The sequence below is a fragment of the Diospyros lotus genome, chromosome 8 (genome assembly GCF_014633365.1).
Source record: "Diospyros lotus cultivar Yz01 chromosome 8, ASM1463336v1, whole genome shotgun sequence".
Classification (NCBI taxonomy): Eukaryota; Viridiplantae; Streptophyta; class Magnoliopsida; order Ericales; family Ebenaceae; genus Diospyros; species Diospyros lotus.
The window spans coordinates 20,711,217-20,855,395 of NC_068345.1; the positions used below are offsets into that span (position 1 = coordinate 20,711,217).

Consider the following 144,179-nt stretch of genomic DNA (forward strand, 5'->3'; position numbering starts at 1 on the left):
TCAAAAGTAAAGGAGAAATGAAAGGCTAGGATCAAGTCTTGCAATTGGGAATATCAAGGCTAGGAAAATAAATCAAAAAGAAAAGAGAAAAGAAAGTGTATAAAAAGGGAAGTGGACCTTCAAGCTCAAGTTTTTCCATTTGAAGAGTCTTGTGAAAGAAAAGAAAGGAAGATGGAGGAAGTCTTCCCTTTAGCCATTTGAAGGAAATAAAGAGGAAGGAAGAAGAGAGAAAGAAGAAGAAAAAGGAGAAGAAGAAATCCAAGAAGCCTAGAGGTAAAGGTTACATAATTTTCTTGTATTTCTCATTTTAAAGGATCTCTTTATAATCCTAGGCTTGTTTTTCATGTAAGGAGTTTGAGGAAATTAAAGAAAGTGATTTTGGAGGCTTGAAGTTGTTGGAAACTTGAAGATCCATGGAGTATTGAGGTAAGGGGAAAGCCCCAAGTGGATGGTGGCTAGCATGACTTTTGTATGCATTTTAACATTTTGTGCTTGCTTTGCATATGCTTGTGTGTATGAGACTCATGGCCATGAAATTGTGTGTTGGGATGGGAATGTTGAAGCCTTTAACCTTGAGGGTTGAGGCATTGAAACCCTAGGCACTTGCATATGGCATTGGCATCTATATTGTTAATTTCCATACTTTATGTCATTGCACCCTTATTGAGCTCTTGGAGCTCATGAGGTTTATTTGACCTCTTGTAGGTATTGAAGCATGCTATGGAAATGTTTGGCAAGAGAAGGAGGCTTGAGCATGAAGACATTTGAATATTTTTTTTCTAAATGTTGAAATTTTTGCTTAATTTGTATATGCCTTGTGTAAGGATTTCTTTAAGCCCAAAGAGTACATTTTGATGTGTATATATGGAAAGGAAATTCTGGAGAATTTGGGCATTTTTGGGGTGTTGGAAAGTTGGAACTTCAAAATAAGGGAGTTGCTGGAAAAAATTGGGGGGCAGCAGGTCAGCAGGCAGCAGGGGGCGCGAGCGCGCGCGGGGGCGCGCGTGGGGCCCCGCGCGGCCGCGCACGCGGCAGGCGCACGGCCGCCCGGCCGGCCCGTGCGGCCGCTGCTGGGCCAGCCCGCGTGGCCGTGGGCCGCGGCCGCCCCAGGCGCGCGCGGTCGGGCCCAGGGAGGGCCCAGCCGGCCTTGGGGCCCGTGCGCGAAAAAAAAAAAAAGGGAAAAAATTTCAAAAATTAGGGGAATAAAAGGGGAAATAATAGGGCCCAATTTTGGGAGATTTTGGGCTATAGAAGAAATTATAAAATCCCCGAAGGAGTCCCCGAGCGATGAAGTGTTGGAAAAATTGGAGGATTTTTCTGAGTATGAGTTTTTCCCTTAGTCTAGCCTGGTGTTAAGAAGCATCTTGAAGCCCTTGGGCGGTGTAGCGGGTTATTTCTTCATTCATAAGAAACTCGCGAGGCCCTAGGGTGTTTTATGGATCCTGGGTAAGCGAAGGGCCAGACGAAGCCTAGTTCCCACCTAGGGCGTTTCTTCTTGAAACATAGTCTGCCCTTCATCTCAGACCGGGCAGGTGAACAGTTCGGGTAATTGTTCACGAGTAACTCCCGTAAGTGGGAGCGGGGCGTTACACCTGCCTCATCCTCATCCCCGCCCTTGTCCTCATCCCTGTCATTCTCTTCCTCATTTTCACCCCCTCCACCCCCAAATTTATAGACGTCGACCCCAACCGAGTGTTGAGGGTTAAAAGATCTCCAAAAATTCATTTCCCTCTCATCATTAGTGGGTTCAAGAGTCGGACTCGATCCTCGTGCCTTCAAAATTGTATTATTTAGATAGATATGATTTAAAAATAAACTAAATTTAGAGGAAAGTTGCACACTTACTTCTTTCCTAAAACAGTCATCGTAATTTTTTATCTGTGGCCTTTTTTTGGATAGTCATTTTCTGCATCTTGGAATGTCTGCGTCGGACAGTCTGACGGCCCATTTATTCTGAATCCATGGGAATGTTTCGATCAACCACCACTGTAGAGAGCAAAAAAAAAAACAAATGAAAATAAAAATTAAAAAACAAAACAAACATTTAGTTACTATAGACAAATCATATACAATAAGGAGTGAGTACAACAAATCATCTATAATAAGGAGAGAGTACCTGAAACGCCCATACAAAACCATAAAGGTTGATTTTCTTCCCACCTTCACCAGTCAATTTTCTTTCTTTCGTGGCCAACCGGATGTAATGTTGACTCTTACTGTAGACATATGTACCCCAAGGGAACATCTCAAATGCTTGTAAATCATCGGCCATAGTCCACAAGAAATCATCCACATGCCCACGCTCATCCTGGCCCAACAAAAACATGTCGACCACAGCAATGTAAATCAGTTTCAGGGCATCCTTTGAAACCATGTCCTCTTTGGTACTAATAAGTAATTCAAGGTCGTCTCCAGTCACCCCCTTCTTATGTTGTGGAAATAGTCGAGCACGTAAACTCTCCGACTCAATAGGTTTCGGTTCAAGGCTTTCCCTATCAATAGCCCCAAATCGGAGTCCATTAATAAGTATGAACTCCTGCCTCCCGTACCTGTATGGTGTGCAGCCAATCTCGAACCACATCTCATCGTGGCGGGCACTCGAAAATGTCACATTCCTAAGTAGAACATGATATATCAACTGTGGTGCAGTCAAATGGAGGGACAAAGGCATCTTCAAGAAATGTCCTAATGGGCCCTGTAGGAATCTATCCAATAACTTGTATCGGTCTAGAGTACGACGCATCGCCTCAAGGTGTTTGATCCCACAATGAGTAGTAACTCGTATTCCGGGGGGTAATATTCGGTGAGCATGAACATAAGTAAATTTTGTAGTTTGTTGTTCAGCCATCTGTAAGAAAAAAAATGCAAAAACAACAATTGTCTTAGCACATGTAAAAGCACAAGTAAAAGAAGAAGAAGCCCAATTGTCCCAACCCTATCATCGCAACCCAAACTTGATTGGGCTTTGTTGGGCAGCGATAATCGGGCTGTGTCATAGCCCAACAGTCGGGGGAGCCCAATTGGGTGTGGGGCTTAGTCGCGCCTGATCGAGCTTCGTCTGCAATCGAAGCCCGATCAGGCGCTTCCTCTCCCTGCAAACGAAGCCCTATCGGGCTTCGTTTGCCGTTTGCAATCGAAGCCTGATCGGGCTTCCTGTAACAAAGCCGTATCGGGCTTCGATTACAGACGAAGCCCGATCGGGCTTCGATTGCAAACGGCAAATGAAGCCCTATCGGGCTTCGTTTGCAAGGAGAGGAAGCGCCCGATCGGGCTTCGATTGAAGACCCAAGGAAGCTCGATCGAGCTTTGTCTGGAAGCGAAGCTCGATCGAGCTTCGTTTCCAGACGAAGCTCGATCAGAAGGGAGGGGGCTTCGTTGCAGACGAAGCCCGTCGGGCTTCTACCTAGTGGGCTTCGTCGCGAACGAAGCCCGACCGTGGGGCTTCGTTCGCGATGAAGCCCGGTCGATCTCCATGGTTGCAGGCGACGAAGCTTCGTCGGCGACCATTTCCAGCATCTAACTATTAAAATGAACATTTTCTTACCTTTTTAGCCAAAATGAGATCGATGTTGGCGGGTCAAGTGGCTGTTACAGCGGCGGCGGCAGGCGGTTGCTTTGTGAGGGAGATGAAGTGGGTGGGTGAAATGGGTAATGGGGGGGGGGGGGGTTGAGGGGTATTTTAGTATTTTACTTTTATTGTGTTTATTTTTTATTTTTTTTAATTTTTTAAATAAATAATGGTCAAATCTGACAAAGTGGCTATTTCATGTAATTAGTTTGTTTGAAAGTACATAAATGTTTTTTTTTTTATAAAGGGGGTAAAAACGAATTTTACATTTAAATAGTGGTTATTTTTTGCCATTTCCACTTAAATTTATATGATTTGAGCAAGACTTTAACCATGTGCATTGTTGAGACGGACTAAAATTGCTTATGAAGATAAAAAAAGAAAAAAAAAATACGCCCTAGAATAACCGTAATCAATTTCATATATTTGGCTCACCCATTCGACGTCCTTTTATACCTTAGGGATAAGGAAAGTGACAAGGATAGTCAACCTCACTCATGTTGTAGAGGATTAGTTGATTTCCACAAGTCTATAATTGAGTTGATTTCTAATTGCTGGATAGCTTTTGGTTATCTTGACTTGGATTGTAGAGATTTAAATACTTGGCATTAAGGAGGTTTAGAGTATCAATCTTTTAATTCTTTATAGTACGTTTGGATTTATATATCATCTAGATTTTAATAATTCCAAGTTGAAGGGTAATTTGACAAGTCTTCAAGATCTTATCCCATTTGGATTGTACTTGTAATGGCAAGCACATAGTACGTATCTTTATCCTGATAGAGTGTACTACTACAATAATGTTTGCCTTCTACCTTGATTGGGTTTCTTTGTCCTTTTATATTTTGATTTTTTTTATAATAGGGTCTTAATCCTTCTTGGTACAGTTAGTCATTAGAATTTTTGTGACAAAATCAGTTGAATAATTTGAATAATTGATTGACTGTTTTTCAAACAACTAAATTGTTAGTATTAGTGATCTAATGCTAGATTTAATGAAAAATATGATAAATTTTAAATGAAAAGCGATATAATTATTATTATAAATATAATAACACTACAATTGACTTTTTGAGTCAAATGAAAGATTATACTGTGTCATTGGTCATCTGAGTTTAATTTTTTACTCAAAAGGATTTATTATAGTAATTCATAAATAAAAATAACTCATAATAAAGAAAAAATATATAAAAAAAATTAAATTTTGGTTGAGAAAACCAGATAAGTAGACCATTGCTACTACCTTGACTTTTATGGTCCACTCAACACATATGAGGTGTCACGACCCACAAATGCAGCTTCATTCCTTCGAATTTTCCAAGGAAACAAACACCAGATCTCTATTTCTTTCTTTCTACCCCCAGCCAGTTTTCCATTCTCTCTCTCTCTCTCTCTCTCTGGCCCGAGAGAACTGTTGGCCGTTACTCTCTCTCTGCAGGTCAGTTCCCTTGAGTCTTGAATCAAACCATTTTTACATTACATTTGGCGATTCTTTAATCCATACTGGACAATTTGTTTTCTGTATCTATAATACGGACGACCACGGAGTCTTTTTCCTTGAAACGTCCCATGTAATTGCATGTTTGGCACATTCGAATCATCTAAAAGGGAATATGCTTTTCAAACCGAACCATTATTCGGCCCTTTCCTCTGGCGCTTCGTCGCATTTCAGTTTTCCTATTGTGGGTTGCCTCTAGATTTTTACTTCTTCTATTGTGCTGGGATTGGTTGTCCTGATAAGGGCTACGTCTTTTCTATCTTTTCTTTGAATTACTTGTCCGTGGCTTCTTCAGTTGGATTATGATTTGTCAATAATAGGGACTCTCTCTCTCTCTCTCTCTCTCTCTCTAACACACGCCTGTCAATTCTTGGTTGTACGGCGGGCAATAAAATTGGCTTCTTGAATTATGATCTTTCCAATTGAGTTGCGTGATCTTCTTGTTCTTGGAATTCGGATTTGATCTATCTGGGTGTTGGCCGCAGATAATTTATGAAGTGATTAGCAGGTTTGCAATTCTGATGGGCGATCGATAGGGATGTTGATTTGTGATTTTGTGGCCTGGGTAGCTGGGGAAATTTGATATCTTGGGAGGATGTACGCTGTGGGGAGGCTTGGCAGCTACATCACCCGAGGGGTTTACACCGTCTCTGGGCCCTTTCATCCGTTTGGCGGTGCTGTCGATATCATCGTGGTGGAACAGCAAGATGGGAGCTTCAAATCATCACCTTGGTATGTCCGATTTGGGAAATTTCAAGGGGTTTTGAAGGCGAAAGAGAAGGTGGTCACCATAAATGTTAATGGAATCCAAGCAGATTTCCACATGTATTTGGATCATAAGGGTGAAGCTTACTTTCTCAGAGAGGTAGATGGTGAAGAAGCGGATTCTGTATTTTATCCTTCATCTTCTGGTGAGGACACAGATGGGCAGTCCTCTGATAGAGCGACAATGAAGTCCAAAAGTTGTAACTTTGATGCTGGTCGGTCTAATTTAGTTACTCAGCTTGATGTTGGCAATGGGAAGATTCTGACAAGGACAAATTCCCGCAGGTCCCGTATACTGGGTTTTGTCTTTGGAAAGAAGTCAATGAAAAGTAATACCACAGGGGAGGAAGATGATGGTACTGGTGTTGTTCGAGCAGATTCATTGGAGCGTGCCCAGATTGCAGCTGACCTTTTAGAGGTGAAGTGGTCTACCAATCTTGAATGGAAGAAACACCAAAAAGATAATGTGTTCCAGTCGTCTCCTACAAATACCTCAGGGGGTGAAGCAGATAAAGCTTTGCCGATTGATGATCCGTGGAGTGAGAGGGACTTTCCTTTGCACAGTAAGTCAGTGAATAGATTTAGCCGGTCTGTGTTGCATGAAGAAATTAGTCTTCATGACGATGACATTGGCACTAGTTCTAGGCTCGGTTTTCGGAAACTGGGGAGTTTTAATAAGGATTTTGGTGTAGAAATGTCATATTTAAACACTAACCATACTAATGGAACATCCACTTCAGGTGAAAGTGGTCTGCATTTCAATTCTGAAACAGTCAGTGAGACTGATGGGTTAGGTTTGGCGAATGCAAATTATGATGAGAATGATACTGTTTCCATCTCTGAGATCACCGGTCCAGATTCTGTGGAGCTCAATCCAGGTCTCAGCAAGAAGCCTGACGAAGAACAGGATTTTAAAGATAAGAGCACCATTTTACCAGAGAGTTGTGTCTCTGTGGATGAAAGTGGTGAAGATGGAGTGATTGCTTTTGTTCGTAATGAAACTTTGGAGAGCTCAGGTGCGCAATTGGATGATTCGGCTGGAAAAGCAGATGAAACTTTATATGTTTCTTATGAGGGGGTTGCAGAAGTGTGTGTACATTCAGAAACAGCTCAAGAGGCAGCTGAGCAAATATATAAGGTCAACTCTGTACAAGAAACTAGTTTATTAGTAGCAAAAGAACATTTGGATTTTCCAGACCATTTAGCAGACAATAACAGTGACAGCTTCTTTACTGAGGCACATATTCTTGGTGGTGAAGAATCTTCTTCAAAGCCTTATCCAAATGGTATTGTGACTGAAACATATGCTGAAATGGTGACTTTTGACTCAAGAAATGGTTCCATAAAGGAGGTCGAGTCTTGCAGCATCCGTACAATTTCTGGTTTGAACAATTCCATAAATGAAGTTGAAGATGGAGAAAATACAAAGGATATATACCTAATGAACAAGCATGAACTTTCTTCAGAGCCAGTTTACCATTCACTGGAATTTGAGGGTAATATTGTCCCAAGAGAGACAGTTACTGTTTCTCCTTCAGAAGGTCCAGACGAAGAACAACTTCTTTTTGGTGATCTTGATGATTTAGAGCACGGGGGGGTTAAGCTCACAGAGTCAGTTTCTCTAATTCACACAGAGAAAGAGAACCACCCCTGCATTACTCCCGAAAGCAGTGAAGCATTGCTCAAGTCAGTTGACCCAAGCGATGAGTCATATTCATCTCCATACAAGTTTGTACAAGAGAATGTACCTAGTGATGTTGAATTTTCTGGACAAGGATCAAAGATGGTTTCAAGCTGTATTGATGTTCCCAAAAGGAATAAAGAGGACAGAGGGCGGATGGCTGAATCGTTACCTATTATACAATCTGACATCAATCATTTGGTTGTAGATGACCATTCTTTAGGCCTTTCTCTAGATTCAAATCCCAAATCACCAAACTGGTTTCCCCTCGATGAAGACATTTCAAGCTGTGTAGATTCAGAGGCTGACAAAAAAGAGCATGCATTCCTGGCACAATCAACAGTTGAGGATCCTCAAAATCTGGAGGAGCTAAAAAATGCATCTGCTAATCTTGCAGTTGGTGAGCAACATAATTTCTTTTATTCCATTTATGGATCGAATTTTATATAATGAAAACTAAATTGAGATGGAATTATTGTAGTCTGTCTTATATGTATCAGGAAAGAGTCCTCATGTCTTTTAGCTTTTAAGTATAAGTTGGTTTCTGGATTTGGAGAAAGAATTTGCTTCCAAGTCATAAAATTTATGGAAATGTCTCCATTACTGGAACATCTCCATTTCCTTGCTTAAGTCTGATGTACGCATGAATGCCTGGAAGTGAAGAAAAATTTTCATTTCTTTATGTGTCCAAACTTTTGTATACGCAGTTAAATTTATTACAGCAAAGATGCCCTACCCTTTCTGCATATATTCCATGCTGAATATTTTCTTTTGGATCAATTTGCTCTCTTGATCCTGCTATAACAAAGAAGCTTAGTCTGGTAGTCAGAATTGGTGTCTGTTACATCACATGTAATGAGGATAGAACTATTGTTTAGGGATGAAATTATTTCAAAGGGAATGTATATTTAAACCAGTTGGCATGATGCCTGTTGACTGGGATGAGAAAACTTTTGTAGGTGATCCATCCAAAGCTATTGACGCTACTAATGGAAGCTGGAGACATTGGCCTTTTTCTTTCAAAAGATCAAGAAGCATGAAAACCACTCAGCTAGCTAGAAATTCTTCCAGAAGTTCTGATCCTGAAGATAAGTTGGAGAACTCTACTCGCATGGATGGGGAAAAGGATGTTCTTACATCCACAGTGAAGAAAAAGAAGAAACTGAGGGAAATTACCCCAACTCCAGAACAACTGGCATCTTTGAATCTGAAGGAAGGGATGAATACAGTAACCTTCACATTCTCAACTTCGATGTTGGGGGAACAGCAGGTTACTGGTCAATAGATTATAAAAAATTGTAAATTTCTCTTTCTAGACTGATTTCTATTTCCTCACTTGAATTATATGGTTGATAGGTTGATGCTAGAATCTTTTTGTGGAGATGGGATACTCGTGTAGTCATCTCAGATGTTGATGGGACCATTACCAAGTAAGTTTATTCTTTCTTTTTTCATCACAACAGCTTATCACTATTATCAGTTGACTGTATATAGGTTATTCTTTCTTTTTTCATCACAACACCTTATCACTATTATCAGTTGATTGTATAATCACTATTAGGTTCTAACATCTAAAAACTAAGCACGTGAGAGGATAATATCACTGTTGGCCACTCTCCCTAATAGTTCAAGATATAGTTAATTGGTATCCAAATAACTAACCTTTTTTTATTTTTATAAATACAATTGGTCCCCTATTATTGTGTCTTTGTTTCAGACTTCAGGTAATCTCAACTTCAGATCTTGAGGGGCTGTTTAGTTGTGGAAGATGGTTTTTAGTTTTCTATCTCCAATTTTCTATAAAATCTTTAGTTCTCATATTCTGTAGAAAACTTGGAGAACATGTTCAAGTGTTAGAAACACAGAAAGTAATTTCCAATTTAGAAAAGTAGAGTGCTAGAGAATAAAATGAAGATGATTTATGGAAAATTTTTGGAAAATTGCTTTTTCCAAATCTCCAAATTAGTAAGGGAAACTTAGAAAACTCATTTTAGTAAATTTGCAAGTCTCCATTTTCCATTTGAGAAATTTTTGTATTTGAACAAGTTTTCCAATTTTTTGTTTTCTGTGGAGTAATTTTCTAAAAACTGGGGCAGTTTTCCACAACTAAACAGCCCCTGATGTTTCCAATTGCTTTTCATTATGCTTGTATCCAATTTGTTTTGTATAGCCTCTTACGTTTTTAGATACATGCAGCTTTTCTACTTAAAAAGCCACATTATTGCCATGTGATCAATATCTGCATTGCCTTAATCCCACATGTCAGGTTTCTGAAGTAGCACCAGAGCAATGTCATATCCACACGTGACCTCTGGTGCTATGCTTCTTCAACTAAGGTTATATCCTGACCAATTTCCTTGGACATAATTACTCCCTTGGAGCAACACTCTAGTCCATCACCTTCTGACTTGCAGTGACATGCTTGATACTTGTGCGATGAAATAGAGATCTTATACCTTCTTGTTCTATCCTGTGCCTGAAATCCGTCGTCTCCAACACTATATCCAATTATCTCAACAAAGTTCCCAATATTAGAGTCATGCCCAAAACAGATTAAGATGTTTTGGATCAATCATCCAAAAAGATAAAGAGATTAATGAGGGCGTTTCCTATAGAATTAAGGGAGGATGGTTAAAATGGAAAAGTGCATCTGGAAATTTGTGTGATAGTCAGATTTTGTTAAAGTTCCAAGAATTTTTTTATAAAAAAACTATAAGACCAACTTTGTTGTATAGCACATAATGTTAAGCAAGTAAAACACCACGTGCAAAATATGTACCTAACAAGGGTGAGGATGTTAAGATGGACTCATGGCCATACAAGGAAAGACAACATTAAAAATGAGGTTATTTATAATAAAATTGTAGTAGTTCATATTAATAATAATATGCATAAGACTTGATTCAAATGGTTTAGTCATGTGAGAAGAACACCAATAAAGGCTCTTGTGAAGAGAATGAGTAATGGAGCAAGTATTTAGCAAAAAGATGTTGAGAAAGATCAAGAAAAACTTGGTGGGATACTCTGATGTATGATGAGTTATAAAGGCTTTACAGAAGAGAATGCCATAGAAAGAAATGATAGGTGTGTTAGAATTCATGTAGATGATCTCACATAATGGGATTATAACATAATATGACGTTGTAAGTTAATAAGTTATTTTTCATTTTATATTATTTTATACACTAAGGCTATAAGACCATCTTTATATTATGGCTCAGAATGTTGGACAATTAAGTGTCAATTGTGTAGAATATGAGTGTATTTGAGATAAGAATGTTAATTTTGATGTGTGCCCATATAAGAAAAAAAAAATAGAAGAAAAAAGAAACGAGATTATACATAATGAGGTTGGAGGGGTGCTTATTGAAGATAAGATGTGGGAATAACAGTTAAGATAGTTTGCACACGTGAAAAGAAGACTGATAGAAGCTCTTGTGAGGTGAGTGGAAGAAATAAAGGAAATTTGTAGCAAAAGAGGGAGAAGAAGACTAAAGAAAGCTTGGTAGGAAGCTCTTACACATCACATAGGATATAATGGCTTAACAAGGGAAATGGACACTGATAGAGATGCATGGAGGTCTAAAATTCATGTGATTGGCCTAGTGGGATTAAGGCCTGGGATTATTGTTGTTGTTTTTGTTTTAAATGTTCAAAAAATATGGATGGTAGCTTTCAAAATTTAGTATTGCCCTCCTACATTTTTGTTGTAGTTCCTTCTTTATTTTCCTCACATCTTGATGCTAGCTTGGTGCTCTGGATGCATTGGTGTGCAAGTATGATTAATAGATGTTATTCATGTGTTTATAGTGTGTTTATTGTTAGATCAAGGGATATGACCGGGAAATTCTTCCAGAATTGAGGAAGAATAGAATAGGCGGGAAGAAGAGAGATAAGAATCAGAGAGAGAGAGAGATAGAGAGATAATAGAGATTGAAAATTGGAGGGAAAGGACTTGTGGAATAATCTTCACATATCCCCATCCTCGTTAGAAGTTTCTTATTTATAGGAGCTGGTTACAATTAGAGACTTACTCTAACTACTTTTGGAGAGCTTCCAAGTGGCCATGTGCTAAATGGAGCTAATTATAGTTACACCACTCTCCCCATTTACCTTGCTATACTTCTCTAATTACAGATTGGCCCTTGGGGCTATGATATTTATGTGTTATGAAGACAACTGTTTCCGAACAAGAATAACTGTTGTTATACATTTTCCATGTTCAAAGATATGGATGGTAAATTTTCAGGAATTTTGCATTAGCTTTGTGTGTTTAATTCATTTATTTATTTTTTTCCTTGGCATGCTAAGACTATCCTAATCTTAGACATAGTGATCCGTAACTACATTAATATGTATGTCTGCATGTGTTTTAGAACAATTGATCAATTTAGATATCTTATATCAAATTTTCCAAATATTGGAGACATTATAGACAATGTTAATTAGATTGGATTGTTAAGTGGAGATGCGAAGACATAGGATGACTCTATCGAAGATAAGATGCTGAAAATTGATTACAATTATTTGTGCATAGCAAAAGATTGATATGTGCACCTGTTAGACAAGTGGATGAACTGGAAGAAGTTTGTAATAAAAGGAGAGAGAGCAAAGAAAAATATTATGGGAAACTCTTAAGCATGACATGAAATATGTTATGAATGGGCAAGAAAAGCTTACATTTATTTCCAACCTATAACTCATTATATATACAGTTTAGGAGAAGCACTCCCCACTTCCTTAAATTAAGGATCCACTGCCCAACTACCAATGCGAACACAAAACACAACTTGAGGGCCATAACTTCAGCCCACTAATAGATAATGCAACAGAAAAAAAACACCAAATAACTGTACGAAAAAACAGCAAATCATAAATCTAATAAAGCTGTAAACATGCTCCTTATTTCTCGACACTCCCCCTCAAGCTGGAGAATGGATGTCATTCATTCCCAGCTTGCTTGTTAGCCTTTGAAAGCTTGTTCTAGAAAGGCCTCTGGTAAGTAGATTTGCCAGCTGACTTCTTGTAGGCATAAATGGAGTACAAATTATACCACTTTCCAGCTTTTCTTTTGTAAAGTATCTGTCAACTTCCACATGTTTAGTACGATAATGTTGCACAGGATTATGTGCGATATTAATAGTTGATTTTTTAGGTGAATTTCCTTTGGATAATGCAGAATTCTGTGTACATCTTTTAGGTGAATTTCCTTTGAATTGTGCATAAATTAGCTAACCACTCCTACAGCATAAGCTATGTCCGGCCGTGTATGTGCTAGATGAATGAGTCTCCCAACTAATTTTTAGTAGAGACCTTTATATGTTGCTGCATCTTCTGGACTGTTACCTAGCTTATGGTTAGGCTTAATAGGAGTCTCAGCTGGCCTATATCCTAGCATACCAGTCTCTGTTTATAGATCTAGGATATATTTCTATTGTGATATAAAAATACCCTGCTGAGAGTGAGCTACTTCAATACCCAAGAAGTACTTCAGCCTACCCAACTCCTTAATTTCGAATTCCTTTACTAAACACTGCTTAAGGCTTTCCATTCCCTTCAAATCATCTCCTGTCATTATGATATCATCTACATAAACCCACAAAACAGTGATTTTTCCAGCAGCTGAATTCTTTATAAATAATGTACGATCTCCTTGGCTTTGTTTGTATCCCAATTTGAGCATGGCTTTGGTAAATTTTCTAGACCAAGCTCTTGGAGATTGCTTCAACCCATATAGGGATTTGTTTAACTTACACACCACATCTTTTTCCTTTGTCTGACTCACTCCTAGTGGAACCTCCATATAAATTTCTTCATCTAGATCTTCATGTAGAAAGGCATTTTTGACATCAAATTGTTGTAATTTCCAACTAAGATTGGCAGCTAGGGATAGTAATATCCTTATGGTATTCGTTTTTGCAATAGGAGCAAAAGTTTTAAGGTAATCCACACCATATGTTTGAATATAACTCTTAGCAACCAACCATGCCTTGTACCTTTCTAATGATCCATCTGAGTTGTACTTAACAGTGAACATCCATGTACACCTCATTGGTTTCTTTCCTTTAGGAAATGCCACTAGATCCCATGTCTTGTTCTTTTCAAGTGCCTGCATCTCTACTCTCATGGTTTCTCTCCAATTCTCATTGCTTAATGCCTTAGATACTGTTTTTGGAATGGGAATTGAGCTAAGGTTGGTGAAAAAGGTTTTGTGACTGGGAGACAAGTGTTTATAGGACATGAATAAGTGCATGGGGTGTTGTGTACACGTTTTGGTTCCTTTGCAAGTGGCAATAGGTAGGTCAATATCAGCTGAATTAGGCAAATAAGAAGAAACATGTTCAACTTCATTAGGGTAGATGGTAGTAGAAGTAGTTACCTCAGCTTGCTCAACGCCAGGTTTAGGAGCTGATTTAGATACTTGAATAGGTGCTAAATGAGTAGTAGGTTTCTTCCTTCTTGAGTAAACTTGAAGTGGATGAGGTTCAACCTCTTGAATTAACATTTTTGTTTGTTCTTGAGGCTTGGATTGAGAATAAGATGTTGATTGTAGGGATGAAACAATAGGTTGTATACAAGTAGGCAATAAAGAAGGGAACCCAGGGAAAAAAAAATTTCTATCCACTCCCTCACTTACTAAGATCTCCCTCTGAACAAAATACTTAGTTTGTTTAGCAAATGTGACATCCAATAATACAAAAAATTTCTTGGTTGGAGGATAAAAACACTTATACCCTTTTTGAGTAGATGAATACCCCACAAAAATACATCTAAGAGCCCTAGGATCCAGTTTTCCTCTTTGTTGAGAGTGTTGATGAACAAATGCAACACATTTAAATACTCTAGGTATGAGACCACTAGAGATTGAAGCTTGTGGAAAGAATTGAGACAGCAGTTGAATAGGACTTTTAGAACTTAGGTTTCTTGATGGCAGTCAATTTATAAGATGAGTAGCAATCAAGACAACCTCCCCCGATATTGTTTTGGAACATTCCCTTGGAATAAGAGGGTTCTAGTGATGTTTAGAAGATGCCCATTCTTTCTCTCGGCCACCCCATTTTGTTGTGGGGTGTTAACATGAGGACTCGTGAACTATGCCTTTTTCTTGGAAGTAGGAAGTAAGAAATTGATTAAAGTAGTCCTTAGCATTGTTTGATCTAACTCTTTTGATAGCAACATTGAACTGAGTTTTGATCAGATTATAGAAAATAAGGACTATCGAACTGACATCTGATTTGTTCTTTAAAAGATAGATCAAAGTGGTTTTAGTATAATCATCAATAAATGACACAAACCATTGAGCCCCAGTGATACTAGGAATAGGAGATGGACCCCAGATGTCACTGTGAATAAGTGTAAATGGAGAAGGACTTCTCTTAACATTCATTGGAAATGAGGTCCTATGTTTTGCAAATTCACATGTGTCACATTGGAAGTCTAATTCACTTAATCCTTTGAACAATAAAGGATATATAATTTTCAGAACATTAAAAGATGGATGACCAAAATGAAAATGCTGTAACCAAATCTTCTCTTTGCTAGATTGAGAGGATTTTGTCAGACATGTCATAGGAGATATTTTGGCTAGCCTAGGTTCCTGTCCACTACTTTGTTCCTTAAGAAAATAGAGACCTTTCTTCTCTTTAGCATGCCTAATCATCTTTCTCGTGTCCTGTTCCTAAATTTCACAATATGAGGGATGAAAAACCACTCTACAATTAGAATCTAAAATAAGTTTTTGGATTGAAACAAGGTTAGTGAAAAGTTTAGGTACATGATTTTTTAAGGTAAGATGTTCATTGATCCAAACATCTCCTTGACCTGCTACTGTGGTAGTTGTACCATTAGCAATGGTAATTTTTCGGTTGCCAGGACAGAGACTATAGGACACAAATTTATGAAAAGAACAAGTCATATGATTAGTGGCACTTGAGTTAATAATCCAGGCATTTGAGAGAGTAGTATTTGTGGCATTTAGTGCATAAGAAAAGGAGGAAATACTTGTAGAGATTAGGGTACAGGTACATGAACTAGTAGATTTCTCTAGGGATCCAATTAGTTGCTTCAATTTAGAGATTTGTTCCTTGTTGAACTCAGCAATCACTAGTTCTAAATGCTTCATTTCACGCACCTATTGTGTGTTAGCCACATAGGCATGCTCTTGCCTCTTCTGCTTGCCTGGTGCTTTACCTTCAGCTTGTGGTTTCCCATATAACTTCCAGCACTTATCTATAGTGTGTCTAAGCTTCTTACAATAGGTGCACCATAGGAGATCTTTGTTTAACTGTGACACATCTATAGGTTTGTTAGTCTCACCTCCTTGTTGTTCTACACTGAAATGCTGGATCTTTCTTGTAATTAGTGTTGAGTTTTCCACTGTATGAGTCTCAAGCATGACACCTCTCCTTCCTTCCTCAGCTTAGACAATGGCTATAGTCTCATTTAGAGATGGTAAATCCTCTTTTCCTAGTATCTGGACTCTTACTGCATCAAAATCAATATTTAGGCCAACAAGGAATTCATAAATCCTTTCTTTTTCAACGAACCTTTTAAGTAGGGCAACGTCCTCACTACATTTCATTTTGATACACTGGTAGTGATCCATTTCCTGCCATAGAGTTTGCAGGAGATTGGAATACTTAGTGATCGCTCGGTTTCCTTGCTTGGTTGCTGAGATCTTTGTCTTGATCTCATAAATTTGGGTTGCATCTCGAACTTTGGAATAAGTTTGCTTGATTGCATCCCAAATTTCTTTAGTTATACCTAGAAACATAGCAATATCACTTATCTCAGGAAGCATAGAATTCCATAGTCAAGACATTACCATAAAATCCTCTTCATCCCAAGCTTCGAAAGTAGGCTCTCCTTGCTTAGGCCCAGTATTGCGTGGATGGCTCAATTTGCCTCTCCCTTTCAAAAAAGTCCTAACCAATTGAGACCACTTCAAATAGTTCTTCCCATTCAACCTAGAGGCTGCCTGGATATTCTGTAATTCTCCATTTAACGGATTGCTTTTATTCTCCCCACAAACAGTTGTTGTAACTGGTGATTTAGAGGCACCACTTGTTTTGGTTGAGGTAGACCTAGCTCCCAGATGAACTGCACTTGAACTTCTCGAGTCACAAGATAGCTAGGCTTAAGGTCTCGGATTGAGATGTTGGTTTCTTCTGAAATCGGACTCCTTTATGGCTCTGATACCATGTTATGAATTGAGAAGAAAAGCTTACATTTATTGCCAACCTATAACTCAATATTGCCAGCTTCTCAAATGCTGACAATGGTTCTCAATCAAACAGCAAGATCGAGATGATGAAAGAAATCGAGAGGGAGAGAGAGAATGCAGAAATAAGGGAGATAAATGAGAAAGAGAGAGAGGAAGAGAATTCAGCATTATATATAGCTGGATTCTTAACCTCCCATGTGCTGTAGTCGCCTACATGTGCATGGGAATGTACTAGCTGCCAATGCAAAAACTAAGTACAAGTCTTATAGCTAGCTTTCAATTTATACTATTTTCACCCCTTTACTATCTCTAGACTCCCCTTACAAGTTAATACATGACAAATAACCCCCCCCCCCCCCCCCCACACACACACACACATCAAAATTTCCTTGTCCTCAAGAAATGCTGAGAAGGCTTGGCACTCGCAGAAACTGATTAAGTAAATCTAGAAGATATTCCTAAGTATTATTGTCTGAATGTAGGTCTGACCATTGTACTAGCACTTGAGTAATGGGAGCTCCATGCTTGTATATCACTCTTTTATCCAAAATAGCCATGGGTTCTTTAGGCTGGTCTCCATCCTGTAGAGAATTAGGTAGCATGGAACTTACTTGCTGTTGAGCTACCGACTTCTTAAGAAGAGAAACATGAAACACCGGGTGAATATTGGAATTCTCCGGGAGTAGTTGTTTGTAAGCTGCCCTTCCCACCCTTGCAGTTATGAGAAATGGACCATAGTATTTTGGCTACAACTTCGAAACAGGGCCTTTAAATAGGGATCTTAAATGCCTCGGATGTAGCTTTAAATATACCCTCTCCCCCTCTTGAAACTCCCTATAACTCCTCTTTTTATCCTCAAATTGCTTCATTTTGTTCTTTGAATTTGCCAACTCAGTTTTGATCACTTGTAGAGCTTGCTGCCTTTGCTGCTACCGATGATGACTCTCCTACTGCTGGGAGTAGGGGTGGTTTGTAACCGTAAAGGGCTTCAAAAGGAGACCTTTTGATGGCACTATGGTGGCTGGAATTGTACCACCATTGTGTTGTAGCCAACCACTTGTGCCAAGATTTTGGTTGCAAGAAACATAAACATCTCAAGTACATCTCTAGACCTTGATTAACCCTTTCCGTTTTCCCATCCGATTCAGGATGATAGGCTGTTGACATATTGAGCTTGACCCCCAATAACCTCATTAACTCCTTCCAAAGTAGGCTAGTAAAGATCTTATCTCTATCTGATATTATAGCCTTGGGTACCCCATGCAATGTTACTATATGATCCATGAAGACCCTAACAATTTCTTGAGCAGTATGAGGATGAGAAAGCCCAATAAAGTGGTTGTATTTGATGAATTGGTCCACAATCACCATAATACAATCCTTCCCTTCTGACCTTGGAAGTCCTTCAATAAAGTCCATGGAAATGCTCTCCCAAGGTCCCCCTGGAATGTCTAATGGTTGTAATAATCCAGGATAGGCCACATTTTTTGTTTTGCACCTCTTGCAAATGTCACACCCCATCACAAACTCCATCACATCCTTCTTTAATCCCGACCATTGGAAAAGTTGTCTTACCTTATGATAGGTATTGACAATACCAGAATGTCCTCCCATAGGAGAATTATGCAAAGCCTCAATCACCTTACGTTTGAGCCTTTCATCATTTCCCAAAACTAACCTTCCTTGGTACCTGATGATGCCATTGGCCAAAGTATATCTCGGTTTAGCAGTCAGACTGACCACTAATTGTTGCAATAGCTCCTTAGCTGCCCCGTCTGATTCATAACTTGAACTAATTTCTTGGCACTAATCTGGAATAACCATAGTTAATGCAGCTGAATGGCCCCCTTTGAAACATTGCGACAAGGCATCAGCTGCCTTATTCTCTTTCCCTTTCCTATACTGTATAGAATAATCCAGCCCCATTAATTTTGTCATACCCTTTTGCTTCAAGTGAGTGTGTAACCGTTGTTGCAACAAAAATTTCAGACTCTCATAGTCTGTTTTAATCACAAATGTACCTCTTTCCAAATAATGACGCCACTTATCCACAACCATCAATACAACTAGCATTTCTTTCTCGTATATACTTAATCCTAGGTGCTTAGGTGCCAATGCTTGGCTTAGAAAGGCTAGGGGCCTACCCTCTTGAACCAAAACAACCCCAATTCCACTAGCACTTGCATCCGTTTCTAGTATGAAGGGCTTGTTGAAATCCAACAGACCTATCGTTGGAACATTGCTGACAGCTTTCTTAAGTTCAACAAAAGCTTGTTCTGCCTGTTGACCCCAATGGAACCCATCATTCTTCAGCAACTCGGTTAAGGGCTAGCTAATAATACCATAGTTTTTGACAAACCGATGGTAGTAGCCCGTTAACCCTAGAAAGCCCCTAAGTCCCTTCACACTCGTGGGCCGTGGCCATTCCAACATCGCTGCCACTTTGCTAGGATCCGTGCTTTCCCCTATTTTAGATATAATGTGGCCCAAGTACTCCACTTGCTCTTGAGCAAAAGCACACTTTGACTCTTTAATATACAATTGATTGAACCTAAGGACCTCAAAAGTGGTTTTTAGGTGGTCAATGTGTTGAGCAAAGGAAGGGCTGTAGATTAAAATATCATCAAAGAATACCAAAATGAATTGCCGAAGCTATGGTTCAAAAATTCAGTTCATCAAGTATTGAAAAGTGGTTGGGGCATTGGTCAGGCCGAAGGGCATTACAAGAAACTCATAATGTCCTTGATGGGTCTTGAAGGTTGTTTTATGGATATCTTCAGGTTTCATCCAAATTTGATGATAACCCGACCTAAGATCTAACTTGGTAAGAACAGTGGCATACTTAAGCTCAATAAGTAGATCTTCTACTATAGGTATTGGAAACTTGTCTTTGATGGTTATGGAGTTTAGTTGACGGTAGTCAACACAAAATCTCCATGAGCCATCTTTCTTTTTAATAAGCAAAACGGGTGAAGCAAAGGGACTGTTGCTGGGTTGAATGAGTGATTTGCTTAACATATCTTGGATAAGGCATTCAATCTCAGTTTTCTGTTTGGGGGAATATCGATAGCATCTTAGGTTCATAGGCTCGGCTTGGGGTTTTAGGTTAATCAAGTGATCAAAGTATTTTTTTGGGCGGAAGGGAATGGGGTTCTGCAAATAGGTCCTTATACTCAATCAAAAGTAGATTACGAGAGTCAATTTCTTGTACCTTTCTTTTGATGAAGGGTTGGTTGTTGACCACTACATGTAACTCTCCTTCTTGTCTAGTTGTTTCGCTAGTATATTCCACTGCATGAAGGGAGAAGAGTTGAGCCACCTTTGGAAACTAGCTCCTAAACATTCTTTGTAGCCTTTTACCCGAGATGATCTTGCATACTCCCACCTCCAGATTGCCCGATAAGATCTTCTTACTGCCATTCTTTTCAAAAGTCACCTCCATTTTGTTGAAATCGAAACTGATTGGGCTAACTCCCTTCATCCAGTCCACTCCCAACTACATCACAACCCCCCAACTTGAGCAACCTCAGATCAGTTGAAAATTTTTCTCCATTCATCTCCCAATAGAAGTCCTTATAGGATGATTGGCTCATCACCTTGCTGCCATTAGCAACAGTTACTGATAAGGGATGGGGAGGAGTGACCTCACACTGTAATCTTCTTGCCATAGCTTCATCTAAGAAGCTGTGGGTACTCCCATTATCTATGAGTACTGTGATTGGGTGATTGTTTGCTCTTCCTTCCACCTTGATAACCTTACTATTGTTCACCCCCTTCCAGGTATGTAATGAAATCTCCCCTTGGTCTTCTCTCTCAATCTTTGATAACTCCTCTCCTTCCTCAATGTCATCATCTTCTCCTTCCAGCAGCAGTAGCTATCTTTTACACTTGTGGCCCACGAAGTACCTATCCCCACATTTGTAGCATACACCCGCTAATCATCTTTGCTCCATCAGTTTACTTCCAGTGGCGGGGGCAGGGTTGGTGGAAGGCAAGGCCAGGACGCCTTTACCTTGGGACCCCACTTCTCTTGATGCCATTCTATTCCCAGCCTGCCACCCTCTTGTGATCACTCATCTCACCTGATTCCTTTGTTTTTTAATCATTGCCTCAATGATCATCTCCTACAACCTTGCGCTCTCCACAGCTTGCTTCACCATGTGGGGCTGCATCATCTTCACCATAGGTCTCACTTCATCCCCTAGGCCACTAATAAAGCTCAAAACATAGTACTCCTCGGATAAATGAGGATTGTGCACCACCATCAATGATCTCAACTCCTCGAATTTAAGCTGGTAAGCTTGGACTATCCCCTTTTGTTTGAGTTTATTAAACTCTTCGATTATGTCCCTCATACTTTTATCTCCGAACCTCACACACAGGTCATCTACAAACACACTCCAGGGACTTCCCTCCTTAACCGTGAGCCACCCTTGATACCAAGCATCTCCCATGTCATTCAAGTAAGCAGAAGCCATGGTGATCTTCTGTTGTTCTGGAATTTGATATAGGGAAAATACTCTTTCACATCTCCTTGTCCTCCACCTTGGATTCTCTCCCTCAAACAATGGAATCTTGAGCTTTGGCATAGGGTAGTTTGGGTGGTGTCGTTTAACTGGAGCTCCTGGCCTCCTTTCTCTTACATTCTCGCCCACCGTTTCTGCATCGAACTCAAACTCCGACGTCCCCACCGATCGAGGTTCGACTCCCACTCAAGGGAAAATGGGTTCCATTCTTTCTCTCGACTTTGGAGAGAGTCTTATCAATTGTTGATTGGTGAACATTCGCGCGACCAATTGCATTTGCTCCATCATTTGTTCCCAAAGCAGAATGCTCTACTCGCGACTCTATTCTCCAATGTTCCATTGCTTGGTTAGTCTGGGAATCGACCCCAGCTCCAATAGAGAGTTCGAGCGTTCCCACCCAATTCTGTGCCTCTGCCATTGCTGTTGTCACCGGTTGTAGCTAAGATTCCATTTGTTTCATCTTTGTTCCGTTGGCCATGGTTAGAATTCTTTTGAGTATCGATCAATGCCCAAGAGTGTTGCTCTGATACCAGAATTGTCAGCTTCTCAAATGGTGACAATGGTTCTCAATCCAACAGTAGGATCGAGATGATGAAAGAAATCAAGAGGGAGAGAGAGAATGCAGAAATAAGGGAGAGAAATGAGGAAGAGAGAGAGAGAGAGAGAGAAAGAGATAAAATATTATCTAAAATTTCATATCCGTGGAAGAGAATTCAGCACTATATATAGCTGGATCCTTAACTTCCCATGTGTTGTAATCGCCTACATGTGCATGGGAATGTACCAACTGCCAATGCAGAAACTAAGTAAGTACAACCCTTATAACTAGCTTTCAATTTATACTGTTTTCACCCCTTTACTATCTCTAATTACAATAGACTCCCCTTACAAGTTAATACATGACAAATATATATACAGTTTAGGAGAAACACTCCCCACTTCCTTAAATTAAGGATCCACTACCCAACTAGCAATCTGAACACAAAACACAACTTGAGGGCCATAACTCCATCCCACTAATAGATAATGCAGCAGAAAAAAACAAACCAAATAACTGTACAAAAAACAACAAATCATAAATCTAATAAAACTATGAACATGCTCCTTATTTCTCGAAAAAAATAACTTCTAAAATTGAAGGCATGCATCCAACATTTTATGTGGTCTGTCAAGCCCTCTAATTGAGGGTTGGGTACTCGTGGGAATTTGAGTTGAATTCTATACCACTTGTCAAGCCTTTAGATTGAGGACTGGGCAATTGTTGGAATTCGAGTTGAATTTTATCCCACTTATCAAGCCCTTGGATTGCGGGTTGGTCAATTGAGGGAATTCAAATTGAATTCTAAGAAGGAATGAATTTAGGAGGAAACAGATAGAATGAGGAAAAAAGAACAACGAGATAGAATGAGAGAAAGTCAACAGAGAGTATTGAAGGTAAAGAATGTTTTATTATTCTTGATGATCCTTCCTTTTACTGCCTAGGTCTCTTATAGAGCCTCTAGCAACAACCATAAGAGCAACTCTAACAATACCTAACTAACATAACAACAAAACTATACCATTGCTAATCGCCTAACCACTTAGGCCCCACCTAGTTAGCAACTATCGGCTCATACAAGTGGTTATTGTCGGACCATTTACTGACTTACCCCTAAGGTCGTGACAATCCCCTCCCCCTTCAAACAATTCTTATCCTCAAGAATTTAGAACAACTGTGCCTTTTTCGTCACCCAATTCCTTTCGGTTCTTCTTCTTCATTTCCATCCTCTATTTGTCACAACCCTAGGGTTTGAATAAGAAATTTGGAAGAAATTGAAGAAGAAGAACATATTGGAGGGAGAAAACAGAACATAAAGAAGGAAAACTTGAGAAGGAGAGGGAAGGATTCAGACAAACATAAGGAGGGATAAGCATGAGAGGGAAAATAGAATGATTTCATTCAATTAATCCATAGCTTAGTCCATCTTTTATTTCAGCACTGCCAATCATCATCCCTGATGCTTGGTCCTGAAACACATAACACGAGGGAAGAAATATCACTCTACAATTCATATCTTTAGTAATCCTACTCATTGATAAGAGATTGTAACTCAACCCAGGCACATATAAAACTGATTCTAACTTCAGATTTGAAAGACAAATAGTCCCATGACCCACTGCAGGAGATATAGTACCATCAGCTATTGAAATGTCAATTGATTCTTTATAGGGAATGTATTCGGTCATATGCTTAGTAGAACTAGACGTGTGGTCGGATGCCCCTGTGTCTATTATCCAAGCATCCTTAGGCAGTCTGTGCATTGTCAAAGAGAGATAGGGATTACCTTGTAGAGCAATGGATGCAGTAGGCTAATGTGTAGAGGGGTTGGTAGGGCTAGTACCTTGATTTAGCAATCGATAGAGGGCCTAAATTTATTCTTCTGACAGATTTAAATTTGTCCTACTTTTGTCCTCATTGGATGCCTTAGCAACATAGACTAATCGGGTGTTGTCTCTCTTGCTTTTAGGCTTCCAGTTTGCAGGTTTACCATGGATCTTCCAACAAGTATCCTTGGTATGATAAGGCCTTTTATAGTGGTCACACCATTGTTTTTCCCTTCCTTTTCCTTTCGAGAAATTTTCCCTGGGTTTAAAAGTTGCGAGAGCATAATTTTGTTGATTTGTATTTGGATCACTGAGTTGATGAAGCATTACCTTTCGTCGACTTTCTTCTCTTCTCATCTCGGTCTAACCTCCCTGAAAGATGGCAGGGGTTTTGTTCCTAAAATCTTGCCTCTTACTTCATCTAAATCAGTATTAAGTCCATGAAGAAAATCAAATATCCTATCTTTTTCAATCATCTTGTAATACCTCTTGTTGTCAGCAGTACACTCCCAATTTATAGTATGAAATAAATCAATTTCATGCCATAACTCAACCAATATATTAAAGTAATCTATAACACTCATGTTACCTTCCCTTGTTGTCCTAATAGCTGACCTTATTTCAAAGCTTTGAGAGGAGTTCTCCAGGTTGGAATACATCTCCTGGACCGAATCCCAAATCTCCTCGGTGGTTTTGTGAAATAGGTAAGTCCTCCCTAGTCTTGGCTCCATCGAGTTGATCAACCATGCCAATATGGTTGAATTTTTTGCTTCCCAAGTTCCATAGGTAGCAGAATCGGTAGAAGGAGCAAGAATATCCCTCGTGAGATAGCTGGTTTTTCCTTTCCCTTTGTTTACCAATAAAACAGACTAAAATCATTCTCTAAAATTACTACATTTAATTTATGGTGAGTAATTTGTATGGGATGGTTATTGATTGAGGCAATTGGTAGATTTTGAGAAGAAGAGGCTAGAACAGATTGAGGAAAAGGGTTTGGAGAGCTTGTAGTGGAGGCTTCGGTTAGGGTAGGATTCTGATGAAGAAGAACAACGAAGCTTTAATGTTGTTTGTCGAGCCTTGGCTCTGATACCATGAAACAAGTCAAAATAGAATGCTTGATTAATTAATTCTAGAAGAATAGGGAATAATATATACACAAGAGACCCTTATCTTATCTCCTATAATTTAGGAGAAGATTTAGGATCCTTTGTCTCCTAAAAACTAGGAATTAACCAAACTCAAAATACAAATTTTAAATATAAATTTACAACAACTACTCGACAAGAATAATGACTTATCCTTAGCTTATTACTCTCCTATTTTGAATCTCAAATCTTTTTGATCTCGTCCAACATGAAGTAATTTTGTAGGAAAGATGGGCAGGAGGACCAAAGAGAACTTGATGCAAAACTCTTAAACATGACATAGGATGACCATGGATAGAGATGGTATGAGGTCTATAATTCATGTAGTCCATCCCACCTAGTGGGATTAAGGATTGTGATTGTGATTGTGATTGTTGCTGTTGTGTTTTGTGTGTTTTAGAAGACGTTTGTGCTCTCTGCATTTGAACTTCAAAATATCGTAATTGCCTTTCTACATTCAATTTCATATTTAGCGTATGGAACATTTTTCTTTCAGTTACTTTCATCATCTTTGTACGGATAACCTAGCTTGTCTCTTGAGTTTGTTTTGGCTTGCTTCTTTGGTTGCATATTCTGTTTGAAGTATTTCATTGCTATTGTCATCCTTTAGGGCTTCTGAGGTCTCCTCTTGGCTTATCTGATTCTTTTTCCCTTTGCTTCTTATTACAGATCTGATGTTCTAGGACAGTTCATGCCTTTGGTTGGAATGGACTGGTCACAAACTGGTGTTGCACATCTATTTTCTGCTATTAAGGTTTCTTGCATATCCTTTTCTGTTTGTTATCATCATCATCGTTATCATCTATGTTCTCAGTTTAGCAGAATGATTCAAATTGCTGTTCACATGACTCCATCATTGTGAATAAACACTTACATTTGCAGCCATGTTTCTTAGCCAGAAATTTATGCAACCATATATTTCCTCAATTTTACCATATGCTTTCATGTTCAAGTTATGGTCTTTGCAAAGGTTTATTTCTTGGTTACTACTATTGTCCCTGGAGTTTGAGATTGAAAAGTTTCCTGTACAGTTTTATCTATATCATTGCCTCACACTATTGGCGAGATTGATGATGACAACCTTTAATGCATTCTCATTGCAGGAGAACGGTTATCAGTTGCTTTTTCTAAGTGCACGTTCTATCTCCCAATCCTATCACACTAGGCAATTCCTATTTAACCTTAAGCAGGTGATTAAGTTAATTTCTCTCTCAATTAAGTTATGAAATTGAAGTCAAGAAGGTTTTTCACTTGGTGTTGTTACTTTCTGTTTCTTCTAAGTGGATTTTTATTTTTCACCTTTGCAGGATGGAAAGGCTTTGCCAGAAGGGCCTGTTCTCATTTCCCCTGATGGACTGTTTCCCTCTTTATTTCGAGAAGGTATATTGTGTGATGTTCTGTCTCTTGAAAATCATCTATAAATTGCCTAATAATTGCACATAGTGCAAATTTATTTGCTTTCAATTGGATCATGCCCTTTCTGGAATCCTGTAGTGTTCTTCTGATTAAGACCTCTCATTAAGTCCTGTCTTTAGCAGTAACACAGACGAAGGTTTTTTTCTTGTTGATGGCAGTGGGTATGTTAGATTTCTAAAGCAAAGAACAATCTCCTGACACAGTGCAAATGTCCAGTTTATTGTGCAAACTTAATTGCTTGAATTTATTAAATAAAACTGCTCATATAACTGTCTCTGCGTTGCGAACGCAATAATCTTCTTTGGACAGTCTGGACAATTTGAACCTCGGTCATCTCAACCTACTATGTGGAATTGATGCTTTTACAGTGAACAGGATGGGGACTGGAACTTTGTATTTTGAGTTTTTTCCTCTTTGACTTGGCATTTATTGGCCATTTTAGAGAATGTGCCCCTTTAATGTTATTTTTTTTCTAGAAATTCTTTTATAATTCTTGAAGCAATCTTGTGGTGCCATATTAATGAGCATGGTTCACCTAATATTGTTCACTAATTATGTGAAACTCATGCAAGTGAGTAACTTAGGCATATCTGTATTATTCATCAGAGTGGCCACAATTATTAATGCTTGCCTTGAGTTCTATGTTTGTTCTTGGAGGTGGGAAGTGGGGCCCCTTGCTTTTGCCTATGCCTATTGGCAAAGAAGCATGGATATGAACACGGGACTTGGGACAACATGTGTAATACCTGGGATTTTTAAGAACAAAAGATGGTAAAGTTTCTAAAAGAAAATGGCCTGCGGGTAATTTAGTAAATTCAATTACCATCTCAAGAGTATTTTTGTAAATTGGGGTGTTAATGTAATTCATCAAAAGTTTTTGAGGTGTATGTGCACTTTTCCAAAGTCCACTAGGGTGCTAGTGTGATTTTTGAAACTTGAAAATGGAAACCAAGAGACAAATTTTGAAGGGGGCCAAGAAATTTCTAAAAACTTTCCTTCCTACAAGGGGGGTTAAGTGAAAGAAAAAATAAAGATGGAGAGGCAAAGTGTAATTTTTGGAAAAGCAATGTGAACACTGCTGAATTACCCTGGCTACTCTCCCATCGTCAGCTTTCTTCTCTGGCGATGGGATGGGCCTAAACAGCTGCGAGCCTAGGCCAATCATGGCCAAGGCATCCTTGCTGGCACAGGAACAAGCTGAGATTGGCCAGTTTGGACGGAAAATTGCCACATTGGAGAGAAGGAAGATTGCTGGAAATTTGGAAGAGATTTTTTCTTGATTAAATCTCGGATTTGATAGGATTTTGGCTTGGCCTAATCTTGAGCCTTGGAGGCCAAGAAAACCCATGATTGGTGGATTTAGGTGGTGATTTCTGTCAAATTGGCTATAAATAGGGGTTGGGGCAGAAAACAAGGGTTGAAGGAGAAGCTTTTGAGAGAAATTAATAAAGGGGTTTGAAAGAGGAGGGCAAGAGGTTTCTCAGGGTGGTTTTGGGGACATTTTGGTATTTTGATCTCATTAGGACTTTTAATAGATTATGTAAAAGAATGTAAATGGCATTAGATCACTGTATTAGGTAGGATTAATTTCTGATTCTAGAAGTCTGATCAACTCTCTAAATATGGTCTATTTATAGATATTGGCACAGTTTTTAAGATGAATAGAGGTGAAATATTTTCTTGTTATCTTTTATTATTCTTCTCTGTTTTTGCATGCTCACAGCTGCTGCAAATGTATCTCCTTCCCTTTGTGCTGCTTGCTATCTTTTTTCTACTCTCTATACTCTATAGGTTCTCTGTTCTCTGGTTCTTCTTTATATCCTTGCTGGCTGCTTCTTTGCAGTTACGTTCTTCTCCTTCTCCTTCTCCTTTCTGTTATCCTGCTGCTTTTATTTCTTTGTACAGGTCTTTCAACTGTCCCTTTGTGCTGTCCATTACTCTGTCACAACCACTCTGTTTATGTGCCACTGTCATTTCTTTGACCGTGATGAGCTTCATATATTCTAGAAGTGTTCTTTTCAAGCTATGACATGGTAATTTTCAGAAAAACTAAGACCCAAGAAGGTAGGGACACTCAGATAATAAACTATATATTTGGTGTATGGTTATTAATAATTCAAGTTTTACATGATAGAAATAGAAAAATAAATATGATTAAAAAATCTCAATATATATATATATTCTAGAAACTGTTATTATAAAACTTTTGGAATTTAAAATTCATAAAATTTAGAATTTTGAGGTAGGGCTAATAAATACAAACCTATTTTGATTTTATTTTGTAGTAAGCCTAGATTTTTAAACTTATAATGTGTGTAAGATCCTGCTCTCCCAGAGCATTATTAAAAACTGGGGAATTTTTTTATTTAATTTCCCTCTTACCTGACTAGAGGTACCTTAACCCACCCAAGTCATGTTCCAAATCATTAAGGGTTAACTTGGCTAAGTTCGGAATTTATTTCTAACATTTAGTGAGTGGCGCCCTTAATTTCATCCTTCGTTTCACTACTAAAGGGTGATTAATCAAATTAGTTCGAAATATAAGGATTGAACCTAGTTAGTCATTTGATATTATAAAAACATTCTTTACTGATGTTTAAGAATCTACCTTGCTTTGCTGTCTCCTATTCTCAAGAAACAAATCCTTATTTTTTGTTTTCCGATACTGCAGTCCCTGAACCAAATTGACACTTTTGCATAATTCCATTTTTTGAAAGATCAAAACAGTAACCAAAAATTACAGATTTATAACCCCCCCCCTGCGCGGAAGTTCTTTTTAAGATCTACTACATAGAAAAATTTAAGGTTCATTAGACTTCATTTGACCCTTCAAATAATTGCTCAAAGATGGTTGTTCATCAACACCTAGTAATCTAATAACTATTTGACTGACCAGTTATCCAAATTTACCAAATCATATATCATTGAAAGCTGTTTCATAGAACTACAACAAACTAAAATTTGATACCAATCCGACACCATTTGACTAGTTAAATCATAGCCCAAAGTTGGCTGAGCTACACTGTCCAGATGAAGTTGACTAGTGGTCTACTCTAATGTCACAAAATGAAAAGAAGGCCGAAGTTTGGGCCAATTTTGCTGCGGATTTGGGTTGCTTTTAGCTGTTTCCTTTACTGCTATTAATTGTAACTTTTATATTTTCCAGCTGGTAGTTAGCTAGACAATTTTACCAGGTGTAAAGGTGGCTAGAATAGGACAAAATAGTTTGTTATACGAGAGGTGATCTGTTGTGACAGCACCTTGGAGCAGACTATATAAGCTCTGGGCTTCTCCAGTAAACGGTTATCAAAAGTTCTATAAAAAATCTGATTTCCTACTTTCTCTCTTACTCTCTTTTCCAATCTCCTTCTTTCTTTCTACAGTTCTTTAGCAATTCCTTCTAATTCATATTGAATTAGGAGAGTTGCAATTGTCACGGTATAACTGTGACATTTGATTTTAGAGCATCGATTCTGGCAGGAAGCTTAACAACGTTGAGAGAGAGATGGCCAAAGGGACTCGCATGAAGAATATGAAGTCACAACTCCAGCAAGTTAATTCAACCATGGGGGAGTTCCAGAATCGAGTGGACCGATTGGAACGGGGATCCGAAAAGAATTATGAAGCGATAGCGGGTATAGAGCGGAGGCTAGAAGATGGTTTAAATCAAATGAGGGAAGCCATCAACCAGGTGAGGGAGGAGATGGGAAATCAACTTTAACAGTTCATGTTGATGTTTACCTAGCAAAACCAGGTAAGAATGGCCCCTAACTTTCCCCCTAGAATTAGAACAGAACCGATTTTACATAACGAGAGGATGAACCAAGGGAATGGGACATTAGAAATTAAAGTAGAGCAGGAGGATGAGGTTCAAACGACGACAAGGGTAGCTTTAGCTGTTGCCTACTTTGATGACATGGTGGATGCATGGTTCCAAGGGTGGACCCGAGCAAGGGAGAACTATAAATGGGGAGAATTCACTGAAAAGCTATGTGAAAGATTTGGAGAAAGGAGCATGTCAAACACCATAGAAGAATTCATCAAGTTAAGGCAAGTTGGGGACGTTGAGTCATACTTGAGCAGGTTCGAAGAGCTGAGGTCATTGATGAGTAACCATGACCCCCACCTGTCAGAAGCTTACTTTGTTTCTAGCTTCCTTAGTGGCCTCAATGAGGATTTGTGGCCTATGGTGAAGATGATAAGACCACGGATAGTGGAACAAGCGGCTGAGAGTGCCAAATTGCAGGAGTTGGTAGTTGAGGCCCTAATGAAAAAATAGAGGCAGCAACAAAAGGCTACATCCATGGGGAACTGGTAGCACGGGGGTAGCAACAAGGGGTTCAATAGAGACTCGATCAAGGGAAATGCAGTGGGAAGAAATTTTGGTGGTCCATATCAGGATGGAAGACTTAATGAACCTAAGAGGCAACTTGGTGCGTTTTACAAGTGCGGGGATAGATACTATCCCGGGCACCAATGCAAATACCAGTTGTTGCTGTTAAAAGGAGATAAAGAAGATGGACTAGGGGTGGAAGAAGGAGAAGAGGTAAAAGACCTTAGGGAAACTGGAGGGGAGGATGATGGAGAGATATCCCTCCATGCACTCAAAGGAATCACCAATAAGAAGATAATTAAGGTTGAGGGTAAGGTGAAAGAGGGCAGTTTGTCAATCCTTATTGACAGTGGAAGCACACAACTTCCTCGATGATAGCACTGCCAAGAAACTCAAGTGTTAACTCACAAGTACACCGCCTTTGAGTGTGACTGTTGCTAATGGGAATCGAGTATTGAGTAACTCGGCTTGCCTTGGATTCGTGTGGGAAATGCAAGAAGAGAAATTTGAGGCAGACCTCAGGCTATTACAACTAGGAGGGTGTGATGCCATTCTAGGGGTGGATTGGATGAAGGGGGTGAACCTCATAAGCTTTGATTTCAATCGGATGGAAGTGTCATTTGAAAAAGAAGGGAGAAGACTGACTCTTACAAGTGGAAGGAAGACTGCTACTTGCAAGATGATTATAGGTAAGAGGTTGCAAAGGGTCCTTAAGAGCAAGTGGAGTCAACTCACACAACTATTTTCCATTGTGGAAGTGGAAGAGAGTCCTAATGAAGAAGAGCATGGGGAGCTACAACTAACTGTCAGCCACCGGCAAAAGGGTACTGACCAGGTATGCACACTGCCCCGTTTTCATGAATTATTAGTAGAATTTAAGGACCTCTTTGTGGAACCAAATACCCTTCCTCCTAGTCGGGCTTTGGACCATGCCATTAACCTAAAACCAAATGTTGAGCCAGTCAATATCAAATCCTACTGCTATGCTCCTATTTAAAAAATTGAAATTGAAAGAATAGTGAAATAAATGTTGAACCAATTATTCATTAGACCAAGCTAAAGCCCATTTACTTTCCCAGTCCTTTTGGTAAAGAAAAAGGATGGTTCTTGGCCTTTTTGTGTAGATTATTGCCAACTTAACACCTTACCCATTAAGGATAAATTCCCCATACCCCTTGTTAAAGACCTAATGGATGAGCTACACCAAGCCAAATTCTTTTCCAAACTTGATTTGCGCTCGGGCTACCACCAAATCAAGATGAAGCCTGAGGATATCCACAAAACTGCCTTCTGAACTCACCATGGCCATTTTGAGTTCTTGATGATGCCCTTTGGGCTCACCAATGCCCCGACTACCTTTCAATCCCTAATGAACCGGATATTTGAACCCTACCTAAGAAAATTCATACTTGTGTTCCTTGATGACATTTTTGTCTATAGCCCAACTTTGAACCAACACCTTAACCACCTTTGAGGTCCTTAGAAGCAACCAATTATTCATCAAAAGTCTAAGTGTGCATTCGGCTAGAACCAGGTAGAATACTTGGGGCACTTAATCTCGGGGAAAGGGTTTAGTACCGACCCAAGGAAGGTGGAGGCTATGCTGAATTGGCCAAAGTCCACTACAATAAGGGCTCTTAGGGGTTTCCTGGGACTCACTGGGTACTACTGTAGGTTTGTTAAGGGATATGGAGTTATTAGCAAACCCCTTACAAACTTATTGAAGAAGGGGAGCTTCCAATGGGGGTCGAAAGCGGAAGATGCTTTAAAAAAATTGAAGGTGGCGATGAGCAGGGTACCCACATTAGGGCTGTTGGACTTCAACAAGCCTTTTGTGCTTGAGACAGATGCATGTGGAGTGGGTATTGGGGCTGTTTTGATGCAGGATGGCAGACCGCTAGCTTTTTTAAGCCAAACCCTCAATCCAAGACACTTAGGCCTAAGTATATATGAGAAGGAATTCTTGGTTGTTCTTATGGCTATGGAAAAATGGCGACATTACTTGGAGGCGGGGAGATTTGTAATCAAAATTGATCGTGAGTCTTTGAAGTTTTTACTCCATACAATATAAGAAAAGTAAGGGAAACTTGGCAGCAGATGCCCTATCGAGATGTCAAGAGGAAGGGAGTGCAACCACATTGATTGTTGTAATCCCCGAGTGGTGCAAGGAAGTGTTGGACAGCTATGAGGGAGATGAACACATAAAAGGCATGGTGGAGAAATTGGCTCTGGGAAGTAAGGAGGTAGAAGGGTACACTATGGTGGATGGGTTGTTGAGATACAAAGGAAGAATAGTAGCGGGCCACAATGAGGAACTCAAGAGAAAAATTTTGCAATCCTTGCACGAGTCCCCTTTAGGGGGGCATTCGGGCATCCAAAACACTTATTTGAGGGTGAGACAACTATTTCATTGGCCTCTGCTCAAAGTGACAGTGAAGGATTTTGTGCTGGGGTGTGATATATGTAAGAGGTGCAAGCAAGAAAACGTGGCATATCCAGGGCTGCTACAACCCCTACCAATACCAGAACAGTCATGGATAAGCATGTCCATGGACTTCATCAAAGGACTGCCAAAATCTGAAGGGAAGGATTGTGTAATGGTGGTGGTCGACAGGCTTACTAAGTATGCACATTTTGTAGGATTGACTCACCCCTACACAGCCCAAGAAGTGGCAAGGGCATTCATTGATTGAGTGGTAGCTATGCATGGGGCTCCTAAGTCCATTATATCTAACCGAGATAAGGTGTTTACAAGCCATTTTTGGAGGGAGTTGATGAAGAACATGGGCACGGGGCTCAACCTTTCAACAACCTATCGTCCCCAATCTGATGGACAAATAGAAAGGGTAAACCAAAGCCTAGAAACCTACCTCTGATGCATGTGTTTGTTGCAACCCAAGGGTTGGCATAGGTGGTTGGCTTTAGCACAGTGGTGGTACAATTTCAGCCACCATGCTTCCATAAAAATGACACCATTTGAGGCGGTATTTGGGTATAAACCCCCTCTCCTACCAACCACTGAAGGGCATACCTCGACCCCAGCTGTGGAGGAGTACTTGCAGTAGTGGATGGGGGTATTACGACAACTCAAGCAGGAGTTGTCATCAGCTCAAAACCGGATGAAACAATATGCCGATAGGAGGATGAGTGACCGTGAGTTTGAAGTTGGGGAAAATGTTTACCTAAGACTTAAGCATCCTCATCTGAAGTCCATCTCCCAAGGGACATTATCCAAGCTCAGCCCTAAGTACTTCGGCCTATTTCCCATAACCGCCAAAATCAGTAAAGTGGCTTATCGATTGTAGCTATCAGAAGGATCCAAAATCCATCTAGTCTTCCATGTTTCCTTATTAAAGCGGGCCACGAGCAAGGAGCGGGTTAAGTCGGAGCTACCAGTACTGCCTAAGGAGAAAGAAGTTGCAAGGGAGCCAAAGGTTATAATGGAAAGACGAGTGGTCTATCACCAAGAAGCCCCTCTCATCCAAGTGCTGGTCAGGTGGCAATGAGAGTCTTCGGGAAAGGATACCTAGGAATACCTTCCTCAATTACTATAACAGTTTCCAAGGGTAGCCGGCCTCTTGAACATTTCTTGAGGACAAGAAATTGTTGAAGGGAGGGGTATTGTCACAAAATGAAAAGAAGGCCAAAGTTTGGGCCAATTTTGCTGTGGATTTGGGTTGCTTTTAGTTGTTTCCTTTACTGCTATTAATTGTAACTTTTATATTTTCCAGCTGGTAGTTAGTTAGACAGTTTTGCCAGGTGTAAAGGTGTCTAAAATAGGACAAAATAGTTTGTTATAGGAGAGGTGATCTGCTGTGGCAGCACTCAGGAGCAAACTATATAAGCTCTGGGCTTCTCCTGTAAACGGTTACAAAAGTTCTATCAAAAATCTGATTTCCTACTTTCTCTCCTTCTCTCTTTTCCAATCTCCTTCTTTCTTTCTACGGTTCTTCAGCAATCCCTTCTATTTCACACCGAATTAGGAGAGTTGCAATTGTCATAGTATAACTATGACATCTAATAAATGACAAGTGTGCAATTGAGAGGGGTACAATGACCATTGACTATCATGGTTCACTGTTGATGAAGCTGAGAGCTTCACTATTTTTCCATTATGCACTCAATTTGGAAGTCAACTGCTGTTCAGTAGTCAACAAACCAAGACTCTTCTTGAATCTTGTTTCAACCTTGTTTTTGATATCATCTTGTTTTTAACTCCCAAAACTTATTCCAAAATATATTTTCAAGACACTTAAACATAAATAACATCTACACACATCAAGATTAAACTTTTTAAATCCACAATTTAGAAGAACATATTCATGGTCCAAGAACAACCTTTACATACAAGCTATATCTTAAAATCAGTGATTAAGTAGGATATACAGCCCTTCATTTTGTGTTCTCCACACAAAAAATGAAGTTTATATTCAGTAGATACAATATATTTGCTCATACATCATAAAATAACCAACTTATAAAATATTTTTCTCCCGAGAACCCAATATGGACAGTTTGTAACTGCATCATATCACAATCTAAGGGGTAGGAAGGGAATATTAATAAATTACAATTGTAACAATTATATTTGTAATAGTTAGTTATATTTGTTACAGTTAGTTAGATGTATGTTGTTGTAATAGTCAGTTATATTTATAACAGTTAGAAACGGTTAAGGAGAGGCTATATATGTAACCGAAGGTGACAGGAGAAGGGATTGAATAACAAAAGTATTCTTTTGCCCCTCTCTCTCTTATTCTCTATCTTTCTCGTCTCTCTCTCTCTCTCTCTCTCTCTCTCTTTCCTATTATGTTCTATGTCCAGAATTCCATAATTGTCCAAGCCAAACTCTTGGGACTTGACATTGTGGTATCAGAGCCAGGCGAACTGGCTGTGGGGTGATTAGCGGGTAGTTTCTCAGCGAAGGGTAGGTGCAAAGGCTGTGAGGGTGATCAGAGAAGCACGGTGATGGTAGTGGTGAATTGCGATAAGGAAGGATGGCAAAGGGTAGCAGAATGAAGCAACTAGAAGTAAGAATGGAAGCCATGGAGTTTGGGATGTCATATACCCAAGAGACGATAGTACAAACTTGGGAAGATGTGGCGATTATGAAGGAAACAATGCGGGGGGATTCAGAGAAGAACCGAGAGATCTTGGAGCAATATAAGGAATCCATGGAGTGGTACAGGAAAAGATTGAATAGCATGCTTAACATGCTGCCCTCATTACCCCATTTCCGACTATCGTCGGATTTCCCTCCAAGGCAGAATCCTGATCCAATTTTGCCACCACAAGGCAGTATACCAAGAACTCGGGGAGATCCTGAGGCGGAGGAGTTTCCAAGGAAGAATTTCAATCTAATTCTTCCACCACAAGGTAGTATATCAAGAACTCGAGGAGATCTTGAGGCAAAGGAGTTTTCGACGGGATAAGAAGTGCCAGTTAGAAATTCCCATTGCTTCCCTAATAACCACCCTCCAATGCCAAGATTAGAAATTTCCATGTTTGATGGGATGAAGCCAAGGTGGTGGATTAGGAGGTGTGAACGATTTTTCCAATTCTATAGGGTGCCGGAGGAACAAAAAGTTAACTTGGCTGTGACCTACTTAATCAATACGGTCGATTCTTGGTTTCAAGTGTGGATCCAAGATAAAGGAAATGGTGGGAATTGGGTAGAGTTTGCAGAAGGGCCGTGTAAACAATTTGGAGAAAGGAGCACGAAACATGTGATTGAGGAGTTCTGTAGTAAAACTGAATAATAATATTCCACTCTATCCATAATGTACACGATGAGGTCCTCTTATAGAGGAGAAAAGGAACCACATATAGAAACCTACCTTCTACAAGAAATACAGCATAAGAAAGAAATACATAGAGGATACATATTCACACTATTAGGAAAGTTTCCTAAGTTTGACTTAGGAAACTTCTTATTCTAGTTTAGCAAGGAATCAATCTAATGATCTAATGATATCTGTTGCATTATACATATTACCATTAGTAAGAACATCTACCACTTGATGGTCGGATGGCATATAGGAAAGCTGAAGGAGGCTTGAATCCAACTTTTCCTTAATGAAATGGCAGTCAATTTCTATATGCTCTTTCCTATCATATTGAACAGGATTTGAGGTTATACTAAGGGCTAATTGATTATCACACAACAGTTCAATAGGTCTTTGCACCTTTACCTTCAGATCTTCTAGGATGATTTGTAGCCATAACAACTCACACAAACCAAGGGCTATAGCTCTGAATTCTACCTCAACACTTGATCGTGCCACAACTCCTTGCTTTTTGTTTCTCCAAGACACCAAGTTGCCTCCTAAGAACACACAATAGACTATTGTGGGTCTCTTATCAGCTAGGGATCCTCCATAATCTGCATCTGTGCATCCGTGTACCGTTAAATCAGTCCCTAAAGCAAATAGAATGCCTTTTCCTGGTGTAGCCTTTAGGTAGTTCAATATCCTCCTCATGGCATCCATGTGTTCCTTGGTGGGACTGAACATGAATTGACTCACTAGGCTGACATCAAAGGCTATGTCAGGTCTAGTGTGAGAGAGATAAATTAATCTCCCCACTAACCGTTGGAATCTTCCCTTATCCACTACCTCTCCGGTAGGATTCTCCTGCAACTTAGTGTTAGGATCCACTGGTGTGCCAGTACCTTTTCCCCCTATTAGACCTATTTCAGCTAGCAAATTAAGTACATAATTACATAGAGACAAGAAAATCCCTGCCTTAGAGTAGGTCACTTCAATTCCCAAAAAATATTTCAGCACACCAAGGTCCTTAATTTCAACTTCCTTGGCTAAATTCTGCTTGAGCAGTTGCTATTCTTCTTTATTATTTCCTGTCACCACAATATCATCACCATAAACTAGTAAGGCTGCTACCTTCTCTCCCAAGTGCTTGATGAAAAGAGTATGATCCCCTTTACTTTGATGTACCCCATATATTTCATAACCTTTGAGAACCGGCCAAACCAGGCTCATGGGGATTGCTTGAGCCCATACAAAGCCTTCTTAAGCCAGCAGATTTTCCCCGCTCCTTGCTGAAATCCTGGAGGTAACTCCATGAATACCTCCTCCTCCAAATCTCTATATAAGAAGGCGTTTTTGACATCTAGTTGTTACAACTTCCACCCAAAAGTAGCTGCTAGAGATATAAGGATGCAGACTGTGGTCATCTTTGCCACGGGGGCAAAGGTCTCAAGGTAGTCAATGCCATAGGACTGAGTATAGCCCTTGACCACCAGTTGTGCCTTGTACCTTTCTGGGATGCCATTAGCCTTGTATTTTAGATTGAAGATCCACTTGCAACCCACTGGTTTGACTCCCTTGGGTTTAAATCAGTAGGTTCAAGGTGAGACAAGGTTGGAATGGAATCTGCTTGAGGTGTTAATTCTAGACCAGGGTTAGAAGCTGATGTTGATGATGCTGAGGAGCATCAATGGGTTGTCTTCTTTTGAATACATAAGGAGAGCCCTTAAATCTCATCGGGGATGACAATCGTTGGTCTGCTTGTTCATTGCAGTTTGCATTTTGAGGAGAGGAATTAGGTAAAGAGGTATGTTGAGGAGAAGGAAAAGAAATGAGGTGAGGGATTGGATCAGTGCCATCAAGCGTATTGGAGCTTGATGTTGCTGCTTCTAGGTCAGGAAAGAAATGCCTAGGGTCTTGATCCTCATCCCCTACAGTCTCCCCCTGAGGTTTAACTTGAGAAGAACCGAAAAATGGCTGAGACTCAACAAAGGTGACATCTTTGGAGACATAGAACTTTTGCGTGGTAGTGTTCTAACATTTATAGCCTTTTTGGGTAGGAGAGTACCCAAGGAAGACACATCTATGAGCTCTAGGATCAAGTTTGTCCGATTGGCTTTAAGGATGTGAACAAAACACACACACCCAAACACTTTAAGAGGCAAAGGAGAATGCAAACTCAAATCTGGGGAAAAAGAAGCTAGACATTGGAAAGGCCTTTGGTTGTTGAGGACCCTAGATGGAACCTTATTAATCACATAAGCTGCTGTTAAAATAGCTTCCCCCCAAAAATGTTTAGGGACATGGTGATGGTGAAGAAGAGTTCGTGCCACATTGAGGAGATGTCTCATCTTTCGTTTAGCTACTCCATTTTGTTATGGAGTATCTAGGCAGGAAGATTCATGGACTATCCCCTCTTGTTGGAAAAACTAATGCAAGTGATTGTTGAAATAATCCCTTGCATTATCGGTCCTAAATTTTTGGATGGGTGTGCCAAATTGAGTGGATATCATTTTGCAAAAATAGGGTAAGACAATCCCGATGGCAGCCTTATCTTTTAGCAAAAAATTCAACACATGCGAGTACAATCATCTATAAAAATAATAAACCATTTTGCCCCAGAACCGTTTGGTATCTTGGATGGTCCCCAAACATCATAATGGATTAAATAAAATGGTTTAGATGAAAGTTTATTGCTAATTGGATAGGATACTCTATGGTGTTTAGTAATTACACACACATCACATTAAAAACTAGTAGGGTCTAGAGTCTTAAACAAGGTAGGAAACATGCCTTTAACAAAACAAAGGGAGGATGACCTAGTCTAAAATGATGGAGCCAAATGGTGGAAACATCCGAAGCTGATTGGGATGAACAAGCAATCCTCAGCTATCTCTTTTTAGGACAATCACTCTCCCCTTGCAGGATATACAGTCCATTTTATTCCTCAGCCACACCAATCATCTTCCTCGTGCCCATGGCTTGAAATTTTTACATGTGGAGAGAAGATAACATGGCAATGTAGGTCTTTAGTAAGTTGATGAATGGAAATAAGATTGGTAGCCAAATTAGGTACATGAAGTACCCGGTTAATAGATAAACAAGGGCTAAAATTGACCTTGCCCTATCTTGTGATGGGAACAGAAGTTCCATTGGCAATAGTAATCTATTTGGTGGTTTCAAGAGGCTCATATGTCTCAAAAACATGAAGGTTAGGGGTCATGTGATTAGTGGCTCCCGAATCAATGGTCCACATGTTATTCTTAATAGTTTTGGAGGCTGAAAAAGAACTAGAGTTTAGGGATTTATCTTGTTGTGCAAGAGAGCAGGATGCTACTCCATTCTAGATTGTCCTTAGAAAGGATTTCAACTTGTTAATCTCCTCTGCATTTAATTGATCAAGATCAGTTCCAGATGCTTCTCCCTTATCAGTTACTTCTTTCTGCTCCTTGTTTGAGAGATAAGCATGTTCCTGAACCCTCCTATTGTATTCAAAATAGCCTCCTTCCCACGCAATTTAAAGCACGTATCCCTAGTGTGCCACGATTTCTTGCAGTAGGAACACCACTGCCCTTCACAACGAGTTCTTGGTTTGAGCTTCTGACTTTCCCACTCTGATTCTTACTCCCTCTTTGTTGCTAGTCATCAAGGCTAAACTCTTAGGGCTTTGCTCATTGAGCATGGCACCTCTTCTGTTTTTCTCACTCCTAACAATAGCAAATACTTCATTGAGAGTATGGAGTTTATCCTTACCAAGAACCTGAATTCTTACTTGATCGAATTCTGGATTTAAGCTAGTTAGAAACTCAACAATCCTATTACTTTCGAAGATTTGATTGAGGGTGGTAGCATCAACACTGCAAATCATTTTTATATCTTGATAATGATCATGGTCCAACCATAATCTCTTCATCCTATTATAATACTCCATAATAGTTAACTGACCTTGCCTAGTAGAGCCAATCTTGGTCTTGATTTCAAAGATCACCAAGGCATCTTGAACCTATGAATGGGTTTGCCTCACTATTTCCTAGATCTCATTTGTTGTACTTAAGAACATAAAGTTCTTGCTAATCTCAAGCTGCATCACACTCCACAGTCAAGACATGATGAAAGAGTCCTCAACATCCCATGCTGTAAAAGTAGAATCCGAGTCTTTTGGTGGAGATCTAGTTAAGCGATTGATCTTCCCCCGGCCTTTGAGGAAGGTCCTAATGAGTTGAGCCCATTGTAAGTAGTTCCTACCATCTAGATTGTAGGATTGATATACACTAGGCAAGTCTCCAGTTCCATTGGGTTGTTCAATTGGAGTTGATTCTCCAGTTGTCAAGGTGGGAGTAATAGCCTCTAAGAGTTCTGACATGTTCACTGGATAGATCGATTGAACGAGAGAGAAGCAATGAACACTTTAAAGGAATTAGAGGGAAAATTTGTGCAATGAAGGCACTAGGGTTTTAGGTGGATCAAGCTGTAATCATTCTAGGCGGATCAGGCTGAAATCGAAGGCTCTGATATCGTGTAGTAAAACTGAATAATAATATTCCACTCTATCCATAATGTACACGATGAGGTCCTTTTATAGAGGAGAAAAGGAACCACATATAGAAACCTACCTTAAATAAGAAATACGACATAAGAAAGAAATACATGGATACATATTCACACTATTAGGAAAGTTTCCTAAGTCTAACTTAGGAAACTTCTTATTCTAGTTAGGAAGGAATCAATCTAACCATCTAATGATATCTGTTGCATTATACATATTACCATACATACATATTTCTTCGTGCTTCAATAAGTTCAACAAACTTAAACAAGAAGGGACAGTGGTGGAATACCAGGCAAAATTTGAGAAATTGAGGTCAATTGTTTGTACTGTGCAGTCAAGTTTAACGGAGCAGTACTTGGTGTCTACTTTTATAAGTGGTTTGAGGGAGGAGTTGCATTCAATGGTGAAGATGATGATGCCCACATCTATGAGGCAGGCAGCTAAAAAAGCATGGTTACAAGAATTGACGTTGGAGGCCATTTTCAAGAGACATAAGGTCCCATGTAGGTCGAGTGTGATGGCTGGACAGTTAGCAGGAGGGAACTGTCAGCTCATGTTTACAGGGTCTAATCATGTAGCAGCCAAGGTACCATACAATAACAATGTTACTAAGAACCCTCTTATGGAACAAAGAAGACAATTAGGGCTTTGCTACAAGTGTGGGGATAAGTATAACCCCGGACACCAATGTAAGAGACAATTGATGAATATGGAAGGGTCAGATGTGGAGAAGGAAGAAGTGGTGGTAGAAGATGTCATCCAAGAGGAATTGCAGGGGCAGGAAAGAGGGGAAATATCCTTCCACGCCTTAAAAGGGAGTCCTATGGGGTAGATCATTAAGGTGAAGGGTCATGTGGGAAAAAAGAGGTTGATGGTGCTGATTGATAGTGAGAACACCCACTTCCTCAGCGAAGCTATTGCTACCAGCCTTAAGTGTCCATTAATAGCAATCACTCCTCTATCAGTGACGGTAGCAAATGGGAGTAGAATGTTTAGTCATTACAAATGTATGGGATTCAAGTGGGTGATGCAGGAGCAGGAGTTCATGGTAGATCTCAGAGTACTTGAATTGGGGGGATGTGGCATTGTCCTCGAGGTAGATTGGATAAGGACTGTTAGCCCTTTTAACTTTTGATTTTAACAAGCTAGAGGTCACGGTGGAAATTGAGGGTAGAAGGCTGTCACAAGCCGAGAAGGTAATCTTGTAATTGGGTACACATGGTTAGTTGGGTAGTTACACGATTGTATAGAGGATGTATGCAAGGGATTAGAACCAAGTGCACATGGTTACCACTGATCTTTTCCCTCCTAATTCTCTCAATTCTCTCTTCTTTCCCTCTGTTTCTCTTATTTGACTTTCTCGACTGCTTTCGGTTCTTCCTCAATTACAGAAGAGCCTACCGATCAGATTGGGGATCTGATAATTGGTATCAGAGCCAATGACCTAAGGGCTATGGAAATGGCAGAAGGAACATGGGCGAACAAACGGAATCTAGGTTGGATGCCATGGAAGGTGGGATGCGACAATACCAAGAGCAGGTAGAGGATCATTTGGATATCTTGGAATTGGGCATCAAAAACACACAAGAGGAGATTAATTGGAGCCGGTCAGAGTATGGGGCCAATTTAGACTGGACGGTGGATCGAGCAATAAGTGGGCTCTGAGAGGAGATTGCTGGACTAAGCTAGCAATTCAACCAGCAATTGAGTGCTGCCTTGAGCGTCTTTGCTCGACAACCTCAAGCTAGCCTCCCTACTGATGTTCCCTCTAGATCTTCATCGGCACCAATTCTAATGATGCCAAGAGGCAGAGACCCATTGATCAAGGGGAGATAGGGGAAAGAATGGAGACATAGCAAGACAATTCAAATCGAGGAATTGGAGGCAATCACTTCACCGTATTGAGGCCACAGATGGACATTCCTCCGTTTGAGAGGGATAGACCTCGGTGGTGGATCTGGTAGTGTGAAGGAGTATTTTACTAGTACCGGGTGGCTGAGAGGGAGAAGTTGAACACCGTGACCGCTTACTTGGATGATGTAGCGGATGCCTGGTTCCAAAATTGGAGCCGAGGAAAGACGGAATGGAGTTGGCCTAAGTTCGTTAATGTCCTCTGCAATAGGTTTGGAGAGAAGATAATGACTGATGTCATTGAGGAATTCAATAAGTTAAAACAGAGGGGAACGGTGGAGTATCAGGTGAGATTCGAAGAGCTAAGGTCCTTCTTATCCCTTGCACACCCCTCATTGGATGAAGGCTATTTTGTGTCCAACTTCATCAATGGGTTGGATGACCTGATTTGACTTACCGTGAAGATGCTTTATCCAATGTCAATCGAACAAGCAGCAAAGCAAGCCCACCTTCACGAACTATCATTGGAGACCTTTGTTAAGAGGCACCGGTTATCATCCAAAGGCAGTAGAGAGGAGACTTCCTACAGTAGGATGAATAGAAGAAGTAGCCAACCCTAGCTAAGGAGCAAATTAATCGGAAGGAATCCACCGCGCCCAACCCCAGCCAAGGCTTTGCTTATAGAACAAAAGAGGTAATTGGGGCTTTGCTTCAAGTGTAGGGAGAAGTATGGCCAAGGGCATCAATGCAAGAGGTTGTTGACAATGGAAGGCCAGAGAGAAGGAGAAGAAGAGGAAGGAGTAGATGAGAAAGAACAAGGGGAACCTATGGAAGGCAAAGAGGGTGGAGAAATATCCATGCATGCATTGCAAGGCCAAGCCAGGCCTCAGGCAAGGTGCTCAAGGTGAAAGGGATAGTGGAAAAGAGGACATTAGTAGTCCTCATTGACAGTGGTAGCACCCATAGTTTCATTGATGAGGAAACAACCACTGTTCTACAATGCAACTTACATGAGACGCCCCCACTATTGGTCTTGATAGCTAATGGGAGCCAGATGGTGAGTCAATTTAAGTGTGTTGGGTTCAAATGGATGATGAATGGGCACGAGTTTTCTATTGATCTACGAATCTTAAGGTTGGGGGGATGCCACATTGTGCTAGGGGTCTATTGGATGCGGATTGTAAGCCCCCTCGTATTTGACTTCAATACCTTAGAAGTCACCTTTGATAGAGAAGGCTAGAAGGTGACCCTGGTGGGGTGCCAAGGAGCAAGGGAATGCATGGCGGTAACAGGAAAAAGGTTGTAAAGATTATTGGAGTAGGGGGGCACATCAATAGGGCAGTTACACTCCCTATATGCCCGGGATATGGAGGTGGAGGAAGAGGAAGAGGAGGAATATGCAACAGGAAGGCAGAGAAGTGGCGGGTAGAACATGGCCAAGTGTTTATCATCAACAACCACTTAGGTACACCCTAATGGCTCGATTCACACATTGTTAATGGAGTTTGAGGATTTATTTGCCACACCTTCCACACTTCCCCCTCCTAGATTCCTTGACCATTCCATCCATCTCAAACCAAACAGTGAACCTATCAACCTCAGGGCCTATCGATATTCCCCTATCTAAAAGGCCGAAATAGAGAAACTAATTAAGGATATGTCCAAATCCTTGATCCAACCAAGCCAGAGCCCATTTGCATCCCCGGTTCTCTTAGTAAAGAAAAAGGATGGGTCATGGAGGTTCTGTGTGGATTACCGACAACTCAACTCCATAACCATAAAAAATAAGTTTCCCATTCCCATTATTGAGGATCTCCTAGACGAGTTATCCGGGGCCTCTGTCTTTTCCAAGCTGGACCTCACTTCAAGGTACCACCAAATTAGAATGAACTCTGTGGATTATCCTAAAACAACTTTCTGCACCCACCAAGGACACTATGAGTTCTTAGTCATGCCCTTTGGCCTCACAAACGCACCTACAACCTACCAAGCACTTACGAACCATATCTTTGCTCCCCACCTCCAAAAATTTGTGTTGGCATTCTCCGATGACATTCTAGTCTACAGTCCTAACCTAGACCAACACCTAATCCATCCAAGGAAGGCCTTTGAAATCCTCAAACACCATCAACTCTATGTGAAGAGGTCCAAATGTACTTTCACAGAGGCTAGAGTGGAATATTTTAGCTATATCATATCTGCCTAGGGGGTAAGTGTTGACCCCCTAAAGATTGCAGCTATGACGTAATGGCCAAAACCTAAGACCCTGAAGGAGTTGAGGGGGCTCCTAGGACTCACGGGCTACTATCGGAGGTTTATAAAAGGGTATGGGGTGATTAGTAAGCCCTTCACCAGCCTTCTCAAAAAGAATAGCTTCCAATGAGGAGTAGAGGCTGAGGATGCTTTTGCATCCCTTGAGGAGGCCATGACCCAAGCTCCCATCCTAGCATTGTCGGACTTCTCTAAAGAGTTCATATTGGAGACAGATGCCTATGACATAGGGTAGGGGCAATCTTAATTCAAGAGGGTAGGCCAATAGCTTATCTAAGTCAAGCTCTTACCTCGAGGCATATTGGCCTAAGTATTTATGACAAAGAGCTTTTGGGCGTCCTAATGGCGGTGGAGAAGTGGAGGTATTACCTAGAGGGCCGACCATTCACCATCAAGACAAACCATGAGAGCCTAAAATTTCCGTCACAACAAAGGGTTCACAATCAACTACAAAGGAAGGGGATCTCTAAGCTCATGGGGTTTGATTATGTGATCCATTATAGAAAATAGAGAGAGAATTTAGTGGCAGATGCCTTGTTTAGAAGGGAGATGGAGGGAAGTTGCCATGCAATTTCAGCCCTGGTACTTGATTGGGTGTAGGGCATAGCCAGTAGCTATAGACTAATTGGATCAAGGAGGTGCTGGCCCGCTTATTTGTGCAACCCCAAGATGACTCAAGATATACTCTAAAGGGAGGACTACTCAGATACAATGGTAGAGTGGTGATTGGGGAGGATGAGTAACTGAAGAAGCAAATTTTACAATCTCTACATGATTCCCCTATTGGAGGGTATTCAGGGTTGGATGTAACCTACCACCGAGTTAGGCAATTATTCTACTGGCCAGGGCTCAAGAAGGACGTGACAAGGTATATTCTAAGGTGCAGCACTTGCCAAAGATGTAAGCATGAGCAGGTGCCTTACCCGGGACTTCTCCAACCCTTGGAGATACCATCCCAGGCGTGGGAACAAGTTAGTATAGACTTTATTGAGGGGCTTCCCAAGTCGAAAGGTTTTGACACTATTCTGGTGGTGGTAGATCGGGTAACCAAGTTCAGCCATTTCATTGCATTGACACACCCTTTTACTGCTACAGAGGTGGCCAGGAGACTGATGGACAATGTATTCAAGCTACATGGGTTGCCATGAGCCATGGTTTCAAATAGTGACAAGGTATTTACCAGCCAATTCTAGAAAACCTTATTCCAAGGGCTAGGAATAGGACTGCGTTTGTCATCTTCTTACCACTTGGAAACTGATGGGCAAACTAAACGAGTGAACTAGTGCTTAGAGACATATCTAAGGTGCCTGTGCTTTACCAGACCAAGGAATTGGAACCAATGGATGGCCTTGGCACAGCGGGGTACAACACCAACTATCACAGGAGGACTCCCTTTGAAGCCTTGTTCAAATACCCACCCCCTATCATCCCTGCTACTATGCACTACAGTCCATCTGAGACCTCGGCAAATCAATATTTGCAAGCCAGACAAGAGGCCCTGCAGGTGATCAAGAGAGAACTTACCCTAGCTTAGCAAAGGATGAAACAAATGGCAGATAGGCACTGCACAGATGTGAATTTTGAGGTGGGTGAGGAGGTTTTTCTGAAGGCGAAGAGGTTTCTACAACACCTTTTCACCATAGGTCCTATATCTAAAATTAGTCCCAAGTACTATGGGCCTTTACTGAAAAGGTGGGTCCTGTGGCTTATAGGTTGCTACTTCCTGATGGAGTAGGGCTACACCCGGTGTTCCATGTCTCCCTTTTAAAAAAGGCCGTGGGCACAATAGAAGAGGTAAGTCAGGAGGTACTGGAACTAATTGAAGATCCCATAGTAGAAGTGGAGCCCAAAGCAGTCCTAGAAAGGAGAGTGATCTACCAGGACTCACTGCCTCTCACACAAGTCTTGATGCAGTGGACACATCTGCACCTCGACAACACCACTTGGGAGTACCTTCCAGACCTTCTCCAGAGGTATACAAAATGGCTAGCCTTCTCTGGTTTCTTGAGGACAAGAAATACTTCAAGGGAGGAAGGGTTATCACAGCCCGAGAGGGTAATCTTGTAATTGGGTACACATGGCTAGTTGGGTAGTTACATGATTGTATAGAGATTGTATGCAGGGGATTAGAACCAAGTGCACATGGCCACTTGGCTATTCTAGAAGATGTAAATAACTACCTCTCCTATAAATAAGAAAATACCACCGAGGATGGGGATCATGTGAGAAAATTACCACTGATTTTTCCTCTCCTAATTCTCTCAGTTCTCTCTCTCTATCTCTCTCTCTCTCTTCTTTCCCTCTATTTCTCTTATTCGACTTTCCCACCTACTTTCGGTTCTTCCTCAATTACGGAAGAGCCTACCGGTCAAATCGGGGATTTGACAAAGGCTAACCTTGCTAGGTAGCTTGGAACAAAGGGAGTGCAAGATGTTTGGGGGAAAGAAACTACAAAAAATGATGCTGAAAAAGGGTGGCCAAATAGCACAATTGTATTCCATACAAGTTGTGGGAATAGAAGAAAATGATAGTTTGAAGGAGAAGCAGCAGCCTACAGCTACATCTATTGAGCTCCAGCTCTCAAATAAGGTACAATTTTTAGAAAACTTGTGCTTACTTTTGATAGAGTTTAAAGACTTGTTTGATGAGCCAAACTCTTTGCCTCTCCAATGACCCCTAGACCATTCCATTCATCTTAAACCAAATTCAGCCCCTGTTAACATTAGAGCCTGTAGATATTCTCCTATTCAAAAATTAGAGATTGAAAAGCAAGTTAAATCCATGCTTAGCACCTCCATAATTCAACCTAGCCAAAGCTCGTATGCATCTCTAGTCCTTCTTCTCAAAAAGAAAGATGGAATATGGAGATTTTGCATAGATTACTGGCAACTCAACTCTAACACTATCAAAAACAAATTTCCCATACCCTTAATAGAAGACCTACTTGATGAACTGTTTGGTGCCAAAATTTTCTCTAAGTTGGATCTTAGGTCTGGTTATCACCACATTTGTATGAAGCCATCTGATATCCCTAAAATGGCCTTTAGAACCCACCAAGGGCTATATGAGTTGATTGTCATGCCTTTCGGATTAACTAATGCTCTGGCTACTTTCCAAACATTGATGAAGCGAATTTTCCAGCCCTACTTGAGGAAGTTCATCCTCGTTTTTTTTTTTACATCCTCATTTATAGCCCTAATTTTGAACAATGCCTATCTCACCTTTGTACCACTTTTGAGGTCTTTAAATCTCATCAAATGTATGTTAAGTTTTCTAAATGTACTTTTGCTAAGAAAGAAGTTGAGTATTTGGGACACATAATTTTGGGAGATGAGGTGAGGATTAACCCGAAGAAGGTGGAAGCAATGGTAGAGTGGCCTAGACCCATGACAGTAAAAGAGCTAAGAGGATTTTTGGGGTTGATTGGGTATTACTAGAAATTCATTTAGCATTATGGACTTATTAGTAGGCCCCTAACTGAATTGCTTAAGAAGGATGCCTTTCAGTGGAACCCTAGAGCTGAGGCAGCCTTCTTGGCATTGAAGAAATCTATGACTCAAGCTCCGGTGTTAGCTCTACCAGACTTCACTAAGCCTTTTATCATAGAGACTAATGCATGTGAAGTGGGATAGGGGTTGTCCTTGTGCAAGAGGGAAAGCCATTAGCATTTATTAGCCAAGACACTTGGGATTAAGCGTGTATGACAAAAAATTATTGGTTGTTTTGGGAGCAGTGGATAGGTGGTGCCATTACTTGGAGGGAGGACTGTCTGTAATCAAAACGGATCACGGAAGTCTCCAATTTTTGTCACAGCAGAGACTACACATGTAGTTGCAAAGGAAGGGCATATCTAAACTAATGGGGTTAGATTACACAATCCATTATCGAAGGGGAAAGGAAAATGTGGTTGTTGATGCCTTGTTAAAAAGCAAAGAAAGGGGAAATTTTGAAGCCATTTCAACTGCAGTTCCAAAATGGATCAAGGAGTTAGTGGCAAGTTATGAGCACACAGATTGGATAAAGGAGAAGGTGACACAATTGTCGGTGCAACCTGGGAATCCTTTGGGTTATACACTTGCCAATGGTTTGGTTCGATATAAAGGAAGATTGGTGATAGGGGATGACTAGTCCTTGAAAGAAAGGATCTTGAAAGCACTCCACTGCTCACTTTTAGGAGGTCATTATGGAGTGCTGGTGACTTATTAGAAGGTGAAACAACTGTTTTTTTAGCCTGGGCAAGAGAAGGATGTGGTGCAATTTGTGCTGTCATGTGCCATATGTTAGCAATGCAAACAGGAGCAGATGTCTTACCTTAGGTTGCTACAGCCCTTGGCCATTCTTGAGCAGGCATGGGATGGAATTTCTATGGATTTCATGGACGGATTATCAAAATTAGAAGGTAAGGATGTTATCTTGGTGATAGTGGACCATTTGACCAAATTTGACCATTTTATCTACTTGACACACCCATTTACAACTCAGGAGGTGGCACGAGTATTCTTAGATTTTGTGGCTAAAATTCATCGAATACCTAAGTCTATTGTGTCTGACCGAGATAAAATTTTTACAACTTTTTTTTTTGGCAAGAATTATTCAAGAAGTTGGGGGTGGGGTTGCATATGTGTACTGCATATCACCCACAGACAGACGGCCAAACGGAGAGGGTTAATCAGTCCATGGAGGCATACTTGCATTGCAAGTGTTTCACTAAACCTAGAAGTTGGAACAAGTTGTTGGCCCTAGCACAATGGTGGTATAATTCCAGTTACCACAGTGCTATTAAGAGGAGTCTGTTCGAGGCTATGGTTGGTTACAAACCCTCCCTTTTACCTGCTATTTCGAGTCCAAATCCTACTATGGCTGCAGTAGGACAGTACTTGCTGTAGAGGTAGCAATGTTGACCATTCTCAAGAAGAATTGGCCACTGCCCAAAATCGTATGAAGCAAATAGCTGATAGAAAAAGAAGCGATAAGTAGTTCAATGTAGGGGACAAAGTTTATTTTAAGGTTAGACGATTTTTACAGCAACCTTATACATCTATTCCAGCTTCTAAGCTGAGTCCTAAGTATTTTGGGCCTTACTCTATGGTGGCCAAGGTGGGCAAAGTTGCTTACAGGTTGCAACTTCCAGAGGGAGTGGATTCTCACCTTGTGTTTCATGTTTCCTTGCTCAAGCAAGCTAAGGAACCCCAGGTTAATGCAAGCCATAATTTTCCACCTATAGCAGAAGAAATGGAAGAAGTGATCAAACCTCAAGCTATTGTGGAGAAGAGGGTCATCTATCAAGGTTCGTTGCCCTTAACTCAGGTCTTGGTACAGTGGTCCTACCTCCATTCAGAGCACACCACATGGGAAAATCTGCCTGCCCCAGGGTTGTGGGTCTCCTCTAAATTCTTGGGTACAAGAATTGTTTGAAGAGGGGGGGGGGGGATTGTCACAATCTTAGGGGTAGGAAGGGAATATTAATAAATTACAGTTGTAACAATTATATTTGTAATAGTTAGTTATATTTGTAACAATTAGTTAAATGGTAGTTGTTGTAATAGTCAGTTATATTTGCAACAGTTTGAAACTGTTAAGGAGAGGCTATATATGTAATCGAAGGTGATAGGAGAAGGGATTGAATAACAGATGTATTCTTTTGCCTACTCTCTCTCTCTTTCATATTATGTTCTATGTCCAGAATTCCATAATTGTCCAAGCCTGACTCTAGGGACTTGACACATCGTTTCTCTTCATTCTTCCACTGTCCTTCCGTTTAAATAAACCTGCTTCATCTAGAACACATTTGAATGTGCTACTCGAGTTGAGTGTCACCACTCAATAAGGGTTAAGAAAACATTTTATATGCATGGATGGCATGAACTTGATGTTTGGGCATGACAAATTCTTTACTAGTCAAAGGGCTAAACATCTTGATCTCCACACACATCCACCAAGCTAAATGGACCTAAAACCCATTATAGATCCTCCTTCACTGACTGCCGACTTGCTCGACCATGGTGAATGTTTTTCCCAAGACAAAACAACACTCTATGGCCATAACTTTCATGAAAATGCAAACAAAACTCCCTTTGAAACAACGTAGTTAAGCCACGTGCTTTTGTGATATTTCATACTTGAAGAGACATAACATTGTATTTTCATGCAGTTTTGAGTTCAAATGAGCCCTTACCTTTGCTAAATGAAGCTTTTGGTGAAGAAGATTAAAGGTGGAATAGCTCAGTCTCTTTTTTTCTCCTTCCTTTTTCCTTTCTTCTTATCTTCTTCCTGCTCTCTTTCTTCTCTTTTTCTTTCCTTTCATGTCGGTTCTTTGTCCAGCTGTGAACTCTCCATCTCTTTTCTCTCTTTCTCTTGCTCTCTAGTTGCTAAAAATGGCTAGGTGTGAGCTAAGTCCCCTTATATAGTCCTTGATGACATTAGAGACATTTTAGTCTTTTGATCTCTCTTTTCCATTTCTATAATTTCTAGCTTATACAATAATATACATATACACATATATATTATGTTTGAGAGGACAAGAATTTCTCACCTCTCCTCCCCCTTATTGCTGACCATGCTTGAGTTTTGGGGCAGGGATTTTGTCCCCCTTAGTCCATCTCCACATTCAACTCTTCCTTTTTCTCCATTCTTCATCTTTGTTTAAATTCTTGCTTATTATTAATACTCATCAATGAAGAGAACTAATTCTCTCGTACGTTCCCTTCAGATTCCGATTGGCCTCACCTTCCCAATTGATTCCATCCTTCCATTTCACTTCCTATTTTACTTTACTTATCCTTGTCTCCATGCATGCACAAGTATTTATATCATACCTTTATTTTGGCTCAAGTGTATCACAAACTAAGATTATGTGTGTGTTAGAAGCTTGAATTTAAAACTGACTAAGATTACCAGTCATAAGAAATCCAAAGTAATACCGTTAGAAGAAATTTTGTTGGATTATGTGTGTTTTGAGTTTTCTAGTAGATTAGTTTTTTCAATTTACTGCACTGACAAATTTTCTGATCCATATTTTTGCAGTTATTAGAAGAGCTCCTCATGAATTCAAAATTGCTTGCTTAGAGGTTGGCCTCCTAGTCATAACTAATATAAATGTAGTGTAACATGTCTCATGAGAGGAGAAACATGAATTTTTAGTTATAAATTTTCCAGGATATCAGGGCATTATTTCCTCCCGATCACAACCCATTCTATGCTGGCTTTGGAAATAGAGACACTGATGAGATTAGCTACCTTAAAGTTGGAATTCCAAAAGGGAAAATCTTCATCATTAATCCTAAGGTAACTGTGGATAGCCTCCCACTAGGATTGATTAAGTTCTTACTGTACCTGACATAACTTGAGAAACTTTTATTGTGACTTTGGGTTTGCAGGGGCAAGTTGCTGTTCATCGCCAGCTTGACACGAAATCATATACTTCACTCCATACTCTCGTGCATGATATGTTTCCGCCCATGCCCTCATCTGAGCAGGTTTTTTCCTTTTTCTTTTTTCTTTTAGTTGATACATCTCCCCCCTCCCCCCCCCACCCCTAATTTTGAATAATTTCTTTTTCTCTTTTTGATAAGTATTAAAATCATGATATATGAGTCCTGGTCTCAAGACCATATAAGGCTGGAGTCAAGGTTAAATTCTCCGCCTTTACACCCTCCACATGATGTGCCTTGCAGATTTTGAGAGTTTGAACTTGAGAAATAGAGGGTTGTGTCAATTAATTTGCACGAGGTTAAACTCCTGGAATTATTATTTCTTCAGCCATTTAAGGAATATTGAGAAACAAATATTACATTTGGACATAAATTTCAGAAAAGATACAAATATAGTGCTCTTTTGCAATATTTGCTCAAAAGAAGTCGATCAAGCCATAGAAAAAAATGAAGTGCTGTAAACAGTTGGATTGGATAATATCCCAATAGAAGCATGAAAATACACAAGGAGAGGAAACATTTTATGGCTAAGGCTAACAGGATGCTTGATGAGTGGAGAAGGAGCTCTCTATTGCCCATTTACAACAACAAAGGGATGTGTTCAAAGTTATGAAAACATAGGAGCTAAAATAATGAGTTTTGCCATTAAATTTTGAGAGAGAATGATGAGTGAAGGTTAAGGAGGGAAAACAATATCTCTGAAACGCAATTTAATTTCATGCCTAGAAAATTAACAATGGACTGTTTACTTGGTTAGGCAACTGATGGAAAGGTCTAAATTAACAGAAGGATTTGCATATAGAGTTGTAAACATGGAAAAAAAAACCTATGACAGGATTCTCTTGTAGAGTGAAAGACTTAGGGTTGCTTATGTAAATGTTATTAAAGACATGTATCATAACTAGAAACATGTCTTTGGACTTGTGGAGGAGATATTGAGGCTTTTCTAACCACAATTGGATTTCATTAAGAATTTGCAGTAAGACATCACCACTTTATTCTTGTGATGGATAAACTCACTAAGCACATCCAAGAACAGGTGCTTTGTTGTATGTTATCTGCAAATTATATTATCTTAGTGCATTACTGAGCTACCACTGTAGGGGACACTATAGAATCCAGAGAGTTTAAGTTAAGCATATCAAAAAACCAAATATATAGAACAGAAGTTCAGAAAAAGTAGAAGTGTGAATAATGTTGTGGTGAGACTTGAAAGATTTGAGTTATCCTAAAAGTACCAGTTTAAATATCTTGGATCAATTGTTGAAAAGACAAGATGACTATTGATGATGTTACCAATAAAATTAAAGTGAGATGGTAAAACGGGGAAATATTCTTAACATTTTATGTGATAATAAATTCTTTCAAAGCTAATAGAGAAATTTTATTGGATGATTAAAAGATCAGTTTTGTTGTATGGCATGGAATGATGAGTATACATGTAAAATACGAGCACAACTGAGTTATTGTTGTTCAAATGGATCCACAAGCATATAAGAAAAGGCAGAATTAGAAATAAGTTATTTGTAATAAAAATGGAGTGACATCTTTTGAAGATAAGATGCACAAGATACATTTAATATGGTTTGAACATGGAATATAATGGCTTTATAGAACATATAGTAATGGATAATGATGACTGGCAAGTTAGAATTCATGTAATTGTCCCTAGTTAGTGGGATTGAAGGTTGGTGGTGGTGTGTTGTTGGGTAAGTATACTCTCTTTACCTTCACTCTTATGCCTTTAAAGGTTTGGAGTTGAACATAGCATTTGAGACCAGAAAATTGAATCAATTTCATCTGATTTACTTATTTTACTTTGTTCTAAGTAAGATCACTCAAGACTCAACCCCTTGCTCAATCACGTGCCTTTTCCATTTAGATTTCCTGGCCAATGAATCTGAATTGAAATTTGATTTCGCTATTTTCAGTTTATATAATTTCTTTTATTGGCTAACTTAAATTTCTATCAATTTTCCTCCCTCGTTTCCAGGAGGATTTCAATTCATGGAATTACTGGAAGCTTCCTCTTCCTGCTATTTGATGCTTGAAGGTCTCAGAAAGGAAAAATTGCTCAAGCCTCTAGAAATGGAGAGAGGCCAGGCGCTAACCAGCTTGCCAGGGATTATTCAGGTAATTCATAGTTTAGCTTCATCATCCATAAATAGGACATAAAATCAGGTTGGGACAATTGGATCTGTTTTCTAGTTGGCACAATTCAAAATTTCTCTAATTTAAGAAAGCTGAGGCAATTGAATGGTAATTAACTGTGAAAATTTCAGAATTATGGTATTCTAAACTATTGCTTTTGTTATCAATAGTTGGGAAAACTGGAAGCACCAATAAGTGAATGAAAAGTTAATGCACTTTAGAGTCTTTAGATAGATTTTACAAAAACAGAAAAAGTTTTCATGGCATGAGAAGTTACACTGAATACCTCACTTTATTAAACATGTAGCAGACTCCTCTTCCTGTTAGCTAGCAATAGTCAACTCAGAACCTGACGTCACTTGGACATCCTTCTCCCTCTAGAACCAACCTGACTCACTGGGAGCCTCCTTCTCAACAACCTAATGTTGAAGACACTTAGGCTTCTGTTCACTGGCCGCACATAACTTCTGTAGCTCCACACTAGACGGACCACCATAGCCCCCACTAGCTACTGCCTAGTTGTGAAACCGCCAGCACCACCACCACTTAATCCTCTTTGTCATTTTCCTCCTTACTCTCACAGGTGAGCGCTCGGATCCAGCAGGACCAACCTCCGTTTCTCCTGCCACCCCACTGCCTTCCAGCTGCTTGTCAAGGCTGTCTTTTATCCACCACCTTCCTTCTCTCACTCCACCAATTTTGATCACCATCGCTTGTGTGTCAGCCATCTTTTCCTCCCTTCCTCTGCCAAAGTCAACTCAGCCCAACCATTGCTTGTATGTGCACATTTATATGAGTTTATTGGAATAAATATATGTGCGAATATATATGTATTATATATAGTTTATACTTTATAGTATATACACATATCCTTTCCAATCAGTGGGCTCATTCTTGTCCAAATCATGTTCGCTCCCATTCAATTTTAAACCAGAAGACAAATTCCATTTAACTTGAAATCAATGGGCACATGCCACACATGGTTTAGTTAGGCACTAGATGGGTTTTTGTTGTGGTTTTAAAGTAGGCATGCTGAGTTTGTGGATTGAAGTTTGAAGCCTACTAATCAAGATCCTCTTGCAATGAACCTTGGTAGGCCTGCCTAGTATACTCTTACCCAAACTACACTTTCATCAATGAAATACCAAACCCCACCCACAATCCAGCCCGAACTTTAGCATATAGCAATCCCTACCTCTTGCACATTTGAACCTTCTTTAAAGAACATGTGAATGACATGAGTGGCTTGGATTATGGGCAGGGCCAGATCCAGGACTCCATTCATTGGGGCTGGAATTTGAATAAAATTATTTTTAATTAATAATTAAAGGTAAAATTAGAGATGATTGGTGAGCTAAAATTCATGTAACCAAGTTTACCTAGGCTTGATGCATTGTTAATTGTTCAAAAGTGAACCAGTAATTTGATCTATTCTCTTAAGGTAGCATTTACCAAATATATACAATTGGTAGGTGAAGAATAGAACAGGAAACTAATCTCTAAAGTAGAAAATTGCCTAAACCTAATTTCCTATAATTAAGTCTACTGAAATTAGGAAACAAAGAATGGAAAGAATAAATTGAATTAAATCCCCAACAACTTGTAATATAATCAACCAGAATATGATTTCCTAGAAAAGGAAACTTTATCTCTACATCTTCTAACACTCTCCCTTAAGATGGTGAGTGAATGTCTTGCATTCCAAGCTTGCTCATTAATCTCTAACACACAGTGTTGGGAAGTCCCTTTGTGAGAATGTCAGCAAGTTAATAATCGGTGGACATAAACGAGGTGCAAATTAGGCCACTATCAAGTTTTCTCCTTTATAATGTGTCTATCAACTTCAAAATGTTTTGTTCGATCATGTTGTACCGAGTTATGAGCAATGTTGATAGCTGACTTATTATCACAGTAGAGTCTCATGAACTCCTTCCACTTGATTTTTGGATCTTCCTAGATTATCTTGAGCCATAGTAATTCATATATTCCCAAGGCCATTGATTTGAACTCGGCTTCTGCGCTTGATCGGGCTACAACATTCTATTTCTTACTGTAAATAAAATAATGTGTGTATTCTACTAAAAGTGTATAATACAAAAGAATATATATATAAGTATTTTATGTTAATTACTCTAATACCCCTTACTTATCTTATTTAACACTCCCCCTTAGGGTGGAGCATATATATTAATCATGCCCATTTTGGTACAAATGTAATTCACACGAAAACCTATAAGTGACTTGGTGAACAAATCAGTTAACTGATCATTGGAACTAACATATGTTATAATTTCATCCCTAGAGAGCACATTTTCTCTAACAAAGTGGCAATCAATTTCAATATGTTCGGTTCTCTCATGAAACATAGGATTAGAAGCAATACGCATATACCACTAGAAGAATGTGGCGGCCAGACTGAGAGCGATAAAAACAGAATAATCAGCTTTACTATGAGTTAACCCAAAGTCAAGAATAGCTAAACTAAATCAACCAAATCAAGCTCAAGGAGACTGTTTTAAGCCGTATAAGGATTTTCAAAGGCGACACACCAATCCAGACCCCCTCTGAGCAACAAAGCCAGGAGGTTACTCCATATACACTTCTTCCTGTAAATTGCCATGAAGAAAGGCATTTTTTATGTTTAGTTGATGAAGAGGCCAGTGAAACATTGCAACAAGGGACAAGAAAAGGCAAACAAAGGAGATCTTAGCAACAGGAGAAAATGTATCATCATAATCAAGGCCAAAAACCTGAATGTATCCTTTGGCAACAAGACGAGCCTTAAGGCGATCAATCCGACCATTAGAACCAACTTTAATAGTGTAAACCTAGTGACAACCAACAGTAGACTTACCCATGGAAAGAGGAACCAAGTCCCAAGTCCCAGTGGAATATAAGGCTGACATTTCTTCAACCATAGAAGCCCGTCACCCCGGATGGGAAAGAGCTTCAGTAACAGATTTAGGAAGAGAAACAAAAGATAAAGAATAAACAAAAGTAGAAGATCCAGGAGACAAAGAATTATAACTAACAAAATGTGAAATGGGATGGAGAGGTGCAATAACGAGCACCTTTACAAAGAGCAATAGGAAAACTCAGGGTGACGGACCAGAGGAGGAAGAAGTAATCAGCACGGAGGATTAGTCAGTGGACGGCTCCCTTGGACAAGCAATGACAGGCGTTGTTGGTTGGGCCACAAGTTGAGGACGGCGTCGATAGACCTGAAGGTCGGGGCGATCAAGGCGAGAGGCAAAGGGCGGTGAAAAAGGAGAAGATGAAAGGTCGAGAAAAGGAACGTGCAAAGGTAAGCTAGTAGACACGAACTCGGAGACCTCAGACGAAGAGGGAAAATAAGGAGATTGTAGAAAGGGAGAAAGGGAAGCGGTATTCCCACCCATTTTATTGATACGAATCAGAAATATTTATACAAGTAGTTTCTTAAGAATTCTCCTAAGATTTAGGACTAGATTACATTCCTATTATCTAGATTACAACACTAAAAGATAAATCTAAGAAATAACACAAGATAATACAAAGCAATAAATAAAACAAAATAAATAAGAAGATGATAATGGATAATTATTAATGAATCTTCAAGGCCTGGCCCGGTCTTATTTTTATTTCTTCAACACTCCCCCTCAAGGTCTTGTTTTTATTTCTTCAACACTCCTCCTCAAGCTGGGGAGTGGATATCAATCATCCCTAGCTTGCTCACTGAGGCTTCAAACTGAGTACTGTGGAGACCTTTGGTGAGGGAATTTGCCACTTGTTGATTAGATGGAACATAGGTGATTTATAGAATATTTGAATTCAACTTTTCTTTCAAGAAATGCCTGTCAATCTCTATATGCTTAGTCTTGTCATGTTGAACAGGATTATGAGCTATGCTGATAGCTGATTGATTATCTCCCAACAATTTGATTGGCTTTGTCACTGGAATCTTCAAGTCTTATAGGATAATCCGAAGCCATAATAGTTCACACACACCCAAGGCCATGGCTCGAAATTCAGCTTTTGCACTTGATCTAGCAACCACCCCTTGCTTCTTACTCTAAGAAACCAAATTTCCTCCTAGGAATATGCACTATCCAGTTGTCGATCTCCTGTCCACAAGAGACCCCCCATAATTAGGATTGGTATACCCTTGGATCCTTAGGTCTCCCCCTAAAGTGAATAGAATCCCTTTGCCTGGAGTAGCTTTAAGATAATTCAGAATCTTTCTCACGGCATGCATGTGTTCTTCAGTAGAGCTATGCATAAATTGGCTTACTAGGCTGACTGCAAAGGATATGTCAGGCCTAGTATGTGAAAGATATATCAATCTCCCTACCCCAGGCGTTGAAATCTTCCTTTATCTACTTCTTTGTTGCTTCCAGTATTAGCCCCCAATTTTATATTTAGATCAACTAGAATTTTTAACCCTTTTCCTCCTAGCAATCTTGTTTCAGAAAGTAGATCAAGTACATATTTTCTTTGGGATAAGAAGATACCTTCCTTTGAGTGCGCTACTTCAATGCCCAAGAAGTATCTCAATGGACCAAGATCTTTTATTTTAAATTCTCGGGCTAGATTTTCCTTAAGACATCCCTGTTCATGTAAATCATTCCCTATTACTACTATATCATCCACATATACTAGTAGTGTTATCACCTTATTTCCTATGTGTTTGATGAATAAAGTGTGGTCCCCTCTACTCTGGTGATACCCCATGGATAACATAGCCTTTGAGAATCTACCAAACCATGCACGTGGGGATTGTTTGAGGCATACAAGGCCTTCTTAAGCTTACACACGTAGTTGGTTCTTGTTTGCTCTTACTTGAATCCGGGTGGTATATCCATGAAGACTTCTTCTTCTAAGTTGCCATGCAAGAATGCATTCTTGACATCAAGTTGTTGTAATTTCCATCCATAGGTAGATGCCAATATGCTAAGAGGATTCTAATAGTTGTCATCCGGGCAACAGGGGCAAATGTTTCCAAATAATCAATGCCATAGGACTGAGTATAGCCCTTGACAACCAGTCGTGCTTTATACCTGTCAAGTGATCCATCAGCTTTGTACTTTAAATTAAAGATCCATCTACATCCCACCGGTTTTACATCCTTTAGTCTAGTTACCAGTTCCCAGATATGGTTCTTTTCTAGTGCCTTCATCTCTTCCATCATGGTTGCTTTCTAATTGACATCTCTCATGGCTTCCTCTACGATTTGGGAATAGCAATTGCATCCAAAGAAGTCAAGAAGCTTTTATGGGTAGGTGATAGGCGATGGTAGGATAAGTAGTTAGCCAATGGGTGTTTAGTACATGCCCTAACCCCTTTTCGAATAGCAATGGGAAGGTCAAGGTTTATATGCTCCAAGAACATTGAGTTTGAGTTAGGATTGCTGAATGTGGGCTTCTCACCTGGTGTGCTATCCAAACTCAGGTTCAGAGTTGATGTCAAGTGTGGCTGATGATCACCAATGGGCTACCGTCTCTTATAGACATAGGGAAAGCCTTTGTGTCTAATAGTATCAACATGTCCAGAACCTTCCTCCTTCCTCCTCCCTAGGAGAATTGGGTAAGATTGGAGAGCTAGGAACTGAAGCGTGAGAGAAATCAATGCCAAATAGTGTTGTTCCAAGGGTAGGGTTAAGATTTTCCTAATCTAGGTCAGGTTGATCAATGATGGCTGGTTTGACTGGGGTAGACTCAAAGAAAGGTTGGGATTCATTAAATGTGACATCCTTAGAGACATATAATTTTCGAGATTCAAGATGATAACACTTATATCCCTTTTGAGTAGGAGAATACCCAAGAAACACACATTTAAGAGCTCTAGGGTCCAATTTATCCCTATGAATTTTAAGGATGTGGACAAAGCAAGCACACCCAAACACCTTTAGGGGCAATAGTGTATGGTGATTTATTTCAGGAAAAAAGGTCATTAACTTTTGGAAAGGACTTAGGCCATTAATAACACCCTAGAAGGCACCCTATTAATGACATATGTGGCTGTCAGAACTGCTTCCCCCAAAAAATATTTGGGCATATGATGATGATGAAGGATGCTTCGTGTGACATTGAGAAGATACCTCATCTTTCTCTCTGCCACCCCATTTTGTTGGGGAGTATCAACACAAGATGACTGATGGATAATGCCCTCCTTCTGAAAATAGTTATGCAAGTGGGTGTTAAAATAATCCCGGGCATTGTCAGTGCGAAATCGTTTGGTAGGAGTGCCAAATTGGGTATGGATCATTTTACAAAATGAGGGTAACACTGATCCTATGGCAGCCTTTTCTTTTATAAGAAACACCCAACACATGCGTGTGCAATCATCAATAAATGTAATGAACTACTTTGCCCCAGAATAATTAGATCTTTTGGATGGCCCCCAAACATCAGAATGAACCAAATAGAATGGCATAGAAGCCAATTTATTGCTAATAGAATAAGAAACTCAATGATATTTTGCAATAATACATTCATCACATTGAAAATTGCTAGGATCTAAGGAATTGAATTAAGACGAAAACATTTGTTTTAACACAATAAATGAGGGATGTCCTAATATAAAATGATGAAGCCATATAGCAGAAAGGTTAGAGGCAGACTGAGAGGAGGAGTAGGCCAAACTATGTTGCTTCCTTATAGAGCCTTCACCCTTCCCATCCAAGATGTAGAGCCCATTGTGAACCCTAGCCACACCAATCGTCTTCCCCGTGCCCTTGTCCTGAAACTTACACGTGTGGTGAGAAAACAACAAAGCAATTTAAATCATTGGTTAGTTTGGTAATAGAGATCAAACTTGTTGTTAGGCTTGGGACATGAAGAACTTGGTTAAGTGGCAACCAAAAAATTGATGATACTTTGCCTTTTCCTACTATAGGGATAGTGGTACCATTGGCAATTGTGATTTGTTTAGTGGTTTCAAGAGCTTCATATGTTTCAAAAAACTGAATGTTAGAGGTCATGTGATCGGTAGCTCCCGAATCTAGGATCCATGTGTTATTCTTATTAGTTTTAGAAGCAATGAAAGACTCAAAGGAAAGGTTACCTTACTACACCAAGGAGCATGAGACTCCATCTTGGAACGTCCGAAGGAAAGCTTTTAGTTTGCCTAATTTCTTTGGATTCAGTTGTGTAGATTCTTCCACTTCTGAAATATCATTCTTTGCTGCCTACTCTTCTAGATCTTCGTTAGATAAATAGCCTTGATGCTGCCCCATGTTCTTGAATCCTCCTATCCTGCTTAACACGGCCTCCTTTCCGTGTAGCTTAAAACATGTTTCTCTAGTGTGCCTTGCCTTCCTACAAAACGTGCACCACTGTCCATCACGATTGGAGGTTTGGTTCTGACCCCCAAGCCTATAATCCGACCTTCTAGGAGCCTGGTATGTTGTTTTTCCAGATTTGTTGTCGCCTCCATCTTGCTTGCTAACCAAGGCCGATCCTTCTGTGCTATGGACAAAAAGCATGACAGATCTTCTATTCTCTTTACTCCTAACAATAGCAAAAACTTCATTTAAATTAGGTAACTTATCCTTACCAAGGACTTGTACTCGAACCTGATCAAACTTGGGATTTAGGCCTGCTAGGAACTCTACTATCCTGTCTCGTTCAAGGATTCGATTGAGAGTGGCAGTGTCCCCTTGGCATACCATCTCAATGGCTTGATATTGATCAAGCTCTAACCAAAGACCTCTCGTCAGATTGTAGTATTCGATGACAGTTGTATGGCCTTGTTTGGTACCATTGATCTTTGTTTTAACATCAAAGATCATTGATGCATCCCTGACTTGCGAGTAGGTCTGTTGTACGGTCTCCCAAACTTCACGGGCAGTATTAAGGAACATGAAGTTCTTGCTGATCTCCGGCTGCATCAAACTCCACAACCATGACATGATGCGAGAATCTTCTACATCCCATGTATTGAAGCTGGGATCGTTAGCTGCTGGAGGGTTTGCTGATAGGTGGCTGTTTTTTCCTCTCCCTTTGAGAAGTGTTTTGACCAGCTAAGACCATTGGAGGAAGTTCCTGCCATCTAACTGATATGATGGATGAATGCTTGGTAACTCTCCAGCAATAAGGGGCTGATCCAATAGAAGGATGTCTCTGGTGGTGACTGTTGGAGTTGGATTTGTTGTTGTTGAAGTGTCTGACATGATGGACGAGGGAAATAGACAGTTGAACACAAAGATACGAACACGAAAATGACTGGAATGCCCAAACACGAAGGATTTCGACACCAGGGATGGGCTTAAAAGACGTCAGAGGATAAATCTGGAGGAGCTGGAAGCGAACGGTCGGCTGACGTGCCTTCACGCGCTGCGCGTGGGATCGGAGCGAGCTTGAACAGCGGCGCGTGGGGTTTTGGTTGCCGGTGATTTTTCTGGGGTTGACCAATCTGGAGATGGTGAACCTAATGGTGGTTGTGGTGCTGCAAGATGATGGCCAGACAGAGGAGTTCCGACTAGAACAGTGCAATGAAGATACTTTGGAAGAACGAAGTGGTTGTGCAATAAAGGCACTAGGTTTTACTGTATCAGCCTATTAACGAGGTTCTAATACCATGTAGAAAGGGAGAAAGGGAAGCGGTATTCCCACCCGTTTTATTGATACAAATCAGAAATATTTATACAAGTAGTTTCCTAAGAATTCTCCTAAGATTTAGGACTAGATTACATTCATATTATCTAGATTATAACACTAAAAGATAAATCTAAGAAATAACACAAGATAATACAAAGCAATAAATAAAACAAAATAAATAGAAAGATGATAATGGATGATTATTAATGAATCTTCAAGGCCCGACCCGGCCCGGCCCGGTCCTGTTTTTATTTCTTCAACAGAGATGATTCAAAGAAGGTAACATCCACTGAAACAAAATAGCGAGATAATTTAGGAGAGTAGCAACGATACCCCTTCTGAAGGTGTGAATAACCTAGAAAAACACATTTGACAGAACGAGCGGATAACTTATCACGACCTGGGGCAAGATGGTGAATAAAGCAGGTACTCTCAAAGATAAGAGGAGGAAGAGAATATAAGGCAACCCAAGAAAAAAGAACGAAATGAGGAATTTGGAGATGAAGACATGATATGGAAAGAACAACCCATTATTCTGGCTAACTGGATCTGGAACAGGTTGAAAGAACATCCCACTATTCCGAGGCGGCGACGACTAGATCTAGGGTTAGGGTTTGGCTAACAACTCTTATACCATGTAAATAAAATAATGTATGTATTATACCAAAAGTGTATAATACAAGAGAATATATATATATACAAGTATTTTATGCTAATTACTCTAATACCTCCCCCCCCCCCCCCCCCCCCCTATCTTATTTAACACTTACGTCTCCAAGTTATGAGATTACCTCCTAGAAATGTGCAATACCCTGATATTGATCTTCTGTCGACAACCGATCCTGTATAGCCTGCATCAGTATAGGCCTCAAGATACAGCTCTTCCCCTTTCTTAAACAACATTCCTTTGCCTGATATCCTCTTTAAATATTACAGAATCATGTGTACTGCTTTGAGATATGTTTCTTTAGGATTATGCATGAATTGACTTACCACACTCAGGCATATGCTATGTCTAGCCTCGTATGTGACAAGTAAATAAGCCCTCTAACAAGCCTTTGATAGGACATTTCATCCACTACACCATCTTCTAGGACATCTCCAAGCCAGTAATTAGGCACTATGGGTGTATCATCAGGTTTACTTCCCAGCTTACCAATTTTAGTTAACAAGTATTGGATGTATTTCTATTGGATATGAAGATCCCCTACTTGAGAGTGTGCTACCTCAATACTTAGAAAATATTTCAACCTACCTAGCTCTTTAATCTCAAATTCTTTGATCGAGCAACTTTTTAATTTTTCCATTCCTTCCATATCATCTCTAGTTACTATGATATCATCCACATATACCAGCAATGCAGTCACTCCCCCTAAGACAGAGTGGTTTACAACCAGAGTATAATCATCCTGGCTTTGTTTGTACCCTATACCAAGTGTTGCTTTGGTGAACCACCTAAACCATGCTCTTGGTGACTTCTTCAATCCATATGGGCATTTTTCAACCTACACACCACATCTTCCCCTATCTTTGATCCAAAGTCGGGCAGTACTTCCATATAAATCTATTTCTCAAGATCGCCATGTAAGAACGCATTCTTGACATCAAACTGTTTCAATTTCCAACCTAATTTGGCAGCCAAAGATAATAGCACTCTCATAGTGTTCATTTTAGCCACTGGAGCAAATGTCTTAAGATAATCCACCCCATATGTTTGTGTGTATCCTTAGCAACTAATCTTGCTTTGTACCTTTTTAATGACCTGTTTGATCTATACTTTGTTGTGAATACCCATTCGCATCCCACTGGGTTCTTTCCCTTCTATAATTTCACCAACTATGTTTGATTTTTCTCAAGTGCTTCCATTTCTACCTTCATAGCATCCCTCTAGTTCTTATTACCTAATGCTTCAGATAAGGTCTTGGGTATGGGAATTGTGTTTAGGCTGGTGAGGAAGGCTCTATGTTTAGCAAACAGGTTTGTATAGGACATGAACAAATGTAAGGGATGTTTGGCACAGGTTTTTGTTCCCTTTCTGATGGCAATAGGAATGTCAAAGTCACTTTGATCAGGTTCTGTTACACTAGGATTGGGAATAGTGGTTACCTCAGTGGCATCAGGGATCCTGATCAGATGATGGAGCTTGAATAGGTTGAGTGGTTGGTGTTTTTCTTCTTGAATACACCTGTAGTGGACTAGTCAATGTTGGTGGTTGCTCCCCCTCTATCATTTCATGTGAGTCATTTTGAATGAATGGCCAGGACTCAAGTTATGGAATAGGAATAGAAGAATGGCTCGAATAAGGGAATTCAAGGCGAAAGAAATCTCTATCCTTGTCTTCCAAGAATGAAGTCTCCCCCTAAAGATAAGGACGATCAAAATATGAATCATTTTTAACAAAGCTAACATTAGCGGGGACATGAAACTTCTGGGAGGATGATAACACGTATACCTCTTTTGGGTGGAAATAACCAACAAAGATGCATTTGAGAGCACATGGATCAAGTTTTCCTCTATGTTCAGTGTTTATATGGACGAAAGATATGCAACCAAACACTTTTGGGACTAGACCATTGGAGGCATTGAAACTTGGACATAATTGTGTGAGGACTTGTATTGAACTGTGGGAATCAAGGCTTCTTGAGGGTAGTCTGTTTATGAGGTGAGTGGCTATCAAAACTGCTTCTCTTTGATATTGTTTTGGGACATTCTTTTGAAATAGGAGGGTTCTTGTGATAGCTAGGAGATGACCATTTTTTCTTTCAGTCACCCCATTTTGTTGTGATGTATTGATGCAAAGAGACTTATGAATTATGCCCTTTTCGTGAAAGAAGGATGACAAAGGCTAATTGAAATAGTCTTTTGCATTATTAAAGCAAAGTCTTTTTTATTTTGACATCGAATTTTGGGTTTTAACCATATTGTAAAAGACTAGAAAAATTGTGCACACCACAAATTTGGTTTCCGAAAGGTATAACCAAGTTACGCAAGTGTAATCATTAATAAAAGAGACAAACCATTGAGCTCCAAAAATATTAGGAACAGTTGAGGGACCCCATATGTTGTTGTGAATAATTGTAAATGGAAGAGAACTTTTTTTTTTGTGTAAATAAAATATATTAATAGGGAAAAGTGCATAAGCGTCTACAAAAACAAGTTGGGGCATACCCCGCTAAGAAACAAGATACAAAACAACCCTCTCACACGAAAAGAAACAAAATTAAAACTAAAGCAACCTCAAACATGCGGGTAAAGAGAAAAGAACACTAACAAGACCAGATAAAAGTGAGAGAACAACAGCAACCAGTCCAAGGCAAAATGACTAAGAGAGCGTGAGAGGATCGCTGGGGAGAGAAACGGAGCCATAAACTGCCATCATTAAAACTCCCACCAAACCATGGAGAACAGTACAAAAGGATGAGACCGAGGATAGCTAATGACTAAGGATGGCAGGGGAGCCTATTAGAGGCCTCAAGAGATGAGACTGAGGATAGCTAATGACTAAGGATGGCAGGGGAGCCTATTAGAGGCCTCAAGAGAGCCAAATGGATGGAGGAACGGGGGGAAGGGATTTGTCAAATCCATAAGTCTCCTACCTCTGCAACCAACCCCATTAAGCGATGAAATTTGATACAGGAGCACACTATTAAATTCCACAGTACTAGGCCAGCTGACTGCAGGATGGAGAAAGAACTGGTTGGAAGGAATTGCCAGACTGGCGCAAACACGGCACATGGGAAAGAAGAGAACTTCTTTTATTCAATTCTTTTTTTTTTTTTTTTGGGTGCAAGTTCACACACATCACAATGAAAATCCTCAAGAGCTAATCCTTTGAACAATAAAGGAAACATTAATTTAAGAACACTAAAAAGGGATAACCAAGATGAAAATGGTGAAGCCAAAGCTTGTCTTTATTGGACCTGGAGGACTCAATAATGAATGATAGAGGGAAACTCTCCCTTCATTAACTTGTCTACTAGGTTCTTCAAGATAGTAAAGGCCACCTCTCTCTCTAGCACGTCCAATCATCCTCCTCATGCCTGTTCCTAAAACTCACAAAATGATGAATGAAAAATTACATTGCAATTAGAATCTGTGATGAGTTTTTGGATTAACTTAAGGTTGGTGAATAGCTTAGGCACATGGAGAACATTTTTAAGGGTGAGGTGACTGTTTATGAGGACATCTCCTTGGCTGGCCACAGTTATTACCGAGCCATCTGCAATGGTTATTTTCCTAGTACTAGGACATGATGTATAGGAGATAAATCTGTGGGAAGAACAAGTCATATGATTTGTGGCTCTTGAGTTAATTATCAGGCATTTGGAAAGGTTATACCCGAAGCATGAAGGGCATGAGAAGAGGAAGATATACCTATAAATGCAAGACTGCAAGTACTTGTCCCAGTTTTCTTCTCCAATGATCCCAACAGACTTCTTAATTTTTCAATCTCTTCCTTATTGAGCTCTATTGGACTTGACTGTTCTTGGGGTCTTCCTTCAGCAGGCTGCTGCTGTATACTGACCACATAAACCTGCCCATGTCCTCTTGGTTGTCTATTCTTAGGAGGCTTACCATGAAACTCCCAACACTCTTCTATGGTATAACGAGGCTTCCTGCAATAATTACACCATAGAGAGTCCTTGTTGTTCACTTTTGATGAATTGAATGGCTTCTTATCCTCTCTAGGTTGCTTGTCCTATCCAAGATTCTTCACAATTGCAAGGGATGAACTGTCTATAGCTGATGTCTCAAGCATCACTCCACTTCGTCCTTCTTGCGATCATCTCATTTAGAGAAGGCAGGTCTTCCTTTCCAAGGATTTGTTCTCTTAACTACATCAAACTCTAAATTTAGTCCAACAAGAAAGTCATAAATTCTTTCTTTTTCGACAAACTTTTTTTGTATGGCTGCATCATCACTGCACTTCATTTGAATGCATTGATAATGGTCCATCTCTTGCCACAACGTTTGTAAAAGGTTGGCATATTCAGCGATTGACTGAGATCCTTGGTTGGTAGCTATCACTTTTGTCTTAATCTCATAAATCTTGAGCAGTATCATGAACTTTGGAATATGTGAGTTTGACTGTGTGCCAAATCTCCTTGGTAGTGCTCATGAACATAATTGTGTTGTTGATTTCTAGCAGCATGGAGTTCCTCAACCAAGACATTACCATCAAGTCTTCCTCGTCCTAGACTACATATGTAGGATCATCCTTCTTAGGCTCAGTTTCGAGTAGGTGACTCAACTTCCCTTTGCCTTTTAGAAACGTACAGATTAACTAAGACCACTTCAAATAATTATTTCCATTCAGTCTATATGCTGCCTAAATGTTCTGCAACTTCCTGCTTGAAGCCGTACCATTACGTCCAACGAAAGGTGCCTTGGTTGTACTGCTTGATTCGATTGTGTCCATCATGATTCTGGTGTTTTTAAGGATGATTCTAAAGTGGATCAGAGATCGATATTGGTTACCCAAGTTGCAAAACCAAGAAAAAAGAACGAAAGCAATGTCTAATTCTAGGAATACGAACCTAGGGCTCTGGTACCATCTTCAAAAGTGAACCAGTAATCTGATCTATTCTCTTAGGGTAGCATTCTCCGAATATATTCAGTTGGTAGATAAAGAATAGAACAATAAACTAATTTCTAAAGTAAGAAATTGCCTAAAACCTGATTTCCTATAATTTCAAGTCTACTAAAATTAGGTCCGCTCTTACTCATGGAATTGATTGCAATACTAGGGTCAGCCACTAGATATAAGTTTGGATTTTCTATTCTTCTCTTTTGTATTGTGGGCTTCTTCCCTCTGGTGCTTTTTCAATGACATGTAATTATTCAAAAAAAAAAAGGCAACAAATTGTTGATTTCAAATAGATGGATTTATTGGTTGGTTTAGCTATCCATTTTGTTTCCTGAGTTAATTCTGGTGAGCCTGATTGTGCATTTAATAGCTGATATGACTCGTTCAAGAACATGGTGGTGGCATATGATGCCAGTTCGATAATGTTTATGCTAAATTTTGAGCACTTATTATTTTTCTTGACTTTGTCTTTGTAACAATCTCAATTAGCTTCATCGTACAAGAAAACACTGATCAAAAGTCAGTGTTCTAATATGGGTATTTTCTTTTTTAGCCAAACCTTGTCAGTGTAACCTTGGTCTTTTTGTCGTGGCGGTTAACCTCGTATGATTTAAAATATCTGGATGTTTCAGTCTTTACTAAACAATTATCTCCTTCGAATACAGGGGCATGATTGACCAAGGGATCAACTACTGGCCGAAGAAATTCCACTTTTGAGACTATTCTGTGGTCTTCTAACTTTAGCTGGCAATGCATGCATATATATATTATCTGTGGATGGCCTTCAGACGGTGAGACAGATGATCCAGCTCACCCATAACTCTTTTTGTTTATAATAGATTGAGGGGTTGTATTGGTATGGATTTGAAGGAGATATCCTACTGCTTATTTATTATTCTTGCCGGCTGTTGGCATTGAAGAGTCGTCTATGCTTCACGTTCCATGCTCCAAAAAATAAACCAATTCATCCCATCAATTTGTATAGTGTGCAAATGCAATGCTCTCATGTAAGTATTGACTGGAAAATTTACCATACTACCAGTCTTTGAATTTGTAATCTCTTTCAATTCATTTGTCATCATTAATTAATGGAGACACACCTTTTTGCATTTTCTGCGATTCTTCATTTTATCCTTCAAAGAAAAACCGTGAATATTTTGAGAGATCCTCTCAGATAGTGTCACGCAATCTAATTAGTCACATCCACATGTCCAACCATCTACATTCTTGCAACACATCCAATGTTTAGTTGCACGCATGACGTGTCCTAGTCACAACCCCATTGTGTCCCAATCATCTATAGAATATCTTGTCATCACCATATGTTGTTTCTCAGTCACAACCCTGTTGTGTCCCAATCATCCATAGAATGCCTCATCATCGCCATGTGTTTCTGTGTGGTAGAGCTTTCTTTCTTGATGAAATGGTAGTCTCCAATTCAACAGGCTAGAATATCTTCCACTACCTAATGTGGCAATGTCTTCGTTGCTAATAGTTAATGATTAGTCCTCCCTCAGAATTGCCACTAGTTTTTCTTGACCTCCCAACTGGCCTTATAACACCCCACTTCCTAGGGATATCACTAGCTTGGAAAGTAAGGATTTTTTTTAACCTAACTCCTTAAGGTATCTTGTGCTTAAACGCGAAAGTGTCATAGGTTGAAACCAAGATCATACATGTGATAATTATAGGTAATACATCACATCAAGAAATGTTCATCATTACACCATGAGTTCCACAAAAAATTTCATGGTAGGATATGAATTATTATTGATATGCCCCGTAAACAATAGAAAATTTGAATATGAAGTGGACCCAAGTGACGAATGAAATTCACACAAAAACAAAATCAAGACAATGATCTGAGTGGCCCAAAAACAAAATCAACAAGGGAAGAATAAAATAGAAAGAGCAAGACAATGACCGAGTGACCACTCGGTCATTAGCAAATCAAAATACATGTGAAACATCCTAGTTCCAATTGTCATGCTTTTACTTCACTTATATTATTTTATTCCCAACTCACTTGCATTATTTTTCAAACTTCACTTGCGTCATTTGAATCTCCCAAATTCACTTGGATTATAAAAATACCCATTAAATATTTGAAGAGGGAGGAAGATTGAGATTAAAGATTGGATTATTGGAGGCAGCTTGGCCAACACACAAGCAAGCCACACGCAAGAGGTTTGGTCGCGCACAGGACAGAAGCAAGCCCCAGCCCATTAATTTAATCGAGTGGGCACCACTCGGCTAACAACCTTAAAGTATGAAGCTTCCAATTGAGGATTAAATCGATTTAATTAATGTGAGAACCTTGAAGCTTGGCAAATTGAATAATTGGAGGAGCAACAATCAAACAATTGAATAATTGAAGCTTGGCATGAAGCAGCAATTGAACAATTGGAAGAGGCGCATAAAGGCACCAGTTGGTTGCAAACCGAGAGGCCTCTCGGCTGTCCTAAGTGACTCTACAGTCACAAGATGTTCCTTAACCTCTGGGAGCCTCCCTCGATGCCAACGAATCCTTGTGGGGCATTTCTCAAATCCGAATATTTCAAGAAGATAAGCAACAAACCAATAAGAATTCTGGTCCCACAAGAGCTTTGGAATAATTGAGATAAACACCTATAATGAGAAATCTCATGATAAGCATCATTTATAAGAGATAAACGACATTTATAACAATTTTAGTCTTAGTCAAACTAGAGATAATCAAGATAAGTATTATTTACAAAGAATCTGGACCATCCGGGCCAAATCTCATCCCTCTCCTTAAGGCCCAATCTTGGTCCACCCTTTGGACCCAACCTTGGCCCAGCGCCAGCCTGCCACGGTATCATTGCGACTTCCACTAGATATCCGAGCAGCCCTTTCAGATCCTGTCCTCATTAATGGCAGATGTTATCCACATTAATGAGGGTTTCGTCACCACCATACTTGGGAATCTCCACCGGCACCGGATAGTCAGTCTCATCACCTGCAAACGCACAACGCATGCATGTAAGAGAACATATCCGCTTCCTATATTAGTCAGCTCTCTTCAGAGTCAAGATATGTTTTGATCTCTGACCTACTGATATACTATCTCTCCTCACTCTCTTACTCACTCGAGCGTCATAGTGTTTGCAGGTACCACCCGCCCCCCGAACGGACCTATCACCAGAGCCCACGTCCTGCCTCCGATTGTCCTCATTTTGGTCAGGAAGGAACATCTGGCACCCACCGTGGGGCTCAGTAAAATTTACCTACCCCATAAGTTCACGAGAGCCTTTCAAACCAACTTCCCAGTAGCCATACCATGGTGCGAACCAGAAGCGCCCCTGCCCAAGAGCCGAATAACCTCGATCATCCCCTTCAAAACCCAGTTGTCATAGAAGTCCTTCTCCAAACAGTCCAGTAGCTCCAGAATCGAGTCACCGAATTAACCCAAAACCAGCAGCATGACCAACCCAACAAGCGAACTGACTGTAATGCGGAAGGCAGTCGTTACCAACACCACCAGGCTACCCACACCCTTGTTCCCTCACCTTCCACATCCTTCTACTCCCACAACCATCCCTTTTTTCGAGTTCATCATGATAGTCCCTCTACCCGACGGCTTCCGCCCCCTACGCCTTAGAACCTTATGACGGCACCATCGATCCTCAAGATCACCTCACCACATTCAGCGCCGCCATGCTGATAAGTGGAAACTCGAACCTAATCATGTGCCGATCCTTTCCTAGCACCTTGAGAAAATCGACCATATTGTGGTTCTCGTCCTTGGAGCCAAATTCTATCCACGACTTCTCCGAGCTAACCACTCACTTCATCACCCATTTCTCCCCTAACCGAGCCCAAATTTCACATACCTGTATACAAGATTGAATAGGGTTAATATTTAACTGGTCGATTTTCTTAAAAAGATTATTTACCTTTGCATTCAATGTTGTCATTGCATCAATCTCATGTACTCCAGTTGTTCTTCTTGGCATAGATCTTTCAGATGACCATTGATAGCTATTGTTGACCATCTCTTCAAGAAGGTCATAAGCTTCATCGATCTCTTTTCCCATTAAAGCTCTTCCTGCAGTTGCATCAATGGTAATCCTGGTGTTATGATTTAAACCATTATAAAATGTTTGAACCACTAACCACTTTGGAAGCCTATGATGAGGACATCTTCTTAACAACTCTTTAAATCGCTCACATGCTTCATATAAATTCTCCATGTCTGCTTCTATGAAATTGGTTATATCATTCCTTATCTTTGCAGTTTTCGCGGGGGAAAGAATTTATTGAAAATTTTATGTGCCAAATCATCCCATGTTGTAATGGACCCTGTAGGCAAAGAGTTCAACCAATACTTAGCTTTATCTCTTAATGAAAAAAGAAATAGCCTAAGTCTAACCGCATCATTAGAGACACCATTTTACTTAAAAATATCACAAATCTCCAAAAAATTAGCCATGTGAGCATTGGGGTTATCGCTCGGTAACCCGCTAAACTAAATAGAGGTTTGAATCATTTGAATAATAGCTAGCTCAATCTCAAAATTATTTGTCCCTATAGTTAGTCTGGTGATGCTGGAGGGTGTTCCTTGAATAGAGGGCATAGCATAATCCCTTAAAGCTCTAGCTTGCCCATTCCTTTGCTCCACAATTTCGTCTCCCATGTTTTGTTGAGATTCCAATGTGACCTACAAAGAAGAAATAGAATATCACAATGGTTAAAAACTTGATTTTTTATTTATTTTTTATTATTTATTTTTATCTCCTTTTTTTTAACACTAAAAAAAATATAAATAAAAATGCAGTAAAAGAGAACACAAAGATGAAGACAAACAACTAAAAACAATTAATGTCTAAACTAATATTCAAGTTAATTAGTATTGATATTAATACCAATCCCTGGCAATGGCGCCAAAAACTTGTTAGGCTAATTTGCAAAGGTACAAATCGCACAAGTAATATAATGAATGGGTAGAGTGTCGATCCCACGAGGATTGGATTAAGTATCAAAATTGGATTAACTTTAATATTATTTAGACTATAAAAAGAGATGAATTTGAATAAATTAAACTAATGAGAACTGAAATTGAACACAAATTTAAAAACAACTTAATTTGGATAAAATGGAGGCAACTAGGGTGTTTCGAATCCGCTTATTAATCCGTCTTAATTTTTAATCAATTGGGTTTCTATCAATTCAATGGGGTGAATATCTAAATTGGTTAGCTTCTTTACCAAGATTTACTAACTTAATTAAATATCAATTTGTTAACAATCAACCTATTTTCCAATAGTTATAACAAATTGAAATTCATTATTAAGTTCCAATTCATTATCTTTCATAAGATTCAAGTATCAAATCCCTTATTAACTATCTATCTTATGAAATTTATTACTTCACCCTATTATGAAAATTATCTCTCGGTCTCAAATCATAATACAAAATCAATTAAATAATAGTTAAATTACTCAGTCGCATTAAGAACAAGTAATAAATAATTGAAATAAAAATAGAAATCCCAATCAATAAAAATCAATAATTCATAACAAGATTCATTTCAAACCTTTAGTTAAGTAAAATTAGTTCACGATGAAATCAATTAAAATTCAAAATAACAATATGGGCATAAGAGAATTAATTAAATAAAAAGAAAGGTGGAAGCAATTCCTTAGCCCAAATCTGTTCCAGATCTGGGTGTTGGATCTGTACTGCCCCTTCCTGCGCCGCGCACAGCCTCCGTTAATTCCCTTCCTGCGCCGCACAGCCCCTGCTTTTCTTCACGTGCGCCGCTTGCAAGTCCACTCCTCTACCAAATCAATTCCCCAATTTCTTTCACTGTTGTGCCGCATAGTCTCCTGCTTCCAATTCCATCCATTAATCTCACTTCATATTATAATATATATATACACGCATGGACTTGCCCTTCCTTGCACATTCACGCCACTTCACTAATTAATATAATATAATATATATTTATATAATAAAACATAACTGTTTTTAAAAATGCCTCAAGAGAAAGATATTTGAATGGCTAAGATCAATTTATGAACATTTGATGGCTGGAATTAAAAATTTTTCCGCCCATAACAGCCATCTCATTGTCTCTCTTCCTCTCCCTCTATCTTTCTCTCTCTCCTTCCCACCCAGCCACCCATCTCTGTCCCTAGCCCCCTTCTCTCTTTCTCTCTCTCTGTCCCTCCCACCCACCCATCCCCTTTCCAGCCCTTTTCATACACACGGGCAGACCTCCCCCTCTCTCTATATATCTATATATATATATATATAAGATATATATACAGAGAACAATGGAGCCTGAAGCAACGAGCGGGGTGGGCTCGCAGTGGAGAGCCGATGTAGCGCGTGACTGATGGCTGTCGGATGCGACGAACGGCGATGGCGGTCCATCTTGCACCTATCCGTCAGCCCCCTCCATCAGAATTGCTCGCCGGCATTCTCTTTCACCCACATGCTCTAATGCCACTACAAGTCCAAGGACGATCTTGATGCCTATTCAGGTCACCCGGCACGCATTAGCGTTATCACGGATCAGGTCTGCTCGATCTCTTCTTTTATTGGAACCAAGCCCGTGTTCACCGAGCTCGAGCCTGAATTCAGTATGTTGAGCCTGAACTGCTTGATTGCAACCCTAAACACAAGGACTAAAAACCCTAACCTGAGAATGGTTGGATCCCGCTAGCGAGAACAGAGCAAAAGTAGTGTGCGCACAGACGCACACAAGTACAACGAGGAACTCGAGACAGTGGATGAAGAGAAAATTTCCACATAAAATTGCTGCAGAGGATTTCATTTAACCGGGTTCGTATGCATAAATATATATATATATATGTAAGTATGTGTATGCGAACGCACACACACATACTTCTTATGATATTGTTGGTTTATTTTTGAACTTAAGTGCAGCTTTTGGTCGGTCTCCATCAATCTTTCAAATGTTAAGAAAAATAATATTATAAAGCTATTTTGTTATGAATGTTCATTTCTATTTCTTGCCTTTTGAACTTCAAGCATTTCTGTATAGACAAAATTTAAATGTTAATATAATGTGTTGGCGTATCTTTTTAGGTAATTTTTTTCTTTTCTATATTTTCATGTCTAATATGAGTGGATTTTGACATGCTTTTAGTTCAAACTGGAGTTTCTATGTTATGTTATGTTTGTCATTGAATTGTGAAAATTTATTCATGCACTTTTTTCCATGTTCGTATTATTTATCGTCTGTTTATTTGAATAAAAAGTCAGCCAGATGCCGTCTGTATACCCCCAAGAGCGTCCCTGATGTAGGGCAGCCTACTACTGCTTCCCACCCAGTGGTGGTATTTCTTCGCAAGATTTATATTTATTTTCTACTTGCTAGATTCCCTTACCTCTGTTTATTTGAATAAAAAGTCAGCCAGATGTCGTCTATATACCCCCAAGAGCGTCCCTGATGTAGGGCAGCCTACTACTGCTTCCCACCCAGTGGTGGTATTTCTTCGCAAGATTTATATTTATTTTCTACTTGCTAGATTCCCTTGCCTTTGATTATAGTTACTTAAGGAAGGGGAAATAATGCCTGGCATTACTAGGTTTCAGTATTTTGTTTCCATTCTTTGATTCTTTTCTTAGGTGGGGGTGGGTATTGTTTGAAGTTTCAATTTGTTCTTGATCTTTGCATATAGGTCATTCATTTGTAGTATACACACACACACACACACATTTTGATTCTTTTCACTTTCTTCTTCTGCCCAAAATTCCTGAGGCTTAATTTGTTTCTTCTTAATGTGTTGAAACTTCACTTACACTCACTTAGTCACTGTTTCTCTGGGTTTCTCTTTGATAGTCATAGATTAATCAATTGTACATAGAGAGAACAAAAGACCAGAGGAAAATGGGCTTTAATTATAAATTTTATATATATTGAAGTATTGGGCTTTAATTATATTTTGATTAATTTGTGTATTTGATTATGTATTTGTTTGTATGATAATATTTGATTAATTTGTGTATTTGATTATACATTTGTTTGTATGCAAATATTTGATTAATTTGTATATTTGATTATACATTTGTTTGTATGCAAATATTTGATTAATTTGTGACATTTGAAAAAAAAATAGTAAATTTGTTTAGTGACTCAATGTCGGGACTCAGGAATGATTTTGCATGCCTTGATGGTAATCTGATTATAATGTAATGTTGTGAGATTTAATGGATTGGAATGTTGATGTTAGGTGTAAGTTGCTTAGGTGTCATGCGTAAGTGGTGTGGGTGTGATCGAGTGTATAAATTAAGAAGAAAATAGTAATGTTTAACCTAAGGCATCTAAATGAGGCTTAAGCCATTTGGATGTGTTGGATGTTTGGCCACATTCGGATGAGACATGATGCATTCAGATGGCTTGGGGAAGTATTTGAATGGAGAGGTCACACATTCGGATGTCACTCATATGGGTTTCTTACCCTTTGTGTCTAACATTCAGATGGGATATAGGTTTCTCACCCTTTAATCTTGAGTTACGCCCCCTTGCGGATTCTCCCACCAACCAGCCCCAAGGTACAGTGGAGGATGTAAAATAGAAACGCAGTTGGCAAGATTCGAACACAAACTAGTGAGTCTACCGCGTGCCCAACCCCGCCAACTGCACTATGCCTTGGGGGCTCTCACCCTTTAATCTTAATATTATTTACACTGTGCATTTCGGCACGGGTATACACTAGTATATATATATATATATATATCAATTCCACACAAAGCTCTCATACTCCATGTTCACGCCCTTTCATTTAATAAGATAATATATAATAATTAATATACTGTTAATTATAATAACTTTAATTATATTATAATATTTATTTTTTGTAACCCAAATATCTAGTATTTCTGAAAAATAATAAAAATACTAAAAATTAAATATATGTAAAAGGAACTTAGAACACCAGACAATTCTAGGTAAAACACATAAAATACTAAAAACACTACTAAATTATGACCAATAAATGTGTAAATAAATTCCCACATCATATAAACCAAATAATATGAAGCAAGAATGAACTTATAAATATATTTATTTAAATTTTAATTCTTACTCAATATAAGATTCAACCTCCGGAGTATTCAATAACACGTATAATTTGGCGGCTTCAAACTCTTTTGCATACATCCACCTAATTTTCATTGCTCCCGCCGCACGATCTGGATAATTGAAAAGGGAAGTTTGTGGATATGAAGAATCTCCCCCATCATCATTTTGAGGGACTCGTTCTTCTTAATGGAACATTTGATGCAAAATAATATGAACCAAATATGGACGTCTCCTCAATTAAATATGCCTCACATATAAATCTTTCCACACGAGCTTTATTATGAACTTCTTCTTTAAGGTGTTGAGGAACCTAAATCATTCAAAAATCTTTTCAAAATAGGAAAATTTATTTTTTTAAAACTTAAACAATTCAAATTATATCAGACGTACCGTTCGAAGGGATACATCCATCTGTATTATACTGGTCCCCCCACCTTTGCTTCGTAAACTAAGTGTATTGGAATATACTCCATTGGGTTAAACCATTCTGGAGGAAATACACGCTCTAATTTGCATAAAATGATGGGTATGTTTTGTTACATGACATGTAGGTGTTCAAGTCTCAATACTGTTGAGCAAATGTCTTTGAAAAATTGGTATAACTCAGTGACCGAATTCCAAATTGGATTTGGTAATGCTGTAAATGCCGTTGGAAGTAATCACTCCATGAGAACATGACAATCATGATTTTTCAACCCAAATAACTTTGCGTTTCTCATATCAACGCATTTACCCAATCTTAAAGCATATCCATTGGGAAGTTTAAGTTCTTTTATCCACATCAAAACACTTAACTTTTATTCCCTTGTAAACGTGTATTGAGCCTTGGGTTTCCAATAGCTACCATCGTCATTGCCTATTAGTTTAAGTTCTTTCCGCCTACAATATTCTTTAAGGTCCATTCTAGCCTTAGTATTATCTTTACTTTTACTCTTCAAATCCATTATTGTAGTGAAAAGGTTGTTAAAAACATTTTTCTCAATATGCATGACATCTAAGTTGTGTCAAATCATATTATCTGTCCAGTATGACAATTCCCCAAAAATGCTCGTTTCATCCAATTGTGTTCCATACCATACCCAAGCATCGCACAGTCCTGTAACTACAAGATAGATGGAAAATTATAGACTCTTTGAAAAATGTTATCTCCAGTTAATCGTGATGGTGGAGAAGAATTTTCAACTCTGTTTTTCTAAATGTACTTGTATTTCTCCGAAAGGCATGATCCATTGGCAAGAATTGCCTATGACAATCAAAAAATGACATATTTCCATCATACTTGAGGTTGAAAGCTTTAGTATTTTCCATACAATACGGATAAGCTAATCTTCCCGATGTCATCCAACCAGATAACATTCCATATGCAGAAAAATCATTGGCAGTCCACAATAAAACAACATTCATCAAAAAATTATTCTTTGTTGATACATCATAAGTCGGAACATCTTCGTACCACAACAATTTAAGTTTATCAATTAGAGGCTGTAAGAACATATCTATTTTGTTTTTCGGATTTGATGGACCTAGAATAATAACAGTCAGAAAAAGAAACTCTCTTTTCAAACACAATTCAGGAGACAAGTTATATAGCCTCACAATAACCGGCAAATAAGAATACAAGCTACCTAATTTACCATACGGAGTGAACCCGTCTGCACAAAGACCTAGCCTTACATTTCTAGGATCGACGAAAAAGTTAGGATATTTTTGATCAAAATGTTTTCATACTTCCCTATTTGATGGGTGAGATAATACACCGGGCTCCCTCCGACTTTCATGATGCTATCTCATGCTTGCAGCTATAACTGTAGAAGCATATATTCTCTGCAGTCTTGGTATAAGAGGCAAATACCACATTTTTTTATAAGAAATTTGTTTAAATTTTCTGTAATATCCCATGTTCGTATAAGGTTGCCACATAATTTCAATAAGTTTGGAATACTGAAAAATTGGCTTGATAGCAGTTATCAGTACTGAATCGATTGCAGGGAATGCCTCGGAGTGAAATTGTCTAAGAAAAATGATAAGCTCTTAATGAGCACTCTAAGATATAATTTATGGTATCAAAAGAAATCGGATCAGAAACGATTTTTGGTACAGCTAAAATACAGCTGTCATTTAGGCTGTAAAATCGAATTGTCGTATGGGACTCCCGAAAAATCAACGGAACCCTAGAGGGCTCCAGTTTTGCATAACGAGCAACCCTTCAGTGGTTTCAGGATGTGTTAGAACAGTAGGTTCTATGGCACACACCAAGAGGGGGGGTGAATTGGATATTTTAAAAATCTTTGATAGAACTTTGAAATCCTTTTGATGGAAAATTCGATGCAAGTGAGGATTATTGAATTGCTTGAAATAATAAATGAAATAAAACCACAAGCACAAGAGAAGAACACAAAGGATTTATAGTGGTTCGGCTTAACCCAAGCCTAATCCACTACCTTAGCTCCTCACTAAGGATTTTTCAAACCATCCACTAAAACCCCCTACTTAAACCAAGTAGGTCCTCTAGTCTAAGACTAGGAATTACAACCTCTTGCTTATACAAGCAAGCCCTCTAGCACCTAGCTAGGAATTACAGCCACTTGCTTCAACGAGCAAGTCTTCTAACACAAAGCTAGGAAAATAAGAACGATATAAATGAAAGAGAGAAGCTAAGAGTTAACACTCTTAGTTACAAGTTCTCTCACAATGAAAACAAGACTTAATAATAAATTTACAATGATAGAACAACAAAGCCTTGGATAGAAAATACAACAGTGAAAGCGCAAAGATTGTAAGCTTCGAGTAAAAATGATTTTAACTCTTTAGATCAACTCGTTCCCGTCCATTAGTCTTCTCTTGATCATCCACGACTTGTATTTATAGGCTTCCCAAAAGATTGAAGAGAAATGTAGCCGTTTGTGACCGTTGGAGTTGAAAAACTAGCCGTTGGATTGGAAGCTTTCTGTAAAAGATATAGTCGACAGAAGAAAATGCATAGTTGACTATTTTTACAAATAAAACAAGACATAGTCGACAGACAAAAACGCATAGTCGACTATCTTATAACACAAAAATTCCATAGTCGACAGATACATATGCATAGTCGACTATTGCAAAAATGTGAAGAGATTTTTGAATTTTATGAACAAAAATAGTCGACAGATGAAAAGCAATAGTCGACTATCCTTACATGATAGTCGACAGACTGAAAAATAGTCGACAGATGCCTTAAATAGTCGACAGATCGAAACAGCATAGTCGACTATCCTTAAATATAGTTGATTATCCTTAACAGCATAGTCGACTATTCTTAGGCATAGTCAACAGAATGAAACACATAGTCGACTATTCTTTTGAAAACATTGAAAACTTAACAAAACCTCATTTTGATTCTTTTGAAAGCAAGTTGGGATTATCAAAAATATATTTTGAAATAAAACCTCACTCAACCATACTCAATATTTCTTCCATATGATTTCATACCTTGCTTCAAAATTCATATATTACAAATTTGTTTTCTCATTCATATAATCCATAGAGATTGATTTTATATTACAAATTCATTTTCTCATTCATATAATCCATAGAGATTGATTTTCATATAGTCATTATCAAAACCATTTTACTAAGAATAAAATATCAGAAACAATAGCCCGGTGAGGATACTGGGGTGAAATCGTCCAAATCGAGTAACTTTAAAGTTATTAATTTTGCATTTTCTCTATCGAAATACAAATTAATTCAGTGTTTAAGGGTATAACTGAAATTAAGGAGTTGCCCAAGTGAAATAGGATGAAAGTTGGAATTTGATTATCTAATTTTTTATATATATTAATGTGATATTTAGTGTATAAATATATATATATGTGCGTGGCAGAGGCGTGAAGCCATACCCCTACAACTTCAAATCTCAAATCCCATCCCCTGCAACCTTCATGCCATACTCTGCAAACTCATGGCAACAAGTGAAGTGATTCTCACGCCAAAAGGGTTTTGCACGCAATGAGTATGGGTAAAAGCAGTGAGGTGAGGCGATGGAAATTTTCTATAAATAGGAAGTGAAGCGCTGAGAGAAAGGGCAAGGGAGGAAGGTAGCCGCGGCAACGAGCATTTAGCCGAGAGTTTGCAAGAGAGAGAAAGAGAGAGAGAGAGAGAGCAAGATGGAGAGAGAGGGGGGGCCAAATTCGGCCATGGTAGCTTGAGCACGAGCTCCAGCAGCTGGGCAACAAGCTCGCACAGCCAAGGCGTCATCCAAGCGAGGTATGTCGAGTCTAGAGCTGCTTGGTGGAAGCCGGAGCGAAAGCCGAAGGCATCCAAAGCTGACCGAACAGCAGCAACAGCTATGGCAGCCCGCTGCAAGGCTGCAACGTGCAGCGCGGGGTTGGTCGCAGTGGCTCACGGCGGTTGTAGGGGGGCCGGTGTAACGGCCAGCGGAGGCGCAAGCAGCCGGCGTGGGCGGCAGTAGGACAGAAGGCGCGCAGGCGGTGGCGGCAGCAAGGCTGGTGCGTTGCAGGCGGGAGGAGGAAGAAGAAGAAGAATGGAGGAAGAAGGAGAAGAAAAAAAGAAAAAGAAAAGAAAAGGAAAAAGAAAAGGGGGGAAAATATCAAAAAAATTCCAGAAAAATCCAAAAGATAGGAAATTATGTTTCGATAATATCCCAGAGTTTTTGGGTTAGAAAATTGTTTGGGCACGCGTTTCGAGGATGTGGCAAGCATACCGAGGAAGCCAAAGAAGCTAAGTTACGGTAAGTAAAATTTCTTAGAAAATTTTAGAAATTTAGAAATATTATTTTATGAATTTTCATAGTGAAATATTTGAGAAAATATTTTAGAAATATTTAATCTAGATTTATTGAGGAAAAATAGGAAGAAATAGAGAAAAATGATAGAAAATGCCAGAAATTAAGGAAAAATAGGTTTTAATATTTATTTAAATAATTATGGTGATTAGGATGCTTTGAGGAATAAGTTGAAGTGAGTTGTCGAATTTTGACGTTGGCACGCAAATCGAGGCGATGTACGAGGCAAGACACGGATATCGAGGTAGCCCGATAAGCTTGAGAAGGTAAGTGGTACTCCCCAATTAAAGTTAGTTTTATGGAAAATGCTTGGTTTGTAAGTGGTTTATGTTCCTCGAAAATGTTTTCATCATATTGACATGCCTTAATATGTATCCATCACGTAGACTGCATACATAACATAACTATGAAATGCATGAATACACGTTGATATCATTGATCACTCACATTTGAGACCGTAGGGAGTACGAACTGGCACCGTTGCTTTACCAAGGGTGCACACCTCGGCTTCGAAAGAGGTGGCCGCAAAAATGGTAGGTAGCATGAAGGGTGCAGTTGACACCTACGAGAAAAGACATTGCATTCATGCACGAAATATGTTTTCTGTATCCTTACTTAGATGATTCATTATCTAACTTGGGCTTTGCCCCTGGAATATTCAAACGTTCCAGATGAAAATTGTAGCAGATATGAGGATGAATGAGGCATGAAATGGCACTTAGCAAAATGCATGATAAATGAAATGTATGTAACGTAGTCCCTGTATTTAAGTTCTGCTACTTTAGATTCTAAACATTTTGAGGAATGTTGAAGATATAAGAATTTATTTATGATTAATGTTAAGATATCAGGTTTCGGTCCTTGCTTCTGTATTTGATGTGTATAGTGATTCTCTTTTGAGATAAAATGTATGGAAATTCTAGTACGAATTCGAGGAATGATGTGGTTTAGCTTTAGTGCTTTAAAGAAAAAAAAAAATTATTGTCCCGGAATTGTCCCGCCCAAGAAAGCGTGGCGTTACATTTTCCCTTCCCACTTCTTATAGGTTTGAAACGAGGATGACCGCAAAACTTATAACTCATCTCAGATTTGTCGTTCTTATAATACAACATACACCTATTCGAATAACAATCAATCTTTTGATAATCGAGACCAAGCTGGGAAACAAATTTCTTAGTATGATAAAAGTCAATGGGCACACGATTACTAGTTGGTATTGTTTGATGTATAAACTATATGATTTCATTATACCTACCTTCGGGAATGTTGTAATCAAACTTAATACTCAACATCCTAATTGCAGCAGAAAGTTCACTTTCTACTTCGCAGTTCAGATACAATGGAGCTTGTGTAATAGATAACATGTCATAAAATGCTTGTGCATTTTCATTCGGTGTTTTATCTACATTGTAATTCTGATAACCATTTCCACTACCAAGATCTTGCATTACATATGATACATTCAATGGTCCGAGCGCATCCATTACCATCTGTTCATAGGAATTAAACTGCTCCTTAAAATTGTCTTCTCTATAATTCATTTTCAACAACAAAATGAGTCACTACGGGCACTTCTTCACCATGATGCGTCTAGTAATAATAACCCTGCATGAATCTATGTTTGCAAATATCTCTTTTCACCTCATTAACTGATTTGAACGTCAGACATTCGCATTTCATACACGGGCACTTTAACTTTCCTTCTAGTCTTATGAAACTTTATTGGGAAGACGCAAATTGAATAAATTCATCAACACCCTGATAAAATTCTCTAGAAATCCCGCGCCCCTTCTTGGATTACACCTATTATCAATCCACTTATGATACGACGAGATTTTCGTTTTAATTGAGAATAATATATATGACGAAAAAAACTTTCCTGAAAATCTACAATGTCATCTTTTAGTACTATAGACTAACGTACTTTTTAATTGCACAAAGTCATCTTTCACTATACTAGACTACAAGCTTTTATTTATTTTAATTATTTATTATTGTCTAATTTTTTTAAGATTTGTCTTCATTAAAACTAGAGTAAAAATATCTAATTATACTCACCCATTCATTATTAAAAAATTAGAAACCATATATTTAATATTTATAATTTATAGTATATAATTTAAAAATATCCCAATTAAGTTATTTTAATTTCTAATAATAGATTTAATAAAACATTAAGTGAAATAATTAGAAAATAATCTTAACAACAAAATTAATACACAAGTTTTTATTTATTTCAATTATATATTATTATCTAATTTTGTTAAGATTTATTTTAATTAAATTTAAAATCAAAATATCTCATTTAGTGCAAAAAAATTATTTTTACCTACAAAAATTATTTAACAACTATATTATTAATATTAATAACATATTATTAATTTATAAATTAGAGGAAAAAATTTGTTTTAATTATATATTAAATTATCTAATTTTGTGGTAATTTATTTTCATTAAATTTAAAATTAAAATATCTCATTTGATGCATAAAAATTTTATTTTTACCTACAACTATATTATTAATATTAATAACATATTATTAATTTATAAATTAAATCTAAATAAAGAATATAAATTTTATTTATAATTTATTAATAAAACACCCCAAACAACCCCCTTGAACCGCCACCCCCTCTCCTGTTATTTAATTTTAATATTTTATAATTAAAAGTAAATAAAAAATTTAAATTTTATTTAAAATTTTATTAATAAATTATTATTTAACCCCCCCTCCCAACCCAAACAACCCCCCCGGTCGCCCCCTCTGTGAATCCCATATCATTTATTAATTTTGTTTTAATTATATATTAAATTATCTACTTTTGTGGTAATATATTTTAATTAAATTTAAAATTAAAATATCTCATTTGATGCATAAAAATTTTATTTTTACCTACAACTATATTATTAATATTAATAACATATTATTAATTTATAAATTAAATCTAAATAAAAAATATAAATTTTATTTAAAATTTATTAATAAAATACCCCCAAACAACCCCCTTAACCCCGCCCCCTCCCCTGTTATTTAATTTTAATATTTTATAATTAAAAGTAAATAAAAATTTTAAATTTTACCCAAACAACCCCCCTTCCCCCCTCCCACGGTCGCCCCCTCTGTCAATCCCAGTGAATATAATTTAATTTTTTTAATTAAAATTAAATAAAAAAATTAAATTTAATTGTGAGATGAACAACCCCAGAAACCTTCTTGCTCGTCTATTATTTATCTCTGTATAATAATAATAACAGAATATAATAATAATAATATATATAAAATAAACAATAATAACATGTAATAAATATAAAAAACAGAAATATTAAAGTAATAAACAACTATTTATTACTTAATAACATTCAATATTGCATTTTAATAACATTTAATATTACATTTTAAAACTAAAATGATTAACAACTAAAAATATAATAATAACATTCAATATTGTATTTTAAACCTAAAATAATTAATAACTAAAAATATAATATACAAAAAATAAAATACCTTCAATGAGGCTCATTTTGCTACTATCAAATGCAATGAGAAGGAGAAAATTTGATAAGAGAGTAGAGAAAAAGGGAAATGAGAGAGCATTTAAATATGGGAAGGGGGTGGGTTGCTTGGGGGTAGGTGGGGGCACGTGGCATGCATTGGGGTTAGAGATGGCAAATTGGCCGGGCTGGGCCAGCCCGGCCTGCCACCAAGTGGCCCACGGGCCAAATTGGCCCGCTTAAAAACGGGCCAGCAGATTGTTGGCCTTAGCCCAGCTCTACACGGGTCCGCGGGCCAAACGGGCTAGCCCAGCCTGCCCAGATTTTTTTTTTTTTTTTTCTGTTTGATACCATTTTTGGCCATTTAGCCCACTTTGACTACGTGGCCCACTTTCGTTTACCTACTTCCTTTTTTAGTTGCAGGCCAATTCCCTTACACCTGCCATTCTCAAAGTTGTAATGTATTATATCAGAAGTTATAAAATAGACAAATAATTTTATAGTTATTTAAAATAATTAAAATTAAATTAAATAAGAAAATGGCAGCCACCGCAACTAAAATGTTGCAAGGTTACACATTGTATCAAAGAAAGTGGTATGTGGCAGTAAACTGGTAAAACAATCCAATCACAAAACATTCAACTATCTAACCAGAGAAGCAATTAAAATTACTACTACATGAGCATACAAATTCCAGATGAAGAAAAACAACATGCTCAAAGAGCCATTTCTGGAAGCCAAATTACAAATAAGAAGAAAAAAAAACAATTAAAAATTATGCCTCTAATCTTCATCCTCTTCATCAACAACAACATTTAAGTCTTGTTTAGAAAGTCTTATATCATCAATGCTTAACTCCTCCTCCTCATCATCATCTATAATAAAAAATTACATATGTTAATTATTTATCATATAAGAGAAATGTTTAATGTTATGTTAAATCCCAGATATTAGAAAGTTTAAAAAAAATTACCTCCAAAACCATGCAACCAACTCCGTGTGCACAAGAGAGCTTGAACTGTTTCATCATGCAAACGACTTCTATACTTGTTCAAAATACGAGATCCAATGCTAAAAGTGGACTCCGATGCTACGGTTGTTATCGGAATACTCAATATATCACAAGCCATCTTTGCAATAATTTCCCCTCTATTACCTCGCTCTCTCCAATATGCCAAGACATCAAATGCTCCCGATATTCGAATCCTTGGCTCTTCCAAATAAAGATCAAGTTGGGATTTTTCGGCATCGTTAGAAACTTGGCAATCAAATGCTTCAAAATCCTATCAAATAATCAAAAAAATAGTCAATCAAATATTTATATCAATTATATATGAACAAGTTTTTAAAAAAAATATAGACTTACATAATATATATTTTTTGACTTCTTTGCTTGTTCACCTCCAATGGAAATTTGTGATCCAGTAACATTTGAGCAAGGCATTGAACTTGAATTTAATAAACCATTGTTAATATATTCACCATAAAGCCTATACAAAGCCGTATTCACCCTTTCCAACTTCTCTTCATAGTTATAAGGATTGAGCTTTGAATAAGTGTACCTCAAAAAGTTAAACTTCTTGGTTGGATCAAGAATCGCCCCAAATGCAAGAACCACTCTATAATCACTCCAATACTTATCAAATTTTTCTTTCATCCTTGCACTCATACTTGCAATCAACTCATCATCATTTTCCAAGTTGGAAGTCAAGAGATACTCTATCCTCCAAATTTCCCCAAAATACAAATTAGATGTAGGGTAAGAGGATCCAAAAATCAAATTAGTGATAGTATAAAATGGCTTCAAGAATTCACAAATTATCTCCCCTCTTGTCGACTCATCACTTGATGGGAGCCACCTATAATTTTTATCACATAAGCTTAAACTATGAAATGCACGACGATACTTGAGTGCACTCTCAAGCATTATGTAGGTGGAGTTCCATCTAGTGACAACATCCAGTCTCAACCCAATTCCTGTATCAATTCCACCAACTTGCTCAATACATTGATAAAATTGTCTCATCCTAGCTTCTGAACCCCTCACATAATGAACACTTTGTCTTATTTTATGCAATGCCTCACTAGGTACCTTTAAACCATCCTGAACAATAAGGTTCAGTATATGAGCACAACATCTAATGTGAAAGAACTCTCCATTAAGCAACAAAGTATTCGACAAATTTAAATGTTCTTTTAATATATTTTGCATGTTGTAATTTGAAGTGGCATTGTCCAAAGTAAGGGAAAAAAAAATTTTCTCCAATCCCCAATCCTTTAAAAATTCCAACACCTTCAATGATAATTCATGTCCACTATGTGGTGGCTTCATATGAGCAAATGACAATATCTTACTATTCAACTTCCAATTGCCATCAACATAATGAACAGTAAGAGAAATAAATCCATGATTAGTGCATGCAATCCAAACATCAGAAGTCAAACAAACTCTACCAGGAATTTGGGCCAATTGTTGTTTTAACTTTTCTTTCTCTATTTCATATGTTCTTAAGACATCTGCTTTAGCAGTATTTCTACAAATGAACTTACAATGTTCATTCAGAAACTTTTGGTAATTTCTAAACCCCTTCCACTCAACCATATTAAAGGGAGCACCATGTGAAATAATCATCTGAGCAATAAGTTCACGATTTACTTTAGGGTCAATTTTTTTTTCTCTTCAACTTCCCTTCATAATCAATAAGTATATCTCCCGCATCATTATACTTAGAAATTATCATACATTTAGGAATATGACGACTTAAATGAGAGGTTCCTGATTTAGATGGACATGAATATTCTTTACCACACCCCGTGCATTTACACCTTGGTTTGCCATCATTACCAACACCATTTTTCACAAAATGGTTCCACACATCAGAGGTTAAAGTCTTAGGCTTTTTTTATTGTGATTGTGATATGGATTCCTCATTAACATTACTAGGGATTCCTCTCGAAATTTGATCATCACCATCCATTCTAACAAAAGAATCCACACTGTAAACAATTAAAACAATTCATTTTAAATTATGATCAAATTTAAAAGAATCCACACTGCAAATAATTAACACAAAATTAACACAATTCATTTAAAAGAATCACACTTGGCAGGGGAATAAAACTTGAACTTACCTTTAGCTAGGCAACAGTAGGCGGGCGGCGTGAGAGCAAGGACGAGCAGCAGCAGGCAGTGAGCGAGAGAGGGCGAGGGGCGAGACTGAGAGCGAGGGCGACTAAGGGGCGAGGGCGGCGAGCAAGGGCGAGGGGCGAGACTGAGAGCGAGGGCGACTAAGGGGCGAGGGCGGCGAGCAAGGGCGAGGGCGAGATAGAGGGTGAGGGCGAGAGTGAGGGGCGCGGGCGAGGGCGAGACAGAGGGCGAGCGAGGACGAGAGCGAGGGGCGGGGGCGAGGGTGAGGGCAAGACAGAGGGCGAGGGTGAGACAGAGGGGCACGGGCGAGGGCGAGACAGAGGGCGAAGTGAGGGTGAGACAGAGGGTGAGAGCGAGGGGCGTGGGCGAGGGCGAGACGAGGGTGAGGGAGAGGGCGAGACAGAGGGTGAGGGCGAGGGCGAGACAGAGGGCGAGAGGCGAGGCTGAGAGCGAGAGGCGAGGCTGAGAGCGAAGGGCGAGGGCTGTTTGGGAGCGGGCTGTTTGGGGGGGGGGGGTGTGGTCGATTAGATGGCTAAGCGGGTCGGGCCAAATCGGCTCGGCCTTAAATGGGCCAGCAAAATGTTGGCCCTAGCCCGGTGCCGGGCTGGGCCCCAACGAGCCAGCTCGTCGGGCCAAGCCCATTTTGCCATCTCTAATTGGGGTAGGGGTGGGTGGGGGGTTGACAACCGCCCCTCCTCAATGCGCATTGGGCAGGAGGCAGGGGCAGGTGCCTCAGTCAGCGACGAACAGCTTCTCGTCAGTAATATTAAAGAAATATATATGTAAATACCCTCGTATATTCCAATCGCCTGGACTATTCGAACGGGAACGCCTACGAAAGGAGAAAAAATGAAACACAAGACAAAAACTACCCTGACATACATAAACAAGAATTAAAACAGCAGAAGCGAAGCTTTATACATGCATGCACTACGGGTACCCCACTAGCATAGCAGTCACATGATAAATAAATGAACATAGACTCCTATGCCGACATACACGAGACACAAGAAATGACCTAACATAGTAAAAAATAATAGAGTAAATCCTACTCAGACATCAGAGTTGACAGGGACTGACGGAGAAATGACGAGGACTAACAAGACTGCCTATACACCGTACCGACTCTGCCTCTAGAAGCTGGCTCTCTTACCCTTGACCCACGCTGTCACTACCTAGAATGATGGAAAGCAAGGTGAGTCGAGAGACTAAGTAAGCCTAAAGAAAGAAAAGTTGCAGGCTGAACAAATCTAATAAACTCTTCCCAGAACACCAACCCCAAGCACACACAAGCCATGAGAAGCACAACATAGTATAAAAGCGTAAATAAAAGCACGTATAAGTCATTGAGACCCACACAAGACACACGGCACCCAAGTTCCATACCAACATGCCATTACCCTGAAAAGGCAACATAAATCTCCAACAAACCTGTGCTCGTCGTCCTGGATCGGTGCTCCTGTCACCCGAATGCTCGCGTCGGTCCTCCTGACACCCGAGTTGTAGAATAACCAAGCCGTAGGCTCCCTCGAAACGGTTCTCCCGTTCGAGGTCTGTGAACTGTCGATAACCATGCAATGCACATAAAAATGCAATGGCGTAGTAAGCATCAACGTGATACACTAACGCACATACATCCAAGCATCAAGCCATGCTCCGCCCACATAGTAAACCACACACGATGCATATGCCCATGCCAAATGCAATCTAACCATGTTAGAATGTTCGTGTCCAAGCATACTCAATAAATGCATACCCCAACATGCAACCCGTACCCATGTGCATATCAAGCCATGAACGATAATACAATATATCAAATCATGCAGTGAACCATATAAACCACATAATGACAGGGCTAGTCAGTAGTGTTCGGCACCGATCAACGGTCAGTGACTAGGAGTGTCCGTCCGACGGTCCACATTAGGGTCGTACGATAGTCTACTCTAACGTCACCAAACAATTGACCCCTGCCCCACCGCTCGATAGCTCTAACCAATCCATACCCGAGAAAATCATAAATTAACCCATACCTCTAAGAAACTAGTTCCCAAGTTGGGTTCAGCATCATTCTGAAAGGAATAGGGGCGGTACAAATTCCCGTAAGCTATCAACAATTAAATTCTAGAAGTCCCGGATTTAATTTAAATCATACTAAATGAATAACAACTCAATAAGTAATGTTAGACGTCGAATCAGAGAAAGGGAGAGCATAAAATACAACAAACGACGGGGTCTTACACTAAAGTTGTAGGGTTTACAGAGATGGTTTAGAGCTTACCTTTACATGGTTGTTTCTTGCCTTTCTTGCACTCCCGTTGTGAAGTAAAATATTTCCTAACAATTAACAAAATCATAACTTACATTAAGCAAATTTAACCCTGTAATATAAATAATTTCGCCGTATAAATTCTTAAACATATAACACTTCTAATACTTTTTACCCACGTAAGCACATCGCAAATAAAACTCCAACGAATCTCATATTTAATTTAAATTAAATCACGCTAATAAAATCCTTAATTCGTATAATTAATATGCGAAACCAAAACTAATTGAGGGAAGACAAGGGGTTCACAAAATGGAAAGAGATTGCAAGGGTAGAGGGAGTTTGCCTCTATTTAACTGTTTACAGCGTTTTTACGCTCGCATGCTACCAAATGAATACACGCTGCAAATTAATATAAAATCCCAAAATTAATAAAATTAGACCCAAAATTAAATTTCAACCGTACAAAATGTTTAACACATATTTCTCTACTCACCTGGCTAATTAAACCTCTTTTAATCTTGAATTTCTCCCAAAAATGGCCCATGTGCGCTGCTTCTTATTCTCTGTAATTTTCCTTCCTTCATTTGCTGTTAATTCCCTTCAATTTCACATGATTCTTAGCCTTTTAAAGCCAAAAAGAAGGGCATCCAGAAGTTACCACGTGGCAGCTTAATTGAACCTACGGCCTTGCCCAAGGTGACGCTGTTTTGGACAAGGTTTTGGCTGTAAGTTCAGCTAAAATACTTCCAGAACGCGCGCATGCCAGGACTCGAACCCGCGTCCCAGCCTTTCTCCTTTAGCCCGCATGCCAGTTGCGCTAGTTGCTCCTTAACCCTAATTATGCACACCATTAATTTTAAAGTAAATCCAAGACAGTTTCTAGAAATTACATTAAGACCCCATAACTTCCGAAAATTAATACACACACCCCACATCCAATTTCCTCTTATTACACTTATACCCGAACATTCCTAAAAAATCACCTAATTAATTCCATCATTATTTTCATAAATATACCCAAATAATTTAATTAATTACCCTTAATTTTCTATTTCCACAAAACAACATAAATTATCATCTTTCCTTAAATCTCCAAATAATTTAATATTTTCTTTAAACTCAAGAATAATCAATAGCCTCCATAAATACGAGAATTATTAATTACTTTATTTACTCATTTTCTCAAAATAACATAAATAAATATTTTGTCTTAATTCCTTAAATACTCCATAATGACTTCAAACACCAAAATTAATAATCATTATTTATTTTCCCAAATTTCGGGATGTTACAATATATATATATTTTTTAAATTCATATATAATTTGTTTACATGAATATATATTTATCAACTATTTTAAAATATAATTGATTTATAAATATTTAATTTTACGATATTAAACTAATCAGAAAATAAAATTTAAGAAATAGAGAGAAAAAATAAAAATAAATAAATTACTAAAAGTACTGATTCATAATAATTATGTTATAAAAATAATAATTATATAAAATATTTTACTAATTAATTTAAAATTTAAAATTATATATTATTTAAGCTAAAAATTATAAGTCTTTTAACAGAAAGGAAAAATCAATAATCAATTAGAAAAAATAAGTATAAGAGATAAAGAAAGAGGGAAAAAATTAAAAAAAATATGTAATACAAATAAAACACTAAGACTACTTGAAGAATAATGATTGACTAATGAAATAAATTATTTATTTATTAAAATATTTTTAATAGTATGCAAATTTATTCTTAATTATAAAATGGGAGGTTAATATTAATCTTTTTTTTTTTATAAATGATCAATAGTTTTAATGTTATAAATAATAATAATTATATAAATTATTTGACTAATTAATTTTTAGTTTTAAATTATATATATTCTTTAAACTAAAAAGTATTTTTAACAACTGCATTATTTAATGTAGTTCAACCGTCCTCAACGGCTAAATTTTTGGCATTGGTAGGCATAAACTATAAATACTTAGTTAGTGCAGTATTTATGGGGTTAGAGAACATTTATTACAAGTGTCCAAGTGTTATAACTTACAAGTGCTCGTATTTTATCTCTCATGCTTTAAGTTAAAATAATTTTACTCAAGTCTATTGTTGTAAGCACCCCCATCCGGATATCCCAACCACTCGGTCTATCCAAATGAAAGCGCTTACGTAAGGGAAGATAAACAAATACAAGACAAAATGCCCTGACATGCATTCATAAAAGAAATGCCACAGCGGAAGCAAAATGATATACATGCATATCCGCAGGTACCCCGTTGATACAGCGGTCATGGAGTATATAAAAATACATACAGACCCTGTGCCCACAATAGGAGGTACAAATGACAACCTGGCACAGTCAAAAATAAAAGACAACGACTCTAGCAAAACATCAGAGATGACGAGGGCAGCTAACTGTACACCTTACCAACGCGGCCGGCTGCTAAGTGGAACGATCCTCGCCCTCGGCCTTTGCTTTACCCTTACCTGGAATGATGGAAAGCAAGGTGAGTCGCAAGACTCAGCAAGTTTATAAGAAATGAAAGGCTATAAATAAAAGAAGAAACCATCCCAAACACAGCCCCACAAGTACACACAAGTCATGAGACGCTACAACACAACAGTGCAGTATAGTAAGAGCACATACCGGTCCTTGGGGCCCACACAAAACACCTGGCACCCAAGTCCCATACCAACCTGCCGCTGCCCTGAAAGGTAACAATATCCTCAACAAACCTGTGCGCACTGTCCCGGGGCGGTACTCCCGTCACCCGTATCCACGTCGGTACTCCCGACAACCGAGCCATAGGCTCCCTCGGAACGGTACTCCCGTCCGAGAACTAAATACTATCAGTAGCCATGCAATGCACATAAAATGCAATGGCGTAGTGAGCATCAACGTGATACCAGGCGCCCATACATCCAAGCATCAGGCCATGCTCCGCCCATATAGTAAGCCACACACGATGCATATGCCCGTGTTGGATGCATCATAATCAAGCTAAAATGCCCGTGACCAAGCATAACCAAATCATGTTAATCCCAACATGCAGCCCGTACCCATGTGCACATCAAGCCATGCAACGAGAATAAAATATAAGCAGGCATGCTATAATCACATAACGGCTAAGCAAGTTAGCAGTGCCTGGCACCGGTCAACGGTCAGTGGGTAGGAGAGACTTGCCGGTAGTCTAAGGTAGTTTGTACGACAGTCACTCCGTCACCGAACCATCGATCCTAGCCCCCACTGCACAACCGCTCCAGCCAGAAAATAACCAAAAATCCAATTAATACCCGAACCGCTAAGAACCTAGCCCCGGGTGAGTACGACATCATTCCCAACAGGCAGGGGGTGGCACAAACCCCCGTAGGCAACCAACGAATAAAACCCACGAGATCCATTTAATAAATTAAATCTTAAACTAACCGTTTAAAAACTTCATAATTAATTAATGACCGAAACAAACGAAGGGAGGCCCAATAAATCGCCAACGACAGAAACGACGAGATAGGTAAGAAGATCTTGCCTTAACAGAGATATCCTTGGGCTTGTTGGGTCCAAAAGCAGTAAAAATTATACAAACTGCAATATCCCAATTATTTGCCAAAATTAATAAAATTGGACGCAAAACGAAATTCTGACCGTACAGAATATTAATTACTAGCTGCTCTACATACCTGGATAATTAAATCAGGGATTAAACGGAGTTTAATCCAATTTTTGAAGCCCCAAAATCTCAAATTCTCTCGCGCACGCTGCTGCTCTTTTCTGTAATTTCCTTACTGTTCGCATGCAAAAAGAACGCCTGAAATCGGGCTTAAATCGGCCAAAAACGAGCGGCTGAGGCGCGGCCACGTGGCAGCGCGCGGGCCAGCCACTGGGAGCCACCGCCATTGACGAAACGACGTCGTTTTGACGCCTATGGCTGAATTAAATCAGCCAAAATTTCCCCTCCTCGCGCGCAGCCCCCGCGATTCGATCCCTCATCCGCTGCCTGGCCGCCTCGCGCGCGAACCGCCCGCGCCCACGCTCGCATCTAACCTATATATGTTTTAAGTTATATTTAATGTGACTTTTGGCCTCTTCCGCGATTCATGCCAGCACCCCTAAACTTCCATTAATCACACAATCACCCATTTAATTAATTACAGAAATGCCCAAAACTTCTAAAAATCCCACAACTTGATTTATTTTAATTTTTCTCTAATTCCAAAAATTCCTAACACAAATTAATTAATTATTTTAATTTCTTATTTCCTTAAAATCACATAAGTAAATTTTATTAAATCACAACAAATTATTTTAATATTTCTTTTAATTTAAATTACCCCAAAATTAAATTAAATTGGTATTTACGGGGCGTTACAAATCCTCCCCCCCTTAAAAGAATTTCGTCCCCGAAATTCGTACCTGGCTAGGCAAACAACTGAGGATGAAGTCGCCTCATGTCCTCCTCTAGCTCCCAAGTAGCCTCCTCAGGGGTATGTCGCTGCCACTGGACTTTCACATAGGGAATCGTGCAGCTACGAAGCACTTTTTCTTTTCGATCCACGATACTGGTAGGCAACTCGATGTACGACGCGTCCTCTTGCACCACGAGCGGATGATAATCAATGACATGCCCGGGATCTGCCACGTACTTGCGGAGCATAGAAACATGAAAGACATCATGTACATGGGCTAACTGAGGGGGTAAAGCTAACCGGTATGCCAACGATCCGACTCGCTCCAATATCTCGAACGGTCCCACATAGCGAGGACTCAACTTGCCAGATACTCCGAAGCGTCGAACACCCCTCATCGGCATAACTCGAAGGAAAACATGATCACCCACGTCAAACTCCAAATCTCGGCGTCGTCTATCAGCATAACTCTTCTGACGGTCCTGAGCTGCCTTCATCCTAGCCCGAATCAACTGGATCTTTTCTGACGTCTGCTCCACCAACTCCGGTCCAAGTAACGCTCGCTCCCCAGTCTCGGTCCAGCAAAGCGGTGACTTACACGGCCGCCCATATAATGCCTCAAATGGTGCCATCCCAATGCTGGCCTGGAAGCTATTATTGTAAGCAAACTCCACCAACGACAAATGGTCATCCCAGCTCCCATGAAAATCTAGTACACAGGCGCGGAGCATATCCTCCAAAGTCCGAATGGTCCGCTCCGACTGCCCGTCAGTCTGAGGATGGAAGGCTGTACTGAGAGTCAGCTGAGTCCCCATAGCACTCTGCAACGCCTCCCAAAATCGTGAGGTAAACCGAGGATCCCTGTCTGACACAATACTAGCTGGGACTCCGTGCAGTCTCACCACCTCATCAATGTATAGCTTGGCCAGTCGATGAATAGGATAGGTCTTCTTGACTGGTAAGAAGTGCGCTGATTTAGTCAACCGATCAATAATTACCCATATCGAGTCGTACCCCCGGCTGGATCGCGGCAATCCTGATACAAAATCCATAGCTATACGCTCCCACTTCCACTCCGGCACAGATAAAGGTCGTAACAATCCTGCGGGCCTCTGGTGCTCAGCCTTAACCTGCTGGCACACTAAACATCGCGATACAAATTCTGCTACGCTCCTCCTCATGCCGCTCCACCAATACTGACGCCGTAAGCCCTGATACATCTTCGTCGCTCCAGGATGGATAGTATAGGGAGAACGATGAGCTTCCTCTAGGATCCTCTGCCTGATATCACTGTCACTCGGCACACAAATCCGTCCACGAAACAATAGCAAACCATCGTCCCTCTGACTGTACCCCAATGACCCAAATCTCTCCATATCAACCATAATCTCGCCAAGCTCCACATCCTGTCGCTGTCGATCGCGAATCTGACCCTCCAGATCCGAATGGATACTCATGGCAGCGCAATAAAGTGTAGGATTGTCTGGTGCCACAGAAATAGTAAGATCGCTCATCTTCTCCAGTAAGAACCACTCCTGCACCATCATAGCTGCAACTGATGCTCCACGGCGACTTAGTGCATCTGCTACCACATTGGCTTTACCTGGGTGATAGAGGATCTCGCAATCATAGTCCTTAAGCAGCTCCAACCAACGTCGTTGTCTCATATTAAGTTCCTTTTGAGAAAATAAATACTTGAGACTCTTGTGATCTGTATATATCTGGACTCTCTCACCATAAAGATAATGCCTCCAAATTTTCAAGGCAAACACGACAGCCGCCAACTCCAGATCATGTGTGGGATAATTCTCTTCGTGCCTCTTCAACTGTCTGGATGCATAAGCATTCACTCGGCCGTCCTGCATCAAAACACATCCCAATCCTGCATACGAGGCATCACTGTAAACAGTAAATAACTCACCACTCCTGGGTATCGTCAGTACTGGCGCCGAAGTCAACCGCCGCTTCAACTCCTGGAATGATCTCTCGCAAGACTCATCCCAAATAAATCTGGTGCCCTTCCTTGTCAGCTTCGTCAGGGGAGATGCAAGCCGTGCAAAACCCTCTATGAATCGTCGATAATATCCGGCAAGGCCAAGAAAACTCCGAATCTCTGTCACTGTCATCGGTCTCGGCCAATCCATCACGGCTCTAGTCTTCTCTGGGTCTACTGAGATACCCTCTCCTGAGACCACGTGTCCCAAGAATACCACTCGGGTCTGCCAAAACTCACATTTCGAAAACTTGGCATATAACTGCTCATCTCTGAGCTTCTGCAGAACCACGCTCAGATGCGCCTCGTGTGTCTCAGGGCTCGGTGAGTAAATTAGGATGTCGTCAATGAAAACTATGACAAAAGAATCCAAATATTCCTTGAATACCCTATTCATCAGATCCATGAACACTGCAGGTGCATTGGTCAGCCCAAATGGCATGACCACAAATTCATAATGGCCGTAACGCGTGCGAAATGCGGTCTTTGCAATATCCTCATCTCTGACTCGCACCTGATGATAACCTGACCGCAAATCTATCTTGGAAAACATTGATGCACCACGCAACTGATCCAGTAAATCATCCACACGGGGTAGGGGGTACTTATTCTTGATTGTTACCTGATTAAGCTGTCGGTAATCTATACAAAGTCGCATAGACCCGTCCTTCTTGCGCACAAATAATACTGGGGCCCCCCATGGCGATGTGCTCGGCCGAATAAAACCTTTCTCCAAAAGATCTTGCAATTGCACCTTGAGTTCTTTCAGTTCATTGGCAGCCATACGGTAAGGAGTCTTGGAAATAGGCTGCGTACCTGGCATCAGATCGACTGCAAAATCAATCTCTCGGTGCGGTGGTAGTCCCGGCAACTCATCTGGGAACACATCTGGAAAGTCTCGCACCACAGGATAGGCAGCCAACTCCTTCTTCTCCCCCGCTATCACGGTCACGAACGCAAAGTAGGCTTCACACCCACGTCGAATAAGTCTCTCGGCGTGCATAACCGATATCATCGGCGTAGTCACCACTGGTTTCACACCCCGGTATGTAACAACTGGTCTCCTCGGATGCTCAAATGAAATTACCTTCCGACGACAATCAACCCGAGCATAGTGCCGAGAGAGCCAATCCATACCCAACAGTAAGTCAAAATCCTGGATCGCCAAAACAACAAGATCCCCTACAAATACCTGGTCGTAAATCCCTATCTCGCAATCCCTGACCATCTCACTCCCCAACAACACCGTCCCTCCCGGCGTCGAAATAGATAAATCATATGGTAAGGGGTTACATGGGATTGGGATCTTATGCAACAAATGGGGTGCTATGAAAGAGTGGGTGGAACCTGTATCAAATAGGGCACGTGCGTCATGACCATAGAGAGTAAGTATACCTTGCACTATATCACTGCTCTCAGCTGCCTCGGCCGCTGACACTGCAAATGCCTGTCCCTGCATCTGAACTCTCTCTGTAGGTCCTGGGCGCTGTGCTGCTGGAAGAGGTAATGGCGCTCCTGAACCCTGCGCCCTAGGTGCAGACTGTCTCTGAGCTGGTCTGGGCCCCACACCTCCAGTCCGTGGCCCTCCACTCTGTGCTGGCTGGGTGCACCTGTTCGCTCGGTGGCCCCTCTGTCCACAGCGAAAACAAATAATCTCCTGCCTTGTGGCCGGTGTAGCTGGTGGGGCTGGTGTAGTCGGTCTAGGCGCCTGTGGACAGTCTCTCTTCAAATGCCCCGGCTGACCACAGCGATAACATACATCTCGACGTACCCCCGACACTGCCCCTGGTGTCTCTGCCCGCACTGCGGGCACTGTGGAAACCCCGAACTCTGGCTGCCTGCATCCCACTTCCTCTTCTTACTGCTGCTCCCTACACCCTTCAAGACTAACTGCTCTGCTCGGGCCTCCAATCGATCCCTCTCCACCGCATGGGCTCGCTGAACAGCCGTAGGGAAGTCAGGGGCCTCAATACCAGCCATGGCATGACGGATCTCTGGTCGTAACCCCCTCTGAAACTTGCTAACTCGACGCGACTCAGGGGTCACTAACTCAGGGGTCACTTTACTTTAATGTTTAAAAAAAGATAAATACAAATACATAGATGTAATCAAAATAACAAAAAATTTCTATTATCATATATAAAAAAAGTATATTTAATTAAATTGACTCAAAAATATATTTATAAAAATATATTTATTAGTGACAGATTCATTCTATCATTAAAATTTTTAATTTTTTTTCTTCCTTTTAGCGAAGGAATAAATCCGTCGCTAAAGTTTTGTTTTTTTTATTTTATTCTTTATTTTTGTAATACTTAAAAAAATAAATATTGTAAATTTTTAACTCAACTAATGTACCGCTTAAATATTGTAATTAATTAATCTCTTAAATATTTAAGTTTTATTTGATTAAAAATTAGTTTAATACATATTTGTTATTATAAATAAATTTTACAATATCATATCAATTTACATATTTCGATTTGTAAATAAAATAAATAAAATATGCATACTAAAGAATTTTAATTTTCATTTAATCTTTTGTCACTAAATAATTTTAATTTAATTAAAAAAATCAAAATTTAGTGATGGAATAACACCTGTTGCTAAAAAATAAAAATAAATAAAAATAAAAATTTAGCGACGGGATAATACCTGTAGCTAAAAAATAAAAATAAATTAAATAAAAAATAAAAAAATTAGTGACGAGATATCCCCGTCGCTAAAAAATAAAAAAAATGAAAACTTAGCAGTAGGGTCACACCCGTCACTAAAAAATAAAAATAAAAATTTAGCGACAGGATATCCCCAGTCGCTAAAAAATAATAACAAAATTAAATAGGAAATAAAAACTTAGCGACGAGTCACACCCGTCACTAAATATAAAAATAAATTAAAATTTTTTATTTAACGACAGCATATTCTTTTGCTAAATTTAAAATTTTAATAAAAAAATATTAAAAATATTTAGTGACGGAATATTCCGTAGTTAATTCGGTCGCTAAATTAAAAAAAATAAATAATTTGGCGATGGAATATTCCGTTGCAAATCTGTCGCTAAAATTTAGTTACGGAATATCCGTCTTTGAGAAGTCTCTAATTAGCGACGAAAAAATTTCGTTAATTGTATTATAGGGAAAGTCAAATATCGTTTCCTCGAAGAAAGATTTTAAATATCAAATTTTTAAACTTTTTATATTATTTAGATAATCAGAAATTTTAGCTTTAATAAAGAACAAAAATAATTGATTTAAAAAATTAATTAATTAAATAAAATAGATTTAGAAGGGGACTTTAACAAAAGGAATCAACGAATTTTAGTAATTAAAACACATGTATGGACCTAATTATGTAGTGCAAATTATGAATTTTATAGGAATGAATTGGTTCGTTGGGTAAGTCATGGCGGAATTTTCTAATGCATTCGTTATCCTATTTCTAGGTTATAACGAGTATATTTTTATTTAATAACTTTCTATATTTCTATGGAAGTTTGATTAATTAAAAATACATTATAATTTGTGAAATTTTTAATTTATAAAGCCACACAAAGAAATCAAATTTTATTTCTAATCAATTTTATTTTATGGTATATGATACCTATGATGCAATCCCTAACTTATCTCATTTCGGTTTTAAGATTAGACATCTAATCATGTAAATGATGGCCAATCATTCACAAACATTAGAATCAATACCACACAACATAACATTGCCCAATTTATCCAATCACATAAAATCATAAAAAAATACACTGTCATAGATTTAACCAATACATGGCATTAGTTTAATAAATCAATTCATGCTAATTCTGAAAACACAATTTAATATATTAGAGAATATGATAAGAGATTAAATAAAGAAGTAGAAGAACAAGAAGTTGTCTGCCCAGATCCTCTTCAGATTTGGGTCAAGACCAAGTCCGCTGACGCGCATGGGACGGCTCTGTGCGGCACCTTGCTTTCCACCTGCTTCCCTTCTTTAAATTCCTGTGCATCGCTTCCCCTTCTTCTTAATTCCGCCCTGCTTCCGTTGTATTCCGCCGCACTGCCAATCTCCAATCTCCTGCTGTGCCGTCCTTAAATTCCTTGTGCCTCCAAAGTCCCTGCCAATTCCATATATTAATATTATATATATATATATATATATATGTATGCATGCAAGGCCTCCAGTTCCCAACTTCACGCCACTTCTCTCTCTCTCTCTCTCTCTCTCTCTCTCTCTCTCTCACACACACACACACACACATATATAATATAATATAAAACATAATATTTGATATACTATTAATTATATTATAATATTTATTTTTATTTACATTATAATATTAATTTATAGTATTAATTTTGAAATTAACTTTATAATATCTAATTTTTTATTTTTTTATTTTTTAACCCAAACATCAATTAGTATTTATGTAAAATAACAAGAAATAATAAAAATTAAATATATGTAAAGGAAACTTAAAACATTAGATAATTTTATGTAAAACACATATAAAATACTAAAAATACTATTAAATTATAATCAATAAATGTGAGAATAAATTCCCATATCAGTAGCCTTGACAGAGAAAGAGCTCAGCTTTTTCTTAGATGAGTATGGCCATGAAGTTTCCCTTATGTTGGCAATCGGAATCGAGCCCTCATATAGAGGCAAAGTATGAGAGCTTAGGTCTAGAGGGCCAACCCTAGCGGATACCTTTACGTTTTCCCCCTAACTTGAGTCTGCGAAGCTCGTCGAGTTCGGGGCAGATCCCTAGGCTTTATCTGAATACATGGGTGTGTTGTTGTTACGTGTCTTTGTTTGGTTTTTGCTAACCATTAATATTCTTATTAGGGCTTTATATTTCAGGGAAAATGGCGCTGAAATTGACGGCGGGGGAGGTGGCGAGGCATGTGGCGGAGAAAAATGTCGGCGCGCCCTTCGATCCGGTTACGAGTAAGGGGAAAGCCACTATTGTGAAGTCAAAAGGTCTTATTCCTGCCCCACCAATTTATGTGGTTATCGCTAGTACACCCTCCCCACCAAAGGTCGAAGAGGCTTATTTTCAAGGGAAGAGGCGTCGGGTGGAGGACGAATTGGGGCCTTTAAGTTCGAGTCAAGCTCCTGATGTGCCTGGCTTCTCAAGCTTCGAGCTGGCTATCGACGTTGTTGGTCCCTCAGGCTCAAATCCGATTACCGATGCTCCAAGCCCCTAGGGCTCGAGTCAGGATGGTGGTGAGCCGGTGCCCTCTCGATTGGTGTGTGGTCTGAGGCCGAGCTTATGGGGTTGTGACGACACTGAGGCCAATCCCCAAAGCCTCTAAAGCCATGCCTTTCGGTCGGGGAAGTTTGTCACGGATCATCTCTTCCTAGATGTTGATCAGAAGAGGTTTGCCTTCTTAGGGGAAGAGGGGATGTACCGGTAGGTGGAGATGCTACAACTGCGTGCTACTAGTGCCACCCATTTGTTGCTAATGGAGTCAAAGGCCAAGGCTGAGGAGGTTAAAGTTTAGTTTGGGTTGGAGAGTCAATGGGCCAATAAGGCTTGGGAAATTGCAAAGGAGCGGGTCAAGGCACGTTTGAGGGTCGAGTCGTCAGTCAAGGTAGAGGCTAGGAGGGCGAAGTCCAATCTTTTGAAAGTGATTGATCAGAGAAATATGGCTCGACAAAGATCAAGCGAATTGGCTGAAAAAGTTGGGGCATTGGAGGCTGAACGAGATGTTGCTTATTATGAAGCTACACACTTAGAGGTTGTGCTGAAGCATGCGAGGAGCGAAGCCTTTAGGCAATATCTTAAAGGCTTCAACACAACATTGGCGCAAGTTATGTTACTCTATCCTGAGGCGGATCTTACTGATTGTGGCCCTTCTAATGAAGTTATGGGTGGCCGGCTTGTGGACCTGGTTTCGAAGGATCTGGTCTTTGAAGGCAAAGCCTTGGAGATGGCACAAAAGGTGGGGGGCTCAACCAGGAGAAACCGTCGAACAACCTGGTGTGGTCTCTGTTTCCACCTAGCCGAATCAACCTGTCATCGACCCCTAGAATGGCTCTTACTCCTTTTGCTTTTCATGTTATGTAAATGGTCGGGTACCTTAACCCTATTATTTAATAAAAGAGGAATTTTTTGGACATGGTCTGGCTTTCGTATTTCTTTCTTTTTGTCTTGCCTTTTCTTATTGTTGATTCATCAAGATAGTGATAGACATGAGGTCAGGGCACTGAGGTTGATCAGCACCAACGGGTCAATGAGGCATGAAGTGGTCGTACTCTATGCCCAGCTTTTCTTGGGTTGCTTAAAAGTGGTGGTCCGGGTGCTATGTTTTGAGAGTGCATGTGACATGGAGTCCGGAGCGCCTGGTCATGGAGGTGCTGCTTTCCTAAGAGGTGCGTTCATGAAGGTAATGGGACGTTTTCCCACTCGTGGGGCATCGTTTCCCTAGGGCAGGGTATTAACTGCTGAGGTACGTGGCCCCATTTTAATGGCGACTCCTCAGTTGCCAAATACGGGGCATTAATGCTAGGATAGGTGTCATGATCATAGGTGGGGGTGGATGATGTTAGATGTTCTCCACAACGCCTATAAAAGGGGGCTCAATCCTTCATTTTCATGTATCTTGCAGTTTGTGCTTAATTGTCTTCTTCTTTAAAGGAAATCTTAGGGTTTGAGGGTTGAGAATATCAAATCGAGTTGAGGTTCTTCCGGTCATGGTAGTGCCTCCGGCAGAGATGTTGTAGGTTTAGGTGACGCACCGATGGCCAGAGTTAGGTATGATTGGTGGTTTTGGGTAAGCGCGGTACGAGGGTTTGTGGTTTTGGGTGAGTGTGGTATGAGGGTTGGCTTACTCCTCAGCCTTGAGGAGCTCACCCTTTACTGTCCTCACTCTTCTTCCTTCATTGGGATTCCAGGTTCCCCAGGGTCTGTGACCATCACGTTGGTGTTGTCGTATTTCTTGGGCCACACTCTGGAGTTCTTGCTCATGCCTTCGCTAGCGTGGATCTGCATCACTGTGATGCGATCTCCGAGGGTGCCTTCAGCTGAGGCAAAGTTAGAAGGCTTTCAGTCGATATCTGCCCCGAGTTATCAACTCTAGTGTTGCCCATGTTGTCAACTTTGACCTCTGGCGACTTATGCTGGGAAGCCAACTTGCTGAAAGATGCTACGAAGGGCTCTATGGACGGTGAATGTTCAACAGCTATGTTGACCTTGTTAGGCTAAGACTTGATTATGGTGGGGCAGGGAGCTAGGTTGGTTATATTTTGTAGTATTGTAAGTTGATAATCAAGAGTGTAATAAAGGATTTTGTGTTTTCGATGTATCTTGTAATAATGAGATGAATTAATGAAACGAATAATTTTTTGAGTACCTTGTAGCTCCGTTCTTCCTTTTCTTAAGTGTTTGGATACTTCGGATTTTGTAGTACTGAGCGGGCCGAGGTTGTTTAACCTGTTTATTCTGGGGCATGTCTTAGGGAGATCGAGCTGGCTCCTAGTTTGCTAACACTTGTATGTAAACATAGTGAGTAATAAAAATGAGGAAATTCTCGAGTACCTCATAACTTCTGTTGCGTTTTTGTTTTATATTATCCGCTCTGATGTCGGATGTCTTGGTTGATATGAGTGTCGAGTGAGCCGAGGTAACTTGATGTTTGTTTGTGCCTGTCTGATACAAGGCTTCACTTAAGATGAGACCGAGGACACTCGAGGTCTACTAAGGCCTGTTTGATACAAGGCTTGATTTGAAGGGGGTCGAGGTAACTCGAAGTCTGTTGAGGCGAGATCGAGAAGACTCGAGGTCTACCAATGCCTATATGATACAAGGCATAATTTGAACATGAGAAATCCCTGAGGTCCTCCCATTAGGATAGACTTAAGGGCTTCGGGGCGAACTAATCGCGTTAGTTTATTTCAACAGCATGGCTTGGTGAGATCGAGGTGACTCGAGGTTCGCCGCCTGTTTGATACAAAGCGTAGTTTGGATGGGTGAATTAATCGAGGTTCACTTGCCGGGATAGACTCGGGCGCTTGGGGGTGAACTGACCGCGTCGGTTTGTTCTGACAGCATGACTTGGTGAGACTGAGGTGACTCGAGGTCCATTGCCTGTTTGATACAAGGTATAGTTTGGACGGGGGAATTCCCCGAGATTCGCTCTTCGGGATAAGTCCGGGCGCTTGGGGGTGGACTAACCTCGTTGGTTTGTTCCAGTAGCATGGCTTGGCGAAACCGAGGTGACTCGAGGTTTGCCACCTGTTTGATACAAGGCATAGTTTGAACGGGGGAATTCCCCGAGGTTCGCCTGTAGGGATAGACCCGGGCGCTTAAGGGCAGACTGATCGTGCCGTTTTGTTTTGATAGCACAACTTAAAAAGACTGCAGTAACTCGAGGTCTGCCAGCTTATTTGATACAAGGCATAGTTAAAGAGACTTCTTTGAAAAGTGAATGAAGTCCTTGGGATGATGGTCTTCGGGATAATAGTTTGATGTGGGGATTCCGAGTGCTAAGATAAAACAACAAATTTTGGCTTGGACCCATGTAAGGACATAAATAAATAGCAAAATGGAAACAGTTGCCTTGATTAAATGAAATATACTCAATTTGAATGATACAGGAAGACAATTGCTTAGCTATAGTATTTTTGTAGGCTAGTCGCATTCCACGATCGAGGCAGCGGTTGTCATTAGAGCTCGGATAGGTGGTAGGCTCCGTTGCCGAGGTTGTTGGTGACTCAGTAAGGAGCCTCCCTAGGGCCTTCAATTTTTTTGAGGACCAGGTCCTCTTCTTGGAATCTTCGGAGTCTGACCATTTTGTTGTATTTTTAAGCTGCCATTTGTTTGGCAGTTTGTCTTAGTGTAGGTGCTCTAGACCTAATTAGATTGGACATGTTGTACACTGATAATTGTAATTATGTTTATTATTTGAATAAGGAGTTATTCAAATTTATAAGAAGTCATTCTATTAGTTTCTTATTATTATTGTAATAACGGGATGAAACTAGATAAAAGTTCATATGATGTATACTGTGATTAATCTATAAAAATGTGAGATGATGCATCATAGTTTCTAGACATCATTAAACGTCCCAAGTCGTAGCAATGTCAAGAATGGACATTGACAATTGCGGTAAGACTTGTATGTGCTATGTTTTTGCTATATGATAGCAATGGAGATCTTACACCCACAGGCATGGAGATGGCTAGACAAGTACATAGGTGACCAATGTTGAAGAACGTGTCACTGGAAATGACTCGCCATGAGAATCTATTTTAGTTATATGTTGATGGAATTCTCATACGAGATGGGTGTAACTAATCCTTGGACCTGAGGTTGTCACGGTCATCTCATAAGAAGACCAATATACTTTGACATCGTTTCAATGGGCCTAGACAAAGGCTGCACGTGGGTGATCGTTGGGCATATCGTGAGGCTTATGGAGATTGGTGCATAATCAAGATGGGACTCGTCTATCCTTTGACAGAGGATGATGTATCTAAGGCGCCTTCAGTAGATATTCACTTTAAATCCATGGCCATGGTGAAAGAGATCAATAAAGAGTTATTGATTCACTTTCTACTAAGTGAAGATATTCGGATGACCGAAGAAAAACTCATGTGATCATAATCAAGCAACACATTTCCAGACTTGAGATCACATAAGATACATTGACGAGAGGATTGAATTACATGGTAACCATGCTCGTGAAAGGTTATTTGCGGATTATGAATCATTCTGAATAATTGGGTAGGCATGATACATTGTTAGAGGCCAATCTTGTTTTATGTGTTCCTACCGACACATTGTCAACATATTCGAAAGCCTAATTAATCATACGCAATAGGCACGATCATTGGCTTAAACTAGGAGAGCGGACGTATGGTTAAGTGGGACACTTCGACAAGAAGTTGTGCCGTCGTAGATTCTCACGAAAAAAGAACAAAGGGACGTAATGACGTCGATATGATGAGGGGTCGTCATAATGGAAAAAGTTTCCTAAAATAACAATTGATTAAATTAGGAAAGAGTTTTTAATTTAATAATTTTCTATTTGTTGGAGTGAAAAATAAGAAATAAAATATATTTGGACTTAAGTTAATATTTGGACTAAATTAGATTTGGGCCAAATATTAAATTAAATATTATATTTGGACTAAATTGGATTTGGGCCAAATATTAACTATTATATTTGGACCAAATTAGATTTGGGCCAAATATTAAATATTATATTTGAGCTTGAATTAGATTTGGGTTAAAATATTTTATTTAAACCTATAAAAGGATTTGAGCCACTTAATTATATTTCTAGTTGGATTAGAATAAACTCATTTAATTAAGTTCCTAATTGGACTAAATTAAATGGGTCGGCCCATATCCATTAGGGTTTAAGAAACCTAGAACTTCTTATAAATACCCCTTTATGGGTTGCCCAAACGTGAGAGTTTTTTATGTAGTTTTTCAAGAGTTGAAAAACGTATTGCCGTTCACTCTTCACCGTTTCTTTTTAGCATCGATTTGAAACGTGGGTGTTCTTTTCTGTCCATACACAAGCCATAATAAGGAGAATGAGCTAGCACTCATATTCTACTTTCATTGCCAACGGACGCGTGCCGCGTATCACAAGTTAGAGGCCGGACGCTTAGACGGCTCGAATCCGTGAATGACTCAAAAATATAAAGGTTAGATTTATTTTATTTGTATGTTAATGATTTAATTTCGACGTTGATTCAATCGCCAGGATCGAGGTAAGGTTCAAAATTCTTGAACTACGCTGCTTGCCCCATAGCAATCTTGCTTTGCTTTCAGTTTGTTTATGGATATAAGCCTGGTCCCGGATCTCTTAGATGAGATCAAGGTCGGTTCACTGTTCTTCATTGTTGGTGTCTTCTTGGAAGTGTTGTCGTATGGGACTGGGTTCCCCAAGTTCTACTGGTATCATAGCTTCAGACCCATAGGTTAACCGAAATGGGGTTTCCAAGGTTGAAGTTTGGGTTATCGTGTGGTATGACCATATTACCATTGGTAGCTCATCCGGTCACGTGCCTTTGGCTTGATCAAGCCATTTCTTTAGTCCGACAAAGATGATTTTGTTAGCGGCCTTCTCTTAGCCGTTGGTCTGAGGGTGCTTGATCGAGGTGAAGACTTAGTGAATGTTGAGCTCCTGACAGAATTCCCTTAGTCTATTGTTGGTGAACTGTGTGTCGTTGTCTGAACTTAGCACATTGGGGAGGCTTTATCAACAGATGATGTTCTTCCAAATGAATCTCCTGATCTTTTCAGCAGTGATAGTGGTCAGGGGCTCAGCTTTGATCCATTTGGTGAAATAATCGATTGCCACCACAATGAACTTGAGTTGTCCAGCGACTGTTGGGAAGGGCCTGAGGATGTCTATTCCCCATTTATGAAATGGCCACAGGCTGCTAGGATTGTGGAGCTCTTTTGGAGGAGAGTGGTGTGCGCTTTCAAACTTCTGGCATTTGTCGCAGTGTTTGACGTAAGCCATGTAGTCGTTTCTCATTGTAAACCAATAATATCCAACTCTTCGTACTTTTACTGCTAGGAATCATCCCCCGTGGTGGCTTCTGCACACCTTTTCATGTACTTCGGCCATAATGTAGGCAGAATGGTTGGTGTTGACACACTTAAGGAGCGGTGTGGAAAAGCCCCTCCTATATAGTTGATCCTCAAGTAAGGTAAAGAAGCAGGTGGATTTTTTTAGTTTCCTGGCTTTTTCCACGTCAGCGAAAAATGTCCCGTTTTGTATGAATCGGATGATGGGGGTTCCCCATAAATTTGGTAATGCCTCCACAACTTATACGTCGAGTAGATCAACAGTGGGCGAATCCAAAGCCTCTTGTCTAACAAACTGGTTGTTCCCAAGCTTTTAGTGTTGGCCAGCTTTGAGAGTAGGTCGATCTGCGCATTCTGTTCTTTGGGAATATATTTGATCTAGAAGTATTCAAAGGATTTGGCTAAGGTTCTAACCTTGTTGAGATATCGGCCGAGTTGTGGTTCCCTTGTTTGGAATTCACCCTTGACTTGATTGGTCACCAACTGAGAGTCACTTCTTGCGACCACCCGGGAAGCTCCCATTTCTTTCGCTAAGATTAACCCAGTTATGAGGACTTTGCATTCTGCCTGGTTGTTGGTGGCCTTGAAATTGAAGCGAAGGGATTGTTCGAGTGTCAGCCCATCGGGCCCTTTTAAAATAATCCTAACTCCACTTCCTTTGATGTTGGAAGCTCCATCGACGAATAGTACCTATTGATTGGATTCCAAGCTTAGATTGGGAGAAGATAACTCAGAGTAAAAGTTAGAGAATACCTGAGATTTGATGTGTTTGCGAGGCTGGTATTGTATACCAAATTCAAAGAGCTCGACCGACCATGCGATCATCCTTGTTGAGAGTTCCGGCTTCTAAAGCACATGTTGGATTGGTTGATCGGTCAGGACCGTGATCTGGTGGCTTTGGAAATACGGCCTGAGCTTTCGGGCTGTCATCACTAGTGCTAGTGCTAGCTTCTCGATCTTCTGGTAACGTAGCTCGGCTCCCTGAAAGGTTCTACTGACAAAGTACATTGGCCATTGTGACTTGCATTCTTCCTTGACTAATACTGCACTGAGGGCATTATCAGTGACAAAGAGGTAGAGTGAGAGTTCTTCTCCGGATTCTGGCTTGGAAAGAATGGGGGGCTGCTAAGAGACCCTTGAGTTCCTGAAAAGCGACTTCACATTGTTCTGTCCATTGGAACTTTGCCAGCTTTTTCAGGCATTGAAAGAATAACCTTTCCTGATCTGCTGACCTTAAGAGAAAACGGGACAGAGCTGTTACCCAGCCTATTAATCGTTGGACCTCCTTTGCATTGGCAGGGCTATACATCTTAAGAATGGCCTTGCATTTTTCTAGGTTTGCCTCGATCCCCCGACTGGTTAACATGAAATTGAGGAATTTGCTAGCTTGTACCTTGAAAGTGCAATTGTTTGGATTCAGCCTCATGTTGTGTTGTCAAAGTTGGATGAAGATTTCGGACAAGTCCGAGTAGTGATCTTGGCCCTCTGATGTCTTGGCCACCATGTCTTCTACATAGACTTCAATGTTCCATCCAATTTGTTTAGTGAACACCTTGTTCATCAATCGTTGATATGTTGCGCTCGCATTTTTTAGCCTGAATGACACCTGTAACAAAAGTTGGTGTTTTTTGTGATGAATGTCGTCTTCTCCTCATCTCCAAGATGCATTCGGATTTGGTCATGGCCGGAGTAAACACCCATAAAGCTCAAGTACCTGTATCCGAAGGCCGCATCTACAAGCTGATCGATGTTGGGTAGTGGATATGAATCCTTTGGGCACGCTTTATTCAGGTCAGTGAAGTCGACACACATTATCCACTTGCCCGAGGACTCCTTCACCATGACTACGTTGGTGAGCCACGTTGCATATGGCACCTTCCTGATGAATCCAGCCTTCAAGAGTTTATCTGTCTCCTAAGCAGCCGCGCGCTGCCTTTCTTCTCCTAGCTTTCTTTTTCTTTGGGCAACTAGTCTAACCTTCGATCTAGCGCCAGCCTATGGCAGATGATGGACGAATCTATCCCATGCATGTCAGTAAGTGTCCAAGCGAAGAGGTCGGCATTTTGTTGGAGTAGGCTAATTAGCCTCTCTCTCAATTCTTCTAGCTATGTGAAACCAATGTGGGCAATCTATTCTGGGCGAGGGCCCAGGCTCACAGGGTGGAGTTCTTCTGTGGGTTGAGGGCGACTGTTCGAAAGTTTGCCTCGTGGGTTCAGCTTGGTCGTATTTATGTTATGGTGTGGGGCTTAGTCGTTAACACCCATGGTTTTGTTACCACTACCGGGGGCCTAATTTCCCTCATCATCCTTGCCAGGTCCGAAACTTCGAGCCCTGAGACTATCATGGTAGCACTGCCTGGTTTCCTTTTGGTCAGCGTGGACAACTCCCATCTTGGTGGCTGACACCGAGAATTTCATTGCCAAATAGAGGGTTGATACAAATGCTCTCAAAAGCGTTAAGAGATGGGCGGCCAAGCAGTGCATTATACGGCGGCTGGCAGTCAACCACCAAGTACCCCCTGACGCTGACTTGCTCTCCAGAAAAGTCGATCAGATTTCTGGAGAATGGTTTTAGATCCTTTTTTGGGATCCCCATTCTTCCTAAGGTTGATAGATACAACAAGTCGGCCAAACTCCCTTGATCGATGAGGACTTTCTTCACTAGAAAGTTGGCAGCGACGACCAAGACCACCATGGGATCGTCGAGGTTCTGATCAATCCCCTCAAAGTCTCTATCAGTGAAGGAGATTACGGGGTGTTGGGCCATTACTGCTCAGAGATGTCTTTTTTTTGTCGAGCTTGAATCACCTCATCCCGTGAAGCCTCTAGAGATGGTATCGACGACCCCAGCTATCTGATTGGTCGGGGTGGTTTAACATTTCACCTGTTGTCTTCCCGAGGTCATTTCTGGGGCTGCGGCTCCTTCGCCTGCCTGGGTTGACCTGTAGGGACCTCTTTCGATCTGCTCTATAAGTATACTGGCGGAGGTAACCCTCCCTGACCAGGCGCTCGCTCTGGTCCTTCAAGGTGGTGCATTCTTCAGTTGTGTAACTGAAGATGCGATGGCAGTCATACTGTTTTCTGGTGCCAGCATTGTCATGGAAGGGCTATTGGCCTGAAGTGTTCGGAAGCGGGATTATTGTTGAGTTGTAAATTTCTTAGAGGATTCGTTATCTCCTGGTCGTGAGGGGGCTGTAAGTATCATATCACAGTCGAGGTGGGACGAGGAGCTGAATTGGCTCACCTCGTCCCCTACTGCAGTTTTTGTTGTACTGCCCTTTTTCGGGGTTATGTCGGTGCTCGACAAGGGGCTTTGGTTGGTGGACTAACTATGGCCGGGCTGACGGTTGGGTATTTTTACGTCTGGCCGCCGATGCTTCTTCCATGTTTATGTATTTTGTAGCCCGTATCTTGAGATCGTCCAAGTGAAGGGAGGTTTCTAGGCCAGTGAGTAGGCATAATGACCTACCCTCAGCCCGGTCATAATGGCATGCAAGGAGACTGTGGGGCTGAGGTCCTTGATTTGAATGGCTTCTTGGTTAAATCAGTTTAAAAATGTTTGAAGCGGTTCATGCTTGCCTTGCCTTAGGTTGATGAGATTAGCCGACATCTTGCGATGAGCTCAGCTTGTGGAGAAATGGGTGAGGAAGCGGGTGGCCAGGTCGGAAAAGTCGTGGATGGAGTTTAGCTCCAATGAGGAAAACCATAACATGGCCGACTTTTTCAGTGTGCTAGGGAAAGACCGACAAATTATCAGATCTGTGCCCCCCCCCCACTTAATAGCATCGCGACATGGAACATGGTACAGTGCTCCTAGGGATTGGTGGTACCATCGTATGGTTCTAAGGTGTCAGGTAGGTAGAAGCCGCCCTGACAAGGGGACGACCATGATGAACTTTGAGAAGGGATGGCTTGAAGAATACAAGGACATGGAAAGCGGGGGAACAAAAGTATGGGTAGCTTGATGGTGTTAGTGGCGACTACCTTCTGCGTTATAGTCAAACAGTTAGTTGTGTTGGTCTCGTTGCTAGTTTCAGGTTAACTCAGCAACCTTGTTTTGAAGCTGTTGGACAGTTTGGAGGAGGACTTCCATGACATATGGGTTTTGTGCAAGATGGTTGGAGGTGTTTGGCTCCTAGATAGGAGCGCTTCTGGTTCGCATCATAGTAAGGTGGTAAGGTTAGCTTGAAAGGCTCTAGTAAAGTTATGGGGTAGGTAAGTTTTACTGGGCCCCACGGTGGGCGTCAGATGTTCCTTCCTAACAACTAGATGGTCGAAGGCGAGCCTACAACTGTGAGAGATGGGCCCCGACAATCGATCCGTTGAGGGGGGGGAGGGCAGCTGGCACCTGCAAGCACTCCGATGCTTGAGTGAGTAAGGGCGTAAAAAGTGACAAAGTATCGGTGAGTTAGAGTGAAGAACATACCTTAACTCTGAGGAGAGCGGGTTCATATAAAAGGAGAAGAAGTCCTCCTGTATACATAAGTCGTGTATTTGCAGAGTAATGGGACTGAGTATATGGTGTCGGTGGAGATTCCCGGGTGATAGCATGGCATCGACGAGACCCTCATTAATGTAGATAGGATCTGCCATAAATGAGGATGTGATCTGCCATAAATGAGAATGAGATCTTAAGTAGGTGCATGAGTTCCCAACATACAACTACAATGATGCTACGGCAAACTGGCGTAGAGCTAAGATCGGGTTGAGATTGAGCCGTGAGAGATGAGTCGGTCGAGATTGGGCATGATGGTCCAATAGTTATAGGGATATAATTAAAATATTAAAAAAAATGATAACCACACAAAAAAAATGACTACGAAATAATTTTAAAATTATTAAAATAATTTTAAAATATTTCAAAAATATCAAGACGGTGCTCTAAATACTTTCCGTGTATTGTAGCTCCTTGGTCGATCGCGCATTTCCAAAATGCAGCCATTAGATCTCTAGAGTAGTCCATTTGGCAGTATGGTCGGTCACCCTCAATTGACTGAACCACTGTAGTGTACTTTTCTTCTAGACTGCCAACTTTACACTATTACTTTAGGGGTCAGACAATCTCCGTTTTCAACAATATATTATACATTATAATTGAATAATATTTTACCCAATCAATTCCTATTACAAGGTGTTCACAAATAACCATATTCTAGCGATTGGCTTTTCGTCTTTTGTCCCAACACCTCAAATCTTCTTGATAGAGATGGCAATTGCAATTGAAATGATGAGAAATTAAATTAAAATAAAATTAGTTAACATAATTAAAAATTATTTGATTAGGTAATGGTTTGAGAAAAAATCGAATATTATTTCAATAGGTATGGTTTGATTATAGTTTTTATTAAATTCAAATTTAAACTCTAATCGAAACCAAACTGAATGTATGTCCCACATCGGTTGCCCAGAGGATAACTACTGAGGGGCTCATAAGTGCGGTGGCCCTCTTGGTCGTCGAATGGCGATAGCTGAGAGCTAACCAGCAACTGTAGGCCCCACGATGATGACACGATGTGTGTAACACCCCAAGAGTTCAGAAAATGATAATATATATCGAGAATAAGTAAGGAAGGAAACAACACTAGCTGGATACCTCTTGGGTTGAATGCAGGCAAAGAACTCCCAAATTAAGCGTGCTTGACCTAGAGCAATCCAAGAATGTGTGACCCCTCTGCGAAGTTCGCATAGCTCCATCAAGGTAAGTTGTCCTGGACCTTCCTATCGCTCGATGCGGGATGTTACAAAAATGTGTGTCAACATTATATATACACATAATATATATATTGACTAATGCATTTTTTTACAAGTATTTTAATTAATGAATTACAAATATATAAAATATTTAACATTTATAAAGTAATTAAAAAATAAAAATAAAACATAATCTTAAATTATTTTATTTTTATCAATCAAATAATTATTAATAAAAATAACTAATTAAATATTTAAAAAAATAAAATCTAATGGGAGATTATGGATCAAACTAAAAAAACTATGGTTAAAACCGAAACTGAATAGATTGGTTATGGCTTTTAATTTTTAAAATTAATAGGTAATGGTTTAGTTTTGATTTTAGTTTTAGTAATTTAAATTTGGTTTGGTTATGGTCTCGACAAAATGCGAAACCAAACCGAACCATTGCCAACTCTATTCTAGATTACTACCACAACATTCTAGTCCATCTAATACTTTTTTTCTAATTTTTATGATGAAAAATAAATAATTCTTCAAATTTCAATCAACATGTCGAATCATCAATCCACCTTTATTTACTAATTTCTCCAAAACTCATACAATACAAATGAGCACTTAGTTCCAAATGAAGAACCCAGTGGTCATAGCTGTAGAACCAAGTTTCCTAATCGAAAGAGGCGTTGACACACCTCTGAAATTAGAGGCTATGAATAATGGGAACCATCGAGATGGACATCACTTGTGTCGATGCTATGTGCTTTTGTGTTCTTTCTTGTTCTCTATCCTCTCTATTGTTTTGTTTTTAAAATATTTGGGAATTGTTGTGCTTTTGAGATTTCATTGATGGTATATCAAAGCCAAGGTAGTGAGTTTATCTCTTGAGTTTCTTTGGGGAACACTTGGCCCACGTTAAAAGTTTAACCTTTCATATTTAGCTTATGTACTGTTTGAAAATTTGGATGTTAAAAATTAATTTTTAAATGAAGGGAAACTAGAATAAACCAAAATATGAATTTACTAAAAATTGAGCCCAAATGTAATTTGTTGAAAATTGTAAAATAGACCAATTTTGCTAGGTTAAGGAACTAACTATGAGCTTAAAATTGGACCGATCCGAATCAAATTGGGTTGAACCCAATATTAGGTATTGTAGATACGATTACAGTAAACTTGAGGAATTCAAGTTTGTTAGAAATTAAAAGTTATTTGAGCCTATATGATAAATTGGTCGGATGGCATACTTTAAACTCAAATAAAATCTAAGCGACCTTAAATTGAAACAAACCACAAGATGAGTGTCATAGTGAAAAGAACCAAGAATAAAAAGGAACAATCACAATTGACTCTCATTATTATGCCATTAACTAATTAATCTTTTTGTTATTATTATTGTTATCATTAGTTAGGATATATAAATTTAAACTGAATTTGTAATTACGACAATGCAATTGAATTTAGTCAACAGGTTGGGTTAAATAGAATTTGTTTAGTCTTTGCAATTTTGGTCCTTGACATTTGGGTTAAGCTTGAATTGTGAAGGAGAAGAAGTAGTGGTCCACCGATCCCAAGGAAGGAAGTGAGATGTGTAGCAGCCATTTCAATTTCAAACCCTAAGGGTTGATATGGTGGATCCCATGGCAGTACGTTATTTTTGTCTAAAGATAATAGATAATATATATATATATATATATATGTCAGCTTTTATTCTTAATTAAAATAAAGACTTGAATTGGTGATTGTGGGTTACGGGAAGAGTTTTTTTTTTTTTTTTTTTTCCAATTTTAGAATTTATCTACACTTTTTTTTTTTTTGATTGAGTAAATATTTTCTTAAAAAGTCCTCATCTAATTAAGAAAACATGATTGTTGAATCCTAAAGGGTACATTGCCAAGCCCCATACATTGAGAAATTTTCCCCAAGTCTCAGAAATGTCTCTTACCTTAGGTGGTGTAGTTTGTGTAATTTACTTTTTTATTATATCTATATATGCAATTGCCTTTTTTTTCTATTTTATTTTATTTTTAAAAATCATTAGTCAAAAGGTAGCATAACAAAAGGATATATGGTGGATGTGAGCTTTAAAGTATAGATTCCTTTCAAATGGCAGAGTGATATCTACTAAAAGAAAAAGCATCCAACAAGTTAATTGGCATTTAGTATCAGAATCTAACCAAAGTAATAGAGGAGCAAAAATGTTCTTGGCCATAGTTTCTTTTCTTTTTTAGTTAATATATGTAATATATGAATTATTACACATCATAAATATACTAACATCTCTTAGCAAATATAATAATAATAAAAATAATATTAATAAGTATGCTAGCATCCAGGGAGAGAAGTTTAAAGAAGAGAAACACCAAATGATGCAATAGTAGTTAACAAAGTTCATTAGAAAATGAATATTTTATGATTAAACTAGAACATATCTTATTCAATCTTTTGTTATCAGATAAGGATTCTGAAAACATAAAAGATGAGATGAAATCTTGGGTAGCTTTCAAATATCAAGATAGCTTGGAATAATTTGACCAAAACGAGCCAAGAATTGTATATAAATTGGAGTTGGTATTGCCTCGAAGGTTATAGCACTTCTCTCTCACCTTTCTTGCATACATTGGACGCATTAATCTTTATCTTAACCCATTTTTCATAACTAGAGTATGCCAGACAAGGGCATTAACACCCCTGGACGCTTCACTGAAGCCAATGTGAGGGCTATTTTGAAGAGAAATGACAAGAACAAGGACAACATGTTGGACTGGGACGAGATCAAACAGGCCTTCAAAGAACTCGGCTCGCGGTGCCCACCATATAGAACTTGGTGCAGCATCAATCATGCTGATAGGGATGGAGATGGAAAGATCAATGAGGCTGAGCTCAAACCCCTCATCGATTACATTATCTCTAAGTACTATAAAGATCAATGAGGCTGAGCTCAAATCCCTCATCGATCATTATCTCTAAGAACTATAACTGATAACTATCACTACAACATGATCGGTTTCGCCGATTATTTAGCCGTATGCTTGCATCTAATATATATGTATGTAATTCGTCTGTATGTTAACTAGCTTTGTACCTCTTTGAAAGTGGAAAACAGTTGAGAGAGGTTGGGTGGAGTTTTATGTTTAAGTCAAATTTCATACTACTATATGTGAGTATGAATAAAGTTATCTATTATGTGTCCCCTAATGAGATGTTGATTCAGTAGTTGTATGAACCAATGTATCTATCGCATGGATGCAATCACTCAATTAGTGGTTCACTTATGATCAAAATGTTTAGTTTCTTATCAACATTTATAGACTAACTTGGGACAAGTAAGACTAATTAAAATTGGTATAGGCAAGGAGAGAAATTGAGCTCCCGAAAGTAACATTTCAACGAGTCTTATGATCTTGTCTATATTGTTTTTTAAAACGCTTTTACTTGCATAGTCCTACTTGACTGTGCTCATCATGAGGCCCTTGGACTAATTTCAATTTCTATGCCTTCGGAGAACCATATTTGGAGCTTTTGCCAAATTCTATGAATTCTTTTCTATCTTTTAATGTTTTGGGGTTCTATTTTGCTTTTAAAATAACAATAATATAGGGTACTCTAAAGCAAAATTTATTATGTGAGTTTTAGATAAAGGAAAAAAAGAAAGCTCTTATTCCCCCAACTCATTGTGTATGGAAATCTTGTCACCAAGGCAATAAACAAATTCAACCATAAATTTTAACAAATTAAAGATCTCTTTTAGAATAGAAATCATTACAAGATTTTCCATTTACTTGAAAATAAATTAGTTGTGTTGAAAATAAATTAGTGAGATTTTAATCTAAATTAGCTTAAACACGCGCTCTTTTTAAATTAATTTTATATATTAGATAAAATTACATCTAATTAATCTAATTCGGACTTAATTGTCAAAGTAGAAAGGATTGGATAAAATTTTAAATTCGTGAAAAGAATTAGATTATTTTCATGATTAGCCCTTTATTTTTTTTTCTTGCTAGTTAGCCAAATGTTGAATATGATTATTTATTTTTATTAGTTAATATTAATTTTATTTATTAATTATTGACCTAGTTTAACTGAATGGTAAAGAGCAAGTCAATAAACCATGTTTCATTGGAAAATTGTTTTCTAATGAAGTTACAGAGAAAACTAGAAACTTTCAAAGATTATTTAATTGACCCAAGAAAATTAGGGTAAGAATGAACTTAAAAAGTGAGGTAGGTAGCTGTGTGGAATTAAAAAAAGAAACCAAGCTAACGACTTTGTTCTAGTGCCCCACCTCATATAAGTTCTCTAATCTCAATCTTGGAATTCGAGGAAGAACAGGAAAAGAAGGAAAAGTTTCCTTCCTACATTTTGATGAACTTCAAGCCATTTTCTCTTCCTTACATTCAATTTTTAATTAATATATATAAATATATATATTACACACTTTTATTTTGGAGGATACTAGGAAAAAAAGAGGTGGGTTGAAATGATTCTATTACACGGGAATCTCCAAAGAAATCACTATATCTTGAGAGAAGAACTTTTTGTAAAATTCAATTTAGAAGAGGGCATTTTTGCTCTTAAGAGAGGGCTTTAATGTGTCCCAATCTTTACTCAAGTTATTTCTATCATTTTTTTTTCCGTTTAATTTCCTTTTGAGTTATGATTTGAATTCTTATTGAGTTAACAAAAATTTTATTTCCATTGGTCTTAAAATATACTTTTCTAACAATTTAGAGTAGAAATGCAAAGTTTATGTTAATCTTTGCTAATTGGTTAGAAATGGCATACGAAGATTATGCATCTTGCATGCCTAAACAATTTACTAGAGCAAGAATTTTAGGGGTTGGTAACAATAATTAAAATTTTGGCTGTATACTTTAGGATTATATTGTCATTCATAATGCACTTAAAAAAGGAGAAAATTTGTCAACTGAAAAGAATACTTTGATGTTGTGGAAACTAAAAAGTTACTAGAACCCAGTGAAGGGTCTAGTAATATATGTAAAAAGAAATATGAAACTGAAGATGTAGGTCTAAAAAGATATAGTGCAAAAGAATGTTTCAGACTTTCAAATGGTTGATAACAAACCCATAATGTATTAAGTGAATTTGAAAATATTTTTTATGAACTTAGGCTAAAAGGTGTTTAAGTAAACAAGGCTTTATTTGTTACTTCTTTGATTAAAAAATTGTCTTCTTCATGGATTGAATTTGCTAGGATGTTAAAACAAAAATTTGAAGATTTTTCTTTTATTGATCTTTTGATTTCCATAAGAATTGTGTTAGGGGGGGAAATGGAACAAATTTACCAAAACCAGCCAAACTGATCAAAACCAGTAATAAAATTTTAGTCAATGAAAGAATCTTCCCAATTTTTAATAATTTGCGAGGAAGCTAAATATATAAACAACCGTTCAAACTTATCAAAACCAATAACACAAAATTTTTACATGGAAGCTTTACTATAATTAATTGATTGTCTACAAATATCACTCTTAAACTTTTTCAAACCAGCACCAATAACTTCACCAATAAAAAGGATCCAATATCAGCAATTAACAAAATAATATAATGAAAAGGAGATGAAATTACCAAAAACACAGTTTATGTTCAAACCAAGCATACAATACTTGCAAGTCTCCAAATTCAAATTCAACCGTTGAGATTTAATAAATACAAGTCTGGAAGATCATGCCCAGAAATCAGATTGATCGGACCATGGATTTTTTCAGATCGTCAAAATGATCACAATTGCATGAAGTTGGAAACACCTACAAGACAACTACTGTTCCGAGTAGAAATGCTTTGTCTAAAGAACTCAAAAATCAGATCTAACCCTCCAGATTAAAATTCCACGAGATTAGAGCCTACATTCCAAAACTCCCAAAGATCAGACCATGGGATACTTTGGATCGATTATTTGATCACAACTACACGAAGTTGAAAAAGCCTACAAAACAACTCTATTTCGAGTAGAAATAGTATATCTATAGAACTCAAAAACAAGATCTAACCGTTTAAATAAAACTTCCACGAGTGTAGAGGACACAAGCCAAAACTCACGAAGATTGGACCACAAGGTATTTCGAATTCACCATTTGATCACAACTACATTTTCCCGTCTTTTTCTTCTCACTTTCACCTTTTCCCTCATAAACCCTAATTGCAGCAAAGGGGACTATATATAGCACGCAATTGGGGCAGGAAAATGGGCTTTTGTCCACCAAATTTGGGCTTTTCTCCCCATAGGAAGGAAGCCCAACCTAACAAATTGAAGAAGATCTTTTAAATGCTAAGAAATAATTCTTAAATCCTAGTTTTTGTGTAAGAGCAAATATGGTGACAAATATGCATAAGGCTAAGTCTGATAATTTCAAAAGAAAAACAAAAATCTTTTAAGAGTAATAATAACACTAAGTTGAAAAGGAAAACTATTGGTGTTAGTACCATTAATGTTAGATTTAGATGATATCTAATATGAGTAATGAGCATAATGATATAATCTTGCATGGTCATATTTTCATTCATAACTCTCAATCTCATTTTTATGAATGAATCTCTAAATTTCCTAGTAGATGTCATATTCTCAAAGTGTTGAGACTGTGTGAGTTGGATCTTTAATTTAAGATTTCTTAAATATATTCCTAGTCTTTAGATTTATCAGAATGAGACTATGATTTATCGATCAATGGATCAGCACGTGAGCTACTATCATTGTTAGGATAGGATGCTAACGGGAATAGGCTAGTGAGTCATATGCCACATTGTATGGGATACATATAGTAGACATGTGGGAGGGGGTGTTGGTAAAATATCCATTGAATGTGACACTTGCAACAAATCACATGGTTTGAAAGATTAATGATTTGTTGTTGTCTCTCGATTTTGTATCTGGTCCTTGGACCAGAGGCGATATAGTGTCTTGTGCATTGGTGTCAGTGATTTGTCGTTGAGTGAAACCATCTGATGTGAGAGATCGGAATACTCTCTGTGTGGTCTCTATGCAATGGTGTATGAAGGCAGATACTTGTTATTTGGATCCACAGTTCTTCATTTGATAGGGTTGAACATCCTATGTGTTCTTAGTCAATTGGTGATTATGGGAGTTCTTGGCCAAGGCATGTACGATTGAAAAGGAGTTTTCGATGTTGAAAAAAGTTTCGATACATCATCTCAATCACCATAGACTAGATCTGGTATAGTTATCAAGTCTTGTGACTTTAATCAGTCCATTGCTCTTACTTGGTCAGGATGTTAGTAGTGGAGGGACTATAGTGCACAGTAATCGAGAGCCCTAATAGGTTTATGAGAAATTTTTGACTTTATTATCATTAGAATCGTCATGAGTTTTGACTAGAAAATATTCAGGATCTTTCAAGGTATTTTGGGAATCTAGAGAGATTCTCTTAATAAATCGAGAGATTCAATCGACCTCAAAAAGTTGACATGTCTCAATTATTATGCCATACTTGGCCCTCTCCCAATCATGGCATAATAATCACATTGTAATGGTGATAGAAAACAGGGAAAAAAATGAAGTTAAAGAGGTGAGTGGAGCCAAAATGCTCAAAATTTATTCAAATCACAGGAAAAAAATCAAACAAAACTAATTTATTCTCACTCTCACCAATTGAATTACCCAGATTTGATTGATGTGGCACAATATATTTATAGTACACAATAATTAAAAAATAAAATAATGAATTCATTGAAATAATAATACTAGACATTAATTAATTTAATAAATAATTAATACAGTGTATAATATTTTTGTTCCTATATTTTTATTTTTATTTTTTATGATTAGTTGAACTTTTTGTTATTTCAGTTATATATTTAGACCTGTATTTTCGAGTCAATTTAACCCTTATATTTTGATATTTTTTTTATATGACAATGCAAACTTTTTATTATTTCGATTATATCTATTTACTTATATTTTTGAGTCAATTTAATTTATGTATTTTAATATGTAAAAAAAAATAAATTGAGATAAGCCAATTTAATCATTTATTTTACACGTCAAAGTACATGAGTTAAATTTATTAAAAAATATAGATATATGAGTGTAATTAACATAATAAGAAATTCGAGTTGACACATAAAAAGGTTAAAATATAAAAATTAAATTAAATCAAAAATATAGTTATAGGGATATAATTAAAATATCAAAAAATTTGATAATCACACAAAAAAAAATGACTACAATTTTTTTTAAATATTTTTTAATATTTTAAAAATAAAAATATTTCAAAAATGTCAAAAGGGTGCTCTAAATACTTCCCGTGTATCGTAGCTCCATGGTCGATCACACATTTCCAAAATGCAGTCATTAGATCTCTAGAGTAGTTCATTTAGCAATATGGTCGGTCACCCTCAATTAACTGAACCATTGTAGTGTACTTTTCTTCTAGACTATCAACTTTACACTATTGGTCCAAGGGTGAAATCGCTCACCTTAGGTGTCTCCACACCCGGTCCGATAGGACATGAGGGGTTAATCATGGTGACTCAGCCGGATGTAATGGTTAGATCCAGACTCACCGCGCACAAGGAGCCCTCCCTCAATTTGAAAAAAGGTATCCCCACACTGCCGCTTGCGAGACTCGATCCTCGATCATGGTCTAAGATTCACCATAAAAGACACTTTGTACCCTCTTCTTGATCAACTGAGCTGCACATGCGGGCAACTTTATACTATTACTTTAGGGTCAAACAATATCTGCTTTCCACAATTTTTTAGTGTAGTTAATCAAAAGATGCTTTCAACAATATATTATACACTATAATTGAATAATAATTTACCCAATCAACATGTCCAATCATCAATTCACCTTTATTTACTAATTTCTCCAAAACTCAAACAACACAAATGGGCACTTAGTTCCCAATGAAGAAGCCAGTTGTCATAATTGTAGAACCAAGTTCCCTAATCGAAAGAGGAATTGACATACCTCTGGAATTAGGGGCTGTGAATAATGGCACCATCGAGATGGACAACACTTGTTTAAAAACAAAGGCTGTCCAACTAAACCCTAAACAGTAGAAGAATCAAGTCACTTATTCCACAAGAAGAACAATTTCACCTTATGATAGAGTATGATTGAAGACTTCTTATAGTGCATGTAAGACTCGGTGTGGCTTTACATGGTTAAAACCCTAATGGCTTGAAATGAATAAACGAGTGGGAAGCCCATCAAGAGAAAGGCAATAAGTATCATCAAGTTAGTCCTTAACCTATAGGCTTAGTTAGTATTATGAGTAAAATATTTATTTCTATGTTGTTGAAAAGAATCATGTATTATCAAATTTTATAATATAAAATTCTTTAAAGATTTCACAACCTATTTTCTTATGAGCAATATTTGTCATGATCCAACCTAAGGGGCTATTAGCCAACGTAGATCCTAAGGAATGCGGTGGGACCTACAAGCTAAATTTCTAGAGACATGCATAGGATGAAGCTTATTTTTCCTAAGCTTTTGGTTCATAACCCAAAAGGCACCAGTGTCGATGCTATGTATGTTTTTGTGTTCCTTATTGTTCTTTATCCTCTCTATTGAATTGTCTTTAAAATATTTGGGGATTGTTGTGCTTTTGAGATTTCATTGATGGTATTTCAAAGCCAAGGCAGTGAGTTTGTCCATTGAGTTTCTATGGGAAACACTTCGCCCACATTAAAAGTTTAACCTTTCATATTTAGCTTATGTAATATTTGTAAATTTTAGAAAATTTGAATGTTAAAAATTAATTTTTGACAGAATTGAAACTAGAAACCAAGTAAACTAAAATATGAATTCACAAAAAATTAAGCCCAAGTATAATTTGTTAAAAAATATAAAATAGACCAATTTCACTGAGTCAATTAGCTAACTTTAAACTTAAAATTGGACCAAACCGGATCAAATTGAGTTAAACCCAATATTAGGTATTGTAGATAGGGTTAAAATAAATTTGAGGGATTCAAGTTTGTTGGAAATTGAAAGTCATTTGAGTCCCAAGTTAATTGAAATGTGTGATGAGTTGGTCAAATAACATACTTTAAACTCGGATAAAATCTAAATGAGTTTATACTGAAAGAAATTAAAAGATGATTGTAAAAATAAGAAGAACCAAGAACACAATGGTATAACTAAATTTCACAATTGACTCTCAAATTGAAAATAATTGGATTGCAATTAGGCTAACACAATTAAATAAATACTCTCATTGTCTCCCCTACTTGCTTCGATTTGCCCTTCATTTTTTCATGGGTATCGAATAATTAATTCTTAAACTCTCTCAATTCCTTCCAGGACAAGGATAGAGAAAAATAAAGTTAAAACTGTCTATTTAAATTTAAGTTCAAACCAATAACAGGGGTGTTACGATAAATATTTAAAATTTGAGGGGTGATTTTTATAATTCTACCTTATTTTAGGTGTAGCTAAGTGTAATTTTTATTATACCTATATATGCAATTGCATTTTATTCTATTTTATTTTATTTTTAAAAATCATTACTCCAAAGTAGTAGCATAACGGAAAGGATATATATATAGAGGATGTGACCTTTAGAGTATGGAATCTTTTCAAAACCGTGGCATATTTTAATCCAGACATTTGTTGAATAAACTAGAAAAGTAAAATATTTTCTATAGAGTTGGAATAACAAGAGGCACCTCTTGTTAGTTTCCATTGAAATGAAATTAATGGTCGTGGGATGTTTGCAGTTAAATTAAAGTTCCACTTGATGATTATTGGAGTGAAATTCTTGATGGTTTTTTGTTGGCTTATTCACTTTAGGAGGGAAATTAATGAAGCTTTGGAGTGAAGAATTGCAGGCATAATCTTGTTTTTGAAGAATCAAACTTTCCTAGCAGAGCTTAAACAAACCCTCTTTACATGTTCGTTCTACAACAAGTACTATCTTGGATCTCAAATTGCTTGAACCCACTTCGATTCAATCAGTACTATATATGTAAGCATTATATATATTGCTCAAATTCCTCTATTGTTGACATTTGTATCTAGCTATATATACACTCAAAACATATATAAATGTGCAATACTAGGCTCTAGTGAGACAGTGTAAATTTGAGATTAGCCATAGTTGGGTTGGAACCCACCTCGCTGATGATAGGTTCAATTGAAATTAACGTCCAGCGTTCGATGGGTTCATAATGAATGCAATCTCCCTACTCGTTCTTTAATTTTCTCCCTTTTTATATTTATTTCCAACCTAGATTTGTTTTTAGCTATGGATGTTGAACCCAAGATGGCCTTCAGTTGAATAGTGTTTTCTTAATTAGAGAGAGAAAGGGAGAGGAGATAGAAAAATAAAGTTTAAATTGTCTATTTAAATCTTTAATTTTTTACCAATGACAGAGGTGTTACAGTAAATATTTAAAAAATGAGGGGTGATTTTTGTAATTCTACCTTACTTTAGGTATAACTAGTGTAATTTATTTTTTATTATATCTATATATGCAATTACATTTTATTCCATTTTATTTTATTTTTAAAAATCATTCCCTCAAAAGTAGCATAAGGAGAGATATATAGAGGATGTGACCTTTAGAGGATAAAATCCTTTCAAATGGTAGAATGATATCGGTTAAAAGAAAAAGCATCCAACAAGTTGGCATTTAGTATCAGAATCTAACCAAAGTAATAGTGGGGCTAAAATGTTCTTGGCCATAATTTCTTTTCCTTTCTTTCATTTTTCAGTTAATATATGTAATATATGAATTATCATAAATATACTCACATCTCTTAGCAAATATAATAATAATAATAATAATAATAATAACATCTCTTAGCAAATATACAATAATAATAATATTAGAGAACAACTAAATGATGCAATAGTAGTTAACAAAGTTTGCTAGAAAATGAACCTTTTCTGATTAAACTATAATAAACTATAACTTCTTATTCAATCTTTTGTTATGAGATAAGGATTCTAAAAACATAAAAGATGAGATGAAATCTTGGGTAGCTTTCAAAGATCAAGATAGCTTGGAATAATCTAATCTAGACAAGCCAAGAATTGTATATAAATTGAAGTTGATATTGCCTCCAAAGGTTATAGCGAAGGTATTACTCTTTATCTTGACCCATTTTTCATACCTAGAGTATGCCTGACATGGTGATCGAGGTCAACCGCAAGGATGTTTACACCTCTCAAGGCTTCACTGAAGCCGAAGTGAGGGCCATTTTGAAGAGAAATGACAAGAACAAGGACAACATGCTAGACTGGGGGGAGATCAGTCAAGCCTTCAAAGAACTCGGTGCGTGGTGCCCACCATATAGAACCTGGCTTAGCATCCATCAGGCGGATAAGAATGGAGATGGAAAGATCAGTGAGGCTGAGCTCAAACCCCTCATCAATTACATTCTCTCTTTGAACTATATTCGTAAACCCTAGTCTTGGTTATTATGATAACTATCACTAAAACAGGATCGGTTTCGTTGATTATTTAGCCGTATGCTTGCATCTAATATATATGTATGTGTTCTGTCCGTATGCACCTCTTTGAAAGTGGAAAACAATAAGGAGATGTTGGGTGGAGTTGTAAGTTTAAGTCCAATTTCATACTACTACGTATGAGTACGAATAAAGTTATCTATTATGTGTCCCTTGATGATATGTTGATTCAGTAATTGTATGAACTAATATTTCTATCATGAGGATGCAATCAGTCAATCACTGCGTAGTTCACTTCTAATTAGAAAGTTTAGGGCCTGTTCTTTTTGGCGTTTTCGAGCCATTTTCTGTTTTCAATTTTTCAAAACACCGAAAATGTGTTCTCTTTGTTATTTTCAAAAACGCGTTTTCAAAAACAAGGAAAAAAATTGTGAAGGAAATGGAAAACAGCAAAAAAACGTTTTGGTTGTTTTCAGCCAAAATACAGTAAAAATTGAAAACGTGGAAAACGCAAGCGTTTTCCGCCTCATGCATTCCTTCTGCCTTCTCCCTTCCAAACTCCACTCTCTCTTCCAACAAACAACACAGATCTTCCACCACCACTGCCATCGCCCTCCACGCCACCGCTCACCACCGATATCATCGCCATCGCCATCGCCATCGCCACAACTGCAATCTCTCTCCACGCCAAGATCCGCCATCGACACCACCGCCACTGTCCTCCACGCCAAGATCCGCATCCTCTACCGCCATCGCCATCGCTCGCCACCGACACCACCGCTACTCCCAAATCCGCCACCATCGCCATCGCTATTGCCCGCCACTGCCCTCCACTCTCAGATCTGCCACCGCCATCATCACCACTGCCATCGCCCGCCACCGCCCTCCACGCCCAAATCTGCCATCACCATCGCCACTGCCAATCGTCTCTTCTGCCTTTTGCCATTTCTTCATTCGGCTTCGGCCATTTCTTCCCTGCCATTTCTTCCTTCAGCTTCGGCCATTCTTCCCTGCCATTTCTTCTGCCTCCACGCCCAAAATATGTATTATGATTTATGTATTATGGTTTTTGTTATTAATTTTTCTTTTCAATAATATTTTTAAAATTTTAGATAAACTTTTTCTTTTGCTATTTTATGATTTATAATTTTTTTTAATATTTATGTTGTGGGTAATCTAAATTTTAAAATTAATGTCAAATTTTAATTTGTAAGTAAAAATAATTTTATTATAAAATTATTAGTTGAGTCAAATTAAAAATAATTTTAAAAAATATTTTGTAATTTTAATACATTATTATATATGATTAAATCATTAGTTATTTTTGGTATTATATTTTAAATTATTTAAATTAAAATTATAATTTATTAATAAATATTTATAATTTACTTTGGATCAAATTTATTAAATAAAATATCATAAAATATTTTTTCTCAAAATTTCAAAGAGAACGCGTTTTCTAATTTTTAGTTTTGAGAAACAGTTTTTCAGAATGACAAAAAGAACGCATTTTTAATAATCCCAAAACAGACACTCAAAACACAAAACTAAAAATGAATTCAAAACTTAAAACTTAAAACTGAAACACAAAGAGAACACTACCTTAGTTTCTTAACAACATTTGGACCTAACACAGTGAGATATGATTAATTAAAATTGGTATATGTAGAGAGAAATTGATGAGCTCATCAAAGTAACATTTCAACCTGCTAATTAAGAGTCCTGTCATCTTATTTATTTTGTTTTTTAAAACTCCTTTAGTTGCATAGTCCTACTTGACTGTGCTCATCATAAGGCCCTTAAAGACTAATTTCAATTTCCATGCCTTGAGAGAACCATAGTTGGAGGTTTTGCCTAATTCTATAAATTCTTTTTCTATTTTTTTTTTTTATGTTTTGGGTTCCATTTTGGTTTTCAAATAAAAATAATATAATGTACTCAAAAGCAAAGTTTATTTTGTGAGTTTCAGATAAAGGACAAAAGAAAGCACGTATTTCTCTAATTCTTTTGTATGGCAATTTTGTCACCAAGGCAATAAACAAATTCAACCATAAATTTTAACAAAATAAAGATTTTTTTTTTTCAAAATAGAAATCATTACAAGATTTTCCATTTACTTGAAAATAAATTAGTGAGGTTCCAATCAAAATCAAAATGAACATGTAATACGGAAAGTTTTTATAGGCTTAAGTGAAATTTTCACTACAAAAAATTGAGTATTTAGTGACGAAAAATTCCTTCGCTAAATGTTAAATTTTCGTCACTAAATTATGTAATACCCCGAGAGTCCAGAGAAGTTAGTATATATCGAGGATAGTGTAAGAAAGTAAACAACACCAACTGGATACCTTTTGGACTGAATGTTGGCAAAGAACTCCCAATTTAAGCGTGCTTGACCTGGGATAATCCAGGGATGGGTGACCCCCCTGGGAAGTTCGTGTAGGCCCATCAAGGTAAGTTGTTCCGGTCCTTCCTATCGTTCGAACAGGACGTTACAAATGGTATCAGAGCCGACTCCCGAGCCTCTGAGCGCGATGGTGGGACAAACCTCAGCGAGGACGCTGAGTCCCCGAGGGGGGGTACGTGTAGGCACTTTAGGCGAATCCCACATCGGCCATGCATCGGGGGGAGATCTAGGACCGGTTGTAAGGTCGCATGACGAGGACATCATGTGCTCAAGGGGGGGAGAATGTAATACCCCGAGAGTCTAGAGAAGTTAGTATATATCGAGGATAGTGTAAGAAAGGAAACAGCACCAACTGGATACCTTTTGGGATGAATGTTGGCAAAGAACCCCCAAGTTAAGCGTGCTTGACCTGAGGTAATCCAGGGATGAGTGACCCCCCTGGGAAGTTCGTGTAGGCCCATCAGGGTAAGTTGTTCCGGTCCTTCCTATCGCTCGAACGGGACGTTACAAATTATGTAGCGACGGACAGGTTGCGTCACTAAAATTGGCGTGGCTAAATTTTAGCGACAGAATTATATTCCGTCATTGATCAGCGACGAAATAGAATTTCGTCATTGAATTTAGCGCACTCGCAAAATCAAATATCATGGCCTCCCTGCCGCGCGCCATGTGGCGGCGCTGAGATATTACTCCCAACTATTATCTCAAGCTCTCTACCAAATTCGAACCCCTAACCTCTCATGACCAAGTTCCGCGTGCGAGCCAACCGATCTGGAAGCCTCCTTGTTTTTTGATATGTATAAAATATATTTATAGTATTCTCTTCCAAACTTTTCGGAATTATATTTACACTCCAAAATTTCTCAAACTTATTTAATGATATTAATTTTAATATTAATGTTAGTAGAGGGAAATGAATATTAATTTTAATTTTATTTCATTATTAACTCAAATAAAACTTTATAAATTATTATATTATCAGTACAAAATTATGTTCTTATTTTGATTTTAATTTGTAATATGTTTAAAAAATTATTAGCTTAATTTTACTAATATTAATGTTAGTAAAAATTATTATGATATGTTTAAATGTAATTTTTAGTTATATTTGTTTAAATAATGTGAATTTAAATTTAAAATTTTAAATTTCTTACATAATTTAATTTCTTTTAATTATTTAGTGACCGAATATTCCGTCGCTAAATAATTTTAATTTTTAATTATTTTTTTAATTATTAATCACTAAATAATTTTAATTTTATTTAAATTTTTTAATTATTTAGCAACGAAATTTTTTGTCTCTAAATAAATTTAATTTATTTAATTTTTTTTTATTTTTTAGCAATGGGTGTGACCCGTCACTAAATTTTAATTTTTCATTTAATTTGTTTTTATTTTTTAGTGACAGGGTAATCCTGTCACTAAATTTTACTTTTTTTCTTTAATTTGTTTTTATTTTTTAGCGATTGGTATGACCATGTCACTAAATTTTAATTTTTTTTACTTTTTTTTTTTTACGACGGGCGTGACCACGTTGCTAAATTTTAATTTTTTATTTAATTTTATTTTTTATTTTTTAGCAACGGGTGTAACCTCGTCACTAAATTTTAATTTTTTATTTGATTTATTTTTATTTTTTAGCGACTGGTCTTACCCATCGCTAAATTTTATTTTTTTAATTTTTAGCGACGGAGTGATCCCGTACCTAAATTTTACATTTTTTATTTTTATTTTTTTTATTTTTTAGCGACGGGTTGACCCAATTGCTAAATTTTAATTTTTTATTTAATTTATTTTATTTTTTAGCGATGGGTCTGACCTCGTCGCTGAATTTTAATTTTTATTTAATTTTTTTTAATTTTTAGCTACAGGTGATCTCGTCGCTAAATTTTACATTTTTTATTTTTTTAGTTTTTATTTTTTATAATTTTTTATTTAATTTAATTTTAATTTTTAGAGACTGATTTTTGTCACTAATTCTGTTGCTAAATTTAGTGATTGGTCTTTCCGTAGCTAAATTAAAAAAAATATTTAATAATATTAGGGTCGGAATTTCCATCGCTAATTAGTGACGGAATAATTCCGTCACTAAATTCCGTTACTAAAAACTATTTTTCCTGTACTATTTTTTGGGCTTAAGTGAAATTTTTATAGGCTTATGTGAATTAGTTTTGGGCTTAAATAAAATTTTTATGGGCTAAGTGTAATTTTTCTGAAGTTATTAGGGCAAAAGTGTAAATTTTCAAAGCTATGGAGTTAAAGCCTAATTTTTGGGAACCTCACGAGGACTTGAGGGCTAAGGGCCAAAGTGCAAAAGAATGGAAGAAGAAGGGTTGGAATGCAAAAATTGCAGTATGAACACTACAATAGCTAGCAGCCACACTGTGGCTACCGGCCATTGACGTCAAATCGTCGTTTCAGGTAGGGTTAGGGCCATCATGGCCTAGGGTATGGCCATCAGTGCAAGATAGAGCCCCGATTGTCGGTGGGTAGGTTAAAAAATGCTATAAATAATCGAATTTTAGCTGAAGGTTTTATCAAAATTTTAGTTGAAAATCCTCACTTTCAGGAAGAAATTGAGGGAAATGGATAGAGGGTTTTTGTTCTTCAAGTAAGAGAAATAATTTTTGAAAAGTTTGAGGAATTTTGGTGTAGTTTTGAGGGTATTTCGAATTTTTGCCAGAAAAATCGAGCCCTAAATGGGCTCAATAAGGTTCTGAGCCCCTAGAGCCCTAGAGTCCTTTACCACGACCAAGGTGTCCAGGGTATCACCAATGAGGCCAAGGAAAATTTGGATTGGGTCAGAGTTAGAGCCCGATGAGGTTTCAAGTCTAAAGCGGTTTTCGAGGTAAGATGCCCGAAAAGGGCTTCAGGTGACAGGCAATGAAAAGCCTCAATGGGGTCTTCGGTAGGCAGGTCTTTTGTAATTAGGGATGGGCAATTTGGGACTTCACATGCAAACACAACAATGGTCAGAAAGCCACTCGAAAGACTCTTCTACGCGAGCCTTTCAATGCCCAAGTCAGACATAAGTCTGATAAATATGTCCAAGGAATGTCATAAGAAATATACATGAAAATGTCAATAAATGTTTAGATGCTCGTGTTCAGACCCCAAATGGGTATGTAGATAATATCACTGTCTCGGATGGGGTACAACAGAGATAGAATGTCGGATCAAAAGTGTGAGAACACATAGTGACAAAGGGTCAAGCAAGGCTTCTTTGCCACAAGATCTTGAAACCATTGAAGAATCGCCTATTTATAGGCAAAATTACGGAACTCACAGGTGAGCCGGATGGCTATTCCAAAAGGGTATTATTGGGAGACTTGGAGGGCCTAGAGAAGACTTCGGGGTGAACCACCCCGATGGTTATCTTCGGGTGGCCTCGAAGGGGTTTCGGGCTACTGAATGGCTTGGTTCGGGAGACCCCGAAGAGTGTCCAAGGACTTAGTAGAAAATAATGCAAGGCTAGTCCTGGAAACCCATTGGGTCCGAGAGACTATCGCCCCAGAGACTGTCCGGGGGAAAAATGATTTCAAAATTGTTTGAGATTTGAGAAATTTAGGAAAATTATAGGGCACCCCACGACAACAAGATCAAAGCCTAACAAGGGAGATGAATGTCTTTGTCATTGCCATTGTTACTATTGCCATTGCGGTCGATGAAGAGAGAAAGAGAGAAATAAAGGATAGAATTGAGAAGAAAGATAAATAAAAATATAAAATGAAAAAAAATTAAGTATAAAAGTATTTTAGTCATTTTTAATATTTAACAGGGTTAACTACCAATAAAGGAAAATTGCAATATAACGTTAAACTTGAGGGGTACTAGTCGTATTTTCTCAAATGTTAGAATATTTTTTCTTACAATTTTGCCAAACTTAGAGGGGGACTACGTGTGAAATTTATGAGAAGTAAGCCTCTTATTTTTGTTATTAGTTGCATGCATGTGATAGAAACATCAGTTCCTAGAACTGCATGATCACTCGTATATAAGCACACCTCATCTAACGAGAAACGTAATATATGGTTATTTCATATATGGATGGTTCCCATTACAATACGAAATTTATGTCACACATAGGACTCCGGATAACCTTAATTAGCTCTCTTACTATTTTCCAACCATTAGAGAGGGATTAAGGCAGTTAACATGGAGTCATGGACACTGCACATACATAGTGGACGCATTCTGAGGTAAAAAGGTATAAAAGGGTAACATAGTGGTGGTCAACACAACAGAAACATATTGCACCAATTACACAATAATAGTAACAGGAATATATAGTGCAAATTAGAGGATGGGGATTATCCTAATAAATAAGACTAGTGTTTTGAGGGATATTGCAAAGAGACGATGTATTTGACGAGGTCGTCCTTCTCATCTTCACTGATCTTCCCGTCTCCATCGTCATCAGCCTTGCGGAAGGAGCGCCAAGCTCTGTATGGAGGGACTGCAGCTCCAAGTTCTTTGAAGACTTGTATGACCTCATTCCAGTCGAGTTTGTTGTCCTTGTTCTTGTCATGTTTCTTCAAAAGAGCCTTCACTTGGTCTTCAGTGTAGTTTCTTTCATTTTTGTTGCAGCCAAAAAGCACCATGCCTATGAAAAATTAAGATTGCTCTATGAGGAAGGAGAAGGAGAGGCACTATATTGTGCCCTTTGAGACAAAAAGCAAATTCAATTTATAGACAAACTCTGCATCTCTTTTTGGGCCCATCATAACTATTATTCCAACTTCTTTACAGGGAAAAAAAAAACTATTATTCCAACTTATCTCTTTTAATCCATTATGACTGTTCCGTGATTTCGACGCTGGTCCTCCTCCCATTGTCTCTCTCCGGATATGTCACTTGCGATATTGTTGCAGCAAGAGGACGTACAGCAATAAGAATAAACTTTATTGAATATTAATGAAGTTAGTTGCTATATTGTTGCAGCTTAATTGAAGGACGCTATTATTTCTTTCCCTAGAACTTGCAATCATTATATATCAATTTTTTATTTTCTCTTTCATAGTAAAACATTATGGGCATAGGCAAGCAAAGCACACACAGAACAAACAACTAAATAAACGCTAAACCTACAAAATCGAAACCAACCACAAGCCTCCGACCAACAAACAACTAAATATAAACACTACTAAATGCAAGCATAATCTATGGGCTTCTAGATTGACGGGAAACACACACAACTATCTTAAAGCAAGGATATATTGAATTAACTTTTGTCTCCTTAGGGAGGGGAGGGGAGTGACCCAAAACAGTTGCAACAGACACTTAGATAGGTGCCAAGGTAGCAAAACCCAAGATGCCAACAACACAAACATCCAAAATACAAAATAAATAGCCAACACAAGATCAAAGATTAAACACTAGTAAATAATAAAAATAAACACACAACAATAAACTGCAAATTTGCAAAAGATGAGGCTCAATCAAGGAAGAAGCAACCAATATCTAAATGGACAAAATCTTTTTCATCGTCGCTATCATCCTTAGCCACAGCATCTTCAGCACAAACCTCGAAGATAAGGTCTGGGAAACTATGAACACCTTTCTCAAAGGTGAATATGAAGAGGAAAAATGTATATCCTGACTTCTAGGGTACCATGTATGAATGGACAACCACAAACCCGTTTGAGTTCAAGACTAAATGCGCAATGGAGAAAAGAAAATAGAGAAGAGAGAACGGGGAGACAAGGGATAAGGGAAATAGAGAATAGAGGTTTTCAACGAGAAGGAAAGGAAGTTTTGGGGGAAGAAGAGAGCTATTGGGGGTTGGGAATAGCAAGAGGGAGGCAAATGAAATAGAGGTCAATAGGCAATTAATCGATGAAATGAAATCAAATGGTGCTTGCAATCGTTGAAATCTAAGGTTTCTCCTTGAGTATAAAGGCTAGAGAAAGAAGTATCTCAAGTGGCCAATAATTGTATATTAATTGTGCATATAACACTCCATAAACAGCGTGCACAAGAACAGAAAAATTCACAAATATATTGTCATGACTTATGTTAATTAGTCTTGATTTAAGTCATATTAAAGAGGATTAATGTAATACCCTACATTACACATGCTTACTTCAAAAGTGAGGTTTAAGTATGTCTAAAAGAGAATTTGAGGGTTAAGGAGGATTAATGAGGGTTGAAATGAGCTGAGGAATGACGACTCAAGGAACTAGGAAATTAAGTATCAAATCAGTAACGGGGATGACTTAGAACCTCGAAAAGTTTCATGTAAATATGGAATGAAGATGATGAACTCATGGCGGGTTTAGTTGTAGGATTTGATCCCAGAATCGAGATAGTACGTGAAGGACTAAACTGTTGGCTTAGAAAAAAGAAATGTCAGAAGGGACATTGTGAAAGTGAATTATACTGAAGGGTCTATTTTTGTCAAGGACCAACCACTGTAAAAAAAATGAATTTTTTTCATCTCAAATATATATCACGAAAAAAATACCAAAAAAGAAATAATAAAATAAAAAATAAAAAATTGAGCCATGGAAATCTACTAAGAATGAGACCGGCTGCAAGAGACGGTCTCCGGCAGAGGCCGGCTGTGGGAGACCATAAGGGCCTCCCATCAACAGACTACAAAAGATCCCAAGGGCCTCCGAGTAGCTAACAGGGAAACGATCTCCGTTGAGACCGGTCCTAGGGGGCCACAAGGGCCTTCCAATAGTCGACCGCGGGAGACCACAAAGGCCTCCTAATAGTCGACTGTAGGAGATGAACAGGATAACATCGCCAAATTGTTTTCCTCGTGAATGTAGGGGGGAGGGCCTCCCCCAATGCACAAACTGAATAATTTTGATATTTAAAAATATTTTTAATAGTTTTGTGAAATCGATAGACATTATTTATAAAAAAATTTAATCCTAGATAAGATCTCGTATTATTGGAATAAATATCATCTATAAAATCATTATCTTATTGAATTTCAGAATGTCAAGATAGACATCATCTAAGAGAATCAAGGTTACTCCAAGCTCCACTATAAATAAGCAGACCCTCATTCCAACAAAAAGTATGTCTTTGATATTGAAGAATACGCACTACAAGAAAACAATAAATTTGAGACAGATTTTTGAGACAAATTTCAGACGTATTTTGAGACGGAAAACAAATATCTTAGATTTGAGACAGATTTTGTGACGAAAAATTATTCTTCTGAAATTTGAAACTGATTTTAAGATGAAAAAATATCTGTCTGAAATTTGAAATGGATTTTGAGACGAAAAAAATTTCATCTTAGATTATAGATAGATTTTGAGACAAAACATAATTTGTTTAAAATTATCCATGTCAAATTAGAGACGAATTTTGAGAAGAAAAATAATTCTCAAAATTGAGATGGAAATTATCCGTCTCAAATTTGAGACGGATCTTAAGACAAAAAATTTTTCGTCTCAAATTGAATTTTGAGATGAAAACTTATCTATCTCATATTAGAGATGGATTTCAAGACGGAAAATTATTCATCTCAAACTTTAAATGAATGGAAAAGAATTAATTTTTTATTTATAAATATAGAAAATAAATATAGTGCAAAATAAAATATAGTTATTAAAATTAAAGTCTAAAAAAATTTATTTAAATTCTAAATATATAAATAAATATATTTCATGTGCCTGAAATATAAAATTAAATATATATAAATGTAAACTAAATATGAAATAATTTATAAATTAAAATATATATTAAATGTATAATAATTAACTATTGATAATATTTAGTAAATGTATACAAAATGAAAAAAAAAAAGAGGAGAGAGAAAACATGACATTTTTCCCATTTTAAAAAAAAAGAATTAGTGTATGAATTATATTTTGTTTAATGTTACAAGTATACTAAAACTGAATTAAATAGTATTTAGAGAATATATAAATATTATTTTTAAATTGAAACGATTAATATATAAATATTCTTAGATCGATGATAGTGTCAAGAAAAATATATCAAATTTCAAAATCTTGACATATGACATGATTAACAATACAAAATATTAGATGATTTGCTTAATAATCAATTTTAATTTGTATTTGATTAATCAATTTTCTTTTAAAAGTTCTTTGAGGAGAATTTGTTTTTTGAAGTTATCCTAAATAATACAACAACAATAACATATCCAGCCTTTATCCCACTATATGGGGTCGGCTACATGAATTCTAGATTTCCATGTATTTCTGTCTTTTGTCATATCTTCATTTAGATCTATATATTTCATATCAAATTTTAATGTCTCTCTCAAAGTCTTCTTGGGTCTATCTCTACCTCTTTTTGTGACTAATTGTTCCATTTCATTAACTCTCCTCACATGAGCGTCTCTTAGTCTCCTTCTCACATGACCAAACCATCTTAGTCTAGTCTCTCTCATCTTCTCCTCGATTGGCACTACTCCTACCTTATTACGAATAACTTCATTTCTAATTTTATCCTTTCTTGTATGTCCGCACATCCATCTTAACATCCTCATCTCCGCTACACTCGTCTTTTGCTCATGCTGGTATTTGACTACCCAACATTCTGAGCCATACAGCAAGACTGGTCTTATAACTGTCCTATAAAATTTTCCTTTCAATTTTAATGGGATTTTACCATCACATAACACCCTCGATATATTTCTCCATTTTAGCCAACATGTCTTAATTCTATGTGCGACATCCTCGTGAATTTCTCCATCTTTTTGAATCACTGATCCCAAATTATCCTAAATAATAAGTAACTTAAATTTATATGGTCGAGGTACATGAAATTTAAAAATATTAGATAAGTTTATTTTAATATAAATGAGTTTAAATTATTGTTTGAAATTGAATAAAAATATGAATGAAATTATTCTTGATCTGTTAGGATCCTTAAAAAAATAATAGTTGATTATATATTAAATTTAACATTCCAAGTACTTATAAATCTACTATACTTATATATGTTTATTTGAATATCCTAAATGCTAAATTAATTTTTTTTATCTTAAATACTTAATTCATGTTGAATAGATTTAACTAATATCATTAAATATTATAAATACATTATGGGATTATTAACATTACATAACAATTTAATTAGTCTTAGGATGGTACTCTACTTGTTGCTTTCTTCTATTGCTGCAATTTCGATCATTTCAATTGTAATTAATTACAAATCATTAAATAATCTTACAAACCATAGTAATTATAGACGAAAAAATCCGTCTCAAAATTCGTTTGAACTTTTCGTTTCAAAATTCATCTCAAATTAGAAACGAAAAAAATATGTCTCAAAATCAATCTCAATTCCGTTTCAAAATCCATCTCAAATTTTTCAATGAGTATTTTTCTGATGTCTCAAAATTCGTCTCAAACTGAAAATCTATCTCTAATCGCCTGTTTTCTTGTATTAACAATATTTAAGTCTTTTGCATCTTCAATGTTTAATTTAAGCATTACACTGTTTACTCAGGGACTTCATTGCACCCTCTGACTGTCTTTTTTCTTATAAACTCAAGTAGCTTGACGATATCGTTTCCAAACACTAACTTTATTTTGCATTCAAGTAACAACAATTGACATTGTATGTGGGAAGTATACAAAAAGTCAAGAAATCAGTATGCAATTGCCTGAAGAAATGCTACTAACCAATTGAGACCACAAAAAAATTCTCCACACGTCGCTTAAGACCCCAGCCTCAAGTCTCGAGAGAGACTTACTCTCAAGACCCATGGGAAACCCATCCCCCTAGTCTCGTGGACCCATCCGAGTCTATTTTTTTCCATGGTCCCTCATGTGGAGTATGAAGCCTTGAAACAACACAAAGAAAGTATGCAAACACTCCGAGAGGTGGCGGGGTTGTTGCAAAATATTATCCCTTAGGGGACATTGCCCTCAACACTAAAGAAGTTCATGTTAGGCTCGGCCCTTCTCCTAGGAGTGAAAGAAGATAGCTCTTATCTTGAGATTACCCCAGAGCCACAAAAGACTCAGTCACAGTCTCCTCATCCTTGAAAGACTCACCCACAATCTTCTCCTCTTTGCCAAAGTCAAAATCGAGAAAGAAAGGAAGCCTGTAAAAATCTAAGAGATAATCAAGCAGGGCCGGATCCAGAAATCTATGTAGAGGGAGGCTAATTTTTTTTTTTTTTGGGTATAAAATTACATATCACAAATTCTGGGGTGGGCTGAAATTTTTTAACTGAATTATTAGTAAAATTTATTATTTTTTACATTAAAAAATTAATTTTTTATATTAAAAAATTATTTTTAATTTTGAGTTGCCTTGGACTTCAGCCCAAGGGAGCTCATGCATGGATCTGCCTTTGCAATTAGGAATAACCTAGCCCTATCATGGGGTCGTCTATAGTGTCAATGTTAATCACCCCAGTAGTGTCGTACCTAAGATTTTGGGGCCCTGAGTCGAAATATAAAAATGGGTTCTCGAATTATAATGTACATTTAAATTTTATTTTATTATAATAAAATATAAAAATAATAAATAAATATTCATACCATATCAAATAATAAAATAATTTTTTTTTCTAAATAATCAGTTAAAAACTACTTTTCTTGTAAGACAAAAATATCAATCAAATTTATATAATCAAGTTGTTTAAGCATTTTTTTCTCGATAGACAATGTAACCAGTTCATTTAATCTATCTTGTGACACAATTGAGCGGAGATAACTTTTCATTAACTTCAAGTTGAAAAAAATTATTTCTGCAGATGCAACTGTAACTAGTATAATCAAGAAAATTCTGTAAATAACACAAGTATTTAGGAAACATATGAGAATATATAATAAAAAAACATAAATTCTCTATATATTACTTTACATGTTGCTCTATGTATTTCTAAAGTTTTTTAATTTTTCCATCGATCTTAATGGGGAATTTACTCAATACCCACTATTGGTGATTAATTTTTTTTTTTTCTGAAAATCAATGAATGTATAAAATCTTAGTTATCCATAACCTATCATGAGTGCTTCTAATCCACTAAGACATATATATGTATATATTATGTAAAGAAAATAACAAAAATTAATAATTTAATTAGTAAGTTGTTCTTTGAGAGAGAGAAGAAAAAGGAGAGAAAATTTGCGGGAGAGATGTCTAATGGGGGGAGAGAGAGAGAGATTTATGTAGTGTGGTAAAATAGTAAAATTCCTTTCAAATTTATGGGCCTCTAAATTGACATAAATTATGGCCATGAGACAATAGCCTCTCGGATTACTCTATAGATTCGAGCTTGACCCCCAAGATAGGTTCGGAAGTTCTTGCCCTTTAGTCAATGACCCCCCCCCCCCAAATGAATGTCGTATTTTCCAAGTAAACGTCACATTTATCGGATGAATGCCTTATGTTTCCAAGTGAATGTCTGGCACCTTACATTTTCCCGATGAATACTTTAACCTAAGAGTGTGTTTGATTGCACATGTTTTATCATAAAAAATATATAATTATTACATATATTTTTTTATAGAAATAATCAAATACTCTTAATTAATCTATGAAAAATATATGTATGGTATAAGTATTTAAAATTTTTTTTTATTGAATTTATTTTCTAAGAGGGTGAGATAATTTTTATTTTTTAAATAATCATTATTTATAATTAAATTTTAAATAATACAACCAAACACAACCTTTTTTAAGTATTTTTTGAGTGAATGAAGAAAACTCTATGAGGCGGTGAGAGTGAGAACTTAGCGAGGTAACTCCTATTTACAGCCAGGATCTTGCATGAGACAAACCGATGCGCAGAAGGCATAATGATTGTGGCTACGGGCGAATAACAAAAGAATGTCAGAAGGTAAAGCTGCGTGACCATCACGCTTCTTTGGATCAAAATACTTCAAAAAAAACTTTTTTACTCTTCCATTTTACTTTCAGTTAAATAAAAGAGTGGAGAGCCATTCTTTAGTGTAACTCTCAGAAGAAGGTCATAAGCAACTCTAGAAAGAATCCTATATTCCTACTGTGCATCTCCAGGGAAGGTTTTTCCAGAACGAGTCACCCGAACACCATCAAGGAAAAGTCCCTGTGTATGTCCGTGAAAAGTCCACCTAGACACCCAGCAGGGGGACTCCCTCGTGTACGTCTGGGAGAACTCCCTTGTGTTTGTCTGGGAGAAGTCCACCGGAACTCCCCCATGTTTGTCCCAGTGAAGTCAAGTCTTATTGAGGATTGGACTATCCAATCTGACTAGGATTTTTTTTTTAAAAAAATCCAAGGATAAAATCAATCATAATTTTTGATTGCTTCCTACAATCTCCTGATTAATATTGTTGTTACAAAAAATACAATAATTAAATTTTATTACTTATTCGAGTAATACAAGCGAATAATCAATTAATCTTTTTTAAGTATTCTTGTCTTACTCGATTAAAACGATAACTTAATTAAATAAGTACTTTATTACCGAGATAATATTTTATTAGATTAAAAATAAGTTACTTGATTTCACAGATATATTCATTGATTAACTTTGATTGCAACATAAAACTCTAACATATCTTACTCGATTAGTAACATTAAACACTTGAGAAATATTTGAAAGTTAATTACAATTAAGTTTTTCAAACATAATTACTCAATTAAAATTAAGCTTTATTCGAGTAAAACGTGTGTTAATCAATTAACGAGCACTATTACTTGATTAACAACCTATTTTCTATTTGAAGCATGTGCTTCACATTCAGCAAAGACATAATCATAAATGAAGGATTATCTCTATAATAGAGCATGATCTCTTCTTCGTGGTAAGCATTCTCAATTACCAAGCTTCCTTGCTCAATTATTTTTATTACTTTACATAAGACTTAGGCATCAAAGTGACTTTCTTGACCAACCCTAGGCCAATCTCACCATTCCTTTTTGTAGAATATCAGTCCAGGATTGGTTCAAGGGTTTCTCGCCACTTGGTATGCTTTCTTCAAAAGTATATTAGTAACCAGTTCTTTGCTACCTATAAATATTTTAACAAATATACAAATTTATACACATACTTGTTATTAATGAATAAGAATAAAATATTTTTTAAAAATATGAAATTATACAAATTAGATATATGAAATTTTATTTTGTAGTAAACATTTATGTTTGGAAGGTTCAAATCAGATATATATATATATATATATATAATGCAACATGTGTTTTGTGTTAGAATATTTTCAGCCACTTTTAATACTTGAGAATCTAAGGCCTCGCTCATGAAGACAGATTCTATCTCTCTTTCTATCAAAAAATAGATTCTATTTCTATGGAAAGGAATGGATGCTCCAGGGTCCACAGCTAGACCGACCTGGTAAAAGGTTTTCCTATCCTTTCTGAATTTGTCTTGTAGTTATGTAATTTTGAAGCTAGTTTTAAGCAAACAGAAGAGGGTACTTATTACGGACTTTAAACTAAGAAACCATTTGAACTGTGATGAAATTCAAACCACTTTCTTGTGAATCCTGAGTGATGTGGTTGAGGGCATAGGACCAAACACAAAGCGTCATAAGAAGAGATCTCAATAAAAAAGAATTCCATGGAAGCCAAAGGTTTGGGTAGATTAGGAGAAATCATGTGTGATTTGCTTAGCAGTGGAAAATCAGAAGAAGCTGAAGCATAAAATGAATATTAAAAATATCATCTCTACCTATTTATTCATTCATTTCCGTTTGTTCTCTTAGCTTTCAGCCATTTTGGCTTTAACTAAAGCATCACATTTTCTTAACAAGTCTCGAACAATCCTTCTATATTTACAGGATGATTTAAGATTGAGTTTCAATTCAAATCATTATTAGGTTCAAGACACCACTTTAATTAACTTTTTGAGGAACCTACACCTTGATGTGTAGTTTTTCTTCTTTAAAAAGCCCCGATCACAACATTTTTTTTTGGTTTATTATAAATATTTTCTATTTTTAGTTTAGAGAAACATAGAATAGAAAGAGCATATGGTTACTTGGAAAAGAAATAGATGAGGTTGAGTCTTATGACGTAAATATACTGTCCTAAAACTTAAAAATAAATAAATAAATAAAGCATCCCCACATTGATAAAGGTGAGATAAGGATGGAAAGTTTCAAACTGTGGCATATTTTAATCCAGACATTTGTTGAATAAACTAAAAAAAATAGAATATTTCAATAAAGTTGGAATAACATTGACAGGTTGACGATTCCCCAAAAACATTTTTCCCACCCTCTCCTCAAAGAATATTTTACCAAAATATTATGAAAAATAATATTATTTTTGTAATACCTCAAGATAAAAAAAAATTAAATCTAAAAGG

General features: G+C 38.2%; 2 protein-coding genes and 1 non-coding gene across 4 annotated transcripts; 2 read left to right on the forward strand and 1 right to left on the reverse strand.

Moving 5' to 3' along the window:
- Positions 1-1,899: 1,899 nt before the first annotated feature.
- Positions 1,900-2,848, reverse strand: LOC127808568 (uncharacterized). Its single transcript, XM_052347137.1, has 2 exons — positions 2,117-2,848; positions 1,900-1,986 (listed from the first exon to the last, which is right to left on the reverse strand). Exons 1-2 carry the CDS (start codon positions 2,846-2,848, stop codon positions 1,900-1,902), a joined length of 819 nt encoding a protein of 272 aa, XP_052203097.1.
- A 2,048-nt stretch (positions 2,849-4,896) lies between these two features.
- Positions 4,897-69,808, forward strand: LOC127807510 (phosphatidate phosphatase PAH2-like). Of its 2 annotated transcripts, XM_052345409.1 has the most exons (12): positions 4,897-6,394; positions 6,572-7,912; positions 8,472-8,782; positions 8,869-8,942; positions 25,440-25,524; positions 25,874-25,960; positions 26,078-26,150; positions 51,979-52,022; positions 52,111-52,239; positions 52,332-52,430; positions 54,379-54,518; positions 69,365-69,808. In XM_052345409.1, exons 1-11 carry the CDS (start codon positions 5,662-5,664, stop codon positions 54,427-54,429), a joined length of 3,027 nt encoding a protein of 1,008 aa, XP_052201369.1. In that variant the 5' UTR covers positions 4,897-5,661; the 3' UTR covers positions 54,430-54,518; positions 69,365-69,808. The 2 variants fall into 2 exon arrangements, with proteins under 2 accessions (XP_052201369.1, XP_052201368.1); XM_052345408.1 differs by having other exon boundaries at positions 4,897-7,912.
- Positions 69,809-72,845: 3,037 nt separating this feature from the next.
- Positions 72,846-72,952, forward strand: LOC127809025 (small nucleolar RNA R71). The gene has a single exon (XR_008025035.1). It is a non-coding gene; the product is annotated as a small nucleolar RNA R71 (small nucleolar RNA).
- Positions 72,953-144,179: the final 71,227 nt, after the last annotated feature.

Bases quoted from the DNA above. Each gene is read 5' to 3' on its own strand.
- LOC127807510 (XM_052345408.1), top strand. From the start codon at position 5,662: ATGTACGCTGTGGGGAGGCTTGGCAGCTACATCACCCGAGGGGTTTAC. The intron at 8,783-8,868 runs GTTACTGGTCAA...TATGGTTGATAG, and splicing joins CGATGTTGGGGGAACAGCAG to GTTGATGCTAGAATCTTTTT. The intron at 25,961-26,077 runs GTGATTAAGTTA...TCACCTTTGCAG, and splicing joins TCCTATTTAACCTTAAGCAG to GATGGAAAGGCTTTGCCAGA.
- LOC127808568 (XM_052347137.1), bottom strand. From the start codon at position 2,848: ATGGCTGAACAACAAACTACAAAATTTACTTATGTTCATGCTCACCGA. The intron at 1,987-2,116 runs GTACTCTCTCCT...TGCTCTCTACAG, and splicing joins GTTTTGTATGGGCGTTTCAG to TGGTGGTTGATCGAAACATT.